The 124,807-nt window shown below is 38.6% G+C and overlaps 9 protein-coding genes across 15 annotated transcripts; 5 read left to right on the forward strand and 4 right to left on the reverse strand.

Annotated features, from left to right (window-relative positions):
• Positions 1-296: 296 nt before the first annotated feature.
• Positions 297-20,358, reverse strand: LOC149009816 (uncharacterized). 2 transcript variants are annotated; one of them, XM_089161678.1, is made up of 6 exons: positions 20,135-20,358; positions 19,840-19,869; positions 14,727-14,950; positions 11,922-12,017; positions 11,165-11,839; positions 297-2,111 (listed from the first exon to the last, which is right to left on the reverse strand). In XM_089161678.1, exons 3-6 carry the CDS (start codon positions 14,913-14,915, stop codon positions 585-587), a joined length of 2,487 nt encoding a protein of 828 aa, XP_089017804.1. In that variant the 5' UTR covers positions 14,916-14,950; positions 19,840-19,869; positions 20,135-20,358; the 3' UTR covers positions 297-584. The 2 variants fall into 2 exon arrangements, with proteins under 2 accessions (XP_089017804.1, XP_089017803.1); XM_089161677.1 differs by lacking the exon at positions 19,840-19,869 and having other exon boundaries at positions 14,727-14,958; positions 20,135-20,357.
• Positions 20,359-23,262: 2,904 nt separating this feature from the next.
• LOC149009817 (sm-like protein LSM5) lies at positions 23,263-34,792 on the forward strand. The gene is made up of 4 exons (XM_089164197.1): positions 23,263-23,511; positions 23,648-23,771; positions 33,806-33,878; positions 34,158-34,792. The coding sequence occupies exons 1-4, from the start codon at positions 23,478-23,480 to the stop codon at positions 34,188-34,190; spliced, it is 264 nt and encodes an 87-aa protein (XP_089020323.1). The 5' UTR covers positions 23,263-23,477; the 3' UTR covers positions 34,191-34,792.
• Positions 34,793-38,946: 4,154 nt separating this feature from the next.
• Positions 38,947-48,667, forward strand: LOC149009818 (mRNA splicing factor, thioredoxin-like U5 snRNP). Of its 2 annotated transcripts, XR_016174570.1 has the most exons (6): positions 38,947-39,162; positions 40,234-40,391; positions 41,149-41,215; positions 45,763-45,886; positions 47,146-47,451; positions 47,546-48,667. XR_016174570.1 is itself a non-coding variant. In XM_089162850.1 (5 exons), the coding sequence occupies exons 1-4, from the start codon at positions 39,031-39,033 to the stop codon at positions 45,859-45,861; spliced, it is 456 nt and encodes a 151-aa protein (XP_089018976.1). In that variant the 5' UTR covers positions 38,947-39,030; the 3' UTR covers positions 45,862-45,886; positions 47,146-48,666. The 2 variants fall into 2 exon arrangements, 1 of the variants encoding a protein (XP_089018976.1); XM_089162850.1 differs by having other exon boundaries at positions 47,146-48,666.
• Positions 48,668-49,413: 746 nt separating this feature from the next.
• Positions 49,414-67,679, forward strand: LOC149009819 (uncharacterized). Of its 4 annotated transcripts, none has more exons than XM_089163978.1 (10): positions 49,415-49,943; positions 50,647-51,944; positions 59,195-59,891; positions 59,989-60,075; positions 61,315-61,515; positions 62,139-62,213; positions 63,470-63,561; positions 66,543-66,642; positions 66,841-66,939; positions 67,029-67,500. In XM_089163978.1, exons 1-10 carry the CDS (start codon positions 49,857-49,859, stop codon positions 67,089-67,091), a joined length of 2,799 nt encoding a protein of 932 aa, XP_089020104.1. In that variant the 5' UTR covers positions 49,415-49,856; the 3' UTR covers positions 67,092-67,500. The 4 variants fall into 4 exon arrangements, with proteins under 4 accessions (XP_089020109.1, XP_089020104.1, XP_089020107.1 ...); XM_089163982.1 differs by having other exon boundaries at positions 49,856-49,943; positions 50,635-51,944; positions 67,029-67,679; XM_089163983.1 differs by lacking the exon at positions 66,841-66,939 and having other exon boundaries at positions 49,414-49,943; positions 67,029-67,678.
• Positions 67,680-68,401: 722 nt separating this feature from the next.
• LOC149009820 (3-ketoacyl-CoA thiolase 2, peroxisomal) lies at positions 68,402-74,703 on the reverse strand. Its single transcript, XM_089163984.1, has 14 exons — positions 74,224-74,703; positions 73,616-73,692; positions 73,403-73,487; positions 73,165-73,291; positions 72,975-73,073; positions 72,822-72,889; positions 72,580-72,687; positions 72,414-72,491; positions 72,180-72,312; positions 72,002-72,098; positions 71,556-71,679; positions 71,353-71,461; positions 68,833-68,916; positions 68,402-68,712 (listed from the first exon to the last, which is right to left on the reverse strand). Exons 1-14 carry the CDS (start codon positions 74,302-74,304, stop codon positions 68,603-68,605), a joined length of 1,380 nt encoding a protein of 459 aa, XP_089020110.1. The 5' UTR covers positions 74,305-74,703; the 3' UTR covers positions 68,402-68,602.
• Positions 74,704-85,356: 10,653 nt separating this feature from the next.
• On the forward strand, positions 85,357-87,192 carry LOC149009821 (9-cis-epoxycarotenoid dioxygenase NCED5, chloroplastic-like). The gene is made up of 2 exons (XM_089163084.1): positions 85,357-86,978; positions 87,011-87,192. The coding sequence occupies exons 1-2, from the start codon at positions 85,439-85,441 to the stop codon at positions 87,190-87,192; spliced, it is 1,722 nt and encodes a 573-aa protein (XP_089019210.1). The 5' UTR covers positions 85,357-85,438.
• A 6,928-nt stretch (positions 87,193-94,120) lies between these two features.
• LOC149009822 (9-cis-epoxycarotenoid dioxygenase NCED6, chloroplastic-like) lies at positions 94,121-96,640 on the forward strand. Its single transcript, XM_089162216.1, has one exon. The coding sequence runs from the start codon at positions 94,684-94,686 to the stop codon at positions 96,493-96,495; it is 1,812 nt and encodes a 603-aa protein (XP_089018342.1). The 5' UTR covers positions 94,121-94,683; the 3' UTR covers positions 96,496-96,640.
• Positions 96,641-101,938: 5,298 nt separating this feature from the next.
• LOC149009823 (kinase superfamily with octicosapeptide/Phox/Bem1p domain-containing protein) lies at positions 101,939-113,384 on the reverse strand. 2 transcript variants are annotated; one of them, XM_089162322.1, is made up of 9 exons: positions 112,973-113,384; positions 109,164-112,676; positions 108,987-109,073; positions 104,046-104,198; positions 103,787-103,950; positions 103,556-103,703; positions 103,062-103,184; positions 102,875-102,962; positions 101,939-102,296 (listed from the first exon to the last, which is right to left on the reverse strand). In XM_089162322.1, the coding sequence occupies exons 2-9, from the start codon at positions 112,122-112,124 to the stop codon at positions 102,121-102,123; spliced, it is 3,900 nt and encodes a 1,299-aa protein (XP_089018448.1). In that variant the 5' UTR covers positions 112,125-112,676; positions 112,973-113,384; the 3' UTR covers positions 101,939-102,120. The 2 variants fall into 2 exon arrangements, with proteins under 2 accessions (XP_089018448.1, XP_089018447.1); XM_089162321.1 differs by having other exon boundaries at positions 101,939-102,299; positions 112,973-113,383.
• Positions 113,385-115,287: 1,903 nt separating this feature from the next.
• On the reverse strand, positions 115,288-122,109 carry LOC149009824 (putative voltage-gated potassium channel subunit beta). Its single transcript, XM_089162319.1, has 4 exons — positions 121,375-122,109; positions 118,896-119,039; positions 116,642-116,806; positions 115,288-115,743 (listed from the first exon to the last, which is right to left on the reverse strand). The coding sequence occupies exons 1-4, from the start codon at positions 121,936-121,938 to the stop codon at positions 115,630-115,632; spliced, it is 987 nt and encodes a 328-aa protein (XP_089018445.1). The 5' UTR covers positions 121,939-122,109; the 3' UTR covers positions 115,288-115,629.
• Positions 122,110-124,807: the final 2,698 nt, after the last annotated feature.

Here is a 124,807-nt window from a genome sequence, read left to right on the forward strand (position 1 = left end):
CCATCATTTCAAGTGAAGACTGAACTCAAGGTTCTTACACTGTTTGAAGAGGGCTTATCTATGCGAATTGAACTACATAATTCAGGACTTCATAACATCAGAAAAAAATTATTAAAAAATAAATGCACTCATCCAGGAAACTTATTTATGTTCTGTATGAATGGAGCTTCAACTTTCTAGTTCAATTTGAATGTACCAGAGTGCCTATCCAGAGCTCCTGATAGGCACGAGGTTTGAATTTAATAGAAAATCTGATAGTATCTATATTAGTTGACTCATTTAGATCTTTACAAAGATCTAATGGCTGTCCTGCGGCAGAATTCTGGTTACAGAATCCGGTCTAGAATCTTAAAGTCGAACTCCTAACCAAAATACCTTTTAAACCCTAGTAAAAGATTAGGAAAGAAATAAAAGTCAGGGGGTCAAACTGAAAAACAGCGTCGGAAAATATGTGGGGGAACTCCCCCAATATAGGCAATAGCAAGTACTAATGTACATGATGTCCTACAAGAAGTTTAAACAGGTTTACCTACAAAATCCAGCATCCTTAGGACACTGCAACAATTCCTGAGTTCCAATAGCAGCTAAGACCTGCCACTATGATCATCTGATATGGTCTCTTCAGAAGAAGCATCACTCTCAATGATGATCAAGTCTTTACCTTTACTGGTAGAAAATGAGCATGATGGGTTCAAATTGATTCCGCCCTTCAAGTTTTGATTCACTGCCTCGGGCAATCCAGAGCTAGACCCTGTCATTGAAAGATGACCAAACCTATTTCCTGTGCACGGAAGGTTGGGTAATAGTATATCATTCTTCCTCAGTCCTTGATGAGGACTTGTATGGGGCAATGGCAGCTGACCTGGACTGTAAAAATGTGGTGTTAACCTCTGGTGTTCATTATAGAGCAGCCTTGATTGGGAAACACTGTTAGTCGTGGCTGACTCTGTTGGCCTTGGAAGAGGGAGACTAATAACTTCTCTTAGCCAATGTGGCAGATTACTTTTAACAGAGGATTCAGGCTGAGGATGATTCGGCAACAAGGAATTATGTGCAGTTGCTCCAACTTCACCACATCTGGACAGTTCTCTTTTCTGTAATCCATCATAACTTACTGATTTGTGACATTTATCAACATCATTCTGCTCAACTACAGAAATATCTGTAAGATACCTTGGGCGTTTTCTTTTTGGATATGTGCGACTCTTTTGATCCCTCATACTTTTGTGCAGTTGTTTGTTACTTATCCTCTGAAGAACCGCGTTTCTTCGGTCACTATTGAGAACAGATGACATTTTGTCCGGACTGTGCTCTGCCATTGTATTGTGCATGGCATTTTGGCTTGGAAGACTGTATGGGTAACTCCCCTCTCTCTCACCATATACATTCCCCAGAGAAAGTTGAGTTTCATCAATCAATGCTTGAGATCTAGGTGGCATACTATTTCCCATGTGATAACCGGCAATTCTGTTACCAGCCACTCTAGTTTCAGCCCACAAATCATTGTTGATGCGTTGTGGATGACATTGTGAGTTTCCAAGCCTCTCAGGCTGAATGAGCATTCCACTCAAAAGTTGGGATTGTTCAATATCCCACTGCTCAGCTAGGTCCTTTGCTACCCTCCACACTGAGAAGTGCAATCTTGGGTCCCTTAACATGGCATCCCAGTGGCCCCTTCCAAGTCTCCTGACACCTACCCAAAGAGAATCCAACTCTTCTTCCGACCATGCAGTCGCCGATCCCTTGGACTTATCCAGCCAACAGCCTTGGTTTCCCTTTAATGCTTTTTCTCTCATTACAATACTGTCAAGCATCAGCTTGTGTCTGTTGCTAGGACTCGGGTCTACTGCAGAATGAGGCAGCAAATTTTGGATGTCTTTACTTTTACTAAAGCTTGGAAAAGATGACATGGAGAAGCAATCTTTATAGGCCTCAGCTGCAGTATTAGGCTCCAATGGGAGGGACAAACCAAGAAAAAAAGGGGAGGAGAGGAAAGATTGGGTTGACATTTGACTACAATGGTCATCGTTGCATCCAGATTTAGAAACCAAACAAGTAGTTGTTTCTGACGGCATGCATGCTGTTTCATTCATTAAACCTTCAGATACATTCTGCACATCAAAACAGAAAATGAAATCAGAGAAGAAATGCTACAAAGATTTCCACAATGCAATAGGACACTAGGAAAGAATGTGACATATAAGTATTGTAGGGTGGGAAAAGAATACACAAAACAGCCAGAAGATTACATGACTAATGTTGAGGTTGAGACTGGGCAGCTGTTCAGAGAACCCACAGAGTTCCCTTTGTGTTTAAAAGACCACATTAAGAAGGACACAGACCCTTTGTTTATTATAGAATGTAATAGGAATTTTCCCCATGTGGGAGACAATAAAGGTGAGAATGCACTCCTTGGAAGGCGTCTACCTCTCTCTGTCTTGTGGAGTTTCTAGAAGTGCCTGTTCTGGCTTTTCCTATTATAATACAAAGCTCACTTACCAAGGAAAAAAATAATACACAAACAAAAATGGCACTTCATGAGATAATGCACACCTGCTGAGGCAGATTCCGTGAAGAAATATCAGTTGGCAGCAGAGAAAAAGCCTGCTCACAATCTTTACTGGTATTTCCATGTTCCCTAGTGTTGATGCATGAATTCCTATCTGTATGTGTATCAGAAGATGGCTTTTCTGTTACTGTCTCACCATTGGCTTTCAACAGCAATAGACCCTTGCCTTCTTTAGCATTTTTGTCATGCAAAGCAGTAGTAGGACTTGGACTGGCTGAATTTTGGATGTTCAAGAAAGTTTCTGGTGTAGTATTTATTATCAGTTCACTGCAAGTGCCCTTCATGGTACCACATGAACCTATCACATCAGATGAAAAATAACTAATTTATCGGATGTTCTATTAACAAAGACCATAACATTATTATTCGACTTTCCTACAACTCATCATACCAGGGGGTGCCACAGAGAGGTCCAGATGCACCATGGAGGCTGTAACACTTAAACCAGCTCCAAGCTTGACAGCTCCCCCTGAACCACCATTTTCTACACTTCGAAACTCCATAGAAATCCCAACTTCAGTCAACTTGCATGGTTTATCTTCATTTCCCTCCAGGTCCACTACTGTTGATGATACTGCAGCACAATTTATTGGTAGATTCTTCCAGGCAATCAGCAGAAGTGCAGGTTGCACTTGCTGCTACTTCTTCATTGAGTATCTGTGCTCAAAATTGTTCAAGAAATTGATGATATGATTCCATGAGTCTCCCATTTTTCTATATTTAGTAGATGGCAGCTTATAGGGAAACAGAAGACAGTTCAAAAGCAAAACATGTATGAGTTGACACAGTGTCAGCCTTTTCCAAGATTCTAGTTGCAGTATTCATTAGTTATATACCACATTAATACTACAATAATATGGAAAATCTAAATTAAAATTAACAGGAAAAAAGAACCAAAGTATCATCCCAATTCATTTTGATACTCAGACACATCTAATGCCGATTCAGTCACCATACAGGATCCTGAGTGTGCCATGGCATTTTATTAACTTCTGAATCATAAATAACAGATTTATATTTAGCATCAGCTCTTAATTGGCCAATGGTGGGTCCCACATGTAACCCCATGCATCCAATTTACACAGCAGAATCAGAAGTCAGCATAGGGTTTAAAACCAGTCTTCCTTTCAATGTACAGGTGGGATCCAGCTCTAATCCTAGAATCAAGCCAAAAATGGGGATTGAAGAAACAGAAAAATGGCCAATATTGCAAAAGATGGGCATGGAGATTGCTAGACATTGAATCATTATGGGCATTTGTGATATTTATAGCAAGTTAAGGAGTTATTCTGGCTCTCTGAGTAAGGATTTCTTGGTCTTTGCAGACCTGGAAACTTATCTCCAGGTCACAATTCATTTGTTGCCACATGGTAGGTCTTTTCACATTTAAAATTTCAGCCCTAGTGTAGTTACAAGTTGCAAAGTTGACAAATTCGAGACAAGATGAGGGTGCATTGACATAGATGGTGAGGTATACATGATGCAGAATCAAAGCCTGGGCAAAAGAAGAAGCAAGGTCCATCGAAGCAGTTCCAGATGGACTCATGGACCAGAACTAGACCAGGTCAAGCCAACCCATCTAAAGGGGCCAAAAAGAGGCCAAAAAACTGTTTTTTGATCAGTTATATGAACAGTGTCGCAGCCCCCTTTTAGGCCTTAGTGTGAATATCATGAGATCCAGTGGGGAACAGTTATCATTTCAAACTGGCTGAATTTTGGATTCCTAGTGGGGACCACCTGAAGATTAGAAGCTGCAAGACTGAAGATATTTTATTTAGTCCTAGTTGCTATTAAGTTATTTCTATTTTTAGAGCTAAGAATCAGTCTTATTTCTCTGCAAAGTTAGTTTATATTCTCAGAATTACCAGTGTCGATTTTCATTATTAAATTGATTTTTTTTTGGAGAGCATCAAGAATCTCATCTAATGTGAGTCATGCGAAGGGGCCAGTTTCTGAGAGGGTTAACCTCCTAAGTTAAGGGACCTTGCTGTCAACCACTAAACCCTAGGACTGAAGGAACGTGCTGTTGATGGCTAAATCCATCTATCCCAACTTCTATTTTCTTCCTTCCCCTGCTCTTCTCCCGTTCAAATTTACCAAAGACCAGCTTCTGCTGTTATACTGTAAAGTGAACAGGAAGTCTGTCGTGAATATGCAACCACTGAATCCTTGAGTGTCTGCTGATGGTGATCCTCCCAATTGATCATATCTGACTGCTGTTCTGAGGTATAGTTGCTTGCTAAAATCTACCAATCCCATATGGCCATACCCTCTATTATATTCTTTAAACTCTGCTGGGTTTGTAAAACCTCCATTCATCTCGCATTCCCCTTTACTCAATCCCGTACTTCATGCCGCCCATCAATCATCAAAACTTTCAATACTCTGTCCACCCTCACCACTGGAGATCCGACCATGAAAATAAACTCAAACTTGCAGGAAGACATCACCCCATCAGTCTTCTACTCAATCTAAGTTTGGAGCCAATCAGTAGCCGGTTTCTCTGAAGCACCAAAATTCTATTTCTAAACTAACTTGGATTTTATGACCAAGGCTAAATCACTCAATCTAACTGTTGGAATTGGTGTAGAACTTGCAGTATGGTTTCAACACCTTACAAGCTTCGTTTGGACAGAAGCTGATTGTAGTTTTGGTGGCTGGTTTATTTCAGACCTTGGATGACTAATTCTTCCCCTGTTTATCATTTTCTGATTTTATAGGTCAATTGGGGCCAAGTCATCCTTGATCTTAGCATTACATCAATATGATTGAATTTAGGCCTGAAATTGGACACATGGTCAATCCCAGTCATTTCCTAAAAGATCAGAAATCAGATAAATTGCCCTTCCTTCCACATGGCACAAATAGGTGTATGGACCAGGTAGTTGTGGCTGTGAAAATTAAAAAACCTTTCACCCTCCTCTATTACATTCTTAAGGTGTGCTGGTCAGTTGGAAGTTTTTTGAGCCCAATGCCACAATGGAGCTAAACCAATCCTACATCACTCAGAGTTCAGCTTGACCCAAAAAAAATTTGTTACCATGTTCTTGCATTATTGTTTGGTATTCATATCCATAAACTAATAATAATTTATAAAAGTTCCTCAATCTCTGCTTTAGCGAACTCAGTAGAGGGAGATCAAGCGTAGAGAAAGACATGGACCCATTCAATCTCAAAATTAGACAGGATTTTTTTTAGGCAGGCTGACATGTAAAAATATTCATCGAACTGGATCCTGAGTAGATGCACCACAAGCATAAAAAGGATAGCAGCAGAAATTAGTGCTCAATAATAAGGTAAGGGAAAGTAGAACCAATCAATCAGAATTGTGCAACAAGTAACTCATGGATCTATTGAAAATAACAAAAAAAAAAACTGCTTATTGCCAAGAAGGAATGACATGATGCATGTGCAGATCTCTAAATAACAGACCGAATCGAAGTTATGCGAAAAAGAATAAGGCTTATGACTAAATGTAACATATGGTTTAGTTACAATAGCACGTGAACTTGACCTCAAACAACAGAGAATGAATATTACAGGTTTTGATGAAGATAATTTTCAATGGTTTAACTTCATCCACACACAAAGAGAGTCTAAACTTCAGAATGTTTTATTTATTTATTGCAATTGGATATTTTTCTTATAATTTAATGGACAAAAACAAATCGGCTAAGATTTAGGAGTTATAATGGCGGCTGATGAAGTAGGATGGTTGCCAAAGGATTGATAATTTGTTGTAACGTTTGCAACAAAGCCTAGGATCTCAGAAGAAGCTCAGGACTGGATTGTTATGCATATACAGTTAGTTGCAAAAATAATTAAAAAAAAAATAGCAAGAGAAAAAAGAGAAAAGGGATAAGTCTTGTTACTCTGTTAACATCAATTTAATAGGTGTCTAGACTGCAGAATCACATCTAAAAAGGCCTTTCAACAGGAAGCAAATTAAAACTATAATTTATTAACCCTAACCTTGAGTTTAAAATTCATTTAGCAAAGTAAAGCTAGGATAACTAATACTGTAATTAGAAATGCTGATAATATACAATAGATCCAGAAAAGTGTTGTTATGAAAGCTGGTAGAACTTAAAGAATCCAGACCTGTTAGGTAAATGGAGGTTCCATAATGACAAAGTAATGCAGTATTAAACCAATCCAGTAACATGGCAAGATCACAATCAAGTGAGTACTGATTTGGAGTTGAAGATGATGGGAGGTTCACAACTGGCTATTGTACCTTTGATTGTGGAAATTTGTTACTTGAAGGAATAAAAGGGACCGCATAGTGAGGTCTAGTGTTGGGTATAGTTACGGCTATGGTTCAAACTGCATTTTAGTCACTGTGGTTATAGTCTCTTCTGAAGGAGATTTCAGGAGGTTAGATTTCCTATTGTAAAAGCAATCAATATGTTTTGTGATAACTGGGCAGCCATTTATACTTCCAACAACCCTGTGTTTCATGAGTTCATTATCTACATTGAAGTTGATTGTCATTCTACACAAGATGTTTAATGAAGAAAATTAATTGTCACACCATTTGTTGGTTCTGGGATTCAGCTTGGTGATATGCTTACCAAAGTAATTCTTTGTCCAGCTTTCCTTGAGGCATGTTCCAAGTTAAGCTTTGAGATGTTTATGCTCTAAGTTGGGGTGAACTGTTGAAGATTCTAGTCATATGATGGTTAGGAACTCAGTAACTTTGGAAGATAGTGATACTTCACAATAATTGATCTTGTAAGTCCATGACTCTATTGAGTCACTTAAAATATAGATAATAAACTGCCTGCCCCGCACATGACACAGAATGGAGAATTGCGAGCTGGATTTTCTCTTTGTTGTTCTCTCCTCCTCTTCTCTTTACTTCTTCATTCTATACTTGAGTACTGAATCTTACATTTGTTGGTACTAGTACACTCGCATGTGCATATGCACCTGGCTTTTTCAGTTTTGTTGTGATTAGAGTGAATAATGCAAAATGTAGATCTCTATTGGTAATTTATCATTTTGTCCAAATAATCATTAATTTTAATAGATTATTAAATAAGAAGAATTTTTTTTAAGCTTCCAATAGAAAGTGAAGGATGAGAGTTGACGACAGAAAGACAAAGAGAGGTGATCCAACTTCCAAGTTGTCTTTGCTTTGATTTGCAATGAGATAGGGAGAGATGTTAAAGTGATACATTAGAAGGTTGTGGTCTTACAAGTTTCCTAGGTAAATAAATAAATAAATAAAAAGAACCTTTTGGAATACACAAAACATATTTACTCCATCCGTGTCAAAACGGATCCAAGTTGCATATAAAATTTTCATTTCTTTGCATTTAGAAGACTACCGATTTAATTAAAAATAAAAATAAAAAAGAATTTTTATATGAAAGTATGTCTTTCTATTCACAGAAAAATGAGAGAGTTTTGCTGTTTTAATATGTGTGTTTTAATCATAGTTAATAGTTTTTTTTAGGTACACAGAAGAAACTTGAACCATGCATCACTACGGTTGGGGGCATACACTACTACCCGGTTTGGTGGTCTTTCTGTTAGGATTTTTTGAGTTTTTAAATGTTGTTAGGGCTTTCTCACCCTTTGGGGGATGGAGGCCTAGGAGGAGTGGCTCAGTGGTTGCTCTCTCTCTCTCTCTTTGAAATTTTATTATTAAATGTCAAAACAACATTTGCACCTCTTGGGAGTTAATGTCCGTGGCATGGGTTTATGGATTTCTAATGTGTGTGGGTTTGGGAAAGTGACGTTTAGGAATGGTGGGGTCCTTTCATTTGGGTGGGTAGGCTATGCGGGGTTTTGAAGGTGTGCATCTCCTAGTTTGTGGGGTTTCACTGGAGCTTCTTGTGAATGGTTGTACCTCTTGGAAAATGGTGTTTTGGTAGTCGGTACTTGGTTTGTGGGTTTTCACTTATGCTACTTGTTAGTGGTTGTACCACTTGGAAAATGGCGTTTTTGGTGGTCCGTAGTGTGTGTGTGTGGATGTTTGGAGGAAGAGGTGTGCCCTCTCAAGTTTCAGAGGGTATTTACACTTGGGGAAGGGTAGTTTGGTCCAGTTAGAGAACATACCAAAACTAAATTGAGTTTGTACTTAATATAGTAGTATATGATTATTAAAATAGCATTAGCCGAAACCCCTTCTACTATAGCTAGACTCCCCTCACTTACTAAGATATTTATGCCAGTTCCTAGAGCAATCAACTCTGCTCTTGTAGAGTTTCTTTTTTTGTCCTCCATTTTATCCCCATATCAGATTGAGGGTATCCAAAATGAAAATGTAAAATTAAAGAGTCACCCAGAGAGAATTTGGAAATAAATAATTAAAGAACAAAAGGTGGCATGTTAAGAGGGTCTGTAATTATTACCAGTGTATATGCCAGTAAAGAATGAAAAGATTACAGTGGGTCATAAGAAAATGATAGACAAGCCACATATGAGTTAGATGGAAAGGGTGAACAAAGATACTGGGTACCTGTTACTTATTAGTTCACACCAAATATAGCTTTGAAATTTGAATAGAGAAGAATGGTGAGAACGATTTAATATAGCTTTTCCCAAATATGTTGGAAAAGGTATCCTATCCTCCAACAGATGACAAGGTTTGTTAAGTTGAGTGTCAACCCTCCAATTTTGTTGTTTTTTTATGAACAACCAGTTTTATTAGGAGAACAACCAAACTAGAGCTTTATAGAGTCCAGCAACACAAAGGCCAAGAAGCCACGACAACCTACATATTGGCACCTTCTGGAAAGGAAGGTGACCATATAAAACTCCGTCTGTGGGTCTGTGGGCCCATGGCTAGCTGATCAGCAGCATCAGCCACAAAATTAATAGCTGACCAGCCTGATCTGAAACCTTAAGAGAAGGAGAACTTCCTATTTCAGTACAACTACAAATCACAATGCTGCAATACATATAACTTAGTATGATGCAGAGTGCTAAGAAGTATCATAGAGATAAACTACTGTAGCAAAAATGAGGAAGCTAAGATGAATAAGTAGCAAGTAGGAACAATAAGGTAAGGAATGATCATATTAAATCTAGTCTAGGAGTATCTCCAATCAATAATACTCTACAAGAAGTTGAATGACGAATAAGTAGCAAGTAGGAATGATAAGGTAAGGAATGATCATATTAAATCTAGTCTAGGAGTATCTCTGATCAATGATAATCTACAAGAAGTTGAATGAGGTGGCACGACCATGTTCAATGGAGGCCTTTTAAGTGCCTCTTTATAGAGAAGTGCTTTAATATAGATTGAAGGAATTTGAAGAACTAGGGACAGACCTAAGATAATCTCAGGAGAAGTGGTGAGAAAGGATATGCATAACTTAGGCCTTCATCTAGTATGGCCTCAAATAGAGCTTATTGGAATGCAAGAATTCATGTCGACAACTTGGGACAAAGCTGCTTGTTGTAATACCAAGGAAGATCCATATGACACCCTACTAATCCATGTGAAGCAAGAAAGACTACTTGAGAGGGCATAGAAAGACCTAATCATGCACCACAAATAGGTTTGAAGGACTTTGTGACACTCATTTATATATCAGTTGTTGTATTGGGCTTTATTTATAAGCCTGCAAATATGGTTTGAGGTCAGTACATGAGATTAGTATCGTAAGTTGTGTTCGAGTTAAATTAGGAGACTCATTAGTAAGTATAGATTTAGTTTTGAGTTTATCAAGTCAAGCCAGTGTGTCAGAGTGATCCAGTGTCCTTTCATGCGTAAAATAAAAATGGTGTACCCAGTGCATCAAGCTTCCCATAATGTATGCAACCTTACACCTGCTTCACTAAGGGGCTGATCAAAAAATTTAAAAGGTTATAAATATGCATAAATCCCCAACCAATTAAGCAAGATATGATAGAATTGAAGTTTTTCAAGGATTTTGGGATTTCATGGGTGAAGCTCTTCTTAGTTCTTATAGCCTCTTGATATCTTCTCTTCTTCTTCTACTTTAGAATTCCACTGCAAGTCAATTGCTATCTCTTCACTTGTTCCGTTCTTCTCCATCTAATTATTATTTATTCTTATTTTTGATACTTCATGTTCTACAACTAAATTCAGATTAAATCTCTCTAGCGACTAGTCTGTTTTTTTTTCAAATTTCACATCTAGTGTCTAGCTTCAGTGTCGCCAATATTCAAGAGAGTTTCAACCAATGTTGTTGTTTTAGTTCTACAATGAGTTTCCTAGTAGCACTAGGACTTCTCATAACTCACCGATTTGTTATCAGAATTCCACCAATTTATGTAGGTCTATCTTTAACTAGAATACACCATTTGACCAAGTTTCTGGAGCACTCCGAGTATTCTGTTTATAAAATATGCAGTTTCTCCTATTCTTCTCCTAGTATCTATTTCTATTGATCCTGGACTCTAGTGTGGTAAGCAGCTCCATAATATTATCTACAAAAGACCACTTGACCAAGTTTCTAGACTGTTATGGACATTCTCTTATGAGATATGCACTCTCTACTTCTGTATTTCTGCTAGCATTCATTTCTATTGATCCTGGACTGTAGTGTGGTTTCTTCAAGAATATTACTGCATTACCATGCCAAAGAGACTGCTGAGGGGCCAAAAACAGCATACCTCATTTTGCAAATGGCTCCTGTCAGGATCCTGCCTCAACGATATTGCATCTGTCAACAGACCTACAGAGATACATTCTGAGGGTGCTTCATGTTTAGATATGATTTCGGATGCAGAGCTGCAGTAGTTGACAGTTGTATATCTTTTCTCCTCAACCACTGAATTATTTTCCTCATCTATCCTATTCACATCTTTCCTTTTCTTGGCTCTTCGACAAAAAGTGATCAGTGGGCTACTACGTTTCTTTTTAATCACCGCATCACTGCATGTTAAACATGACTTGTCATTGGAAAGAGAATCTGGGTTCTCCATATCAAATGTCTTTGACATGCAGGCACAGGGACATCCAGAGCTGCAATTTCTTTCAAGAGATGAATCTGTACATGAGGATTTTGCTTTAATCTCAACCTGCACATCTTCAAGAGAAACTGGTTTTGTTTCAGGGAATGCACTCTTGCAAGTGGATCCAGAGTTTGAGCATGCATCTGCTAGTAATGAACTTTCAGTTTCCTTGTCAGAGCTATGTTCTCCATGATTTGCTGCCAGAAGTACTTTATCAGTTAACCCACTCCTTGCCATTTTCCTCAAAGACTCTGGGACTTGCTGCTCCACAGACGTTCTCGAAGCTTTTTGTTGAATACAAGTGGTGCATAGCCATTGCTCATGAGTAACAAGCTTCAGAGGAGAGAAAAGGTATATTATCAACTTCATGTGCACAAAAGCAAAATATTCAGTTCGAACATTTGCAATAATGTACCTTAGTAGGGTTATCAATGCAATGAAGATGGCAAATTTGGGAGCAGCCACCACATTGCAGCAGATTTCCACCCAGATCAGAACATTTAATGCACAGCTGGAAAAAACAAGATGGGAAGATAGAACTCAACATTTAGCTTCCAGTGACAGCATACATGAATTACAAAAGAACAAAACTAAAGCACATCCTCTGAGGTTGGGTGGGGAAGGGAGGCAGCGCACATATACAGAAATTTACCCAGTTGACAAATAATTCAGGTAATGAGCAATAAAAATTTTACGTGGCTTCCAGTGGATCTGTTTAATACATGCAAAAGAGAAGGACAGTGCTGGCTCTGTGACCCTGGGCTATTCTCTAGAAGGAAGAGTCCTTGTACCAACCTGATCTCTGTTATGTATGCCTGTATAAGGCATTTTATGCTTCAAACCAAATCTGTATTTTATATGTATCATAAGCATATCTATGTTTCCATTTCCATGTGTACTTCTAGCATATCTTGCATCTCCCAGGTATGATAAATTTCTTGAATTCACTCTCTGATAGGATATTTGATATTGATTATATCTTTCGCTCTAGATATCGCCTAATAATATGTTATGAAGCCAAAATGAAGTAGTACACCATGGAAAGTTTCTGAGGCCTTCAGTTGCTCTCAGTTTCTCACTCATAGTTTCTGTTTTGTGGGTTTAAGGAGGACATATCAAGGCATCATACCCTATCAGCCCATAACAGACCTTATAAGTCCATACAAACTTTTTGTATGGCTAAATATCATATCAACACCTACCAATACTTAAAGCCCTGTCTATGGTAACAATTCTATTTATTGCCAAATAAAAAATAAATAAACGAAACTCCATTTTTAATTAAACAAAGAAAAAAACATGGGATAGATATGGCTGGGTAACTGCCAGCAGAAATAACAGCCGAAGTACAGCTGGGAGTCCATGCATTTACTCACTTAGCCATCACTCAGACTATTCATGCTCCAAACAGGACCATCTCATCACCTAGGTATCACCTTAGCAACACTGACAGAAAGCTGAATCTTGATGACAACCACAAGAACATGAAAAAAAATAATAAGATTCAGTCATAAAAGTAATATCCTATGAGCCAGAGGCAGACCTAAAATGGTCCTAAGAGAAGCAGTGAGGAAAGAAAAGCACAGCTTAGGCCTTTTGTCAAGTATGACATTGAATATGGCTGATTGAAGGGCAAAGAACCAGGTAGTCATTGGAGTAGAGCTGATTTCTTGTTCTACATTACTAAAGCAATAGCGTGAAGCAAATACATAAAGTACAGTAGATAATCTCATGGTGGGAGATCTCGCTCTCGAGCGAGATCTCGCTACCATGAAAAACCGAGATCTCGACCATCTCGGCGAGATCTCGGTCGAGATATGCCATTTTTTGGGCGTCAACTCGGTAGCCCATCTCGGTGGGTTTTAGGGTCCCAGTTAGGCTAAAACTTGGTATTTAGCCTATTTGATGCCTTTTGAACACACTAGTGGCCTTGGATTTGTGAGAAAACAGCCCTAAGTATGATTTCTAAGTCTACCCATATTGTGAAACCGAAATGCTGTAGGATTAGAGAATGCAAGGTTATATAACATATAATATAAAACCATTAATGCTGTAGGATTAGAGAATGCAAGGTTATATAACATGTAATATAAAACCTTAAGGCATATAAATGAAAATCATGTGTATCAAATACATCAAATAACTTAAATGTCATCAAGATAACATTCATATGAGTATTACAATCTTAACTTTCAAGAATAGAATGATAAAAGTATACAACCGTTAGAAGTTTTATATAAGTCATTAACGCATAAGTTCATAAGACAAGTAAAGGATGATTGAGCTTTATTTGATGTTGTAGATGTGCTAAGAGTAGTTGCAAGTGAAACTTTGGCTGAAATCTACAAAAAATTTGGTAAAAATTAAGAGTTTCAGCAAGATATGGCGAGATTTGGGGCGAGATATGGCGAGATATGGCGAGATACGGCGAGATATGGCGAGATATGGCGAGATCTCGAGCGAGATATCCCATCTCGCAGATCTCGCCCTTGATCTTGTCTCGGTTTATGAAAAAACCGAGATATCTCGCGAGATCTCGCGAGATCTCCCACCATGGATAATCTTATCGTCTTAAATCTTATAAGAGCAGTAAAGACATCATACCCAAACTTGCACAAAGTACAGCAGATAATGTTATCGTCTTAAATCTTATAAGAACAGTAAAGTCATTGTACCCAGCCTTGTCCAACACAGAAAAAAAAATGGATCCATTCCCTAAAGCATCCAGTGTGTGCACTGGAAGCTCTAAAAGAGCGTAAAATAATCTGAGTGTGATCAGAGAACCTATATGCGACATTGAGAAATCAGTTCTAAAGTAACATAAGCATGCAACATTATGTGTGCCTGGGATGGAAGAAATCAGTTTAAGAGGTAAACATTGAAAATCATGTTGAACTTAAACCACACCCAAGTTCAGGAATTAGATTAACCAACCTTGAATTGCTTACTGAGAATAAAACAATTAGCAGATTCTTTATCTTAGACCATCCAACTTTATATTGGTTACTGCAGAATTAAAAAAGTCAGTAGATTCTTTCTTTGCTTAGAGATACTTTAGTGAAACAACTTGCAGTACCAATTGTTACATATAAACCGCAAGTTAAAATGCATGTGTTATATATGAAAAGATCTTGATAAACACTATCAGCCAGTATCACAAAGAGAAAAGAGTCATCATGTGGTAAATATACATCATCTGGTTCTAAGTATAAAGTCTCACCCTAGCATCTCCTTTCTGATTTTCTGGTAAATAATCTTTAGGTGATTCACCAGGTTGTTCTGGTCTTGTAACAAGATTACCACTCGGAGATTCAGAAGCCAAATTAGTGCACAACGTTCCATATGCAGGGTCTGATCTTGTTGGCGCTCGCTTTCGCCTATATGTTATAACCATCTTACTGCTTATCATCTCAGCCTTCAAGCATTCCTACTGCTACTAGAATCCTGTAAAACTACAAAAGCAGATGCAATCAGCATTTAGGCACTCGCTAAATTATACACTTCTGTGTGCACATGCATACTAAAAGGTCATATTGACAGTGTGAAGCAAAATGATATCCACTGATATGGTAAACTCATGCTTCTAAAATGCTAAAATGTGGTGTCTAGAAGCAACCTATGGATAGGCCTAGGTGGATACAGATGAGATAATACATGCATCTGTGGTAGTCAGAATTACAGAAATCATATGGTTTTGGAAGTAAATAATCAAGTCATTCTATCCAACCACAAAAGTATCACTGCCTTCAATGTACATGATTACATCATATTATTGAAATTCGTATTGCAAACTTTACAGCTCTATTTCAATTTTTAGAGAACTTGACCACGCATAATCACCACCATGGTTTGAGAACTTGCTCTCGCCAGCCATCTCGCTGGGCAAGATCTCAGTGAGTTGGGGGGGGGGGGGGAATTTTCTCCCAACTCGATGGCCCAATTCATTGACTCATAAGGGATTTTTGGGGCTGGAACTTGGTTTCCAGCCTATTTACACATTCTACACTTAATGAATCCATTAATGTTCAAAACTGAAAACTTGATGGCCCAACTTGTTGACCTCATAAGAGTCTTTAGGGGCTGGGACTTGCTGTCCAGCCTATTGTACACATCATATACTTAATGAATGCATTAATGTTCAAAACTCAAGAAACTATAATATATTATACATTGCACATGTTCCATCTCGATTTTCTGAGATATACTCATATCTCACCAAGATATTAGAGAGATTTCATCAAGATCTGACCGAGATATATACAAAAGGTGACCAAGGTAGCCAAGATATTGTCGAGATATTCGCAATATGGTCAAGATATGCACAATGTGACATACATACAAGATATAAACGAGGTGTCACTGAGATTTGCAAATTTTCACAAAGCTAGATATCTCGTGGAATCATGCCACCTACTTACCTCCTATATCAACCATGAACAAATGAATGCCCACATCAATTAGATCCCTAGTACAAAACAAAGTGATTTTACTGTATAACTTGTATGCCATGGAAGTCCTTAATTGGAGCTTCTTTTCCAATCATATATGATGGATTTATATGGGTGACAAACTGGTGGAGTGCTGGCAGGTAGTGGGAAGAAAGCTGAGAGGGGTCTAATATTGCAGGGGATAGAGGAAATTGCATAAGAAAAAGATATAGGGGGGGGGGGGGACGTGGGAAGAAATTTATGCACGCTTATCACCATGCAGGCTCTGAAACATAATTAACTCTAATCATCTTTTCAATCTATTCATTGATGAGCAATTACACCATATATAACAAGTAATATAAGACTCCTAAAAAAAATGGACCAACCTCTTCAACTCAGAAACTTACTCAAATAAAGAAGCGAACAACAATTGGATGAACAAATATTTATTGGGTGAATACATAAATAACATATTTCCCGAATAACATAAATTCCTATACTTACTAGCTCTGAAAAATCCAGATTGGACCTAGTTCATTTCCATCTAGACACTCAAGTGGCTTTGGATCAGTGCATGGTAGCACACCTACATCAGTTCCCTTAGTATTAACAAAAACTTATCCATGTGTTTCATAAGAGACTCAGCACCATTCAATTTGACATCTTTCAGTACCATATTTGTCGGGGCAATGATCCAATGCATCTCATGATCAACAATCACAATCTTTGGATGGACGTTAGTAAGACATTTCTTTGATGAAAATCTGGACCATGGGATTTCACAACTGAAATCAGACTGTTAAATCAATTGCAACCTTGCTCAGACAGTGTGCTTTAGTTGAATTGTCGCTTTCATCCTCCATGTTTTTCTTCCACACCAGATCTACCTTCTGAAAGATTATATCATGCTTAACACCTTTTCATAGAAGCTGTTGTTAACATTGGCAAGCTCACAAAAAACTTTATTCAAATTTAAGGCTCCAATTGCAATTTAAGGAACCCATCTCTAATGGAAAGCAGTAAATTATATCGACAAACATCTGTGATGCAATTTCAGGATCCTGCTATAAATAAATAAAATCTTAAAGGCTATTGGAAAGAAGGAAAAAATATGGTTAAAATATTAAAGAAGAAGGTGGAACTAGGAATTGAAAGTGAAACTAAGGACAGTGTGAACAAAGGGGCAGTTTTGAAAAACCAAAATTGAAGGGAAATAATCCCCTCAAGTACACCAACATGGGTGGCAACAGAGTTATGTGGGAGGCCGGGACAAATTTAGAACTAACTAAATTAAAAGGAAAAATAAAGAATAAGAGGGATAGGAAGTGATGAAGTTGGTAAAATGAAAATAAAACTTAAAAGACCAGTGGACAATATAGAGAATATGGTCTAAAAGGAGACAAGTAATCATTTGGCAGAAGACATAATTTTCCTATCTTCTACCAGCAGAGACTGTGGAAGAAACTTCACCAGTGGAGATCAGGACTTCACGTTCAATAAGGAGTCAAGTTTGACTTCACAGCGATGGATTAGTGATAAGTTTGAAACCAGGTATGATCTCCTTCCTCTTTTCTTTGTGTTTGATGACTCTCTTTGTAGCCCAAGAAGGCGTACGGTTGAGGTCAAGAGGAAATAGACGGTGGTGCGGGTTTTGGTCCTTGGGATTGAAGGTGTGAACAATGACTTGGTGGTAACAAGTCAAAGGGAGGTTTGGATTTTGACGTCTGTTAGTGTGTGACTAAAAGCCTTGTACTTGGTTTGAAGATTGATCCATTACAACATACTTCAGATATGTGATGGAGGCAAAGGGCTTCAGTATAATACAACCCAACCCAATGAATCAAGCAGTTTACCCGGTTGAAGTACCATTTATATGCCTCACGTTCTCTCGTAAAGTAAGAGTGACATAGGTAGTTTTCAACTGAGGATTTGTGACACCATCTTGGATGTTTTTGGAGACCTCAATTCTAATCTTCCTTCATTACATAGTGAAAGTTCTTCGGCTTCTCCCATGGATACAGCACAACGCATTGGTCTGTGAACCACACATCGAATCTCGATGTTGCCATAATTTGCTTCTGTTTCTATTACATTATTTCTTCAAGTTTCATTTAACAATGTTAATTAGGGGTGTAACAAGAGAATGAGAGATTCTAGCAATGGTTATGTTTTTTTCTTTCCGTTTGGAGCAGGAGGTGTTGGAGGCAATAGGAAGCTTTGGTCTTGCAACAGTTAAGAGGTTTGGGGTCATAGTGGAGTTAAGGTTTACCGTGAATTGTGAAAGAATAGTAGCATAGTAAGGAAATGAGGGAGCTTATTAGAGAAAGATATTAATAGGATAGAAATAGATTGGGAGGGAAGTGGATCCTTCAGCTCTGATACCAAATTCATGGAGGGCTGGTAAGTGGTGGGAAGAAATGTGAGAGGGGTCTATTGTTGCAAGGGAGGAGAAGAAATCGCATAGAAAAGGGGGTGGCAGAAGAAGAAACAAATTTTCACAGCCATGCAGCTAAACCATAATTAACTCAATCATCCTATTTCTTTCAGCCTATTCAATGAAGGGGGATTACATCATACATAAAGAGAAGTAAGAGACTCCTAAAAATAAAGGCTAACTCTTAGGCTAGGAAAACTAAGAGCAATTGGGAAATCAAATATCCTATACAGCCAACTTCTAAAATAATCCAGAAGACATTATTCCCCGCCCCCCAAAATAATAATAATAATAATAATAATAATAATAATAATAATAACTAAATTCCTAAAGTCGGATTCAATAAATCAAACTTGAACTGACTCTAATCCATCTGGATACCCAGTTGGGCTTGGGTCAGTCCAAGGTAAAGCACCTGCATGGTAGAAGCTCAAAAAGAATGCTAAACTCAGATACTTGTCAAAAAACTATGGAATTTTGCCCATATTTATTGACACGTTTGGCCATACTTTGGAATGAAATCCAACAACTATGAGAGAGCTAATACCAACCACAATCAGCCTGGTCATTATACATATATATGGAGGCCCACTGAGTTGTACAGAAGATGGATACATTGTAGATATCTTTCTTCATTCATAACAATTAATTACACTTTTCAGCCGAGGTAATAAGTTATATCACAAGATCATAATTCTTGTATTCTTTACAACAATGTCTTCAGGATATATCTCCTTAGAGAAAAAATGGCAGTGACTTTCAACTCTTTAACTAACAAAGGACCAAGATGCATTATTCATGATGTATGGTGCATGTGGCACTGACAATTAACGGAGTGTACGCAAACAGTATCTATCATCTGTCTCTTATGCACTACATAGTTGAACCACCAAAATACTGCTAAGCAATAACAGCATTCTGATATAAAACCTGAAAACATTCCAGTCAAGAATGTTAGACTTGTAACAGCAATTGTCTACAATAAGTTCAATGCTCCATCCTTACTACTGTGTAAATTAATCTGGGCTTAATAGATTATTCCAAATGAACCCACCACCAAAGAGGAAGACGACAAGCTCAGGCAAGCATTAGGGACTAAGTTTCCCTTCCAGTTGTGGGGACAAAATCAAGCAGAAGTATGACCAGACTGAGACTTAGCAATTCATCCTCGATAAATGGAATTAAGAAGGAAAAACCCACCTGCAAGACCATCTATCTCCACATTCCTAGTCTGCCAACCCAATGGAAAACATAAGCTTCACAGTTTACACAAACCCATAGAACCTATAATCATGCTTCACGGTAAGACCAAAAGGGACATATATAGTGCAATTAAAAAGGTAATAGGTCTTCCTGTATGACCAGGATGATCCTGTTTAAAGATATCTGTATTGCCAATATAATTACCAAAAACAAGAACGAAATGGAATGAAAAACACAATATAAAAACAAAAAAAAGAGAACGCCACCACTTTTCCTTTCCCTTTCCCCCACCGCTTCTGCAATGCGAAGAAACACAAATAACAGATTAAATTGAAAATGCAAGTGTTGGAATGGAAATTTACCATCTCGAAGCAACCACAAAAAATTATTTTGATTTCGTATTTCAAACACAAGACAAGGCGAGACTCAAATGACGATATTACTGTTCTCTTCTCATCACAACAAATTCAAAGTCGAGCCAAATAGATAATAGACAAAAAAAATTAAAAACAAAAGCCATAAAGCGACAAAAAAAAAAATAATACAGTCTTTTTTGCAAACCTTTGAGCTTAACGACCGAGAGAGAGACGACGATGACGCAGCAAATATGTGAAGTGCAGGAGAAAAGCGAGAGAGAGGGAGAAGCAAGAGAAAATGAGAGAAACTCTTGGGCTTTGGTCGACGGGTGTTTTAAGTAAGCATGTCAGTGAGATAGTGAACAACTGTAAACGTTTGTTCCACAGGGATGTGATGGAATAGATGCATGTGTACGAAAAGCTTCATAGACGTTACCCTCGAATCGGAATTTTTGGGTTGGAGCCTTGGAGCTCCAGGAGACGAAAAGCCACCAGTTAGAGCATTAAAGGGGTAAGATTGTACTTCTACTTTCCACCGGAAAAAAAAAAAAAAAAAAATTGTACTTTTCCTGATACACGATTCTCGTCCGTAGTTTTGTACTCTCGATTTTAACGCTCGTATACAAGCTTTTAGTCCACGATATCTTAAATATCGTATCGGTCAATTTCAATCACGATATATATCGGTCAATTCTAAAATAAAAGATATACATACATTAATTAAACCAAAAAAAAGAAGTGTAATATGGAAAGTTAGCAAATCTTTGAAATATGGTAATTCATGATTACAAAACCTAATCTATTTTTTCAGTTTGGAAATCTCTTTCCCATTGATGGCCTATTCAATTTTCCCTTACCATGAGAGAGAGTTGAGATTCTTTACCATTGACTATAGTTTCCTCACATCCCTTTTAAAGCTATAATAAATGAGTGTTGCTAGAGCACAATTATTTATCCCATTGATAAATGATTCATGCTCCATTAGAAGGGATATATCATGTTAAAGTTGAGTTTCATCAAAATCTTAAAATCGATACGTGATTTTATCTCATGTAATCCTAAGTTAGTCCCACGATGATCTATTAGTCCAAGAACACCAAAAACAAAAATGAACAAGTCATACATTGTTGAACACGCAAAATTAAAGTACTTTATTAAATGAGTCAATGAGATGACTATTTTTGACAGCTGTGTGTCTCTCGAATACATCCTGGATTTGGAGGAAGATCTTGTTCCTTCTACTTATAGCTCTCTTTGCAGTTTGGGTCCAAATTTCTTAAGGATCCTCCACTATTTTTTGGCTAGATCCCTGACATCCTTTGGGTATACTCTACACCCTTCTTATCTCTCATACGGTGTATGATTCCCGTATCCCCAAGTCCACCACCCTTTATACCTTCATCATTAATGGGTCCTAGTCCCCCCTCATCCACCCCAGTTTTACACAAGTTTATAATGTTCTCCCCCCTATCCTTAACTTACCCTGATATACCACATTTGGATCCCTTCTCCATCTAAATCCTTTACCACTTCCTCCACTTGGAACCTTATCCACTCCCCCAAACCCCCCGCCCCCTAGTCCCCCTTGGTCTAGTTCAAAGGCAACATGCCCCGTCATACCATCACCCTTTAGAGAGCCGTTAACCATGCCCTTCCAACCCAGTACTTTCTCATTAGCCGCCACATCTTTGCTAACTCTAACTGTACCCTTTGTTGAAATGGTTTAGAGAACATTGACCTTTTTTCTTTTGTTGCCCCCTTCCCCGACCCCTTTATTGAAGAGCTCTTGTTTTCATTTAGCATTGCTCGAGGCGATCTTTTGGGTTTGTTCTTGATTGGTCTTGGTTCTTGAGGAACTTTGCTAGACACTCCATTTGCGACCATATAGGCAAACTAGTATTTAGTGCCACCATCCACCACATTTGGTGGGAGCGTAACCTTATGAGATGGACTTCCAAATCTTGATCTATATATTTGATTTGAAAAGCCATCTATTTTGATGTGTCTTTTAGACTGCTTTCCTTTCACTATCCCCCTGTTGATGATAACCCCATGAATAGGTTAATTATTAGCACCTCGGGGCTCAATTGCTCTTTTATTTCCCCCTTTTGAGTGTTGCTCGCTCTTTCGGGTTCTCCCTCCCCCCGTTTCTTCATTTTGCTTTATTTTCATTTTTTCTATAATACAATTATTTATTCATTCAAAACATATATAAATTCCAAGCAATAATGGTGGATGCATTACATAGATGAGTATCCTCAACTTAATGTTTTGAGGTTCTAAAATTCCGCTTGCAGTCGTCTAACATTTTATATCTATAAGTTCAGGTAGGCCTGATGCGTCCAAAAATTGTCCAACCGTTAGAGGCCTGCAAAACAATAGTCAGATGCGGGCCGACTCTTCCGTCGGGAATCCGCCTCCGATGGCTAAGTCAATAATTGCACCATAAAAGAGCTCTGAATTGTTGCAAAGCTTGATTGAGAGATATAATAGAAAAAGAACAATTCAATCACCTCCCCTTTGTACTGATTGCTACATTATATAAGGTTTGCCTTTCATTATCGATCTTCGGATTAACCCTTGAGTCTTGTATGTGACCGTATGATCTCAGGGTTTAACTTCCCTAATCCATGTTATTCCACATTCCTTCATTGACCTGATCACTTATCCTGATTTTTGTGGGATCATATATCTTACCATAGCGGTTGGGTCTTCCATAATTGTTAAGTTTCTTCATGTTCAAGTAATCTTTGGGTTAGCTATTCACTACGGTTGTGACCAAGACAAACCAATTGATCATGGTTCGACTCGGTTGGTTTATTATTATTATTTTTATTCATTAAGGCCAAACATACGCATTCGTCAACTACATCCCTACCGTAGTTTTTTTATATCCATAAGATGAAAATTAATGACTAACCATAAAGTATAATCTAAACGAAGATACTAGTCATCTAACCAAAACGTCCATTCCAAATAAGCACAAAAATATAAAATTGTCTTCACTGTAGACCAAATCAAATCGTAACAGGATTTGCAAAAAATATATATATATATATATAATCCAAAAACCAAAAAAAAAAAAAAAATATATATAACATAACATAAAACCTAAATATTTTTTAAAATTTTTTTTCCCAAAAAAAAAAAAACCAAAAAAAAAAAAAAAAAAAAAAAAAAAAAAAAAAAATCATTAACTTAGGTTTTTATAAGAATTTGAATAGTAAGAATACAATACAGACATCAGCCAATACGATATATATACATAAATACCGATAAAATCGATCCAGATACATATTTTACGGATAAGAAACCCGATCCAAATGCATATTTTAGCCGGAAAAGAAGAAAAAGAAAAAACGATCCAAATACATCAAAGCAGAGGTGGAAGACGAGATATACCATTTGAAGGGGTTTTGGCGGTTCTGGTTCATGGACACCCTTTTTTGAATATCCTTACCATTATTACACCACCTTTGTTTTCGGTTAGCACCTTTGTTATTTGCGTGCAAAACCAGCTTTGGAGTTACGGGGAAAAAAGACAAGCAATGTCGAACAATCCATCTCAACTCCTCCCATCAGGTGCGTACCTGTCAATCTCGTCGATTTCGTTTCACTCTTTTTTCTACTCTTGATTGCCGAGTCAATTAGGTTTTACATACTAGCGTTGTTTATTTTGTTTTATAAAGGGAATTTAATATATGGACTGGGGTTTCAGAGTTAATTGATCGATGCATTGGGTCCAAAATATGGGTGATTATGAAGGGTGATAAGGAGCTAGTTGGAACCCTAAAGGGTTTTGATGTTTATGTTAACATGGTTCTTGAAGACGTTACTGAATAGTAAGTACCTAATCTTCTCCTTTATTTTCCTTCTCCGTATAATGGAACCAAGGTGAATGCAGAATTGTTTGTTATAATTTCGGTTTGGATGTGCTCTACGTTTCATTTGTTAAAGATTCCGTATATTTGGAGCTCTTCTCAGTATTATCGTGTTAAAGCATGTATTGGACTGCGTTGTGATTTTATGGGAGGATATCTGCTTGAGCTTTTTCCGTGGTTTCACATTTTCTCTCTTCTTAAATCCAGTTAAGAATTTTTGGTTGAAGGGGAATGGGAAAGGGAAGGGAAGGGAAAGGAAGTTAAGTGAAGTGAAATGAAGGGGATTCTATTTTCCCCCCCCTTTTATGTGACATTTTTCTTTTCTTTTCTTCCTTTTTTCCCCGGCCAAAATGTGGCTTGGTTTATAAATGGAGTAAAGTGAATTTAATTGTACCAAGTTGTTTGGCTGGCTGTAAGACTGATGTAATTTTTAAAAAAAATTATAAGTCAACCTATTATATAGTAAGTCACCATGATTATGGTATTCCATGACACAAGACTCCTATGACAGCATATTGCATTGTAAACATCATATGCTTTGTCAATAGACCCACACTCTATGTACATATCAAAGACTGTATTGCAAACCTGCATGTTCATCTACCCATCCCACATGAATGTATGGATGGTCTCGTCCCTTAACATCTTTAATTTCGGCCTTGCAAGGTGCTAGGCGGAGGCACCAATAGGCTTGCTTTTCGCTGCCAGCCCTCTCACTGAGGATGGAGAGTCGAGAGTTGTGATTTCCTAGGTTTTTAATTTACTTGTGTTGTTGATAAGTAACTAAAAGTTACATTCTCATTTGAGATGTGAATATTATATACTTGGGGAAAATAATACCCAGCAACAAAACACCTATATTGTTTCTCTTGGGGAAACAAATTTCACTTTACAACAAAATATTCACATTCCTTTGCAACCAAATGAACTTTTAGTTTTTTTTTTAACCTCCTTTATCATTGGAAATTTTGTTTTTGAACTTAGGTAGCACTGTGTGATTCGTATTGTAAGGGAGGAATTTCATTGAGTGGTGTTTTGAATCATAGGCAACCAACTGTAGGCATTCCAATATTAACATTACCACTGGGTTTGACCTTGGAATGATTGAAGATTTTAGATCGATGTAGATTTGCCACAGTAGTCTTGGCGGTGCTGTTTTGTTTACATAGTCCTTCTAGTCAAGCATTGTTTCTTAGTCTCTCCATCCAAGTTTTCCTTATGAGAATTTCTGTTTGAAACGTATGTGTTTTATACTTCTCCTGTCCAGGCAATGCAACATGTCTCTTGCAGCTACATTGTCTTCCATGGTCTATATTTGGTATGTAGTTATGTCCTACACCAGCTAGCTCATTCAGACATCATAACCCTTGCAACTGATGATTTTGTTCACTATAGTGAGATTTATAGTAGAAAAGCAGAATATAACATCTGGATTTTCTATAGTTAAGAAATTGCTTCCATCAAATGTTAAATTGAAACTCTTTTGAGGGCTCAACTCTTCTACTTAATGGAAAGCAATTTGGTATGCATTTTTCTAGGATGGTATTCTTGATAACAAGTCATGTGATACAAAAGGATTTTAAACTCCAGAATGTTTGCTGCATGTGTTATAAAGGTTCAGAAACCGTCTCATACTCTCTTCAGCCCCTGTGGTTTCAAGTTTTGGATTGTGTGGTTTGACTGGTTTCATGCTTTTGGTTTTTCATGTTATGGCTAATTAGCTCAAGGAACATTAAAAAGGTGGTAATTGCAGGGCTTGTGGTGAATAGAGAGCACTTTGACTCTTCCTCTGGTGGCAGCATTATGGATATGATCTGCTCCAAATGGTAGGAAGTTTGATAGATCCATCCATCCAGCGTATCAGGTAGTGCACACACATATTTATGCACCTGGGAATTGAGCCCCTTTTTTCCTATGGTGCTGGGTTATCCATATGAAAATCGTTTAGTAATTCATTTAGTAATCTTAGAAAATGGCATCTCTCCTCGGTGCCTTATATAGGGCAGGAAGGCTTTAGCATATTATCGCTGTTGGTGATATGCTCCCTAGGCTTACATGTATGCACATTCAAGGAGTAATACAAACAAGAGGCTATTACATTCAAATGTTCTCTTTGTGTTTTTCTCACCATATCCTGGTGTTGTTTGAATTATAAAAATTGTGAAACTAGGAATCTGAACAAATGCATGATGCATTACTTCAAAGGGCTTTATTGATGATTGTGTCTATGACAATTTTTAGAACATGTTCATGTAAGCAACAAGTTGTTTGCCTAGAGATACACTAAGAGGAGTAAAGAAGAATAGTGTTGGTTCACTTTTGAACCAACCCCTTGAGCAGCTGAGCTAGAGGGCCAAGCAGTTACCTGGATTTTAGAAGGTCCAAAACACGGTCTACATGAACAGTATCATGGGTAGTTTTTGTCTTGTTACGGGAGTGCTTCTTGACGATTTATGGGGTCCACTGACATCTGCCTTGGGGGATTGAAGACTTATTAGATTTTATTTAGAATCTGTTAGAGCTGAGAATCAAGCTATTTAGCATATCTAATCTATAGATGTTTCTCCTTCTCTGGCCCTCTCACCTTCCTGTATCATGGTTTCATTATGTTCGTCGAGGGTACTAGCCTTTGATGGTCTCTCTAGCTTTGGGGGAAGCCATGAGGGCCATCATTGTTGAACTCTCCGAACTTTTCCAACCCTGATATATTCTCTTCTTATCGTCTCTCGTGTTGATTCCAGCCCTTTTCTCTCTTTGCTTCTCCTTCTCTTCCCTTCCTGTTTCTGGGATTAGCTCCAATTTGTTGAGGGTTTAGCCATTGATGGATTCTCTGGCTTTGTATCGATTTTGATCTCTCCAATTATTTTGGAGTCTATTTTGTTCTTCATTCTTTATCTCTTTCTTGTGTTGCTACCTTCCCTTGCAAATGTGATGCTGCTGCGTTGGTCCATGTGCTATGTTTCTAGGATGGCTTCTCTTACTTTCGATCGAGAGGGAGTCAGCGCTGGATTAGCTGGGGGCCCTTCGGTCCACTTCCTTGGACCTCTTGTGCTGTGTAACCAGTTTGCTATTATTGTTGCCCTTAAATAGTTGCTTGGCTCGATGTCAACTTAGTTTTCTTCTTAGTGTGGCTTTGGGCCACTTTGCTTGCATATCTAGTGTGCTATAATTGTTGCTCTAAGGTATTTGCTAGGCACATTGCCTCTTAGGTTGCTTGTTAGTTGAGGGCTTGAGGCCTCTTTTTCTTGCTTATCTGGGTTCTGTCCCTTGTGCTCTTGTAATTTTTATTCTCTTTGGTAATGAATTATTTAATCATCCAAATTTTTTTTTTATATATTTAGATATTAGTACTTTCTATTCTTGTATAACTCGTTGATCAAGCAAGAGAGCTCATAAATACGTAAGGCTGTTCTGAGCCCTCCTAGAAATTTAATGTATTTAGGGTTGAGAGAGCTGAACCACCTTTATCCTCCCTTCACTTTCTATTTTCTTGTTTCTACTATTCTTTTCTTGTTTGAATCTAATCTGAGCTGAAGACCAGCATCTGCTGCTGCTAAGTGAAGCTGCAATCGTTCAACTGCTGAGTGTGTTTTTAGCAACCTTCTCAATCAACCAGGTCTGCTGTTCTGAGGGTTCTACCTACTAGAGCCTGCCTTTTGAACTGGTCACCTTCATAACTGACGTTCCAGCCATCAGCACACTTTCATAAGTGTGAATGATCTTAAGCTACTAATTGCCATCCTTGTTTCTAATTCTCTGATTTGTGAGTTTAATGGGGCTAAGTCATCTTTGATCTTAGCTTTACGTGTGAGATCAATATCTGAGTACAGAAGAATGAATAGGGAAAGAGAAGAAAGGAGACAATGTAGTTCATGGAGTCACGGTTATTATGTGAAGTATCCTGTAACCAGGGTAATAGAACAACAACTCAGCCCTATCCCAACTTAACTACCATCTAGTATGTTGCAGGTGATTGCTTAACATGGCACAGGGTTTAATCAGATTATAACTAGGAATCTGCATCCACTTTTGATTATCGAAGGACGCTAAGTTATGTTCCTTTATGCATTCCTATGATCAGAAGGTCACTATGCCTCTATTTAATAATACTCCATAGTGGAAGTGTAAAATTAGAATTTGATAATTGAATTTTGTTTTACAAGTTGCTGGTTTCTGCCATTATCACAAGTGTCAAAAACCTGGTTTTCTAACTATGAGTTCCATATTTTTTCCCCTTTTTTTGGGGCAGGGGCGGGGAAGGGTGGTTGTTTGGGGAGTGTTAAATAGGCTTTAATTAGATACTCACAAAGTCCTAAATTAATAAGGAAAACTAAAATGACACTATCTTGTGCTGGATTTGGGGTTCCTAATTTCTGGCTGACTAAATACAAAAAGCTATTAAAGACTAAAATAATTTATATGCCCTAACTTAAAAATAACCCAACATAGTATGTTAGTTAATGATCAAAACCATGGTTCGGCTGGAAGAGATGGAAAAAAAATAAAGGCAAAACAAAACAGAAGACTAAAAATAAACTAAGATAAAGCTATTCTCGTGCTTGAGCTTAGTACTGACAAAATAGCCTATTACTACCTAAACCTTAGGAACGAAGGCCCAGTACTCACAAAATAGGCTTATTACTACCTAAACCTTAGGAACAAAGGCCCAATACCTATATCTCAACCATAGGTTTATTCGGTGGCAAAATAGCCTAATTTGGTGCTCGATATGCATCACCTTTCGGAACAAAGTTGGGCTCAACTGTGATGTCTACTGATACTCTACTTAGTTACATGGCTTAATATCATGATAGTTAATAAGCCACACCAAGTCAAGAGTCACCATAGTTATTAGACAGCTCCATAACTAGAATCTCAGCAGTGTCTAATTGTGGATTATCTGTCTGCAGAGTAGACATGTAGGCTGAAGTCACTGAACCTCAATATTCTACAACTGCATGGTCTCTGAATAGGCGTTGATATATTTGGCTAATTGTTAATGGTTCCTATGCCATGTTTTGATATCTATACTACCAGTTTGTAAGGAGTTCTGTTGGTTGGTTTGATTCTATTAGTGGGTTTTGGTTTATTTAAATTGTTATTTCTTGCTGCCCAAATAAGGTTGTTTATGTAATATTGTGCTTGCCACTTCATTATAAATGAAGGGGCTTGGGATCACTTTGATCAATTAAGCCATTCTACTTTCTTAAGAGTTCCATGAGGGGGTGACCTAGCCTATGATGCCACTGACAAAGGTCTAACTAACCAAATGGACTTGATGAGAAGATGCAGCCAAATTAGAAGTAGATCTTCCAATCGGCTCTAGCAAATACAGTCCATTGTCTAGTTTACCACGTCCAATCTTCTTCTCCGTTACCAGATCCTAGAAGACAAAGTAGGATGGGAAAAAAGTAACTTTACAATTCAAGTCAAAGCAAGTTAGTAGAGAACGAAGGAACATGCAAACCTTTAGAAAAAGTGGAAAATGCTTAATGGTCTCTTTTCCAGCAATGTAAGAATGAGAGCCATCAACAATTCAAACTTTATCTTTTCCTAAAGTTGGAGAATAATGTAAGGAAAAAGAGGATGAGCATGTCATATGATTTGTGGCTCTTGTATCAATAATATGAGGAGCAGAAACCAAAGAAACATGGAAGCTTGTAAAAGTTTTACTTGATGTAATAAGATAAGAGTTGATATGGGTAGTGGAAGGACCAGTAGTAGGAGTTGCAGAAACTGTAGAAGACTACAGAATATCGTCACCACCACCTGAACCTGTCCAGAATGGGGTTCCTAAAAGAAAGAACAGACATCTATTAAAGATAGCCTATTCTATTATAATTGTTATGAATCTATTGACCAATATCATTGCTATGAAGGAGGTTCAAACATATCAGAGGAAGAACTACAATCGTCTCAAGCAGGTAGAGAAAGTTAGCATAATGTCACTCTAGTCTTTTACTCCAGAATCAGATTCTATTGTTCTTCTTGATTTATCTGTTTTTTATTTTCCTATTGCTATTAGAAAGGAGTTAAATATTGTACTCAGCATCCTATAGCTAAGTATGTTTCTATGATGTTTTGTCTGACTCCTATCGTGCTTTCGTATTCTCTTTATCATCTGTTTCTATTCTAAGAGTTGGTAGGAAGCCTATGCTAATTAAAGGTGGGAGGTAGCTATGGTAGAGAAATGCAGGCAATGAAGAAAAATGATACTTGGGAGTTGGTTACGTTTCCTTCAAGAAAAAAAATCCATGGGCTGCAAGTGGGTGTTTGTGGTTAAATAGGATATGGATGGATCAGTCAATAGGTTGAAGGCTAGACTAGTTACAAAGGGGTTTACCCAGACCTATGAGATAGATTATCAGGAGGCTTTTGCTCCTGTGGCAAAACTGAATACTGTTAGAGTTCTATAGCTGTGAACAAAGATTAGAACTTGCACCAACTAGATGTGAAAAATGCCTTTTTATATGGGGAGTTGGAGGAAGAAGTTTATATGGAGGTCCCACATGGCTTCTCTGATAATAGAATTGGAGAGAAAGTTTGTCGGTTGAAGAGGTCAATTTATGGATTGAATTAATCTCTTAGATGTTGGTTTGGATGCCTCCAAAAGGTAGTGACTTCAATTGGGTACCAACAAAGTAATGCTAATCATACATTGTTTGTCAAGAAGTCAAGTGCCAACATCACCCTTCTCATTGTTTATGTGAATGATATTATCATCACAGGGAATGATGGTGAGGAAATACAGAGGTTGAAGGACTTTTTTGGCAAAGAGTTTGAAATTAAAGATCTAGGAAAGCTACAGTACTTCCTAGGTATTGAGGTGGCCTGGTCAAAGATGGTTATATACCTATCTCAGTAGAAGTATGTTCTAGATTTATTATCTGAAGTGGGAATCTTGGGGTATAAAGCAATTGACACCCCTATTGAGGCTGGAGCTAAACTCAAGGAGAAATAGGGAGAACTGGTAGACAAAGGAAGATTTTGGATTAGTGAACTTCCTCCTTTAGCATGGTGCTGGATTCTGGTTTATCAGTACCGGTGGCGTGTGAGTCACCGTGTTTATTTTAGTATTCTTGGCTTGGTAGGACTTCAAAGGTTGGTAGGAAAGCTTATCTACTTGTCCCACACCAGGCTTGACATTGCATATGCTGTGGGGCTGGTGAGGCAGTTCATGCATAATCCATATTCAACTCATATGAAGGCCGTTACCAGAATATTGTAGTGTTTAAAGGGAATTCTTGGAAAAGTGATACTTTTGTCACCCACAGATAATCTAAAGGTAGAAGCATATACTAAAGCAGATTGGGTTGGGTCTTCTAACAGGAAGTCTATTTTAGGTTATTGTACCTTTGTTGGAGGTAACCTAGTTACTTGGAGGAATAAGAAACATAATTTGGTAGCCTTATCCAATATAGAAGCTGAATATAGAGCTATGGCTCATGGAGTCTATGAGCTACTGTAGCTGAAAGTCTGCTAGACGACGTTGGAGTTCAAATCCCAAGCCCTGTGATGCTATATTGTGACAACAAGGCTGCAATTGATATTGTCAATAATCTTGTGCAACATGGTCGAACCAAGCACATTAAGATTGACAGATTTTTTTGTCAAAGCGAAGCTAGAACAAGGGCTAATTTGTATGCCTTTTGTGAGATCTAGAGAGCAAGTGGCTGATATTTTCACCAAGGGTTTCAAGGAAGGAGATTTCCTCCCTATTGTAGGCAAGTTGGGCATGACTAACATCTATGCCTCAACTTGAGGGAGAGATTGATTCGATTCTATTAGCGGGTTTTGGTTATTTAGATTGTTATTTCTTACTGTCCAAGTAAGGGTGTTTATGTAATATTGTGCTTTCCACTTCATTATAAATAAAGGGGCTTGGGATCACTTTGATCAATTAAACCATTCTACCACAATCGACTCTCTCAAGAAGTTCCAATTACAATTTCTGTTTTTACAACGCTTTTATGATTTTTGACGAGTCCTTCTGTATGTAACCCTTACCTAGGCCACAGGATTAATAGCTTAACATTTTTTGCTTTTCCAACTTGTCTCTTTAATTCCTGATGGCTGTACAAGGCTACCATAGGAGGAAAAAGAATAAGGCTAACTGATTTTTGACCTGAGTTCTGTAGGCCATAACAAGTACTAATTACATATCATGTGGAGGCAAGGATGCAGCTAGGAGTTATTTTCTGGAATATTTTGTGGAGGCTAGGTTAGCCAGTGTCTATCTTATGAGTTGTTTCTAATTACATTAGTACTTTCTATACATCCTATCTTCTTGTTACTTTGTTGTGAAGAATATTTCACTACATGGAGTTTCCTATTTTGAATATAGCAATTGCTTTTATAAATAGAGAGAGGCTAGCACCCTCCCACTATTTGTCTTTTGAGCTAGGTTAGGAAACTTGTTTTGCTTTGCTGTTTTGGTCAGACCAATATGAGTGACGTTCTAAAATTCTTATTTTTCCCATGAGTTTTGCTTGGTCATTTCACGACTGCAATAAGTCTAATAGCGAACAGGATGACCGTAATAACCAAATTTTTGATGAAACAGTACATTTTTCTAGAGTGCAATAAGTGAATGTCCAAAATGAAATGAGCAAAATTTCAAGGGGATCTGTTCAGATTTCATTTTGCCTCCTGTTTTATCTTGGAGATGTTGAAGTTACAGAAATAGACGACATCTTGAACAATGCTATGTAGTATCTGCTGTCTTATTTAATGGAGCAGCAGCTCTTATGGTGAAACAAGTGCAACCCAAAGTGGTGAAGCCTTGGTTGGTTGGGGGAATGGGTGGTGGGTGATGCCTTACCTTTGGTGGTGAAGTCAAGCCATATCCTTCTTCCTTATCTTTTCTCTTTTGCTTTCTTCTTCCATTCTGTTCTGTCAGGCTCCGGCAACCAGTTTTATTTCTAAATGTGGTCATTAGTTGGTAATTTCTATCCCTCTTTGTGTCTTCTTTTTATATCTGTGAAGTTCCTGTTTGTCAGTCAGGCAGCAGCTTTGACCTTCAAATTGTAGGAACAATTCTCAGCCTTAGAGATTTTTACTTCAAAGAACTGATGTGGTGGCACGAACTCTACTTCATGAATGAGTGAATAACATCATGACAGTGGGTTTTTGTAGAGTATCCTTGCACTTCTTCTCATCTTCCAACACGCATCAATGTTTTCCACTTTCATGTCTTTAATGCAGGCCTCTGTAGTTGAGTCTTCAAGCTCATCTACTGTTCTTGCTGTGATTGTGAACCACATATTAATAATATTATGTTCTTTCATGTGCATGCTTTGGAAAATCTTGGAGATGCTTCTAGTATATATTTTGATGAAACATGTAGCCAGCAGATGAGTTATTTGTTCCATGATGTTCAACTGTCATAATGAAGTAACGAGAAGTAAAAATGATGATTTTGTTAATTTGAACTGCACTTCTACCATATTACCACTTTGGAGTTTGAATCGGCATATTTTGTTAGTAGAAGAAGATTAGATATAGATCTTACTTATCAGCGAGTGCTTCTGCAGACTGTGATACAGGTTGAAGGATTCCTAACAAGGTGAATCAGTTGCCTTGGCAATCTTTAGATGAACCCAGTTTATAAGATTGGTGTATTCCTTTAGTTATTTTACCCATGTGAAATGACTCATTGTTCACCCCTTTTTTTTTTTCCTTTTCTTTTTGGGATTTTTGTTTTTTGGGGGTGGGGGGGGGGTGTTGGGGATTTGTCTTCCTCTTGTTTTGTCTGTCCCCTGCTCTGAAAAAATTCATTCACTTGCCCCTCAGGAGTTGTAATCAGAGAACTTGGTTAGTACGTGGGAATTTCTACTGTAGCTTTATCAAAACTTTTACCATTTCCTATCTTTTTTTTTTTTTTTTTTTTTTTTTTAAATTTTTTTATTATTGTTTAATCAAATCTGCTAATGTTGGAGGCTTCTCTTCGTTTTTCACAAGTTTTGCTTATCTTCATGTATTTAATCCTGTTCCAGTGAGATCACAGCTGAAGGGCGAAGGATAACAAAGCTTGATCAGATTTTGCTCAATGGAAACAACATTGCTATTGTAAGTTAAAAATGATGATCTTGTCTATGATTTGATTGTGTATCACTTTCTTCGGATCGTGCATGAATTGCATGCTTGAGACTTTTTGAGTTTCAAATGTAATCTGCCTGGGATTATTCCAATGTGCGACATCTCTGTGTGTGTTCTTCTATCTTTCTTTCTTGTTATAATTTGATGCTATTTACCAGAGTTCAATGCGTTAAAAACATGTCTTTTAAAGAATACCTTTTTTTTTTTTTTTTGGGTAGAAGAATACTAAAACTTTTTGGTCCTATGCAGCTGGTTCCTGGTGGTTCTCCTGATCCAGAATGAAGGATCGGGTCCTTCCTGGCATCTTTTGTCGATGTTCCGTGTGATGGATCGTATTCACAAGTTTTGCGAGAATTTGGAGGTCTTAGATTTCTGCAAACATCATACTCAGTCGTAGCTGTAGAATTTTAAGATTTGTTATGGTTTCATGGTGTTGTATTGTTGGAGTATTGATGATAAAGACATAAATATTGGAGTGACATTTGATAGGGGCAGCAACTCTACTTTCTTAACATCTTTTACACTTTTCTGGGAATATTTAGGTCTTTTACATTTGGGTGGTACAAATTTGGACTATCTTGGCTTCTGAGATGCAGGTTACTCAGTAAGGATTCTTAAAGCATTTTTTGCTCTCCTGTTGGATGCATGGCTACTAAACAGGTTTGAGATCGACCCCCCCTCCCTGTGTCAATCAATAAGAATGACAATTGGAGGGTTAATTCTTAATTGATTGACACAGGGGGGGGACTAGGATGTGTACTCTCATAAGAACATTCCTATCAGTAAGCTTTGTGATTCGTGACATCTTTGTATTCTTCAAAATCTCAAAATAATGTTGATGTTCGTTATTCATCTCAGTAAGATCGGACTTCTTAAAATACAAAACGACAAGAATATAAAGGTAAAATTTCTATTACATATGATTTTTATAGAAGGTTATATTATATTATCTTTTCACTTCTTAATCGTAAAATGAACATTATATGTCCAACCTATCCAATCCATCGTGACAGCTATGAGCTATGCTTATGTCTTGTATCAAATTTCCTGCCTCATGTATTCAAACTTTAGAAAAATTAGTTAGGGACTTTTATTGGTCTAGTGGAGACAATATCCATATTCATACACTCTCCCGGAAAATGATGATTCGGCCTGTTAGACAACGAGACTTTAATCTCAAAAAGTTTGAATTCTATAACCTTGCTCTTTTGTCTCAGAAGGCATGGGAACTTGTCTCTCCAGATGATACTTTATGGGGTCGCATTATAAAGAATAAATATTTTCGCTATAGCTCTTTTCTCTAGGCCACAACTTCCCCTACATCTTTGAATCGGAAAATGACAGGCAAGCCAGCCAATGAACACTCAATTGGGTCACCGACCAACCTTTGGATCTTGGATGTTACCCAGCTGGTCATTCCTCTATTCATGTAGCTGAATTAATAAACCATAATTCATACGAATGGGATTGTGAGGAAGTACTCAATTGGTGACCCTTGGATATCGCTCACTCATGTGAAGATAGACACATTTGGAAACTCACATCTACAAGGATTCTCACAGTTAGCTCGGCCTATAATCTCGCTGTCACTCCTATACATACCCATCTACCAATGAATGGCTTTAATTGGCTAAAGTTTTGGCATCTTCCTCTCTCTCTCTGTGCACACTTCATTTCCTTTGGAAAGCCCTCCATGATAAATTGCCCACTGCAGATTTTATTGCTTTGAGCGAGGGCCAGCCAAAAAGTAAGCGCACGACCCCCCGGGCCCCCCCCCCGGCCCCCCGCCGCCCGCGCCCCGGGGCCCCCCCCGAACCAAAAGGAAAACCCCCCACCCCCCCCCCCCCCCCCCCCCCCCCCCCCCCCCCCCCCCCCCCGTGGGGCGATACTCTCCGCAGGATCTCAGGTCGCGGCCAATCATAACAATAATATTATATAGCATAATCCAAGAGCAAGAATACAAAAGAAAGCGAATAAAAGGTAATCACTGCGGAAGTCTAAAAATCAAACGGCGTTCTAACAACGGAAAAGGAGAAAACAACCTAAACCCAACCCAAGTAAAAGAAACTCCAAGCCTCAGAATGGTTGGACTCCAAAAGCATAATCTGCACAAGTACACATCCCATCATGCATCTTCGTATTCTCGCTCGCCAGCAGACTCTCCAAGTAATATGAGTCGTCACAACCTGCAACAGAGTCTAAAGAAAAGACAATATTCATAGAGGATGAGTTCCACGAACTCCAGTGAGTCTAACATATCATACATCATGCATTCATCATGTACACACACACATATCAACATATACAGTCGATGAATAAAAGAATGAACATGAAGATATGATTATAACTCTTACCATGCAGTCTCTACAGTAGACACGCTTTAAGATAACACACCAGCCTCCTCTGGGTAGTCTCATCACTCACCCTCAACAAGAGATGTCTATTGGGTTCACCGCGGTAATTGGGTCCTGTCACATCAACCATGGCTGGGGATTAGGTCAACACTCTCTCCCATCACCATTGGCCTGAGAACTGGCGCGTGTCAAGGATTTACTCTAGCCCAATGCAAAGTCACTATGTCTCGTGCTACATGTGATCCGGATACCTTTCCTCATGCCTAAGCGCCCTTTTGGTCCAGTATCGTTCTCACCTATGAATGGAATCCTCAACGGGAGGCATCTATTGGATCCCATTCCTTAACCCTGTAGTAATCTACATATGCTAGGGTGGATGCCGTCATGTCCCCTCACGCCGCCTAACCGCCGTCTTTTGGGCGATCACGAGGTCCGTTCTAACACATGTCACTATACCACTACATGATACCGTGGGTCTGTTTGATGCACACAGAACCCCATCCACTGATATCACGGGTCACTCGGCTTCAATACCCCTGCCGAAAGGGTAGTAGCACTCACAGGATTCTTAACCACATGCATCTAGACAACCACACCGACTATGAAAAGTGCTCTGGACATCAGAGGACAGTGTCCCATACCACAGCCGCTGATAACCCAAGCTAGGAATACCAAGATAGGTAAACCCCATTTCACAGTCACATACATTTATATGCCTCAATCAAGTGAAGTAACCAATCACATAATCACATACAATTTACATTTAATCAATTAGTCATGAGTACAGTATGACATGCAGGATTATCGAGATTATAGAAGGTAATGACAATTATCATGCAACATTACATTTTTCACAGTCCAAACACACAATGAAATTACATAATATATGTGATGTTATCCTCACCTGTTAATCGAGAATTCACGTGCAAAGTCCCACAATTTCACAAAATTAACGAATGCCCAAGACCCAATTAACCTAGCAAATAAACAAGCTAAATTAGATTTAATTCGGGATTCAATTTGAACACAGATCAAATGTGGGTTAACCGGGTCTTAATTCCAGTCAAACAAGGCGGGTCAACTCAGTCCCAAATTGACCCGGTTAACTCGGCGGGCAACTCACCGAGTCAACTCGGTCGAAAATGCTCGGTTTCGCACGAGGCTCAAAGTAGACGTGCGCAACACCGTGGAATCTTTCTACGGAGTCGGAAATTATTTCCTCAACCTAAGCCCTCCAATATCACATTTAAATGAAATTACCCATCAAAAACCTCATGAAATTGGGCCAAAATTAGGTATGTTGAAGCAGACTTACCTCTCTACGCGATCATACCTCCAAATCGCGATTCCGCACCGTCGAACTACACAAACTCTTCCTCCCCAAGCTTCTTCTCCTCTTCTCTCTCCTCTCCCACGAGCTCTCTCCCTTTAGAAAACCAAAATCCCGAATTTGGTTCAATTGGGAAAGTTAAAAAGCTTTTAAGAGGTGAAATGACCATTTTGCCCTTCACTGAAAAAGGACCGGTCAGATAATTTATCTGACCGCCTCCATCCGACCGCCCCCATATCTTCTTCATCCGAAGGCCGATCGCGATGAGCTTCGGAGGGTAGGTACCTTACACAATTACCAACTCAATGGTATATTTTATTTGAGATGTGAAGTCCTCTTGCATAGGTTTCTGGGCACACCAAAATGTCACTTTAATGCCTTAAGGAGTAATTTTCTCTCTCCTGGTGAAGTCAAACAAAGTGCCTGGGTCTTCATCACTGTCATTCAAGTCCATAGGATCAATTTCTGAACTTTTGGGCTCAACTCGGATGGTCAAGAGTTGACCTCTTCCTGAACTTCGGGTACACGGACCTGAAATGCCGGGTTATTAGGTTAGGATTTTTAGGGATCTCACACCATGCACATATAGTTAAGACATATGTTGGTCAAAGTCTATTCACGTACACAACAAAATGATCACGATTGTCAAATTCTCATTTCTCTTTGGGCACTTTGGAACATCTATACTTCTTGCATTGGTAGTTCCCAACCATTCTCACTATAGGATGCTACTCAGTACATACGAAGAACATCGCTCAAGTTTATTCCTCCACCCCTAACATCAAGACCTCCAACAACACAACGCGTGATTTGCTGGGAACCTCCTCAAGCGGGATGGGTAAAGATCAATGTAGATGGCTCTTCTTATGTTGATTGACGCCTCCCCAACATAAGTGGTTTAGCTCAAAATTAGGACCATCAGGTACTTTTTTCTTTTGGGCAAGGTCAAGGTGCACAGGATTCTATGGTAGTTAAAGCAGTTGCAGTTCGCACAATTCTCCAGTGCATACAATAGCTTCAACTCTCACACATCATTCTAGAAATGAATAATCAAGCTCTGATGACATTTTTAACATCACGAACTCATCCATCTTGGAAGGTCACTGACCTTGTACAAGATATTTTTCATCTTGCCGAAACCTTTTTTGAATCTTAGTTTCATCATATCCTTGGTGAAGCTGACTTCGTTGGTGATGTCCTTGTCAAAACGGCTTCTGAAGGACATGTTGATTTTTATTAATTCCCCTCCCCCGTTCCTCTAATATGTCAGGGGCAAGACTGTCATTTCACTGAACCTGTTTTTTACTTTTAATACAACGAGGCGTATCAAGAAAAAGGTTCGCGGGCAGCGTAACTTCAGATGGATCATCGTGGTTAAGTTGGTTAACGGCACCTTTCAATACTGGAGCAAATCTGAGAAAGGAGCGACAGGGAGAAGATGAGCTTTCTTCTTACGACGCTCACGAAGAAGCAGGAAGTGGACTCTATCATCAGGGACACCATTGACAAAGTTCTTGTGCTTCGCTTCGGCAGAGCTTCTGACGCCGTCTGTCTCCTGCTTGACGATATTGTATGTTACTCCTTGTGTTACGTTTTCGGAAATACCATTGTCCTTCCCTATTGTTCTGCTTCTCGTTACTCGTCTTATAAAAAGTTTCTTAATTCTATAGCATCCGATTACTGAGGTAGTTCTTTTCACAATTCGTGGAGTTTAAGATTTTCCCACATTATTACAATTTTTGTTTGGAAGATAAAACTCCCATTTATCAACAATGATTTCTGTGTCTGTAACTTGACTGGTAACTGAACAAGCGTTAAGATTTATTTTGACTAGCGATATGATCTATAGAGTTGATAATTTGAAAAGTAAAATTGGAGGGTCAACTTGAGGTTTCTCAATTGCGTTCTGGTCGTACCGAATCTAGGGTTGCTAATTGGTCAGGTTCGCCGTTGTTATGTTTCGGGTTTGAATTGGACACGACTTGACTTCGAAGGAAAGCTAGTTCAAATTCGAAAGATTTATATTTTTTCTGATCAATTCGAATTTTATGTGTCTTTCTTGGTTGCTTCTTTATTTTTATAATTAGTTCTATGATCCTTTGCCCTCTCAACTAGAACTCTGACCCTGGAACTATTAAGGCTAGTTTACTCGATTTTGGGTTGTCTCTGGCCAAGTTGAATCGACTGATTGTGTCCTTTTGACACTTTTTTCAGATGCTTTGGTTGAGACTATGATGGATATTGTTACTTTGTCATGGAGCTTTAAATTTAGTGTACTCTTGAAGTTTGTATTGGACTTCCAAATTTGTTCTTCTATCTCAACCTTTTCCCTCTTTTTTCTTCTTTCTTTTTTTTGTTTGTTTGTTTGTTATTTGTTTGTTTGTTTGTTTTTTTAAAAAAAAATTATATATCTATATATATCTATATTTATTTATTTATTTTAAAACTTTAAAATTTTATTTAAGTTAAGCAGGGAAAACACCTTATGACTTTCCAGTTGGGTTCTCTCACTATTTCTTTAAGCAGTATATATATTAATCACCCTCTTTTGATGCTACAGTTTTCCTTTGATTGACAGTTGGGTACTTTTACCATTTCTTCCACCCTCTCTTTGTTGCTAAAGATTTCCTTCTATTGACAGCTTGCAAAATCATCTCGGGACGTTTCCAAGTTTGCAACTATAGCATTGGTAGATATTGACTCAGAAGAGATTCAGGTTTATGTCAAGTATTTTGACATTACTTTGATACCATCAATGGTATTTTTCTTCAATGCACAGCACATGAAGATGGATTCAGGGTACTAGTCTTCTTCAGCATTTTTAGTTGGTAGATATGTTGTGCTGCATTTTACATCATGAATTATCATAGTTAACTACTAGTCTTCTTTAGCATTTTTAGTTGGTAGATATTGTTGTGCTGCATTTTACGTCATGAATTATCATAGTTAACTATTAATGCCAATTGCCATGTTCCTCCCCCCCCCCCAAAAAAAAAAAGAAAAAGAAAAAGTAATAAAGCACTTGTGCTATTTTGTAACTTTTCCATTTGCACTAACTTGGTATTGATGCACCAAAATATGTCATGCATGGTATACCAACTCATATTAGAACAATATGTGGAAGGCTCTTCTTCTGCGTCCTTTCAAAATGTTCATAACTTAAAGAGTAGATCGATTTCAACCTCTTGTCAGCATCCAGAATCTTTTCCTTTTCTGGTTTGAGGTTTGGGGGTGGGCAGGAGGCATGTGTTTGAATAGGAGGGAAAGCTACATATTTGACCTAGAAATGTGTATGGCATACTTGACAGTAATCTTTTAATAGGATATATTTTTTAATAATTTGTGTCTCTGGCTTCGGGTTATTCCATTATATGTGATACTCTGGTCCTGTCACATTGAATGCTGTCCCGGCTGTTCAGTGCTAAAATTTGTTATTTATTCTACTGGAAGCACCCTCAAAAGTGCAATGAGGCTGAGCTCTTGCTTTGCCAAGATTTACTCTGTTTTATGGTATCCAGAACTGCCTAGTTGCCATTAATCGTATTTCCTTTTCCAGGACTGCAGATCATACTAAATGGATTGGTGCTTTTCACAGGAAACAGGACTTCGTAGATGTTGTGGAGGTACGTCAATACTTTTTCCCTGGAGAATAAGATTTATGTATATTGGAATATCCTTGGATAAGATGGCACTTCTAGTTTATTTCTTTTGTAGACCGTTTGATTTAGCAGGGCACTTGGAACTATAGGAGCAAGATAAAGACTAGTTAGGCCAAGTTGGTGGCTTTTCTGAGAGCCCTTCTTATTTTATTTTTTATTTCTATGTTATTTTCTATTGCCAATCTGAAAATCCAGGTTCTCAGATGCAGCGGGCCCAATAATTGGATTTCGTTGTCAACTTCAGATTTATAGGAGGGAAGGAAGGGGAGATGAAGTATAACCCTTATGATGTAGTAGTTGTATTGTGGCTGGATTGATGTGACAAATTTGCTGATCCAAGACAATCTAACTGGACCTAAACCAGGTTTTTGCTCCAAAGGGGGGGGGGGGGGGGGTGTTCTGGTATAGCCTCAATTGAATGAGGGCCAGTTCTTGCAAGATCTTTTTTGAAATTTGGTTATGGATATGGGATGGACTATGGGTTAAGGCCTCAAATGGGTTTGAACCTTTGATCTATAAACTGTGGGTTTGAATTTAGGGGTCGAAATTTAATATGTATGTATAGGATGGCTTAGGTTGAGTGCAGGGAATAGGGTTGGTTTTGAAGGGTATCAAGGATACTTGGTCCATGGGAGGTTTGGATAAATTCCTTGAGATAGGGAAGTGGGGTTTATAGGTGTTAGAATAGGATGAAACCTGGAGTGGATGTAAGTAATGATATGAGGATATGATTGTCCTAGTTTGGTTGGGGTTGGATGGATAAATTTAAAGATGTTGGGTTTCCTGTTTTTGGGGTTATAAGGAGTACGACTCAAGAAAATAATTACATCTTGAAATTCATTTGTCAGAATGGGGTGAAACTAAGATTTAAGGTCACTAGGGCTAGGGGATGATGTTCCTAAAATTTGGGACCAATCCTAGCAGTTAGATTGGTGTAGACTTGACCTTGAATTTTGAGTGTCTTGTGAAAATTCATGAGAAAGGATACATAAAAAAAAGGTGATAGGAAAGGGAATGGATTGTAAGCTGCCAGATACTTGGATGGGGGCCCTGTAGATGCTTGGATCAAATGGAGATTGCGTTGTAGAAGGCAGTCTTTTCGGGCACAGAAAGGAGCTACCAAGTTGCACAAAACATTGTGCGACAGCACACACTCAGAAAGAGAACACAAATCTGACTTACAAATATTACTGATAATCTGAACTGTAGTTTATTCATTCCCCCCCCCCCCCCCCCCCAGCTGACAGCACACACTCAGAAAGGGGAACACAAATCTGAGAAATATTACTGGTAATCTGAACTGCAGTTTATTCACCCCCCCTTTTTTTGTGGGGTGGGGGGCTGGGCAGTGTAGCCCTAAAGGATGAGGGCCAAATTCCAGGATCAATTAATGTGCAGCTAGACTTTTCTAGGGTTTTAGGTTTGCAAGGTGGGTAAATAGGACTCGCTCAGGGGTTCTATGCTTACTGAAACAAGATTCTGACCCTTGTTGTTTTCAAATTCAGATTCAGATTCAAGTTCCTTGAGTTAGGGTTTTGACAAAGCTAGTGTTTCTGAAATTAGGGTTTCTAGAGGGTAGTTGGGGCTATTAGGGTTTTAGGGAAGAAGAGTGTGTGCCGAAACTGGGAGAGGGGAAGAAGACTAGGGTGTGATGGGGTCAGGAAGGAGGGGAGGGGTGGGGGTGAGTACTTGCTGCTGTTGGAGGCTGGAGATAAAGAATTTACTTGAGGAAATCACCACCCCAAGCTGCCGCAGGCCCTTCCTGTGCTGGGAAACTCTAGGAACCTCAATCTGAACTTCTCTCTGCCATACCTCCTCTGTAATTATATTTGTTAAAACTGATTTGGTTACAAGCATAGGTTATGTATTTATAGCCTTTACTGCTTCTAGAATTCAACCTTGTAGCGGAAACAAAAAGAAACTTCTAATTTAATTAGGACTCTTAATTATCTCAACCTAGATTGATTCAGACGGTTAAATAAAAGTAGAACTAGACTCCTAATAAAATTCCAAATTTAACTAGACCTAACTGGGCTTGACTAGGACTGCCAAAAATTTCAAAATTGCCCTTGCTGGCTCGAGTAGGACTGCCCCAAAATTACCAGAGTACCCCTGGTGCATATGCTTTAGTTTTGCTGGGAGGTGCCATCGGTTGCTGGTCCTCTGCATCAGTGGGGTTGACTAAGCTAGCCTAATAGTGGGCTGCATTACACGAGTTAAAAGCTGGAAAATAAGACAGTCTTTAAGTTAAAGACAATGACCTAAGTAACCTTGCCTGAATTAAACTTTAGCAGAATTACTAAACTGCCACTGGAATTACTAGCACTGAATAAAAACTATGTATGTAAAAACACTAATGATTTGAAGTGCTGCTGGTAGCACACCTAGGAGTTTCTCCTGGGCTTCTGATGGCATGGCAGCAAGTCTGCAGGCCCTAGTGAGGGGTTGGATCTGCAACAGGTTGGTAGGTAGGTTTAACCGTTTCTTGAGGTTATTTTTGTATAGTTCATTTTATTTGAGTTTATGTTAGCGAAGATTGAGTTATTTTTGTGAGAATCTGTGGCTGGTTTGTGAATGTGAACACTGTTTTGCCTCTTCCTCACTTTTCTATTGTGTGATTTTCTCTTCCTCTTCTTGTTCTTCTAGTTCTCCTTCTGTAAAGCTCACTGCATTAATTTATAGCTTGGCTATGGCTATACAAGAAGTAGAAAATCTTATGAAAATTGAAAGTAGAACTTAAGAAGAACTAGCAATCTAATTAAAATAGGAACTTCTAAGAATTAGAAACCTAATGAAACTAGAAACTAAGCTTGATAGTGCAGCCAACACAAGAATTGGAAACTAATATTAAAGTAGAAATTAAACCAAGCTTCTAAATCTACCAAGAATAAAATCTCAATGTAATATGGTACTGGCCCCCACAAATGTTCTAGGAACATTCTCACTTAAGTAAAATATGGCTGCGATGTTGTTGATGTGAACATTGTTTTGCCTCTTTTGGCTCTTATAGAAGACCGACTGTGATGACTAGGCTGACTTGAGCTGGCCTGGTTCAGTGTTAGTCCATCTAAGGGTGTCAATTTGGTACTGAAGCCGCATATTGAAACCTAAACAACCTGCTTAAAGCCGTATCATGCTGAACTGTTTAAACTGTTTTTGGAAATGGTATTGGCTGCAGAACGGTACAGAAATGGTTTCTGAGAAACCGTCAGTGCATATCGAAACTGTTCTGTATATACAGGTTAGGGGTATGTATGTGCACACTTCTATAATTAGGTTTAAATAATAGAACAAAATAACTAAATAAATAGGTGATTCAATGCCTTATTTTGTATTATTTGCCCTAGTTAGTAGTAGAATTGTTTTCTTACTATCTTGTACTGTTTAGTATTGTATAATACTGTCTAAATTGTTTAGAGATGTCGATTCCTTACTATACTGAAAGTGTACTAGGGTTTCACAAAAGTAGATCTTATGTGGTATGGTATGGTTTTAGTTTTGGGTAGGTATTTTATACCCTACCAAAACTGTACCGCTACACACCCTTATGTCCCATCCAGTCTGGTTTCGGTGGTCTTGTTCTTAGCAGCCTTTTGCTTCTATGTGAACACCTAGACACAAAAAGCACTTTGGTTGCCTAGAAATTCTGCTTTTAAATGGGGTCAAGGGTAATTTTCAGGTGTCAAGCATGGTCACCATGCTTTGCGCATGACTGAGATATTTTCCCCTTCTTTTATATTTGGAAACAGGATTGTATTTTATGCACTTGTTTACAAATATCCTAGAATGATGTGAATTTAGAATTATGTTGATTATTAACAAGTTTGTAGTTTGATTTGCTCCTTTAGCATGGAGAATTTGAACATCTTGATACAGTATCTTTTAGCCAACTGAAGATCTATAGATTTGGTGGCGGTGATTAATTTGGTTGAGGTATTTAGAAAGTGTTTTAATGCTTATGGAATGGGAGATGTCACTTGGTATGAGTGGGGTTAGCTGAGTGGAAACTTTTTATTTATGCCGACTTGTTGAAGGGACAATTAGTCCATAAATTTCATGAAACAATTTGATGTTAGTTTGATGCAATGGTACACTTTGATATACATGGGACTGGACATTGTCCTGTCACCTATGTGGCAGGTTCATTCAATACTACAGTATCATCGGGACTGGGTAATATTTTATCAGACAGTACTATAGTATCATCAGGATTGGGTAATATTTTCTTTGTTCTGCCCTTATATAATGATGTGGTTTAAAATAGATAAGTCACTATTTTGTAAGATATGCTCTCTCTGAAGATGGAACACGAGAGATAGGAAATACACTCTCTCTTAGGATGGAACAAGAAGTAATGGAAATAGTTTCCTTTTCCTTTTTAATGGACAAGTTATTATTATTAATTTTTTTGGTTCAGACAAGTTGAAAATTAATTCTTATTCAATCTCACAGTACATTTGTGGATAATTTGTGTATCATCCATGCATTAAAGTAGTTTATATTTTTTGCAGGCAATATTTAGAGGGGCCATGAAAGGCAAGTTGATTGTGACTTGCCCCCTACCACCTGAGAGGATACCTAAATTCCAGCTTTTTTTCAAGGATGTATAACCACTGAAATCTTACCTTACCTTATGTAAGTAGTGGTGGAGCTCTTCAGATATGCCTCTTTGGCCTCTAATTGCTTAATAGTGAATGAAGTGATGTTTTCTGTGTAAAATTTATGGAGGGTGCAAAGTGTCTGATGGTTCTTGTAGAATGTTTTGCTTGTTATAACTTAAAATTGAGGATCAATGTACCCAAAAAAGAAAATTTGAGGATCATTTTGAAAATTGGCTATTTCACATTTTCACTGTGTCAGTGCCAACTGCATTTACTGCACCAGGAACCCTAAGACCATGGATTCTGTTTCGCACATTCTGCATCTCAACCTTGCATTAATTGTTAAGGTAAGAACAGAGTGGAGAACACGTCCTCCAGTGAAATACCTTTTAATTATTTAACTAGCTCAACCGTGTACCATCTATTATATGGCACCACCAAAATTATCATTGACTTAAGTTTTCCTGTAATGGAAAAAGAATCAACCTGAGTATTTTTTTTTATTCCAGTGAGATCTGATACAAATCATGATTTAAAAGTCTGCCCCTATTTTTATTTATCCCTATAGGTAATAGGGCAAAGGCTCTCTATGCTGCTTCTTTTTGCTAAGACTTCTCTTATTTATATATTATTATTATTATTTATTATTTTATTATTTTGAATACATTTCATGTTTCAAGGTAGATCAAAATCCATGTTCAGAATGGGACTCTGTCAACCTCAGCATGCATGCAGTTTGTGAGGATATGACGGGAATTTTTTAAAGTCCATCCAGTGAACTGGAAATTCACTCACGATGGTTATATTTGAATTTTCATCTAACCCTTTGGGTTGATGTGTCGATTACACAATCCATTGTTGTTTTCCTCTCATGTATTGTGTGAGTTGTGAGTGGAGGGACTTGGGATGTTCCAACACCATGCCAGTGGAATGTTCTGCATGGGTAGCGGATGTTGATTATTGTAGAGGACACTGGATGGTAAAAACTATTATCATGACTGTTAAATTAACTCCTAGCCTCTCGCTCTCTCAGAAAGAAAAAGAACTTTTCTTTTCCTTGTTTGTGTTTTATTTGTTTCAGAACCATTATGGTTTATCAGGTTTTCTAATTGTGGTCCCATGTGTGAGACTCACAAGACATTGAAGCGTTTGCATAACATACCCCTGGGCCATGTGCTCCATGTCAGTATGTTTTGGGAGAAAAGCAACGATGAACTATATTGTACATCTAAGTTATCCAACATTCTTTCCTGACAGATGTATCTGATCTGTTCTTGTTTTGTGTGCTTGCAGTTGCAGGCTTACTGGAGAGTAGGATGGATGAGAAATGGCAGTTTCTTTCCATAACCTTTGCAGAATGAACCCTTCCTTAAGAAAAGAAGCAAAAAACCATTTCAACCCCCCCCCCCAAAAAAAAAAAAAGGGGGGGGGGGGGGGTAAAAATTCAACCATTATATTAGAGCTTTAACATGGGTTTTGTTTTTCACCTCATGATGGAAAGTGTATTCTGTTGGGAAATAGAAATTTATTCGACTTGAAGAAGGCATAATGGATGGAAATCTTTTGGCAGGTCAATGATTTGGTACATATACTTTGTAGGTGAGTACGCACAGGAGATGTTAGGTGAAAATTATTTGAGAGTCAAAACTTAAGTTGTATGGCATTAAAAGCTTATTGTGATTTAATTTTACAGTTCTGCCTTGTGATGACAGAAGGTTACACCAGTGGAGCAGTGGGTCTAGTTCATCTGTGTATTGTTTTACCACCCTATCTTATATATAATATTCAGTGGCTGATGAGTGTTGCCTTTGGGTTAATTAAGGTTGTCCTCAGATATACCTTGCAGACCTTGCAGTCTGTACTAGTCTGCAATTGACTTCCCAATGCATGATGCACAACACATGGATCAAGTATCTCCTTTCGTTGTTGGGATGTATATGGTTTGCAAAGAATCAATGTAAAATGAAAGAAAATTCATATATGCTCTTTCTAGGAATTGGAAAGACTAAAGAGTGATAGTTACATAAATTAATCATTTTATTATCATGATTTTTGTTTTATCATGTTTTTTGCTTTCATTTCTTGACAACTAAACATTGCTTAAAAGGAAAGAAATACTTAACAGGCTAATGGTGGAAGTCAAGAGACAAAAATCATGGTGATGCAATGATTGATTTGTGTTGAATTATTTTTTTCTTCTTCTTTTCTTGGCACCCAAAGCCAAAGGTAGCCTTCCAGGGAAGGGGGAGCTTGCTTGGGTGGGTCGTTGGTGTTGATGCTGGGGAAGTATTGAGGAGGGAATTGCAGCTGAGGTTCAGGAAACAGACTTCTGTTTACAGTTTCCTTGATGCTTGTCTGTTCTCTAACCTCGAATTCTCAGCCCACACTTCTTCACAATATCACATGTTCACCTTTGACCAGTGATACCCAGTTTTATAATAGTCAGGTAATGGTGTCAAACGTTGTCTTCCTGGATTCTTTCGGGTAGCCCAAGCCAGTATATCATTCAGAGCTCCATAATGTGGCACCCCACTCGTACGATTCATCTCTGTGCATATCTCTTCTCACCTTCCTGGTTTCTGCCCCACCACCACCACGGCACCAGCTCTCATTTCTTCAGCCACACAGTGATTACGGAAAAGCTATAGCTAGTCAATGTGGGGGCATGAGAGAGTTCCCTCTGGGGCTGGCAACATGATGAAGTATGGCTGCATTTGAACAAAGCGTGTATCTGGACTTATCCTTCATGTAACATAAAGAGCCAACATGGTGGGGACTTTCAATCAGCGCACACACACTCACAAAAGACTGAAAAGAGAAAAGAGATGGTTGGGAGTTGATAAAAGGGCAAAGGAAGTATGTAAAACTTAGCCCTCTCAGCTTCTTTTGTTTCCTTACCCAAAATTTTAAAATATTTGTGCTTTTCTACTTCTCGTGATCTAGCATTGTTGGTTGTCACCCTTCACATGCAAGTCTATACTATAAGGTGAAACCATTAGCGATCAACCGTAGGTCCCACCCCACGCTTGAATTTGCGTAAGCAAGGGAAAACTACATTAAAATCCCTTCTCAGTGCCCTTTTGCACGGCTAAAGTAAGAGTTGAGAGCTCGACACGTGAAGATTTAACCTTTTTTTTTTTCCGGACTTCTCGTAAGTGTGAAAATACGATTTCGATAGTTCGCTTCTCGAAAGTGTGAAAACATACTTTTTGAAATAGACGGTCAAGATCGAAATCTTGATTGCTGTCGTTCTTAAGGATTAAACTCATGACTTTTCCTTCAAAATGAAACAATATCAATGAAGTCGGGATGAAACGAAGTTTTTTTTCTTCTTTCAAATCTTTGCAAGCAGAAAGCAAAATCGTATTTCGCCCACAAGGAACTGTTGTGGGGCTGCCCCTCCCTAGGGTTTTCTTTTATAGCAAAAAAAAAAAAAAAAGGGAAAGCAAAATCGTTATGATGAGACAAAAAGGAGAAAACAAAAAAATATGATCACCAGCTCTTTGCATCGCTAATTGCGCGGTTTAGATTGGTCAAATCATCCTGCCCTTGGGGAACTCGTAGGGTTGTGAGATCTTTGTACGAAACTAGGGTTAGAGCTAATTAGGATTTAATTTAATTTGAACAATTCCAATCTGGGTTGAAGCGGAATCGTCGCAACCTTTTTGTTTTGGGATCCAATCAACCAAGTAAACCGGGGGATTCTTAACGCCACCGTCAAAGATATTTCGAACCGATAAAGAATTTTCGAATTCCACGATTAGCGTTGGTCGTGTAGCACAAACGTGGACCCACTACCCCACACTCCGCGAAATTATTGCGGCATCAAATACGTCCGTCGATTCCGTTTATGGGTGACAGAGAGCAAATGGGGGTACAGGGTAATACAGTGAACCCAACCAATAAAGCTTATGCACCTGGCGTACTCTGAAACTTCGTTCTCCCTCTGCTGAAGACGCATAGGTGAGTTCAGAGAGGAAGGAGATCGTTTTCAGTATCGATGTATGGCTCGTTCTGCTTTGGATGCCTCTATTGTTAGTTCTACAGCAAAGCTTATGGCGTTATTGGACCTAAATGAAGAACCGAAAGAGGTAATCCTTTCTTTTCTTTTTTCTCTTCTTCTTCTTTGATCTTTACCCTCATCATTTGTTTTAGGATTTGCATATACTGATTTTACATGAAACAAAGCTTGAGGGATCTTCTTGTGTTGGTTCCTTTGGACTTCAGTTTTTCCCCTGTTGAATCCTTTAATATCTTTTTCTTTTTAAGTCTTTTAAAAACTGACTTATTATAGAATTATACTGTTGATACTCTTATTATTTTCTTTGAATTCATAATGTAAACCTGTAAAAGAATCGATCTTTTTTGAGAAGAGAAATTAAAAAAAGAAAAAAAAGAAGCTAATTGGAGCAAATCGTGAAGTTCTTGGTAATATTTATGCAGTCATTGGATCCTTATAATGAGTATCTGTATGAGAGAGGTCTTTGGGCTTTCTGTTACCAGTTTTCTTCCCGGCCCTCTTTCCTGTTAATTTTACCAAATCTTAGTTCTAATCTTTTTTTACTTCTTATTTCCATTTGTATTGCCTGAATTCATTTTGTTTGGTAACGTAGAGGTCGAAGTTTAGCTGGTTATTGATCAGTAGGATAATATTGCAATTTGAGAAACTGCTAGTTAGCTGTTGTTTCAAATTGTGGATATTGTTTGATGTAAATTTCAGTGTAAGGTTTGGTGTTAATTTTTTTTCTTCTTATTTATTATCTTATTTTATTTCCTTTCAAGTAACTGTTGCAGAATATGGATGATGTCGACATTGATCTGGCACTGGATGTTCCTGACACTCCGGATATATTTGTGAGGAATGACATGGTAGGTGATGAGAAGGATTTTAATTCACCAGTTGCTGGTAATTCTGAATATTCTGAGTTGCTTTATAGAGGGGTCTCCAGTAGGATGAAGCGCCATGGCATGGCAATCCCAGAAGGTAGTAACAACAAAACACTTCATCCTCAGTCACGGAAAGATCTAAGTGTTCACAATATAATTGAGCTTGGCAGTTCGCCCATTGTCAACTCATTAGGCAACACTTCTGCTTCCAAAAATGGTCATCCAGAAGGTAGTAACAACAAAGCACTTCATCCTCAGTCACGGAAAGATCTAAGCGTTCACAATATAATTGAGCTTGCCAGTTCGCCCATTGTCAACTCATTAGGCAACACTTCTGCTTCCAAAAATGCTCATCCCTTTCGGACGCTGGAACACCATAATCCACAGTGGGAGTCTGAACCTTTTGCACAGCCTAAATATGCAGAAAATGTGCCTTCTGGTTCTCATAGTCATGGAAATGATAGAGCTAATCTTAGTGCTGACTTTTCTGGCAATGCTGAAGAATCCGCATCTGATGTCAGAATTCTAGATCCAAGTAATAACAAAGTGATAGATTTGATGAGCCCAGAAATCTGTCCATACTCTATCAGGGATAGAAATGCAAAAAGGAAGATGGCCATATGGAACATTAATTTAGATAAAGGTAAGGGCTTATGTGCTGAGGTTCCTTCTAGAAATTCAGCTTGTGTGAACAAGAATGGTGTTCTAAATCTGATGGGTCGACGCCAGCATACTGGGAAACCTGAAAAGGCATGTATGGCTAAAGAGGCAGACATAGGCTGGAAAGCTGTCAATGGTTGTTCATCCTTATATGATATTGCAAATTCTCCAAGAGCACCCAGCAATGACTACAATGACACATCAAAAATAGACATGCAAATTATCAATTGTACCCATGATTCTAATCCAAATACCAGAGACTTGCCAGTATTACCTGTGCAGCCTGCTAGAGCAGGAAAAAATCTCTCTTCATCTAATATTGCAAGGGCTAAGCAAGCTTCTGAGAACCATGGTAATAGTTTGGTTAATGGTGAGCAGGCTGATGTTGGTGGAGTGATCTCCAATGGGGAGACGTTGTCGTGTCGAACAAGCATTGTTAGATCTGATTCACGTGGTAGATTGGGTAATCATAAAGGAAAAGGGGTGCTGAAAGATGTAAGTATGGCAGAAGAGCAAAGTGTGGAAGGGATGCAATTGCATAGCAGGTACCAATTTATTGGTATTTCAGATTGTCTTTGGTAGCTTTTTACTTTTTTCCTTACTAATGGATATTGAACTGCAAGCGCTGACTTTTCGTTTGACAGTACAATTTTTAGGACTGCTTTTGATTTTTGTTGAATAGGTTTCTAGATGTTGAGTGTTGAGGAACTTCTTCCTTGTACTCCTAAGAGCTGGATTCTGAAATTGCACCACAGCTAAGGCTAATCTTGGTTGGGGGTATTTTTCTATAAGTAGAGCAGTTCTATTAAATTTATTAGTGATCTGCTGGTCATATTTCCAACGTGGAATAATCCTATTGGGATGCATTCCACCAACCTGTTAAGACTTATTTGGGAACAGTCACTAGGTAGAACAAACCAGAGTAGCATGTTTATGAAATGAAGGTCCAAGATCCTGATCTAGACAGAAGATGGTTGAAGGTAGAGGACTGCCTGCTAATTAAACCCTTCAAACCCCAAAAGTCTAATTGTTGGATACTTGATAAGGAATCATGAAGGCTTACTGAACATAAAAACTTGGGAAATTCAGAAAATAGTAACTTTCAAGGACAGAGATTTGTCCGTCTAGTGATCTTTGATTTCCTGTTGAGTGTAGGCCAGACAAAGATTATCAGGTTATCTTAATTTCGATCCAACACAATCAATGTTATGCTGGAACTACTATTGAAATCTCGGACCAGAATAGGATTGCCCTTGTGCTTCACAGGGTCTGAAATTGAGAATAGATTCTGGATAGAATTGGTGACATGAACTAAACCCAGGACCACCCAATGAGGGCCCAAAGGGTTTACCAGCACCCTACAGCACTACCAGCAACCCCAGTACTTTTGTCCAAGTATAGGGGTATTTTGGTAATTTTCCCCTTTTTTGAGTTGAGTCCACTGAGGGTCTAGCTGGGTCCAGCACATTACTAGGAACTAGATCTACTTTTGATTTGCAATTGAGTGATTATTTGGTGTTTTGTTGAAGAGTCCTTGTCTAGGTGAGACTCCTAGTTGTGTTGGAATCTTGTAGTTTGAGTCTTCTTTTTACTGCATATCCACTCCTAGAATCCTAATTGGATATCTCTAGGGTAAGTTATGATGGAGTCCTTGTTTACGTGAGAAGTTGTTAGTCAAATCAGAGGCATCATTAAAATTAGAAAGTTTGAAGTCAATTAGGTTTCCCAGTTTGAGTCTTAGTTTATTTCTTCTTTTGAGGCTATAAATAAAGCCTCCATTCTTTGTGTTTGCAAGTTGAATTGAATAAAATTTCTGAGTTTGGAGAAAACAAAGTTGTGGGCTTCCTTGGGAGGTCTACGGTGGATTTGAGTGTGCATTTTCTTCAAGTTCCGCCATTGTTCTTCAATTCCAGCAGCTTATCTCCTTTCCCAAATATGTACAGCCCCTCCCCTCCCCATTCCAGCCCCCCTCTCCTTCTTCCCTTACCCAACCAAGGCCTCCCCCACCCTTCCCCTCTATCGTAGACGCCCCCAGCCCCACCCAAACCCTTGCGGCACCCTTAGAATCCCTCCCCTTCCAATTTTAGTTCATTCCCTAACCTCCAATAACCCTAAATCTTAGATATAGCCCTTCTCCTTCCACTTTCTTTCCCTTTCCTTCTTACCTAACCTGCAGCAGTTTAGTAAACCCAAGAATTTTACCTAACCTTCAAACACCTATATCTTCCCAACCCCAACTCCAATCGCCTCACCCTCTTAGGATCAGCTTTCCCATCTGCTTACCCACACTCGAGACCAGCCCCACCCCTTCCCAAGAAACCTAACCTCAGTAGGACTCTTTAAACTTAACGTTGGAAATCCAATTTTAGGGTTAGGGTTCCTAAGATGGTTTCCCTAAAATTAAGGATTTGCCCAGGATAATCTTCTTTTAAACCAGCAAAGTAATTATCAAATCTGAATGGGATGGATAATATTGTTGAATATAATTGGGATCTAATTGTGTAGGGTTTGGATAAAAATGGGTTTGCAAAACTAAATGAGGTGATGGGGAAACTTTAAGGTCTTAACAAAACCTAAGACTGGATGGTTTATTTGTAATAAAGATATTGGGGGGGGGGGGTCTAGGAAGCTTGCGGTTGGGTGTGTGGAGGGATGCTCTTGGAATGGTTTTGCGTTTTGGGTAACAGAAAGTGGAAGAATTGTTTTGGGAAATTTTATGGTTTAACAAATTCTAATGGGGGAAAACTTTGGAGGGAAAACAGTACAACTTGTGGGATTGGATGAAGATCTTGGGCAATCTCTCTTTCATGTTTTTTTTTCCCTCCTGCCGCAAGTCAGTATGGGAAGGAGAGGGCCAAAAGGGATAGAAAGGGGGAAGGTTCTAGGGTGTCATAGGGGCTGGGGAGGTTGCTGCCAGTGTTGCGGCAGCAAGGGGGAGGGGCTTGCAATGGGCTGGGGGGGGGGAAGGTGCTGGGGTTGCTGCGAGTGAAGGGGAGGGTGAGGGGAGATGCTGCAATGGTAGTTAAGATGGGAGTAGGGGGCTGGGGGTAGTTTACTTGTGAAGCTGCTGGAGTTTAAGACAGAGAACTGGAAGAAGAGTGCTAGACTGAATGTTGGTGCTGATCTTTGAAGAAGAATCTTAACTCTTGACTCAACTGTGGCCCCCTCAATAGGAACTGCAATCCACAACTCAATTAATCTTTGTTCAAATAATCAGTCTTCAGAAATTACAAAGAAAGAATAGGCTGATTTATAACCTACTAAAAGACTTTATCTTAATTGGGTTTCCTTTATAGATTAGGTTCCCCTCACAAAGAATCTCAACCGTCCAAATAAATGTTTAACGATCTAATGGAATCTCCTTGAAAATATATTCCCCTTTAAGTCTCAAATACTAAAGGAACTTTTCTTGTAAGTGAAGACTGATAAGGGTCTATCGTTTAAAGAAAGAATCCCAATGACTCAAGAACTTATCTGTGACTCAAACTAGACTCCTAACTTACCTAGACTCTGAAAATTAATTAGGTCTGGGATGGACCAAACTGCCCCTCTTGTATGGTTTGGCCAGCCCTAGGTGTGCCACTTTGGAGTTGCCTTGGGGCCCACTCCGTGACTCCAGGGGTTTGCAAGGGGTTGAATTCTGGATCACATCACTTAACCTAACTCAACTAGGACTGACCTAGACTCATCCATTAACCATAACAGTCCCTATCCTAAGCCAACAGAAACCTGAACTGTATTCCTAAGGCTTAAATCGTATAAACCCTAATCTGAAATTATTTTGCAGCAACCACTAAACCCTATTGACCCTCCTACTTAGCCCCAAAACCCTGAAAACCAATTCAAACCCTTAGTTTCAGATCTGAACCTTAATTACAGGATAGTGACAAGCCCTAAAACCCAATTCCCTTTGGTGCCTGGCTGAACACTTCCAGGGCAATTCCTTATCCCTTTAAACTCTAATAATTCCTCCAAGAAATCTCTTATTACTAGCATACACAGCCTTAGAAGACTGCCTTCAAGGTTTAAAGTATTGGTATCGAGTATCGTATCGGTCAGGTGATTTTAAGAGACGTATCGTCCTGTATCGAGTATTGTATTACTCTGGCTAATGTATTTTAGTGTAATTCATTGGAGAGACGTATTGAGATGTATCGTATCGGTTGGGTCAAATATGGATACGTATCGGCTAGTATCGTATGGTATTCTGGGATACGTTAAACCTTGATTGCCTGTCCCCAGAGAGGGGTTCTTGGAGTGAGCTTAAATCTTGGGCGACTTCCTTACAAGCTAAATCCTGGAATTTGGTTCACATCAATTGGTCTAATCCAAGATAATATTAATAGCAGCAAATTTAAAGAACCGCATCAAGTAAGTTTCAGACAAGAATATAGTGTTTCAGGATGTCCGGAAGAAGACACATTTAGGATCTGATATGTTTGCAGGAACTTGAAAGGATGAAGTATTGGGGTCATATCGTACTTCCGGTTTAAGGGTTAAACCGCTACTAAAAACACAATCAAAACAGAGACAAAAAAATTCCAGATTTGGGAGAAAATTTATAGAATTAAATCAGCAAGTCAGATCAGGTAGAAACTTAGCCGAATTCTCCTCATGACTTTGCTGAAAGTCTCTGTTTGATCCAATGGCTGTCTCTGAACTTATCATTGGGATTCCTGGTGCACTATGATTGGTGTAATATTGTCAATCTAGAATCCATGTTAAAGAATGGATTACAGAATTAAAGCAGAGAACCAACATGTAGTATTAATTTCAGTTCAATAGAATAGAAAATCTCACCAATCAACAACTTGGTTGGGGCATTCTGCCTTCATAAAAATTGCCGAGCCCATTTCCTTCATGTTTCAGTTTTTATTTTATTTTATTTCATTTTTTTTTGGGGGGAGGGGTGGTGGTGGGGTTGGTTTACCCTATCGTGTGCCTACCATTTCACCCAGTTTCAGAGCGTTGGAAATTTCGGTGATCATCTGCACAGCCTCAGAATAGGTGTTGTTGGCTGTGTTGCTGCATCAGTGGTGTAGACTACAGGCAGGACTGTCAGATTAAACTTTTTGTCTTCGAGAGCAATCCTGCTCAAGTTAGGGTTGGGTCAAATAGTTAAACAGACTAAGCAATTGAAAACTGAATATGGAAGAATGCATTCTGTTGAAAATTTCTGGAAATAGAAGTTAATTCAAAACACCCTCAATTTAACATTCAACAGTGATAATTGGATTGCTGTATTTCGGAAACTAAATCTGGAACGCAGGAAATAAATGGCAGAACAGTTCTTTAGTAAAGCAAAAAATAGTAAGAGAACACTTGGGCTTCCCACTTACAGGTGTTTGCTGGATTCATATCAATCACCCCTTGATTTTGCATGCAATAGCTTACCATGCAAAGGAGTCAAGAAACAACAGCTTTTAATCAAAACAGATAGTGGGTGAAAGCCCTCCTGCCCTGCCACTGGCCTGCACTGCTTTGTTTATAGAAATACAGAGAGTAGTTAAGCTGGGATACCCCCTAGCTGACTTCAAGAACTTTAGCCAAATCCCTGTTAATGTATACCTGGCCTTCAATAGGGGTTGGACCCAACTTAAAAGACTCAAGGACAATGATTATATTTCTGAATTCAATTGGAACAGAGGAACCAATGGTGCATCCAGGACTGACCAGAAGCATTTTTTAGACAAAAACTAATAGACTAAGCTTTAAAAAAAGGTCCAAGCCTTGAAATAGGCTGGGCAATGCTACGCCTGGATAGTCTTGGACCTACTGCCTGTTATGTCTTCGATATTGCATCAAATCACCACCAGGTTTGAGCTGCATCACCACAGTCCGAGGACAGTTTCACCACTGACCAGAAAAGGGGAAAACCCAATTTCTCAATAAATGAAATCATGAAACCCATGTGAACAGTGGCTTGCCTAGAATGAGCTTTTAAAAATAGAATCCAATACACAAAATAGAGATAAGAAACGTCCTGCTGCTCCTGCATAGGGAAGAATTGGAGCCTGTTAGTTTAGAGAAAAATAAAAGAAAATAAAATAAAATTAAGGAATGATGCCAGCTGGAGAATAAAACAGGTCAGGCCTGACAGAAGAGCTCGTCCTAGGTGTTTCCAGAATTTTCTGCTGGATTAGTTAGTTGGCTACTTCAACATAATTTAAGTTGTGAAGTTTTCCTAGTTAAATTATGTATCCTTTATTAATTATGCTTTGTGAATAGCAATAGGAATATTCCATATTTAGATCAAGAATAAACTTAATTCTCACAATTGAAGTTTTCTTTTCTGCAACTAGTTAAATGATTCAGCCATGGTGTGAATCCTTCATTATCTCTTCTTCTCTTATTATACTCTTTTTTCTAACAATCAAGATACTGGTTTGATGTCCCATCAACTGGAGCTACTGTCTTTTTGGATTTCAACCTCTGGTTTGCTTAGATATCATCTCTGGATCTTTTATTAATCACTGGTCTGTTGAAATAGGGATTCCAGAAATTGATTACGGTTAGAATTTGATTATCGACTAACCAGTAGTATAGATTTACCAATGTTAAACAGAAACTGAAATATAATTTAGTTAGTTAAAGCAGAGGGTTTTTTTTTTTAAGAAACCTCAGAATTTAGACACTTTTATCAGGATTTCAAGTTTCAATTGAAAATCTCAAAATTGATGCAAAACTGAAACCAGAACTACTGAAAACCCTTCAGGACGGACATTGTAGTAATATTGAACAATAACCTAGATATAATAATGATGTTTCAGCATAACAGAAGATAACTTCATTGCTTAAGAACTAGAACTACTGGTCCGAAACAAACTTTTAATTGATGGGTAAAAAGTATCGAAGAAAAGAAGACATAAATCAGGAACGACAGTTGATTTGCATTCTAAATTCGTATCAATACCCCAACCTGGAGCCTACCTGGGTTGCTCCTGAATCCAGGAGCTGAAACACTCTTGAATCCCACTGGAATAAACACACCTTATGTCCTGAATCCCATTGATGCAAGTCTGACTACACAGACCAAAACAAAGTGAAGTCTTCTCATTAATATGCCAAAATTTTTGTGGAGAGAATGGGCCTTATATATGTTAAAATGAGAGACTCTAAGGAAGACTACAACAAGGCTGGACTCAATCCAGCCTAACTAATACACTTTAACAACCCCCCCCCCCTCCCAAAAAAAAAACTACTTAATGCATAACCCAACCTAAGGCATACATCCACTTAAATAAGCCCACCTCTGTGTTTTATCTGCATCAAGAAGTTTGATTTACAGTGGTTGAGTTTACAAGTATGTCTTCGTAATTCTAGCATGTAAAAATTTTGTCGATCAACTATGCCATCCTACGGCAGTCCTATAGCACACAAATATTGGTTTGACTTTCATGTCATTGTGAAAATTTTTAACTTTAAGGGTGATTCATTTTCAAACCTTATTTATGTAAAACATTCTGTTTTTGTGGCTGAAAGTGCAGTATTGTGGTTTCTTAATTTATATTCTGAACTGTGGGATCCAATTGTTCTGATGGCTAGTCTCACATTTTACTTACGATTAACTGAACACTTCCTTGCTGCCATGGTGGCATGCTTACTGAAAGTATGACTTATTTTTGTAGAGGATTCCTGTTGTTTTCTTTTGTAGATAGCTTTCTTATTTTATATTCTGGACTGTGGCAGCCAATTGTTGTGATGGTTAGTTTCACATTTTTTTTACTATTAACTGAAACACTTCCTTGCTGCCATTGTGGCTTGCCTACTGAAAGTTTTAAACTTATTTCTGTAGAGGTCCTGTAAATAATATGGAGGAGGATAGTGGATTTGGAAATGGCTGTGGTAATGCTTTCAGATACTTTGATAGTATTGGTGGTTGGAGAAACTTCCGTAATCGTTCCAAAATGGCATCTCTTCCACCATTTGATGTGGTTGATTATCCTTCTAGGAGTGGTTGCAGATGTGTTAGCAGAATAGAAGGGGATCATGAGAGTGTGGTAGATAATGGCTCCTCGACCGACCTTGTTGAAGTTAGTGATGTGTCAGCTCTTCAGCATAATCCTACTGCAATAGCTCAATCATCTTCTAGTGATTTGTCTGAGTTAGCCAGAGAAAATGGACTACATGGACTACATGGCGCAAACAAGCTAACAAAATGGCAGAAGAAAGAGGGCTCAACGAGCAGTAATATTGGTGCATGCTCTACATCATCTGCTACTGATTCAGATATTTCTTGTCTCCCGTCAGCTGTAGATCCTCTTACTTCTAGATCAATTAGAAGAAAAAATCGTCATCACCGTGGCAACCCAGGACCACTTATAGTGATTGACGACTTTTCTCCTGAAACAAGAGGTGGCAACTCTTTAGATATAAGTCGGTTGGTTGATAATGACTCCGTTGCTAGAGCAAGACAAGTGGAAGCTGATGAAATATTGGCCCAACAGCTACAAGAACAACTCTATTCTGAGTCACCAGGAGCTCTTGGAGAGGTTTGTTATTTGTACTTAGTGGTCATGTTATATGATGTTCAGCCGTTCTTTAAATTCTGAGCCAGATGCATTCCATATTTTACTTGCCCATCTACAGTTGGATGCAAACATTGCCTGGGCACTACAGCAGGAGGAGGAAGCCCGGCCTGCTTCATATCGTGGGAATCCCCGTTCATCACATCCTGTAAGTAGGCTTTTCTGGGTGTGAAGTTTTCCAATAAAATGGTAGTGCTTAAAATATCTTCTTCTGTTGAGCTTCCCCTCCCCCCCCCCCCCATTTTTTTTAATAGCATATTGTCTTGAATGTATCATCATATCCTTATCTGTTGTTAGTCATTATTATGGGGAAAAAAAAGTCTTGCATGATCCTGTTTGGAGGGGCTTCTCTTAATTGTTCACCATTTTGGAGCCCCATTGATGGTTGATCTTGAAACCATTGGATGGATGAGGACCTCTGGGTAGTCTACATGTTAAATTTTGTTGCTTATTTCGAGCATGTGGACACCCTCTAAATGAGACTCTCTCATGCATTTTAAGCGATCAAATCATTGACAAAAGGAGTTGGGATTTGAGGTTGGCCATCTATAAGTTCCGATCACAAATCAATCAAAATCTCCACCATTTATGGGATCTTCTCCATAAACATCCAAGTATTGACTGAGTTTGACCTTTTGATCATGCCATGTGGTGTAATGCTTTTGAGTTGAACCTTACCCAAATCATGGCTGATTTGGACAATACAACCATAAAGACTGAGATCCAGCTACGTTGGGTTTTAAACTTTTAAAATAACATATAATATGAATATATAATCAATTATATATATTATATATAATATAAATATGCAAACGTTAGTGTCATTGTGTCAATTGTCATCTGTCATGTTTTAAAATATAAAAAAAATAATACCTAATAGTCAAATCATGTCTCCCATAGTCCCACTCGTCAAGTCAAGTAAGAGATGTCGGTATTTGTTTTATTTTTTTATTTTTTATAATTTTATGGTCTTACATGAACCACGTGTGTGGTTCACGTGGTTCAAAATGCATACACTGTTCATCTTCCTCCTCCATCTTTGCTTGAAAGTCATTGATGTTCCATGGACGATGGTGTTGCAACTTGCAAGTCGGCTTGTGTCGGTAGTATTATCGCCGGAAATCGCCGGTTCAGCGAGATATCACTGAGAAATCGGCGGTATCCCGCCGATATTGTTTTGCCCCCTGGTTTCGGTTTGCTAGGGGGCGAAATCACCGAATTTCGGAGAAAAAAAGTTCCGTGCTTCTAAGGCCATTTTGAAAAGATCCTTCTAGACAAACTATGTAAGAAACGGTGCCTTGTTTGGATTCTTATATTTTAATTAGCTTTTCAAGACTCTTGTATAACCTGTAGCTGAAGATATTAATTTGATTCTTGTTTCATGCAGAGGGACTCATCAATGTCTCACCTATATAGACAATATCCATCTCAATCTTTCCAGGATCTTCCAGTTGGATCAGCAAACCGTGCTCGACATCCTAGTTCTGCAAGAACAGGGTGGTTGAGGAATAGAATTCGCAATCAGTCTCCTACAGTTTCATCTTGGGAAAGGAATTTTCAGTTTCCCCCAAATATGGATTTTGAGATGGTATTAATTCCATAGCTGTCTATCATCCACTTAATATGTGTTGGTATTTGAAAATTTTAATGTTAGATGACATTTTAGTTTTGTATATGAAAAAGATAATATTAATTGTAAACAAAATCTGAGTTCCTTTGTCAATCTTTGTGTGGGGATGATGCAGTTAAGATATAATTGATCCTAGAAATACTTCATTTTGGCCCATAGATTAGTTTAGTGTGCTTTGGGCTTCATATCTTTGGGTTTATCTATGCAATGGGCATGTCTTGTGGGCCCATATTTGATGTGTTAATTCTGTTATTGGGATTTGGTGTATGGATAACATTATCTGTGGCCCATTAGTTATTGGTTACTAAATTATCTGAGGGGGTATTTCTTTCTAAAAGGCTCATCTTATTGTTTTTGGATTTCTACTGGTGTGAAATTTAGATTGACTAGACTTCAGGTTGTTTGTTCTTATTTGAACACTGTAATCTGTTCCCATCAAATGGTTTAAGAAGTCTGTTCTGAAATGTATTCCCCTCTTTTTGATTGTCTTTTCTTTCCTTTCTTTCCCTCCCCTCTTTTCCTCCCTTGTTTCCTGCTAGTGGTAGATTTTCTTTCTTCTCATCAACCTTTGTTTGATGTAGCCTCATAGGATTGAGGGCCAGTTCCGGACCTTAAATCAGAACCAGCTCGAATCAGAGACTTCTAGTATGCGTTTGGTAACGTTTCCGTTCTAAGAAACCAGTTCTTATGCAAAACCGTTTTTAATGTTTCTGTGCTAAAAGACCGTTCTTTAGTTGAAAATGGGCGTTTGATAAATCCATTCTGAAAATATTTTTAAAACACTAAATAGAATATGTTAGTGTTTTTTTTCTTTTCTTTTTGGGTTGAAAAATTAGTTGGTGTTTGATAAACTTGTTCTAAGGCTTCAATTTGAACCAATTTTATCACTTCTGTTTCTGTTCTTTGGTAAAAACATCTTTTTTATGTTCTGCAAAAAGCGTTCTTTAGAACACTTTTCTGACTGGTCCGTTCTTAAAGAACAAAAGAACGAACCGTTTTATCAAACGCCTCTAACCCGTTCTTCCGTTCCCAAAGAACAGAAGAACGCTAGAAACGTTTTTTAAGAACGTTATCAAACGCGCCCCTAGGGTCTTGGGGTTTCAAAAAAGAGAATTGGGTCTTTAGTGTTTCCAGTTTTCAGTTTGGGTTGAAAGTTGATTCAAGTGAGGTGTGGGCTGAGGGGTTGGTTGAGTCCAAAATTGGATCAATTCTGATGGCTGGATTTAGTTCCCAAATTTATAAGCAGTTGAAAATAATTAGGACTCCCTGGTCAATGGGGTTTTGATGGGAGTTGGGGGCTGGGCTTTGGGTCGAGTATAGGCCTATGCTTTAAAAATGAATGGTTTTAATCGTTGAAATAAAAGGAATTGGAGTAGCAGGTTCTAGGGTTTTAATGTGGAAGCTTGGGTTCTATTGTTCAGTCAAGGGTGCTATTAGTTCAAGTGGGTGTCCTTTAGGGGAAATCGTTTACTAGCATTAGGGATAAAACTTCTGGTTAAAGAAGAAGATGGAATTCAGGATGTGAGGGAAGTTGCTGGATCTTTAACCCCAAGTGGCCTCCTTTTCCTCTGATGTGATATTTAAATTTAAGATGGTCTTCATTTGTAAGGGCAGTTAAACTTGAAATGGACACTTGCAATTTAGGATGCTCCTCATTTGTTAGGGCAGTTAAACTTGAAATGGACACTTGCCCGCTTCTGATCACTCACTGTTTAGGATTGTTTAAGGACATCTGTGAGTGGAAAATGTTTTACTATATATATATATTTTTTTATTACTGTAAAGGAAAATCAAATGCATGGATATTGCAACCAACATGTAGACTTTGTATTTTAAATAGAAGGCGGAATTGATTTTATAAAGTTATTTATTTGATTGTAGGTTAAAAATTGGAATTTTCTTCATCTTGCAGAGAATTCATTTATTGGAACAATTGGAAGCCACTGTTGGCAATAGCCATGGCATGAGACTGGATGGTCACTTATTTCAACGTGATTTCAATGAGTAAGCATATTTTTAATTATGAATTAACCTATAATCTTATGGCTTCTTAAAAGTTTTTGCTGTCTTAACTAGTGAAGGAGAATTTTAGACCTTTTTGGCAACTGGATTCATGATATAATGTCTGCTTGAATTGTCTCTAAATTCATTTACTTGGATACATGTATTCCCTTCTCGTATGCTTTTGATTAATTTAAAGGAAGAAATCCTTTTTGTTTAAAGGTCTAAGAAAGGTTGAGCTTGAATCTGTTGAAACACTTCATTGTTCACACCCTTTGAGAAAAGGAAGGGAGAGCACATGGTCTAATTTAAACTTGTAAGATTTGTGATTTGAAATTGCAAACAATTGTTGTGTGGAAAGTAAGACTCTGTTTGATATCAATTCTGTGATACCGTTCATTCTTTTTCTTAGATGTGTAGTTCAGAACGAAGAGTAGTTGTTTGGCTGCATTTTGTAATCATGAAAGTGAAATAATTTTAGAGGAAAAAGAAAATAATAATGAGAATTTTTTTCTCTGTATATTCTTGTCTATCTAAATGAATGGTCATCTAATGGCAATGAACACATAGGAAAAGAGTAGCAGGATAGGGTGGGGAAAAAACTGAGCTTCTGAGAGATTGCATGGAGTGTCAGTGAGGTCACCAGCCATGATAGCAGAAAGAGTAAGGATTGTGGTTGCTATCAGGCTTTATTTGTTGCTGGCTGTGGAGAAAAGAGAGTAAAGGCTATGGAGCTATGTTGCTGCTGTATGCATGGCCAGGCAGGGCAGGGGTAATGGGTTGTTTTGCAGCAAGAGTTGACAAGGATCATGGAACAAGAGAGTTGTCTCGTCTCCCACTCACCCCAGCCGAGCAACTCAAAGGGAGTTAACCCATGGTTGCTGCAGCAAGAATGCTACTGTCCAGCTCTTCTGTTCTATATTTTACAGACTTCCTCAGAAATTTGAGAATGGACTTAAAAATCCATTCTGAGAATCAGGGTGGACAGACAGGTATCTTGAATGGGGATAGTTTTAGGGAAGATTTTCAGACAATGAATACCACCGACACCTTAAAAGTTCTAAGCTCTTCATCAGGGACAAAATAATCTCTTGGTTGATGGTTCATGAGTGTGCGAATTTGTGCTTGAAGCTTTTCTAATGTAGTTCTGCTTATGATGGCGGGCTTTTTAATTTAGTGTCCACTTGACAGATGTAATATGCAGGGCACATTAGGGCTGTGTTTGGTTGGCAAGAGATGGGTAGAAATGAAATGAAACATAAATTGTCATGAAATTTGGCTGTCAATGGAAAAGAAAAGGAATTAAAGTTTTTGTGTTTAATTTACCAACTAGTTTGGGGACACATGGCACCTCACTCAGTGACAAATCTCTCTGGATAAGTAAGATTCTTGCAAAAAATGGCAGGCCTTCTTTTTGGGGATAACCATGACATTTTCTCCAGTTATAAGACAAAATTCAAAAACTCGCATACCATGTTTCTTGCCAAAATGGCAGGAATTTTTTTTTGGGGGTCTATTCTGACATTTTCACCACTTCCAAATCAAAATAGAAAACTGCCAGAAGATTCTACCATCTCCATTGTCAAACCAGCAATTTGAATGTTTTAATCTGTGGGACATTTATAAAATAAAGTGGTTTTTCTTGTCGTTTCCATTCATCCCTTTTCAACGAATCGAGTGTAGCTTAAATGGAACTTCTTCCTCCCCATTCTTCGCCTTTTTTTTTTTTTTTTTTTTTGGGGGGGGGGTGGTTGGGTGAGGCTGGGAATGATGGGTATCCTATGATTCCTATCATTGTAAGAAAATGTAAAGGTAAAAATCCATCTGCTGAAAGGTGGACTGCAGAATTACAAATTGAGAAGTATGTCTAACGAGAATGTTGTCTATATTAATTATTTGTCTTGATGAAACTCTTGATTGATAGAAGAGAAACCTCCACTGCTCTACACATGGGTGAGAGTATGGTTCAGATACTGGTCTTCTTGTTACGAGTTGCTTTGCACATGAATGTAGTATTCCTCTGCAATATCTGTTGGTGAAGGAAAAATAGTTCCATTTAATTCATTTAATGAACTCAGTGAAAAACATGGATGATTTTCACTAAAGGATTGGATGTTGATATATAACCATAAGCTGAGATATTCTTCTATAAGTTTCAGCCTTTGACAATCCATGGATTATTTTAGGAGCTCAGAGTTTTCTTTTTTATGGATGGAAAGGTGGAACCACGCCATCTTGAACTTTTTTGTTCTTTTCACTCCAACACCTATATCCTTATTGATTCAATTTAATCTGGTATGAGTTCATAATTTGTGAAGAGTTTTGAAGGAAGTGGCTTTTAGTGATGTATTGTTCTGTGTGTTATATTTCGTGGAATATGCTATGAGTCAAAAGGAAGAAGCGCTTACAAAACACAAGAGTGATCAAAATTATGGTTTTTGTTTTTATTAAATGCTTGCTATAATTTTTATCTTCACCCAAGCTTTCCGTCACTGCAGTCAGTCAGTGGTTGAATATATGAAAGAGGTTGCTAGCTTCGCTACAAGTGTATCACTAATTTTGCAGTTTTGAGTTCCCTGTCCTTGGGTGATGCAATTTTTAAAATCTACTTTTAGCCCCCTTATTTTAGGACTAAGAGGCGATCCTAGTCCTCTGGTCCCCCTCTTTTTGAGTGTGAATCTGCTTGTAGATCATTTGTTGTCTGAATTGCATTGGCATAATTTTGCTTGTCTATGTATTTGGGTGTTTTCTCGTTTAGGTACTTCATTTTTCCTTCGCTCCTTTTCATTCTCTGGGTACTTTATTGGTTTGCCTCATATTGTTCAATTCAATGCATAAAGAATATATTAGAATGATTCTTCCTGGAAAATTTGCTTGCAAGACAACCGACTCTCTCTCTCTCTCTCTCTGCGTGCTGAAAATTTTTTAGTTATCTTAAAACATCTGAGCTAAAAGGTGGCTGAATGTCACTTCTTTTGGTGTAGAAATGATTATGAGATGCTTTTGGCCCTTGATGAGAACAATCACCAGCATGTTGGTGCATCTGCGATTCAGATTAATAGTTTGCCGCAGTCGACTATCCAGGTAACTTATTCTTTTATTATTGAGTTGTTTTTTATTTTGATTTTTTTCTTTCTCTGTTTGGTTTTGATTCTATTATTTTCTTTTTTTAGCATTTACGAGAGACTGAAACTTTTGAAATTTATGTAAAACATTTGAAAATTATGTCTCAATGATAAAGCCTGCAAATTTCTTGCTATCAACCATTATCCTTTGTTTCAGACCGAGAGCTTTGAAGAAGCTTGTGCGATCTGCCTTGATACTCCAAAAACTGGAGAGATAATTCGTCATCTTCCTTGCTTGCACAAATTTCACAGAGATGTAAAACACTCTTCTTTCCAAGTTGAGAAAAATACTTCCTGATAAGAAATATATATTTGAACATCTAATTTAGTTACTTCTAACTGCAGTGCATTGATCCGTGGCTAAGAAGGAAAAGATCTTGTCCAATTTGCAAGTCCAGCGTCACTTGAGGCTTTGGGGATTGAACCTGGTGACTCATGGGTTCTTTTTTATTGGCTATTGTCTGTGTGAAACACTGCAGCTGAACGTCAGCTTCCTCCGCCGGAGTCTCTATACATTCGCTTCTCCTCCCTCTCCAACCATTTGTTATGTTTTCCTCAGCAAATTTGAAAGCCTTTATGATCCCATCTCTCTTTTCTTCTGTAAACCAAATGACTTTTGAGATTGAACTAAGAAGAGAGAATAGAGGATAATCCAAGCCAGCTAGTGATTCGTTACTTAATTTGTGGTGAGCATTAACTGTATTATTAATGGAAAAGCTCGTGGTTAATCTTGAAAGTTCTCCGCATTACAGGAAAGCTCGTGACGGCATTACATTTCTAGTATTATAAAAGCACCAGTACCAACAAAACAAAAAAAAAAAACAAAAAAATCAAATCTCTACATATTCTATCCGCGTCAGCTACTTTTAGTGAATCATTAGATGAGTACTTCGATTAACAAGTATAATTAATTAGTAAAGTTTCCTGCCATTGCCATCGTTGCACTCCAATTAAGCTGAAGAAATTTCTTATCAACTTCACAGAGAAACGCTGCTGAAAATTCGTGTCTATAGAGACATGATGGAGGTGGTGAGATGTTTGGAGATGGCTCGTGCAACGCGATAGAGCCATGAAACGTTTCTCCCAAAATCACTCTGTTCTCTTTCGGAGAGTGTTGTCGTTCGTAGGATTCCATCAATTTTTACTCCCATCAAAGCATATAGTGGAGATTGATTTCTGTGTCTACGGTTTCAATGTTCAAGTGTCGTGGGCTATTGCTTTGATTACAATACCACACTGTTATCAGGCTCAGCCCTTTGACTTGGGACCTATTTGGAGCTGTGGCTACTAACAACCTAACCCAATTTATAACTACTGGATTGTTGAGATCACTCATCATCCTCTGGCAACTTTAATTGGTAGGTCATATAATGGAGGTGCTCTCTGCTGGCACAAGCTAAGACCTCAGTTCCTACTGCAAATCTGATAAGTTGAAAACCTTCTAGTTGGGAATTCTTCCACAAACAAAACCGGACTTCCCAAAAAGACCAAAAACACCAGTAATATTCCAGCTTTAAGGTACTCCCAATGAAAATCGCTGCTCTTGACTCAAGCTATGCAACAGTAATTATTTGGCAGATTTTCTTTCTCAGTATACTTGAGCCTCGCTCTTTAATTTGAGAATGGACCCTCCCCCCAGAGGATTGTTAGCTTCCTACATTTCATGCATGGGTTTAAGCCGTGGTATACATTAAACAACAAAGACAATAATGGATCACTAGATTCAAAATTACAGGGCTTTCACTTATCCTTGGAAGCGATTGAAACAAGCATAAACATTCGCGACAATTCCACGGATCCTAAAATGGGTCCTAATTAATACCAACTTATTTCACTATTTTATTAGTATCCATGGCACACAACCCCCATAGCTGTTCCAATAATTTCAGGTCTCATAATTCCCCAAAATGGTTCAAAATTTATCGAGCATCTTTAGACAGGAGATTGTGAGTCTCAACCTTCCGCACATTCGAGAGGCCATCGATACCATCCCCTCTTTCAAAGACTGCTGCAGCTCCCATTCCCGTGCCTGCAGTTAAAAGTGCAGTCGAATAAGTCAGGAGGAAGGAGGGGAGGTTAGCAAGAAAATACGAAATATGAAAGCCACACACACGTTCAGCATTAACGAATACAAGATGGGAAAACTCACCTATGCACATAGAAACTACTCCAAAGCGGCAGTCCCTGCCACGACGCTTCATCTCATGCAAGAGAGTAGCCACACAACGTGCCCCTGTGACAGATAGCATATAGTGATTTGGGATAGTCATTTCAACTGATCAGAGAAACGGATAACATGCTCAATGTTTTGATGACCAGGACTAGGACACTGTTAAATTTTTGAACCAACATCTGCCTAGACAAGATTAGTGAAAACAAATCAACCTTGAGAATGATATGAGAAAAACCAAATTTATTTTTTTATTCTTAATGTCTGATCCCCAGACACTGTTTTCTCGTTATGTTTGTCTTTGAGAGCTGCTGATTACATATCAGTGAATTGCTGACTAAGATAAATTTGGAAACGACCATGCAGAAAATCATGCAGTTGCAAGTATGACCTGGCAGCAAGTTAGGCCTCTAGGACTGATGCATATAGTGTATTCACAAAAGAAAGGCTAGAAGAATCACTCTTTGACCTACCTCATCCATATAATAACTACCCTATAAAGACTCCCATGCAACTTAAAACCACACTGAATTAATACCAAGGCAGAGCAAGGATTCAATTATGCTATATTTCTGCACAGTTGCCAAGGAACAGCATCAGGTATATTTAATTTGATACCCTACATGGAACTTTAGTTGATATTCAATTTCGTAAGCCATTCAATTCGGTAACCAAGTGGTTTATTTTGAAGTGATCATCTGATATTTGAAGGTTGTTACTTTTCTGTCATCAGCATCATAACATTTGCTTATCCGTCCATTGAAATTATCATCTAATATTACAATATTATTACCCATTCATGTCATCTACCCCTATCATCAGCAATATATTTTCTTATGACGATGGTTACTTGTGGTTTGCACCACCAGGATTGTCACTTGTGGGACTTGAGGTTCACATCCACCTTATGCTGCCATTTATGGTTCACAGCAAACCACACCTATCTTATGATGTTATCAGCAACAGATGCTTTTATTTTATCGGTGCTTCATAGCAACCAATGCAGCTCTTCGACATTCCTCGAGAAGGTCTAATAATATTGGTGCTGCTATGCTATTCTGGCTTGCAGTTGGTATTCTCTACTGCTTGTTTTGCTCTTGGTTGTCTGGTATGGTTTGAGACCATGGTTGTCAAAACGACAAGGCTAGGCGATAGAGGGCAATGAAAACCACGGCAACACCAACCAAGGTGACAAGGCGACACCAGATCCCCTTGATCCAAAAATGGGGCGCATAGGCAGATGCTTTGACAACCATGATTGAGACACAGACTTCAGACTTTTTCTCCACTCCTGTGCCTATGATTCGTGCCATGACTAGAAGGCAGTGTTGCTGACTATTGGCATCTCCATATGGTCATCTGTGGGTTATTCCATATTATTTTGTTCCAAGCAGATGCCTAGGATATCATTTGTGTAAGTAAATATTTGATGTTGAGAGTTATCGTCTTGCTTAAACTATTTCTTTTTGGGGGTGAGAAATTTTGCTTAAAGTCAATTATTGAATGAAGGTTACTCTTTAAGTTGTCTTATACCTACTTGTAATTAGATAGACTACTAAGTTTCCTACTCTTGGTAGGTTTCCTAAATGGTACCCTATAAATATTGGGAATGTGCATGATTGTCTAAGGTATCACAGCAACCTGCTTCTGGGACTCTATCCATACCAAATTCCACTTAGGGGAATATCCTCTTTCTTCAATTGCTACTCTAAAACTTGGTTTCTGAGTTCTAAAGAAAATGAACCCCAAAAGACCCTAACAATTAACACTTGCTTCTAAAGGTATGCTATCTGAAGTCAACATGGACATACTAATTTAATGCCCAAGTCAGTTGATAAGTAACAGTCGGATGAAGCAGTTGCCTGATTGTAAACCAACACAAAGTATAATGCTGAAGCATGAGAGGGATTCTGCCATTGAAGAGCTGTGGAGGTAACATGAAAGGAAGATAACCCAAGCACACAATATGCCACACGCTGGGAAAATTTTCAGGTATTTAGAAGTACAAAGAAAGATCAGTTACATGTAAAAAAAGCAATACACAAACTGCAGGCCTATGTATACCAAAAGTTGAGGGCCTGGGTATGCAATGCATGATAACCAAAGTTGAGATTTGGCCTTTTTAAGGAAGACAATTAACAAAATAACAACACTAATACTAATAATGATAACGAATAATTTGAGGCCGTTTTGCATTTCAGTTGACGAGATAATTTCAAGCTCAACAATATCAACAGCATTATCCAAAGCAACCAAAATATAATGAACCAAAAAACAAAAATTAAAGACATAACTATTCTGCTTGTCACTATACACTTCATTTTCATATTATAGCTAAACCATGCCCTAGAAAATTACCACAAAAACAACATACTGCTAGTCACACATTGATCTAATGATAACATTAATATACTTGAATTATGCATAAATCATAGTTCAGATTCGTGGTACATCCATACTCTATTCATTTTCCACCATACAATGCTCTATTTTGAATACCTGTTGCACCAAGGGGATGCCCAATAGCCATTGCGCCTCCATTCACATTGATCTTTTCTGGATCAAGTTCCAGTTTATTACGACAGTACACATATTGGGAGGCAAATGCCTGGAGAAAGCATTAGATTGCAACTATTAGTTATGTGCAAGAAAAATATTGGAAAGTGACAAGATTAAGAGTTGATCATGTTGTCATCCATCACCTCATTTATCTCAAAAAGATCAATATCATCAAGTTCCAGACCAGCATGTTTCACTGCAGCTGGAATTGCAACAGCTGGACCAATGCCCATGACAGATGGTTCCACTCCAACAGCAGTAAAGCTCCTGCACAAATAGGCGCATAAATATGTCCTAAGCAATGAAGTGACCTTTCATTTTTTCCCCCTAACCATACAGCCTGCCAACCCTTTTTATGTACAGCAAACTAATTGCAAAACAGTATCTAGATATTTATTTTAAATAATACTGTGACAATTTGTAGCAGTCAAATACAGCAATCATCAGCACATTGTGTTATACGGAAAAAAAGCTTTACAAACTAATAATTCTAACACTCCCCGTCCCCCCCCCCCCCCCCTTGAGGCTGGATTAAGTGCAGCAATTCAATAGGGAAAACAGTAACAAAGAAGATCATAAAAACAAGAACCTGAATACACCAAGAATGGGAAGCCCTTTCTGCATTGCTACACTTCTCTTCATAAGGAGGACTGCTCCAGCCCCATCAGTCACCTGACTCGAATTGCCTAATGATGCAGAAGGGGGGTTCAACAAGGTTAAACAAGAGGAAACAGGCAGTGGAGAAAGTATGAAGTATAATTATATACCGGCAGTGGTGGAACCATCCTTTTTGAAGACAGGCTTCAGTTTACCCAGATCTGCTACTGTTGCATTTGGTCGAATTCCATCATCAACAGAAATTGTAACAGGTTTCTCGTCTCCTGTTTTAGGGTCCACAATCTTCATGCATGAAACATCAATCAGTTCCAAGATAAGAACCACATATTTTCATAAGCAACAAATAAATAAAATGAGTAGAATTATAATGGAGTACATTTTACCTTGGTGTTTACTGGTATGATTTCATCTTTAAATTTACCAGCAGCAGTTGCAGCAGCAGCTTTCCTATGAGATTCAACCTAACCATGTGTGTCTCAAGGCATTAGATTATAATAAAAATTACCAACAGAGAAATGTCAAGCTTATTAGCAAATGTATAGAACTCACAGCTGCTTGGTCCTGCTCCTGCCGCGTTACACCAAAACGTTGTGCAACATTTTCAGATGTAACACCCATGGGAAGGAGACAGTCTCGTGCTTCTTTAAACTGCTCCACCTAGAGCACTCAAAGTGATACAAATTGTCAATGCATACGTACCATTTGGAGAAAGCATTGCTTAGAGCAAACATGTGTGCAGTCCCCCAAACAAAAAATTAAAATGAAAAAAGAAGTTCAGAGTGAGAACACACTTTCGAATTCACTGCACCTTCCCAAGACATTGAATTGGTTGTCATGGACTCTAGTCCAGCTCCAATTCCTGCAATTAGAAGAAACAAAATATAAATTACTAGTTATATAAGCAAGGATAAGCCAGTAACTTCACAGCTGATGCTGCTATTTACCAATATCATAGAAACCAGCTTTTATAGCAGCAGCAACATCAGCAACAGCCTGAAGCCCAGATGAGCACTGCCTGTTCACAGTCCTGACAGGAACATTATCTGCACACAAATCAATAACAAGAGGTAATTATGATGATTATGAAGGACGAGATTAAATCATGAGCCATCAAGAATATCGTGATATACATACCAGGAAATCCAGCGTAGTATGCTGCCATCCTGCATTCTATTGCTCTGAGGGAGCCTGGAGCCAAGACGGTACCAACAACAATGTCCCCAACTTCAGCTGGGTTCAAATTTGTCTTCTCTAACAGTGCCTTCAGCAAACAAAGAGAATGAGCTAAGGAACATAAAACAACATTGTTGCTCCAAAATCATCAGAACTAATTTCTAATTTTAAATCACCATAATCTGAAGCAATTATATACCTTCAGCACAGCCGCAAGTAAATCATCAGCAGGAGTATCCTTGAAACCACCACGCTTTGCCTTGCATAATGCAGTCCGGTATGCACTGTACAACATGGCAAAGCCAAAAAGAATACAAAATTATTTTAAAAAAACATTCGAGTACCACTATCACCAATTGACAGAAAAAATAACAAGTACCAATGGAATTCCAAAATTTTTAAGTTAACTTACGCCACAATCACAATATCATCCCCAAACAAGGCATTTCTTTGATACGCCGCGCTATCCCCAGCAAAGCACACCGAAGCCTATTAAAAATCATCAGACCAAATTCAGAAATTGAGAGAAAACAGTACAGGCTGCAACACCAGGATAGGAAAAATATATCCAGATCATTGACCGACCAACATATGGTGTCCGTATGAATAAGTGATGCGAGACTAACTAACTCTATGATCGAATTAACCCTTCAAGAAACCAGAAAAAAAAAGTGACGATCGAGATACGGGGTCTTCTTCTATTAATTTTCGCTTCCTCATTAAACACTTAACTTGGACTGAATAAAAAAATCCCAGTTCCCAAGTGATTTAGAAAATATAATTATGCTTTGCGGAACTCAAGATTAAAAATTAACATCGGCAATGAACGTCGATGAAGCACGGATCGAGAGCAACTGAAGGGAACCCATACGATTTTGATTTTTTTTTTTGTTCTATAAAAGGGGGAATCAACCCCAGCTAGGAACGATATCATCATCATACACTAAAACTGTAAATTCCAAAAGAAGAAACAAGCAAATTAAAGAAAAACGATAAGACCCATCTTCAGAAAACACATACAGAGACAGCAGATTCATTGGTCTGAGAAGAAGGGCGAAGATGGTTGAGCAGAACTTTCTGTCGGTCAATAGCTTTCTCCATCTGTCTGCTTATCGGTAGGTAGATCGGGTGATGAAAGAAATTTGTTAGGGGAAGCAATGGAGGAAATGATACAAGCTAGAGCTTAGAAACGAAAAGGGCAGAAAAGAAAGAAAAAAGCAAATCGAAATCGATCAGAGAGACAAGGGCATGGATGCAAGGCGGCGTTTGCTGTTTTTCGGTTTTAGATAGATAGATAGATAGATATAAATCGCAATCAAAGATGACGGGGATTTGGGAAGCGTGCCAGAGTCTTCCAGGGAGAGATAGATGAGACGATTACGCTTCACTACAAGTTTCTCTTCTGCATGAAATCTTCAAAATTCTGTTCATTTTTGTTCGGATCTTTATCCGTTAATTTCTGCCTGTTTAGGAAAGACGACGTGATGGAATTTTTTAAGGCGCATTTTTTACAAAGAAATGGATCATCAATTTCTCGAAATTGCTTGGGTGTTGTGCATTAACCTGTAGCGAATGGTTGAGATCGAAATTTAGACCGAGATTTCGATCTCGATCGTCTATTTTCAAAAAGTGTATTTTCACAATTTTATGAAACAAACAATCGAGATAAGAAATCGCATTTCTCATTTTTTTATTTCTCTCTAAATGAATGACACATGTCTATCAATTACATTTAAACCACCGATCTCAGCAAATGGCTACTCCAAACTAAATGTATGTAAAAACGGACAATGGGCTTACAACTGCAATGATAAATAGACTAGATGCATTGGTGATTCTTGTGTGACAATAAATGTGGCAAAATATGCTGCTAAGTTGGATCAATCCTCCAGTTCATCAACTACTCTTAGCATGAATTTGGAATTATCTCTGATGTAGAGTTAGAAAAGAGGTAAGAGGTCGGATGCAATATGTCTTCTTGGATGGAACCTTTCCTTTCTTCTTCTTCTTTTGATTTTTTTATTTTGTAACTTTGCATGAAAATACGGAAATAGAGGATTGGCTTTTGTTGCCATGGGATCACCAGAAGAAGCTCTCACTACTCGTGACAATTATTTGAGTGAATCATTAGGAAAAAATAAGAGTTGCTATGACAGTTCAACGGCAAATCAAGAATGAAAATACGATACTTAGGAGAGTAAGAGGGATTATCCTTAGTTGTGACAAGAATGGCTTCTAATAATTATTTTGGTAATTAAAATGATTTTTAATAATTATTTTTGTCATTAAACAATCTAAGGGATATTTTAATATTTTTAAATTTGAAATTTGAAAAAATGAATGGTAAGAGATGGTATTAGTTCCTATAGAACTTTGACATAATTTATTGTTATTAAAAAATTCAACATTAATTTATGCTATTATAAAAAAAACCACACATAAAAAACTCTTCATTTTCTACAGTTGACATTTGACCTCGAGATCGGCAGAGAGCAAGAAGAAATTTTCTTTTGATGCACGGGAAAATAGGGCAATAGGGGTGTTATAGACATTTCAACCTGATATCATTTATGAATTATGATTATTATGACAATACTTTTCAAAATTTTATACCGAAATTACGTATAACCGCCTAATTTTACAAATTATTACTTTGACACTCGTTACAGTTTATTCTATTACATTTACACTCCTACTCCACCTACACCGTTTTTTCAGAATTCCCATATTGCCCTTCTGAAAGGGGAGTTGGGACGGTTGATTTAAGTTTTCACAGATGGGTAAACACGTACTTACGAATAATTGCACAAGCACAACGAACCTTTTTAACCGTGAAGTTGTAAGTTTGTAACCTGAGCCCGTCGGAGCCGGCGGCGATCAAGACTCGAGACATCGATGGTTCTGAAAACATTGAAGCACTTAGAGAAGCTCCTGGTAGTTTGAAGGATCTTCACATCGTCGTCGACTCCTTCTTCAAGGTTGTCTTTGTACGGTGATCTCAGTGCCCGAAGATGAGATAGTGGATCACTTACTGTGTTAGGCTTTTACAGATAAATCCCATTTTCTCATTCATGATACTGGAGAACCTCGTCGTAGGTGTTTTGGAGGTACTGAAACCGTCTATTGGAAAAGGTTGTATGTGACATTCAATATCAGGGAGCAGGGAAGGTTTTATGGGAATAATACCTAATCGCTTTCTGGCTGTGAATTGTTGCTTGCTAGTATAAATTTCGTAGTCAGGTGGATACACTCTTGACTCGCTTTCGGATTCTACAAAGTTCTTCGTCAGAAGAAATGCCAAAGTCGAATAAGCCCTAAGGTAAGGTAGCGAGCGTACTCAGTTACTCCAGCTCTGTTCTCCATTTTATTTCCTTGCTACTGCTTTACTTTCTTATTTACTGCTATAACTACATTTTTAATGGAAGATCGAACTCAAGAAATTGCCTGTGTGGAAAAATCGAGGTCTTAGAACAAATTTAAGTTTTAAGGTTTCCAAGTAGTTAATTTTTGCTTCACCCTTGAATTGATCACTTGACATTCCTAAGCATAGTAAAATTTCTTCTGATATTTTAGCTACCGTCCTATGCTAAGTTTGTTTCATTTTTCAGTAGTTAGTATTATTTCTTCTTCACCACCCATCATGGGCTGAGTGGACGAGATAATTTATTGCATCTATTTGCATCTCAGAAACTATGATTGCAAAATAATATTTTTGGAATTTCTTTTTGTCTATTTAGTGAAAGTACAACCTAGTTTGTCAATGTTAGATCATGGGATATGCCATATGCTATGTGTTTAATGAAATAATAGGTTGATACCGTGGTAACAATTTACTAAACAGTGTTTTGATGGTATGCAAAATTTTCCTGGAATTCAGTTTCTGATCTTCCAATAATATTGCAGCGTATGTTAATTCACCTAAGAAGCTAGGTCATAGGTTTATACAGGCATGGTGTGTGTCTGTGTGAGCATACCAGCCTCTGATTCTGTGATGATATAATGTCCTAAGCCATATAACCATCTGAGTAGCTTCTCTGCTCTGGAGTTAATGTCAGTATTAGATAAGAAGGGGAAATGATCATAAATTGCTTTGGATGCTTGTGTTTGGTCGACTGTTAATTGTGTTACCAAGTGTTCAAACTTAATATGTTGCTATGCAGAAACAGGGATATGTGAAGCTAGTGTATGGGATGTGAGGGCTAGCAAACATGGGGTGCAACTGCACAACCTGTATGTGAGAGTGTGCATATTGTAGAATGTGGCCAGAAAGACAGCACAAAACAAAGTGCTGGATCAATTAGTTTTATTATTATAATGCCATTGCTGAGATCTGTAATCCATGCTGGCAGCCTGTGAATACAGTGGAGCTCAAATTTGTGGGAACTCCCTATGTGCTTGACAACACCATGAGACAAGTTGCTGCATCTGTAAAGAGAGGCTTGAGCTCAAGAAGGTTGTCTCTACTTGAAAACTTCATGGTAACACTCATTCCTGACTGTTATTATTATATTATTGGCTTTATTTATGGGTTTTTCCCCCTGTTGGACCGCCCGCGCGGGGGGGGGTGTGGGTGTAGAGGGGAAGGGTTGTGTGTTTAGAACAGTAATTCTTTTGGGGTTCCTTCTTGCATGAACAGAGTTTAACACACTTACGAAGTACGGTAGTGTGGAAAAACTAGAGTGGTGGTGTTATACCGAAATTGACCATCCCCAATTAGCTGCTGAACTGGCGGTCGAGCTGATGATCCAGGATCAGCCGGATGAATTGATGTTGAACCATAGAAGGATGGGTCAAATGAAACCGGTTGATAGATTTAGTGATCAAACGCCGTACAACACTAGTCAAAGATGATTGGCCTTGTTGCCGGACCTTATGGTCGGGAGTGAAGGACCAATCTCATCCCCACGCCTATTGTGACCAAATAGTGTGATGAAAATGATCCCTCATATCACATTAAATGCGCCATCTGGCAACCCAACTGTCAAACTCAAAAGCATGTAACTAGCAATCCTTGCCTAACAAATCTTCCTATAAGTGCAAAGACATGTAGCTAGCACCCCTTATGCATGCCGTTGTGTCCATCAAATCCAAACAAACGTGGTTGACACTTGAGTGCAAGGAAGCTGACTAGAATGCATTAATTGCACTCTACTCACAATAGGTTGGGTATAAATACCTTCCTTTAATGCTAAGCAACGGTACACACTTCATTCTCTATTTTCCCTTGTGTCTGGCCTTTTTGCCCAAGTGCCTAGACTTAAAGCCCCAACCAGGGGTGATGTTGCTCCCAATATGTCTGACCCAAAAGTCGAAGGTGGACAGCCAATCACCTATTTGGCCCACTCTAATTGTTTGTTCATCTTGACATGTTCACTCCAAGCCACACGGGGGTCGACTAATTGGACCAAAGCACTATATTTGGCAATGATGTTATCAAATCTAACCGTGCAGTTGAATTGTTGGTAAACTTGGTGCTAAGCCTTGCCTTTAGTCTTGATCAAGAAACAACAAAATCAGAGCAAACCGACCACTGGGATCGGTGGATAGCCTTCAAAGCTTAGTTAGATGGGGAACAACACCACCCCTAAAGTAGGGTTTTAGGTCTGGGTGCTAAGCAAGAGCTTGGACAAAGGGAAACAAGAGTGAGAAGTATGCACCATTGCATAGCATTGAATGGGGGTATTTATACCCAACCTACCAAACGGAAGTGCATTTAATGCGTCCTAGTCAGCTTTGGGTTCCTAAGGAATTAGCCACGTTGGATGGAGCTTGATAGGTGAGATGGCATATATGACAGATTTGCACCCAAGGCACCAGCATTCCAGGGTTTGACAGGGGGCCTATCAGACAGTGCCATTAATGCGGTGTAGGGGTGTCCCTTCTATTGTTGTCATGAGATCGGTTATAGGCTTATCAATGATTGGGGAAGATAATCGGGCAGGACATTTTATTTGCTGCAGCAGCTGTTGCCAATTGTGAACCGTTATGATTATGCCACGTGTATAGAAAAAATTCAATGGTTGTGAAAGAAAAAGTGGGGGCTTGAGTATAAAAATAAGTTTTTTTATTTCACCAAACCCCATCTAATTTTTTCAAATTTACCCAAAAAAAAAATCCCAGGGTTCATTCGATTTAGCTGAGCTCGATAGGGATTTCCATGTCAGTTTTCCCCCTTTCTTCTTCCAAAAAAAAACTAGTTACTGGCAATCAAAATAATGGAGAAAATGAGGATATTTTGCAGCAAAAAGGAAAAAAGAATAGAACCTGCTCTTCATCTTCTAGTTCTGAACAGCATCTGATCAATTGGGCACTTTTCTCTTGCTTTCTTCGAAAACACTTTTGGTTCTGTTGAATCCAAAGCTCTTGCAGTGAAGAATTTATTGAACAAAATACCTTCATTCCTTTTCTTCATCTTCTTCTTCCCATACATGCCGTTCTATTCTGCCCAGCTACTCTCATCATGAGGTATGCGAATTGCTCCTACCGTACAATCAGAACAAACCCACATACGTAAAACAGAGATCATTATCAAAACCAACACCAAGAACATGAATCTTCTTCTGAGCCGCAGGCTGACAACATCACCAGAAAACCCACATACAGATTAATCAAGAATCTAACCCATCTTGTGCACCCAAAGTGAAGTAATTGATATTTGTTTTGTTCCTCTGTTCTGAGTTATGACTTTTTCCAGCTGAAAAATCAATCAAATGAAAGATTTTCAGTATGCAACGAGAGATCTTCAGTATGGCCCAGCCCTTCTCTTCTCCGTTGCAGGTCACAATTGAGATGATTTTCTTACAATCTGAGAAGGGAGTGAGTGTGTGAGAGGAACGACAACTATGAAGGGGGTGGGGGAGACGGATTTTTATTTGCTGCAACGGCTGGACCGAGTAAAGAGAGGAAGAAGAAAGGGGGAAAGTTGACATGGAAACCCCCAAATCTAGTTCAGTTGAATCAAATGAACCTAAGAAATTCTTTTTGTAAATTTGAAAAGATTAAATGGGGTTTGATAAATAAAGAATATGTATTTATATTTAAGTTTCACTTTTTCTTTTACGACTATTGGATTTTTATTCTATACATGTGGCATAATCATAATCGTTTGCAGCTAGCTGGCTGCAGCCGCTGCAACAAATAGAAATCCCTTGTCTGACCACTTGTGGTTGGTCTTTGGTCATTGGCCAGGTCAACCCCCTAGGCCCATGGTTCAACTCCTTTTTTGGTGGTTGGACCGTCCGTCAGCACATTTTGGTCTAACAGGCAGCAACAAGTGGTGTGGTGAAAATTCTTTTAATTGATTGCAAGTATAAGTACCCAATGTAAGAAAAAAGTATGATGGTAAAACTGTCCTTGATTTTAGGAGAATTGTTCTATGGTAATTGCTAAGCTGCTATTGCAATAGAATTAGAATCAGAAAGATATGAAAAATGGATCAATTAGGGTTTTCAATAGAACATCCGTATCACTTGCGGCTGTATTTTTTGCTTTTCCCTATCCAAATGCAGTTAGTTCCTTGCTTTGTTTGCTAGTATAATTTCTGTCCCATAGGGCCTATTGAGTATAGATGCATGCATTTGTAAATTGAAGGAGAAAAGGCATCCTTTTGATGAGCAATGGAGATGATTTGCTCTTACATCTCCCTTGAATTTGATCAGAGGTATATGTTTGTAAGTTTAATCAGTTCTTAGATGGTTTGTGTAGTAGGAGAGATGTTTTATTGGATGCTATGAAACCATCAACGGTTGTATTAAACTGTAAAAGGAGTTTCTCAAACATTTCACCTGCTGAAACAGGGGAATCTTTCTCATATTGGAAATGAAGGATTATCGGTGTAATTTCAACCTCATGCCTGTATTTGTGATGTTTATAGTTGGTTTTCACATTTCATGGTATATAATGTTTAGAATGCACTTCAGATTGATTGGTAAAATTGATTCAATCTAAAAATCTTGAGTGAACTGTATTTATTTGGAGTTCCAAGTTCTAGAAATTGCTAGGCGCAACTTTAATTTTAAAGCTAGATTCTTACCTGACCCAAAACGTTATTACTAATTAACTCTGAGTAGTACTGAATGATCTCAGAATCAATATTAGAACTGAATGACTGAATAAAAATTGCATATCAACAGTAAAAAAACTCTGTACATGTATTAATCCAGGCACCAGGCAGAAGGCAACAAATACCCCATGTTGGACAACTAAAAGCTTAAGAAATCAGAAATTGAAAATGCTGATAGAATTCTAACAACTAACTAGCTGATGGGTCTCAAACTCCCATCGTGTCTGTGTCCTTAGTGGTATAGCCCTCCAAATATCAACTGATTCTGATGGCTTGATGTAAAGATATGCAAAGGTCTTGAATCTAGAAGGTGGAACTTTGCAATTAAGAAGTAATAGGTTTTATGAAACCCAGCTATCAGATCCCACCAAATTGATATTGTATACAAACATTAATATATATAACAGCAGCAAATACCAGCAGCAAAAGGGTTGTTAGATGCTCCAACTAGTTGAGTTGAAGTTGCAGCAGGAATTAAGAGAACATAAGACAGCTTCTGGTGGATGATTTCTGAGAACTTAATCAGCAGACCTCAGAAGTGAGCCACTAGCTCAGTTTAGTGGGGGTCCTTGGAGGGTAAATTAAACCTGAAGATATTAGCTGCTAAAGCTCCCTGGATGCACAGAAGTATAGAATTGAACAGCGGCAGAAAACAAGGAGATATCCCAACCACAAGGTCTATAATAACTCTTGCGGACCAGCAGCTATATCAGCAGCAGGGACGGAATTATTTATTTGACCTCAGGGACCGATCAGCAGTTCGAGGAGAAGGTCTCTGGTACTCTTAATTTTGAAATAGAGAGGTGATTGATTGGAGAAACGGGAAGGTTAAGCAGTGGCTATCTCAGCCCCACTGGAAAACCTCCTTACAAGGTCTTTCACCTCAAGCCTGTCACAGGAGAATATTGCATTGCACAAAGCAAGGTTTCTTCTTCGGTAAAATCATGGGGAAGGATCTAAGGTCCATTATAATATATGGGTCATATACTTTCCAAAAGAAAATAAACAAACAACAATGGTGGAAATTAATCTTTTGTTCCCGTACCTATTACATAACCCCTTTTAAATTTTTTCTTGAAAAATTATTGAGAAACTGACTCATAAGTGCCATTGGAACCCTGAAACATGATTGGCACCATGCCTGCTTTTCCCAATCAAGAGATTTCATTTTAGAGAGTCAAAAAGAAATCAGACACAAGTTAGGCACAACACGAACACGCCTAATCTTTATAAAATGATGTTTCCATCTTCATATCAACAATGGTATATCGTTAAAGAATGGACTTTGAAGGAAAATTGTTTACGGGTCTCACTCTTGACCTGCTCGCGTGTTTTTAGGTATTAGGAACAGTAACACAGATCCCCATGGATATCCATTGAAAGCAAAAGCACTGAAGTTAGTCTTTTATGTAAAAGAACATTTATTTAGGAGAGACAGTCCTTCAGGAGAAAATTTTATATTTTATATGTACAATTTCTGGACTCATATCAAAAAAAAATCATTTATTTAGGGAGACAGTTTTATTATTATTAAGATCTTTTTTAGCTACAATGGATTTTAAAAGAATATGAGAGGAAATTGGTTCATTTACTGCTAAGTTTACATCCTACGTGAAGGAGTTGAAATGTCTGATTTGACATTATTAGTTTTTTGGATAAATAGCACTTTTATTGCTAATGGATACCGCCACTATCTCTGTGGAGATGTAGATGGTCTAATCTTTAGTGTTTAAGCTACAATGGACATTTAAGTAATTCAAATGAATCCATTTAGACTGAAAATTGAATTTTATTTAAACCCACTGGTAAAATTTGAATTTTATTTAAACGTGCACTTTGTTGGATAACCAATAAGTTGAAATATCTGATTTGACATTATTATTGATGTTACAAAATCACAAAGTCATGGATGGACTTTGGCGATCTGTGATGCACTTAAGTTTTCATAGTTAAGGACTTAAGGCATGGGCTTGAGCCTAGGAAGTTGCAGGGGCTTCGATGGTGGTGATCGACAACATTACAGAGGCTACGATGGATGTAAAAGTTTGCAACCATCTCTGGAGTCCAGTAACTTGTGGTGGTTAAATTTTCCTGCACATTGGAACTTCCAAATCCAAAGGAGGTGGCAACTATAAGAATAGATAGGAGAAAGGATAAAGTTACCGGCGCTTAAGGTTTCTTTAAAGCGGTGGGCAACTAGTAAAAGTAAAAGAGGTGATGGGAGAAAAGAGAAAGAGGAAGAGGCACAGAGATGGGGGGGGGGGGGATGTGAGTTTCTCATCACCTTGGTAGTTTTTAGGTGTCTGAGATTTATTAGAGTCCACGTGACTTCCATCCAACGTTGAGTACTATCGACAAGATCCAAATCATATGCCCTCAACCTACTAGTTGTTATATTATTTTTAATATAATAAAATAATAAAATATTCATTTTATTGGATCTATAAGTGCATAAAACTTTCTTTTATTTATTTTAGGAAAATGTTTTTTATTTAGTCTCACATTGAAAATTGAGAAATCGGAATCCAAGTTAATTAATAGATGCTGATTATTAACTTTGATTTATAATAATAAAACACATCAATGTGTGTGTAGTATATGAGCGAAGACGGTGTACCGTATGAACACGCTTGTGCTCGCATTGCGGGAAGTGGGCTGTTTAGGTGCTTTTGGCACATGCACTTAGATCTAGGGTGATGGGAGTAGACCCATACATATCCATTCGATGGTTCAATTTTGACTTTTAGATTGTGCAAGCGAACGATCCGACGAACTCAGATATGAATGTAGACATTTGTTTCCCTATAGAGAGGTGCATCCATACGAGTAGAGTTATGAATTGTTCAGTAGAGGCACCTCAATGCCCATAAATACCCTCTAGCTTCTCAACAGTAAGAAGAATCCGAAATTTTCTCTGTTCTTAGGTTTTGTTTGTGTTCTGTAAAACTTAAGGAAAAACAACTTTGAATTTGATTTCTTTGTACCTTGGGAGACAGTTCGCTGGTATCTCATAGTACCTTAATTAAGGGGCAGTAACATACCTAGAAATTCCAGCTTTCACACTATGGATTTTGTGCTCATGATACTTGTAAAGTTTTACACCAGGGCCCCTATGGCCTCATGCTCCCACTTCACATGGAGTCCGCATCCTCACCCCGTCGGGGGAGCAATCTACCACACAAACACGTGGGGCCCATAGGTGAAAATTTAAAGTTTTTTTTATTTTTTTTCAAAAAATGTTTTTCACCTGTAGACCCCCACGTACTTGTGTGTTTGAAAAGCTGTCGGGGAGCAGTCTGTGCTCCCCAAACGGGGTGAGGATCCGGACTCCTTCACATGGGGTGGTGACATCCACAGTCACAAGTCTGTCCGTGCTAGGATAGACAGTGTAAGAGCACAAGGACACGGGCTGATTGGGGTTTGAGATTTGGTCACCTATCGTCCCCACCACGTAGGATTATCATCTAATATTGAATGGACACCGCTAGAATGACACTTGTGTGTTTTAGTGTGGGGGAGATGAAGACAACTGGCACTTGAAGGAGGCCCACAGGTGTTGAGATGGCTGAGGTATCACGTGTAGGAAAAACATGACGAGGAACAGGGAAACAGGGCGATGCTGGAAGACAAGCCTCTTGCCGGAGCAGACCAGACCTTTTTGTCCGACTGGCTGCGAGAGGGACTCACGTGGGATCCACTACGCATCACTCCAAGTGTAAGGCTGACTCGACTGGACTGCACTGGACTACTTTTGGTCTCTTGCCACGTCACTCTCAAAAGTACCCAATGACGGCGCAGGGCCCACTTGTACCTGCCGCCCTTGACCGTCATTCGGTTTCACACGCGCCGCGTTCTCCATCCGGTGCCTAAAAATTAGTAACTCGCCACCTGAATAATGAAGAGGAGAAAAAACCGATTCAATTTAGAAAGGCACCGATTCTTCTTAGGAGGACATGTGTCATATCCTTCTCGTACCACGTAAGTTACAAAAGATTGTAACTCCTCCTAAAACAAAAACACGTTTTCCATTCACTTCACTATAAAGCGATACCCCCCTTGGCCCTGATCCATCATCCATCCATCTCCCCCGCCAGGCCCAACTCCACTCAGAGGCCGGCGGCGAACTTTGTCTCATACCGGATCGGAGACTAGTTGACCACACCAGCTGCAGCCATGCATGCGTCTCTCAGCTTCTCCGGTAACAACACTCTAGCCCTCCTCAATCGTGAAGCTCAAACTAAAAGATCCATTACGGATTTCTTCGCGATTCTCGTCACTCCACCACCGAAGACAAAGACAACCTCTCTAGAAATCCCAATGCCACCCTCACCTCCACCACCCACTTTAAACCCATGTCAGAGACTTGCTGCTACCCTGTTCGACATCGTCGAGAAATCCCTAATCGCAGAATCCGAGAAGAAGAACCCTCTGTCTGATACTGTGAACCCTGCCGTCCAAATCTCAGGTAACTTCGCACCCGTCCCAGAAGCTCCGGTTCAGTATGGCTTGCCGGTAACCGGTCGAATTCCGGATGGGCTCAATGGGGTTTACCTCCGTAACGGAGCCAACCCCATGCTCGAACCAACCGGGGGCCACCACTTCTTCGACGGCGACGGCATGATTCATGCTGTTTCCTTGCACGGCGACACCAATAGAGCTAGCTATTGCTGCCGCTTCACCCGGACGAGACGACTCATCCAGGAATCGGCATTCGGAAAGCCACTCTTTCCCAAGCCGATAGGAGAATTGCATGGCCACACAGGCCTCGCAAGGCTCTTGCTCTTTCAAGCACGTGCTTTAATGGGTCTCGTCAATGCCGGCGAAGGTACCGGCGTCGCCAATGCTGGTCTTGTATACTTCAACGGTCGTCTCCTTGCCATGTCGGAGAACGACCTTCCGTACCATGTCAGGATTACCGCGGATGGAGACCTCGAAACCGTCGGTCGGTTTGACTTTGCCGGTCAACTCGAATCGTCCATGATCGCTCACCCGAAACTAGACCCGACAACGGGTGAACTCTTCTCTCTAAGCTACGACGTCATTAAGAAACCCCACCTTAGGTGCTTCCGGTTCGACCAAGAGGGTAAGAAGTCACATGAAGTCTCAATCTCACTCCAACAGCCAACGATGATCCACGACTTCGCCATGACAGAGAAGTTCATAGTGATTCCTGATCATCAGATGGTTTTCAAGATCGCAGAGATGATGAAAGGCAGGTCTCCGGTTGTCATCGACCAAACCAAGACCGCCCGGTTCGGTGTTCTGCCAAAGGACGACATGGACGAGTCGAGAATCCAGTGGATCGACGTGCCAGAATGTTTCTGTTTTCATCTATATAATGCCTGGGAGGAGACTGAGACTTCATCCAACGGGGATAACATTGTTACAGTTCTCGGATCATGCATGACTCCGGCAGACTCTATTTTCAATGAAAACAGCGAACCACTGCGTACAGTTTTGTCAGAAATCCGGTTGAACTTGACGACCGGCGAGTCAAGCCGTCGTGAGATTGTTCCTGGGTTAAACTTAGAAACTGGACAAGTGAACAAGAAGCTTTTGGGGAGGAAGACAAGGTACGTTTACATGGCCATTGCAGAGCCATGGCCCAAGTGCTCAGGAGTGGCGAAAGTGGATTTGGGCACGGGAGAAGTGACGAAGTTAGAGTTCGGCGAGGGGAGGTTTGGGGGCGAGCCATGCTTCGTTCCAAGACCGGGTCAGACTCGGTTGAGTCATGGGGGAGTGGAGAGGATGAAGGGTATGTGATGAGCTTCGTTAGGGACGAAAAGAAGGAAATGTCAGAGCTGGTGGTGGTGGATGCTTCCACCATGAAACAGGTGGCCTCCGTGAGATTGCCTACGAGGGTACCTTATGGGTTCCATGGTACATTTGTTAATGCGGAAGAATTGAATGGGCAGCGTCGTAATTAGGTCATTACAGTGGAGTGTAACTTACCCACGCATTAAAGAGAAATATTTATTCAATCTATTTATAGATGTATCATATTGGTACGACCAGAGGATGTATGGATGCACCAGTAAACATGGTTCTAACTTCTAAGTGTCTCTATTGTATTAAGGGATGTACATCGATTTTGCATCTTGTGGATATTAATTATTGATTTGATATCCTATCGAATTTTGTATTATTGTATTAAGGATAATCATTAAGAAATGTGCTCTAAAACCATGTAGGTAAGAGAAAAACAACCCATGAAGGGTGCAGATTTTGAATGCTCTGGTCAATCGGAGCATTCAAACTTATAAACTACTGATCAGGAAATTCATGTTATTATTGAAAGCTCTATCTTTGAAAAATAAATTACAAATTTTGCATTCTTCTTTACTAATATGAAAGTTCGATCCAAAAAGAGTTCATGTTGACAGGGAGATCACCATACTGACTAGAATATCTGTAACTTTGGTTTTCTCTGAAAGAGTAGAACCTTAGTGCTTCATTGGGTAGACAATGATAAATCCTATTTCATCAATCGTCATTGTTTTTTTCTCCTTCTGATGGAGCAATAAAACTTCCCCTTCATGTAGACTACATCTTCTATCGGTGAAAACCCACTAGAAAAACTGTTTGAAGACCAAACAGTGTGACATATATTGATATTAACTTTTGCTAGTATAACGGAAAACAAAGAACACGCAATCAAGTCAAGCCTCCGGTTGATAAAACTTTTGTTCAAAACGATCCAAGCCAAGCCTAGTCCATCTTGATTGTTCCTGACTGGATCAAGTCCGGATGAGATGGGATGGTTTGTTCTTAGTGCTATTCTTATCGTTGTACCTATCCCTAATTGGCCTTGATCTTGATAAATCTGATATTAAAAAGTTCAAAGAGTTAGATTTAAACTGAATTCTAGTTTCAACTCGGTTTCTAATCTCACTCTCCCCTGTTCCATTGGGTCTTATGGTATGTTATTTAGCTATGATGTAAATGACAATATTAGACCTCACCCCCATTCTAATGTAACCTCATGTTCGAGGGCAACAGAAAATTTACCTTTTTTCAGTTCCTCTCATTTCCTAGCTTTCTTTTTATTTATTGTCATGCTTGATCACATGTAAATTATGGTCAGATGGATAGTTTTGACTATGGTCTATTAGCGCCAAAGGAAAACAATCAGTACCAAATAAGATATTAAGCCCAACCCATCCAGCCCAGCTTGATCTGGATCAATCAGGGCAGGCGTGGGCTAGACTGAACAAGGTTGGGCCTTGGCTGAGATTTTAGAACCCTGAGTAATTGTTATGGTGAACTTAGGCTACGCTAGATAGTGCAACTATTAATCATGGATGGGCTGGGCTGGGCTGGGCTGGTTTAGGTCCATAGGGTTACACCTGGTTAAGATATCTCAACGTCAAAATGAAGGTTGGACACCTTTCTCTCTCTGTCCTTTATTAGTTTTGCACAAGCGTGAGGCATGGCTGCAAAGCAACGAGCTGGCCCAATCGGCTGAAACAAGGGCGTGTGTTCTTTTTGGCGTTTTGGACGTTTGGATTTTGGGCTGGCAGTGGGCCCCCACCTAACACCTTCCTGATGGTCTCATTTCGGAGTTAGTTTTCCTAATTCCTCATTGGGTATCTTTTAGTCCACGTCATCTCTATATATATTGGGGGAAATTATGTAGGTCCCATCCCAGCCCTCCTCTCCATATCTCGCCAAGTGGCATTGCCATCTCACCATTTTGTCTTTTTCTCTCATTAAAAGTTTCTGGAAAGAGTCACATAGGCAGGTGTCCTTGTATCCATCGGGGACAATTACAATATGAAAAAGGACGAAATTTGAATTTGAATTTTAATAACACCTAAAAAAACAGGTGTCAGGTTTTTTTATTGCAGGGAGACAGGTGTCACTAAATCCATCTAAGTAGAGTAGAGAGAAAGGTGTCCCTGAGTCGTCTACCTAGGTTGTGATTATCTTATCTTTAACATTGACTGGATCCGCAGATCAGGGGCGATAAATTAAGTACTTAAAAAAGTACTCGTGGTTATGAAGTCGCTTTATCTCTTTTTCTTTTCTTTTCTTTCTTTCTTTTTTCTTTTTTTTTTTTTTTTTTTTTTTTTTTTTTTTTTTGGTGTAACTGTGTAAGATAGGTTCGATTTAAAGCCAAGGCATTCAAATTGATAAGGTCCTAGAGCCAAGGAGTGGAAAGGGACCAAGCTATCTCGCTCAAGAGAGATAGAGCCCTCCTAGCTAGGTAATCAGCATATGAATTGCTTTCCCTATAAATATGAGGATTACACATTCAATGAACTTGGCTCTGAGGTACATGATATCATCCAGAATCGGTTTGACTTTCGGGGGACCAGGATGGAGACAGTCTTCCAAGTGGGCGGTACGGTAAGTTCTTGATTGTCAATTTCAAAATGCCCCTTGTTAACAATATGTTATCCTTCAAGGCCATAGCTTCTACAACCAACACTGATTGAGCAAAGGAAGGTTTTGAAACCGCCAATAAGCAATGACCCCTTTCATTTCAAATAATGAAACCCAAACCAATCTCCACACCTATCCACTTCATGGTTGCATCGGAATTTACTTTGACCCCTTTCATTTCGGTTATGAGTTTGACCCCTATCACCATTTTATTCAGTTATGTTGAAAACGATAATGGCATCAGAATTTAAAGGTGATAATTTTCAACCAAAGTCTTTCTTTGAACTTAAACATCAAATTCCTTCAGTCAAGGAGTGGATAGCAACCATATTGTCAACCTAGATACTGACTTGGCCATCCTTGCTAGGTGATTAGCCAACTGGTTAATCTGCCTACGAATAAAGCGCAGCTTACAAGACTAAAAATTGGAAATCAGTTGGTTAAAATTAGTAATAATTGGATCAATTTCCCTATTTCTACTCCACTGTGCGCTGTTTAGACCATTAATAATATTGTGGCAATCAGATTCTACTATGAGTTTGTTGATGCCTTCACCTAAAGTATGTAACACACTTGATTTGATTGCAAGTGCTTCCCCTATCTGTGCCGATTGAAATTTTGTAGGTCCAAATGTTGCAAAAATCACCTCTCCATTAGAGTCGCAAAGCACAAAGCCCAAAACCCCATGCTATCCCAATTTTCAGCAAATGACACATCACAGTTTAGTTTATACCACCTAGCAGGTGGTTTAATCCATTGTTGACTTTCAGTATGTCTGTGATGCGTTTGTTGTTGAGGTGTAGGTCTAATGGATTCCTAGAATTTTTTATGTGCCATTTCCGCGCAGGTTGCCACTTCTTCGTCTTCCAATAATCATTCCTTGCTAGCCATATTTTCGAGCACATGAAAAATGCTAGACTAGTGAATCACCTGGCCTACTCTGTTGGTGATTTCATAACCTCCCGTAAGCTCTTTACCTTGTTTCCAAAATTTACGTCTTGATCATTTGGAGAAATAAAGTTAACACTACTAGAGAACCACACTGCACAAGCAAATGAGCAGCCTAATTAGATGTGCATTATATCCTCCTGTTGTTGGTAGCATCTAATACAGGTTGACTCTGTCAAAATATTTATCATTTTGGAGCTACTCCATATGGTAGTCCATATGCACACACCCTCCATACAAAATGACGGACCTTTGGGAGAGTAATGCATTTCCCAATAAATTGTAATGTTGTCTTTTCCACCAACTTCCATTTTGGTATATGAGAAGTAGAGCTTTGTTGTTGCTATCTAATCTCGTTGCTGTTGCAGATGGCATGATAAGCACTTTTAACTGAAAATACACCATTTTTTGTTATTCCCTAGACTTGTTTGTCTTCTTGTGAAAATAAACTCAATGGAATTCTTTTAATTTGTGTTAGTATGTGGGTCTCAAACAAAGTATCTACAAGATCCTCTTTCTATCTTCCGTTTTGCTCATCAATTAATTTTGAAATCTATTGAACTTAATTTTCAAATAAAGTCAATGCAGAATTGATAAAGTGGTAAGATCAATATTTTTTAATGTGGAGGTTATGGGTTTGACCCTTGCGGACACAAGCTAAAGCTAGTCCTACAGATTCTAGCAAAATTTAAAAATTGAATCCTTCTTTGGTGGAGGAAGACATCATTGATCAAATATACTAGTCACTAGATATTGACCATTTGAATTTATTCTTCCATATTGAAAATGTACAAACCAAATATTACGAAGACTGGATTCTTGGATGATTTGATTTGTCAACTTTGTATGCAGTTGGGCATTTAGAGGGCCCAATTCCTCCTGGGCCCCACCTTTCTGATGTTGTAACTTGTAAAGCCGTGTCTCATTTCATCAAACCTTCATAGTTAGTTTTCGTAATTCCTCATTGGGCATCTTTTAGCCACGTCACCTACATATTATGGAAATTTATGTAGGTCCCACCCCTTTCTACATCACTTGTTCCTCGTAGCGAGTTTCCTAGTGCCACCAGATGAGTTTTCGGTTCTTCGCCTTGAGCTCGTCAAGTGGCTTTGCCATCTCACCCTTTTGTCTTTTACTTTCGCTTTTGAAAGAGTCACAGAGACAGGTGTCCTCGAATTCATCGATAATAGATAACAGACAGGTGTCATTTTCTTTAAACACGTGTCTCTAAATCTATCTAAGGCAGTAGAGAGACAAGTGTCACTGATTCCATAGGCTAGAGTTAAGGATTGAGAATAAATTAAAATATTAAAAAAAAAAAAAAACCTCAAGAAGATATAGAACATGTACATGGAATGAGAATAATATAATTTCAACTTTATGGTTTTATGGGAACTTTTGAATACTTGTCATGCTTCACTTTTGACTTCGAGTTTTGGAGAAAGATTTAAAAATCACGTGTCAAAAATATAATTTCATGCTAACATGGTAAAATTCATGGTCGTAAAACTTTCCACCTGTCCAAACAAAGGGTGTGAACCATTGAGAGCTCATGCAATTTTAATTTTTTAATAATTTGTTTCCCAATAGGGTGACTGTTTTTTTCTTATACAGTTGCAACTTCACCTGAGCAACAACCTTTCTGATTTGTCGGGTTGCACACCTTAGCAAATAGTTTTGTCAGGTTGCACACCTTAAGCAAATAGTTTAAAGATACCTTTTTGTCACTCTCTCCAACACAAAACTCTGCTCTTGTTTTTCTTTTGTCACCATCTTGTTCAGCTTGCTTGAAAACAAGAAGGAAATTAGCAAGAAGGTGAGAAGAAAGGAATGACAAAATTTTAAGTTGACTTAGCACTATTAAGAGTCAAAAGAAAGAAAAATTTCAATTGCCCTTTGGAGGAAGTAGATATCATTGATGAAATATACTAGAAGTAAGACAATGACCTTTTGAATTTATTCACCAAATAATTTAAAGAGTGGACTCTTGGATGATTTGCTTCATCGATTTAAACAATTCTATTTTGTCTATTTCTTTATATTTAAGGGTTACGATCATAATGTTATTTCAAGTAAAGACATCTCACAAGTGTATCAGAAAATATGTTATATGATTTGGTTGTGTAAAACCCATGAAAAGTGTAACAACTCATGAAAGACAAATGGAGGTCAACAAAAGCAAATCCGACTGCGAGTTGAGACGCCTTCAAATTGTTTATGGATTGAACCTAGAAATAGGTCAGGTCAACAAGAGATTTCTAGGGCAAAAAACTAGGTATATATGCTTACATGGTTAGTGCAGAGCCCTAGTCCAAGTGCTCAAGAATGGTGAAGGTAGAGTTGAGCACTAGAGGGGTAATGAAGTTAGAGTTCGACAATGAAAGGTTTTTGGAGCGAGCAATGTATCATGTTAGGACCAGATTAGAAACGTATGGGCTACATAATAAAGAAGATAAAGGGTACACAATAAGTTACGTACATGAAGAATGAGAAGAGGGTTGAAAAGAGAGGCCTCTGTTAATTTACCTTTAGGCATTCCATATGGGTTCCACTGTACTTTTGTCGATTCAAAGGACCTAAAAGTATAACAATCCGGATCATCACCCCGTTAGGGGAGCCGACGACTTTACCACCACAAATTCTGTGGGACCCACAAGTAAAAAATAATAATAAATAAAAACTCCCATCACCCAACCCCTGGATCCCCCTGTATTTATGGTGGTAAAGCCGTCAGGGAGCACAGAGTGCTCCTCCGATGGGTTAGCTGATCCGGACTCAAAAGTATAATGCTAGAATCTTGATTCATTAAGGCTAATTAGACACCTTTTCCCGTATTTCTGTTTTCATCCTCTAATCCAAATTCCAAAGAGTAAAAGGACAAAGGAAACTTAATGATAAGATTGTATATTTTGTAGGGAAGTATTATTTAACATATGCTTACATGTATACTATCATATATTTTCTTGACCCACATATATTTTTTTAATTTCTTGTTTTATTGTTATTTTTTTTATATAGTTTTCATATATAACATAAGCATATTCACCTATAAGACAATGAACCTATGAAATGCATGTTCAAGCAAAGCCTTCCCACTTTGAGTGCTACAATTCTAAAGATGAAAAGTTTAATACAACATGGGCCATGCATTTTGTCCTATAATTTGTGCTTTGCATAAAAAATTTAGTGTGACGGAAAGAAGAAATTTAAATCATTGGATCTTGGGGAAAATTTAAAACCACGTACCACACTATAACTTTGATTTTTGGATTTTCTGAAGGTAAACAATACCACGTGTCAAATTTAAAACCATAATCTCATACACTTTGGCATGGACCATCTGGATATCTCATGCCTCATTCAATTCCTGTGGCATTGGAATTTTAATGCCTTGTTTCCCACTAGGTGGCAGCTTTGTTTATTCAGAAACTTCACCTGAAGAACTAGACAAATCACCTAAAGATGCCCTTCTAAATCCAATCAACTTAGAAAGCATTCTTCCAGTCTTGTTTCTTTATTCAATCACCAAGTTTGCCTGCAAGCAAATGACACTTTTGGTTGTCTCAAACAAAGAAACATTGATCAACCCAGAAATTAAAAATGAGAACATAGACTTAAGCACCTATGCTCTTATTTCCAACACTGCTTAATTGCTTAAGCAACTCTCTCTGGAGATCTCCAGAAATCGCTTTCACTGCTACGTCCATCTTAATTCTGAGGAGTCAATACCCCATGAGTCATACACTTGTGCAAAATCTTGTTTGCTTTACAAGTGTCAAACCTTTTCTCCACCAAGCTGGAAAGGAGAGCTTGACCTGATGCTCTCCAGTCGACCTCCACCCCCCCAAAAGAACGAAATCAAGCCCAGAAAGTGCTTCAACTTTGAAATTGGGACACATGTCACACTATAAGCATACCATGCATAATCCTCAATACCATGGAAGAACACAAACACGTTTTATTTTCTCTGCCTATATATAGATCCATTGCTCTGCTGATCTTCACTCAACACTCATACAAGCAAACCTTCCTTCTTCCACACTTACGGAGTAGTCCAAGAGACCAATTCTCCAAAACCAGCAGTCATGGATGCTGCTATGAGCTTCTCTACTAACCCCCTTATCCACAACTGTGACGTTCAAACTAAACGAGTTAGGAATGTCTCTGCAGTCCTTGTGACACCATCAACAAGGAAAACAACACCCTCTGTGGAAGTCACAAGAACATTGACTTCAGCGCCAAAGCGAGAACGAAAACCTTCAGTCCCATCATCATCACCACCACCACCACCACTTTCTGTCCAAACCAAGCCCAACAACTTACCCGACCTCAACCCATTTCAAAGGCTTGCGGCTTCCTTGTTAGACATCGTGGAAACCTCGCTCATTGCTGAATCTGAGAAGAAGAGTCCTCTCTCCAAGACAGTAGACCCCGAGATCCAAATATCTGGCAATTTTGCCCCCGTCTCAGAGACTCCGGTGCACCACAATTTGGAGGTAACCGGTCGTATCCCTGTCGGACTCGATGGAGTATATTTGCGTAATGGAGCCAACCCCATGCTCGAACCATCTGGAGCTCACCACCTTTTTGACGGCGATGGTATGATTCACGCTGTTTCCTTAAACAGTAAGACGAACAAAGCCAGCTACAGCTCACGCTTCACTCGGACTAGACGACTCATGCAGGAATCAGCATTTGGAAGGCAACTCTTTCCGAAGCCGATTGGGGAGTTGCATGGCCACACAGGCATCGCGAGGCTATTGCTCTTCCAAGCACGAGCTATGGCTGGCCTTGTCGATGCCAACCAAGGCATGGGCGTTGCAAATGCAGGTCTAGTTTACTTCAATGGTCGTCTCCTTGCCATGTCTGAGGATGACCTCCCGTACCATGTTAGAATCCGACCAGATGGTGACCTAGAGACAGTTGGTCGATTTGATTTCTCTGGTCAGCTCGAGTCTTCCATGATTGCTCACCCAAAAGTTGACCCCACAACAGGCGAGCTCTTCTCTCTAAGCTATGATGTCATTAGGAAACCTTATCTCAAGAGCTTCAGATTTGATAAACATGGAAGGAAGTCCCACGAAGTTGCAATCTCACTCCAACAACCCACAATGATCCACGACTTCGCCATCACGGAGAACTCCATAGTGATCCCTGATCACCAGGTGGTTTTTGAGGCCAGCCAAATGATAAAGGGAGGATCCCCAGTTGTCTTCGACAAAACCAAGACCCCCCGGTTTGGGGTTCTACCTAAGTATGACACCAATGAATCAAGAATCCGTTGGATCGAGGTTCCTGATTGCTTCTGCTTCCATTTGTACAATGCCTGGGAGGAGACTTCAATCGAAGGTGACAAGATTATTAGTATTATTGGATCATGCATGACTCCTGCAGATTCCATTTTTAGCGAACATGAAGAATCTCTACGTAGTGTTCTATCGGAAATCCGATTGAACCTAAGGACAGGTGAGTCGAGCCGTCGTGAAATTGTTCCTGGGTTGAACCTAGAAACTGGCCAAGTCAACAAGAGGCTTCTAGGGCGAAAGACAAGGTACGCTTACATGGCCATTGCAGAGCCCTGGCCCAAGTGTTCAGGAGTGGCAAAGGTAGACTTGAGCAGTGGAAAGGTGATGAAGTTTGAGTTCGGTGAAGGAAGGTTTGGGGGGGAGCCGTGTTTCGTGCCAACATCAGGTCGGAACCAGTTGGGCTACAAGAGTAAAGAAGATGAAGGATATGTGATGAGTTATGTGAGGGATGAGAAGAAGGGAAGATCAGAACTGGTTGTGGTGAATGCTTCCACCATGAAAAAAGAGGCTTCTGTGAGATTGCCTTCAAGGGTTCCATATGGGTTTCATGGTACTTTTGTTGATTCAAAAGACCTAAAAGTACAGAAGTAGAATCGTAGTTCATAGATATTAGTTAGACACCTTTTTCCATATTTCTGTTTCTTTCCTCCAGTCCAAATTCCAAAGGGTAATTTGAGTGGGGAATCCAAGCCAAATGTTAAGATTGTATATTCTGTAGCGAATTATTTTTAACATATGCTTACAGTCATATTCACATATTTGCTTGGCTCGGAAATTTTTTTTTCTTCTTCTTCTTGTGTTTTTTCCTTTTTTGTTTTGTTGATGAAGTGGGAAAGCATATCAATTGAAGTAAGGGCGTGTGCTCTTCTTGTCCTGTCATGCCTCTGGAGGGCCCAATTCATGGCCCCACCACGTCTTCCCGGAAGGCGCAAGCCATGTCTAACGACATCAGAGCTTTTAAAAGCATTCCTAGTTTCTCATTGGATATTCTAGTCCACGTCATCAATTATAGGATAATTATGTGGGTCCCACTCTACTATAACCATTGTTACGTCACCTAACGTCCCCGGTGGCGTTGTGTTTTCAGCTTTGAAAAAAGTGTTCAACTGACACAGCTGTCACCGAAAAGATTAGACAGGTGTCGCCGGTTTATGTGGTTTCTATCACCACTGGTCCCACTAAGACAATTACAAAATTATAAAAAAAAAAAAAAAGGTGAAGCTTTTGTTTTGACTGTGAAATCCTTACCGTTGATTGGATCTAGGTACGAAAAGCGGATTGTGACAGTTGCCATCCAAAATTAGGGTATAGATTGTTTATTTGCACTAAAATAACTCAAACTTCCAAGGGAGAACTTGGATTCGCGCCCATCCATTGATAAAAACTAAAAATTGTTGGTAGTATTAATGTTTGAGTGAACGAAACCAAACAGCCATTGGATCGAAGTTCTTGATTGGTTGTGTTTCCATTTTTATAACATCTGGGAGGGGACCTCAATAGTAACAAAAAATGTATGCTATTTTGTTCTAATATTAGTACTTTACATCAAAATATTATTAAGTGCGACAGGAAAGAAGAAATCTAAATCTTTGGATCTTTGGAAAATTTTCAAACCATACGAGCACATTGTAAGCAAGGTTGATTCGTTGGATTTCTTGAAAATAAGTCAATCCACGTTTCATATTTGGAACCCAGAATCTCATTCCTAGATATATATATATTTGGCATGCTTCCTCTGGATATCCCATGCATGCCACATTGCCACGTACCTTCCTGTGGCGTTGGAATTGTCTTGTTTCCCACTAGGTGGCAGTTTTGTTTATATTGAAACTTCACCTGAAAAGAACTTAGACAAATCATCTGAAGAAAACCTTTAAATCCAATCACCTGATCAGAAAAGCATTTTTCCAGGCCTTTCTTTAATCACTCACCAAGCTTTTAAATTTGATTTCCATGTCCGTTTTGATATGCCTACAGCCAAATGACACTTACGCTTGTCTCAAAAATAAGAAACATGGATTTACCCAGAAAAATAAAAATTGAGAAACATAGTTTTTAAGCACCAATCTTCTCTCTGTGTGGTTCCTGGTTTTGATAGCTACTCAGGATGCATGAATGGGTTGTTGGTTGTTGTGGTTGGCGTCACCTCCAATGACGACATGAAACAGTATGAGACCCCTCTCTCTCCAAGAAATCGCTTTCACAGCTGCGTCCCTTCTTATTCTGAAGAGTCAAATACCCCATGAATCATACACACTTGTGTAAAATCTTGTTTGCTTTACAAGTGTCGATCGCTTCCAACACCAAGCTGGAAAGGAGAGCTTGAACTGATGCTCTCCAGTCGATCTCCACCCCCAAAAAGAACGAAAAGAAACTCAAAAAGGGAAGCAACTTTGAATTTGGGTTACGTACACGTCTCACTATGAGCATACCAGCATCCTTGACACCATGAGAAAAACACAAAACACAAAACACGTTTAATTTATTTCATACAGATCTATCACTCTGCCCATCTTCACTCAACACTCGATTTATAATATTTGATTCACATTGTTTTGCTTAAATAGTAAGACAAACAAAGCCAGCTACGGCTCACGCTTCACTCAGACTAGACCACTCATGCAAGAATCAGCCTTTGGAAGGCAACTCTTTCCTAGCTAAGCCAATTGGAGAGTTCCATGGCCACACTGGTGCCATGGTGGGCCTCGTCGATGCCAACCAAGGCATGGGTATTGAACCCAAAAAAATTCCCCTTTGCATATGGCTCCTCAGTGGTTTGTAGAAATATCTAATTAAGGACAAATCATAAGTTTGATGATCAAAATACCCTTATGGTACAATGGTCAAGATTGTACCATGTATGCCATTTCGAGCTAACGATTTATGTTAAAAAGACAAATTATAATTGTAATTTTAATCTTTTTATTTTATATTCAAGCGTCGTAAGATTTCAAATTTACAAAATTACCCCTTGGATTAATAATCTTCATCCACCGCCAAAACATAATCCCAAAACCTCTTCTTGATCAAGCAGCAAACCTTAATCAAAGTATCTAAATCCGATGTAGACATCCACCGGAGAAAAGAAGGAACCCTAAAATCTTCCACTTACCAGCTACCGATCGAAACTCTAATTCCCTTACTAGCAAACGACATTGGCACAGAAATCAAGTGTAATACAAATCCCAATCCGAAAAGGGATTATCTTGGTCAAAATCTCAAAACATGTTAAACAAAAGAAAATGATTGAAATTTTTATGTCAGAAACAAATAAAAATGTCAAGAATTCCACAACCAAATTTAGAAGAAATCAGAAGCTTTTAAGGAGGGATCTGAAGAAGAAATTAAAAGAAGAAAAATCGAAATTATTGGACAAGTTGATTTGAAGGTTATAGAGAATAATGACAGTGGCATTATACGAACAAGAAAGTTGACAAGAAGAAAATAAATAAGAAAAACAACAAAAGAAAGCAAAGAAAGAACGATAGGAGGACAAGTTGGAGGAAAGTGTTGAAATCCGGTGCTAAACTTTAACTTCCATACACACTTTGGCTCTTGAACTTCCATATAAGTGGGTTTCTTCATGTGGCATGAGTTATTGGTTAATATACACTCAAATGAAATCAAAAACTACTCTTTTGTCTTCATAGCATCTAAAACTTTGTGAAATCAAATACAGCCTCTGTGAGAGGGATAAGCAAGCGGAGGGTTAGAAGTTTAAACCCCTACGGTTTTGAACCGGTGGAGGTGGGGCGGTGGTTGCCGGTGGGGGAATGGGTGGTGGTCGCCGAGGGTGCATGATAGGATTTCCGGCAAATTTTAGGAAGAGGATGCCCTAAGGGTTAAGTACATAGTGGATTGAGTTTCAATATCAAGGGCATAATTTTGTAAATGTGAAATCTTAAGACCCTTGAATATAAAATAAAAAGATTAAAATTACAATTATAATTTATCTTTTAACATAAACCAAAACCATTAGATCGAAATGGCATACATGATACAATCTTGACCATTGCACTATAAGGGTATTTTGGTCATCAAAATTATGATTTATCCTTAATTAGTTATTTCTAGAAACAATAGAAGAGTCATATACAAAGAAAAACTTTTTTGAACTAAACGTGACCTAGACCAAACCGTTGTATTTTTCAACCTAAAACAAGAGTTTCCTCGTACATACTAAAATGTCTTGTCCTCTACTTATACTTGTTCTGATCATAAACATCCAAGATTGTGTAATTAAAAAATGAGAGCAATTTAGAACCATGTGTCGTGTTTCAATTTTGGATCTCAGATTTTTGCAAAAATTTAAAACCACGTGTCGAAATTTTATGCTCATTCAATCATATTCCATTGCTAACATTGGCATGCAATTTCCCTTTAGTCTGCTTAGAATCTCAGTGTGTTTGCCACTTGGCAAACTTACTTTTAAGTTCCTATATATTTTATAGAGAATACAGTTTTTTTTTGGGAGCATGCATGGCTCCTCTCCACAAACGTGGAGGCTAATGAGAATGCCATAAGCAAACAGACAACCAAGGTGGGATGATGTTTCCATGTCTATAAATTGCCTATTGAAGGGAAGAAGCTTGTTGCTGGTTGATTGGCACTATGGTTCAGGCCAATGAGAGTGAGCATAGAGATATTTAATGAGAGAGGGGTGATGTATGGGCATTAAAATGAGAGAAATTAAATGAAAACTAATGAAAAGTAGTTTTGTTTTTTTTTTTTTTTTTTTTTTTTTTTTTTTTTTTGTCTATAGAGGTTCCACGCTAAATAAAATTCATTAAGATGGAAAGCATGAAAAACATAATGATGCGTCACAGTTATATTGCTGCTGTTCCCGACTAAACCTCCTCTCGTTCTGAAGACGATGAGTTCTGCAAGAAAAGTTAGACGCGAGCCGGCTATAATACCGGGCAACCGCCTCCAATGGCTTATTCAGACAGTGAACATGTTAAGGTCCCGTGCAAGAATTACACAAGACTATGTTCATAATATATTGGATGTTTACCGGAGGGGTAATGTCCTTATTTTTATACTGGAAGTATTACATTTTATGTATTTTGTAAGTTTACCCGACAAGGGCCGTTGTTTCTCTTGGGATTAGAGTTGACCTTCCCAATTGAGAGCGATTGTCATACAAGTTTAGCGTACATTACGCCTTGATCAAGCTAGTCGGTTCAGTCCCGACTACATGGCATGTGGAGTCCCAACCGGGTCTGACCCGGTTGGATAGGAAACTTCCGTATCACATAATATTTGGATTTAACTATCTAAAACTATGAAATTGAATATGATGTTGTGTCAGTAACAAGCTCAACTACTCCCCTAAAGAAAAAGACCATAGATAGAATTCCTTTTTGGTAGAAAAAAATTACCATAGAAGAATTTACAATGAAAGTAGCAACATGAGCACAAAAAAGTTGACAAGAACACATCAACCGAACACCCCATGTATTGTCCCATAATATTAGTCGACAGTTTCACAAACTTTCAAGACTCAAAACTCGACAACAATGTTTCTCACACCAAAACCAGTGAAGATCACATGATATCCATTCATGTCTTTCTTACAACAAACCGCACATACTTATGATGTCGGGTAATCCTTCACAGTTTTTCAGCTTCCATGGACCGCTCGGTAGTAGCTTTTGGGAGACCAAAAAGGCCCATCTGTGGACCCAACAATCAAAGGCCCACATAATTAAACAATCAATGAAAACATACGGAAGGAAAAGCTTTCCTGCTGGCCACGTGGCATTAGCTCCAAACCAATGAGAGAGAGCATAGAGGTATTTAACAACACAGTTACATAGGGGTGCTGTATGGGCATTAAAAGAAGAGAAGAAAACCAAAATATCAGCTTCATTAGCAAAATCCATGTTCTCTTCCTCTTTCTCTCAGGGTTCAATTTTCCTTTTCTCTTTTGAAGGGAAAGGGAGCAGAGAATGTAAGAAGAATGAGAAAGAGAAGGAAACTTGAAAATATGCTTCTTTTGAGACACATATAATTTGATATGAATTGTTTCCCAGCTCTGAAAATAATTAACTGATTTATTATAAAAAAGTGAAAGAATAATATTACAGATGTCATTGGTTCTCTCTCTATCTCCAAAATTTAAATCTACAGGAGGGAGGCTACGTTAGCCATCCAAGAGTGAATCAGTATATATATAAATATATTTTTCTCTTACTTGCAAGGATCTAGGCTCTCTCATCTCTGTGCCTGCTTTGTCTGAAGTGCCATTGACATTTCACGCAGCCTGTCAGTTATCTCTGTGAATGATGGCCGTTCTGCTGGTTCAGGGGACCAGCACTCTTGCATTAGTTTTCTCCATTCAGGATCACAACGTTCTGGAATTGCTGGCCGTAGCGTGTTGTTGACGATGCCTCCTTCATCCATAGTAAACTTGCAGGTTACATATAATGGGTAATAAGCAAAACAACACCAGGAAAAGAAATTGCACCAGTACACCGAAAACAGAGCAAAGGAAATCAAAGATGTTATACCCAATGACATCAGGGTGAAGATGAGACCCCCAAAATCAATCAGACAAATATAATCACATTATGGTTAGCAGCAGCAAAGTTCTTTGCCGTTATACCCAGGAAGTAGAAACATTTCCAAGACCTATTAATTACTCTTAGCGATCCAGAGCAAGGGCGGGAGGGGGTTGAAACACATGTGTCCAACTTCAACATGAAAATTTACCCACGCATGGCACCAATTCACCTGTTTTTTAAGGCTACTGTAAATGCAAATGGTGCATACCTTTATCTTGCACCTGCTCATGGCCCATGTTTATATCACAGACATAACCCACTATTCCTCTACAGCAATGTAGGATTATCCGTGCAATTAACATGCATGTAACCCAGTATTGACCATGATACATGATACCATTGAATCAGAGACAAGCATAAAACTCAGAGTCAGTAACAAGAATCATTAGATAAAGACATCCCACCTATTATTGCCCCACAATGCATATTGGCATATGGCTCCTCTCCAGTCAGGATTTCCCACATTGCAATGCCAAATGAGAAAACATCAACCTGTCAAAGCTAAATTGCATTGTTAATTCCTAAGCATCATTGCACTTTACTCTCCGCCTACTGCAAAATCTTGAAGTAACTTTTGATTTCCCCACAAACCTTCTCAGAAACTCTACTGCTACTACCATTCAATAGTTCAGGAGCCATCCACGGAAGTGTTCCTCTAACACCACCAGATACCAGTGTATTACGTTTAATTCTTGACAATCCAAAGTCTCCAACCTGGAAACCAAATTTCCGTATAACCATAAGAAAAATAATACCAGCAGAAAACTCAATTTTGAACTGTTGCCCTACAAAACCAAGGATTCTAGCAATGAGGTTCTACCAAAATATGCAGTTGGACAGTTCAATTTATCATATATCCACAAAATTATCCACCAAAGTTTATTGAACATATTCTGCTCTTTTGAATTTAAAACTGACTTAGAAACACAATGTTCCATAAAGTTACTGCAAAAAACTACGATAAATTAGCACACTAGGAAGGGAAGAAGGATAGCCAACATCATGTGAAAAGTAAGCATGTAAACCTTAAAGCCAACAAGCACTAAAACTCTTTCTTGAAAAGCTAGTATTTATCATTATCTTACCTTGCATATGGGTCGCTGAGAATCCTTCATATTGACCAGCAAATTGTCGCATTTTAAATCAAAGTGAACAATACTCTTTGAATGCAAGTATTCCATGCCGAAAGCAGCATCCATTGCAATTATAAGTCTCTTACGCCGATCAAGTGCCCTACAGAACACATTTAAGCCTCATTAATTCGCAGGGAATTAAAGGGGAGAAAAATGTAAGTAAAGAAATTAATACTAACACACCTATCCTTCCGAAGTAAGACATGCCTAAGTGATCCATTCACCATGAACTCAGTTACAGTTGCCAATGTTCCCCCGGTCCCATCAGGGACCACCCCATAAAATGCTACAACATTTGGATGGTGAAGTTTTGATAGGATCTGTGCTTCTCTCCAAAAGTCTTTAGTCTGTAGTGATAAGAAAGTAACACAATATCCAGGGGAAAATATTATAACACGATGAGAAAGTAGACTCAGTAACAGAACTCATGATGGAGACCCACCAACCGCTCTTGCTCAGATGACCTCCCTGCAAAACAGCTTTTCTTGATCCTCTTAATAGCAACATCTGATCCCCGCCACTTCCCATGAAAAACTGTTCCAAATGTACCAGAACCTAACTCACGTAATTCCTCAAGATCAGCATCTCTTATGATCTGTCCATAATATGAAACAATCAGCTGAATAAATGACCTGGGCATTCAGCCATTCACCAAAAAAGTTGACCAGGAAAGGGGGAAAAAAAGAAGAACAAAGATAGAAGTGATTATCTCTCATAAATCATTAGTAAAGTAAGAGTTGTACAATAAATTTATGTTTGGATCATTACAACTCTCCACTATCGTATTCAATGGAAGCCACAACAACGACTGGAATAACCGTGTTCTGTCAATGGAGCACTCCAGCATGTGAAATATCCTTTGAATATTAAATATTTCTAAACTAGCAAATATTTCAAGAGAAAAGTGACTACAAGAAAATGGTTCAAAATGGAGGCCTCTCCTAGTATGCAGAAGGGACCAAGCAATTGAAAGTGGATTAAAAGTTAGAACAAGAACTAACTAGTATAAAATGGTGGAAATTTTTGAATTAGAATTATTTCAAAAATCATCAAATAAAGAAGTAAGAATGGATGAGAATGAGAGTAATAAAATCTACATTTCTCTATATCAAATTTCACATGTTCTTCTTCCCAAGAAACTTCTTGTAATTGGGGTGGAAATATCCATGTTCCTGAACTCGAACTGAAAGCCCAACCCTCTACCGCAGAATTTTCATTTTTAAGAAAATCACCAGTTGGCAAAAAAGCCGAAGAATGATAGAGAATCAACCCTAACACAAAGGTGATTCTAGTCAATATACCCCCAGAGGATAAAATCCCATCAGAATCATTCCACAGGAATGAAATCAAATGCATTTTAGCTTTCAGTAATTTAATAGAATCAATTTTCTTCTGGCTAGAACAGCGATTTGAATCACCCTGACACTTTATCCTTGAGAGGATGGTCAAATGCCAAACAAGCCCTTGAATAGAACACAAAATGAAGAAAAGATAATAGAATGTGAGAAAAGTGCATATATTTACCGTTATCTTTCAGCTCTCTCTGCCCACATGAACAACAACTCAGCCTTATTGCAACTAAAATGGGGTCAGCTACATGGAGACACACATATGCCTATCACAGACACACAAAGCAGTTTTTTTTTTTTTTTTTTTTTTTTTTTTTTTTGGGGGGGGGGGGGGGGGGGGGGGGATGGAATCAATCCCAACTATAAATCAATGTGAAGCAAACTAATTGGGTCAGTTAAATGAATCTACCCCTCCAATTTAGCTCTATGCAATACCATCATAGAAACAAGACCCAAATTACGCATGTCTATTCTCGCCACTTATCGCACAGTCATTTTAGGCCTGCCACTAGCTATTTTAGTATTTTCACTCTGAATCAAGTTATTCCTCTGAAATAGATCATCTGATTGCCTCCACTGAAGATGGCACCACTCCAAGCTACTTTCTTGTGACTATTCTTGGATTGGCTACTCCCAACCCCACACTTTTTTTCTTTTTTTTTTTAGCTATCTGATTTTGCTACTCATCCATCTTGACATCCCCATCTTTGCTTCACTTAGCTTATCAATATGATGCTTTAACTGCTAACACTCCACCCCATACATAATAGCCTGTATTATGGTTGTCCTAGAATTTTTTTCCTTAAAGCTTTAAAGGAATACAAAGATCACGTAACACTCTAGAAGCACCTCTCCACTTCAGCTACCCTACTGTAATCCTTTGACTTTGAGAGACATCATCTTCTATATTACTTTCCTTACTGATGGATAATCGTAGATAGCTGGAAATGCGACATTTCTTACTGATGATTATTTCTCTCCCTAGGGACCAGTGAGGTAAAGAAAATCCAAATCACCAGTTGTAAGCACAGAAAAGTAGAGATATTAAAATTTTCAGTCAAGTAATAATAACTATAAACCCAAGCGACAGTCTGGTTAGAATGCTCATCAATATCTAATGGGACCATTGTTTTGGACGAGCTATTATTATTCTAGTTGGCGGTCAACATTTACGAATTATGACCCAACACTGAAGTCCATAAGCACCATTTAATTTTGGTTCATGGTCAATCCCATAGCATCCTACACTTTTGAAGAGTCTGGTTAAAAAGTTATGATAGAAAACTACGTGTAGATTCATTCTAGTAAGAAAGCCAAGGAATATTAGCTAAGAAGAAGAGTAGAATGGAAGAAGGAAGACAGAAGAGGAAGAGAGGTGGGGGAAAACCTTGGAAGAGTAAAACTCTACTCTCACCAATCTATTTCATTAAATGTACTCCTGGAATTACATATGATCCCTAGGGATGTGAAAGGTAAAAATTAACCAAAACATAAAATTAAAACTCCATGTGATATATAATAAATCAGTGACAAAATTACCCATGTCACATAAACTCTAACAACTATTCCCTTGGGTGAGGCTCCTCTCCAGTGACTAGAGAGGACTTTATCCTGTTCCATTTATATGACAACCCACGTCAGTGCAAAGAAGGGGCTGAAAGAAGAAGTCAAGATGGTTCACTAATGTTCTCCAAACCAGGAAGGGTAGGACTAGAGCCAGTAGCCACAAGTATGTAACATAATATGCTTAGCCCTAACCCACTGGTTTTTTGTTAAATTCTGTATTTGGATTGATACTGTAAGCCTTATTAATAGTTCAACGGCTCAGTAAGTGGGAGATTAGCTTGTAACAGGATTGCAGGGAACAAGAACAAGACAGAATTGAAAGAATTCAAATATCTGATATTAGAGTGTCAGACCTGTTCAATATTTCAATATACTGGGTGAACTAAACCAGAGAATTCAAATATCTGATATTAGAGTATCAGACCTGTTCAATATTTCAGTATACTGGGTGAACTAAACCAGTATGGAGAAAACCATCATAATAAACGGCAATCCAAAGGCCAGACTCAAAGAAGTGGAAGAATCCTTCTCAAGCACTTAACTGAGATTTTGACAGGAAAACAGAATTCAACTGCAAGAAATTAGGGAGTTCATAGCAGAGTCAGTTAAGGGACTCTGTTGATAAAGCAATAAACAGAATCTTTAACTGGGAAAAAAAATTCAAAGATAGTTTCATAAAATAGGAATTTTGAGTTATTTTACTATTTACTAGAACTTAATACAAAGGATATGACAGGAATCACCACCTACTCCACAGAGTTAGAATTATCACCAGTACACCAAACATGGAATCAGAATCACCACAGAACCAAAGTCAACAAGTCAAATTTCATTACTTAGATTAGTGCCCAAGGTTGTAGCCCTTCAAGTCATATAGAAGACTCAAAATATATATATATATAGAGAGAGAGAGAGAGAGACCTATCCAGGCAAACTAAAGCACTTAAAAGAAAAATAAAACAAAGAAATTGGACTCTAACTAGACTAACTAATAAAATTAATTCCTCCTACCCATATTTTAGGTTCATTAAAGTAGCGATTAACCCATTAGACAAAAGGTTTAACATGTATAGAACCCACTTTTGTGTTTATTCAGCATCCCTAAATCATTCAGAACTCGTGTGCTAGTTTACACACCAATGTGTGTAATTGAACAGATAAAGGTCCACCTAAAGATAAGTAACTGTTAAGCAGTTCAAAATATATCAATGGAGAAGGCAAGTATAAGGACAAATTGTCCAAACCATAGGATAAGGAATTATGTGTGGGAAATATCCTTACAATCACAATGTCAAGGCATTGTCTTGGTTGCCTAGGCTGGCTCCTTGGTGCCCTGTTGGGGTTGCTCTGCATCAAAGGCCCCACCAATGCCTTGGGTTCCCTAGAGGTAGTTACAGTTCACAACTAAGCTTCCAGTTGCATCCAACAACTCTGCTAAACTAAATTTCAATTTATTGTTCCCTATCTTTGCATTTATTGAATCCCCTACATGTCTTTTCCCTCAATATTTTACGTAATACCAAACGACCTTCACACTGCATTACAATTACCACTTCTCTCTACATCATGCTAGTAGTGGGGGTCTGGGATGTTACGAATGATATCAAAATGAACCGCAACAGCATGTAGGCAACAGCAAGGACACTGTGCCCATAAATTGGGTAGAATATGACACAAAAAGACAGCATACTGCCAGCCAGCCTGGCGGATCTCCCACCAAGAAGCAGCATAGTTCCAAAGTTAGGGAGATCATTGAGGGAGTGCACACTTTAGTCCCATATCACCCAGTGAGGAGGTTCCTGGCAATTGATAACCTCCGGCATTAGGGATAGCCAAGCAAAGTGTTGAAGTGAACACAGTTATCAAGGTTCTCTAAAATGAGAGTGAAGATAGTTTGTTAAGGTAAACTACCCTGGCCAATGCTATATTATTAATAGCATATGTTAAATCTTCTAAACTTCAAGTGGGTGATTGAAAGAGGGGTTGGAGTGGATAAATCTGTGGAAAACGCTCCTGCTAAAGTGCTGCTAAATTAGGGGTTGGTGCTTCCTGTAGCGGCGCTGCTACCAAACATGCATGTTAAATATATTTCTTAGTAGCTTTGAATCATTAGTCGAAGATCTCTTTCCTTTGTACATGTGTGTTTTCTTGGTGATTGACTCAACTCGTTTGGTTTATTTCTAAGTTAAAAAATAATAATAATAATAATAATAATAATAATAATAATAATAATAATAATAAATAAAAAAATAAATAATAATAATAATAATAAATAACAAGACATCGATTCAACCCCCTCCTCACTGTCATGATGAGTAGTTCAACATAACATGCTTAAAGACCAAAAAAAGATAGACAGGTCAAGTTAGTTGAGATTGAAGTCAAATCATAATCACTGGGGTACGAATCATATTGAAAGTGAGAAAATATGGAAATCTGGTGGCAATCACATAAGATATGTATAAAACCTGTAGACCATAGATGCCAGCTTCTATTTCAGCTATTGTAGCATCACTGATTGATTCATCCATATATCTGTCATCAGTTATAGTATCCTGGATCATGGAGGGACAAAACTCAACTCCAGCGGCAGAGACATAATTTATCAAAGTAAGCACTGTAAATCAATAGCTAAAGAGGCATACCTCACATTCTGGACTCATGCTTTCAGCTTCAGTTATCCTAGGTGATGAGACATCCCCACTAGTATCCAGTACATGAGGGAGAACTTCCAAGGACTCCAGGTGAGGAGGCATCTCATCAGTCACATCTTCAACAACAACAGCTTCCAGCTGAATTTGCTGATCAAGATTATTTGAGCATTCTGAGTGGATAATTATAGCATCTTCAGTTCTTGATGATCCATATGAGTTCAGCCCCTGGTCTACCCTTTCAATCTTCCCATCAAGAAAATTCACAGGTTCTTCATTAAGGAGAGTAACATCTCTCTTCAAAGCAACATCTGTAGCAGCAGTCTGATATGAAGACCAAGTGGGGCTGGTATCATCTGCCTGGAGTCTTGTGTTTGAACCAGCACATTCTCCAATGGAAAATGGAACTACATTTACAGAAGTTGTCACTATAGGTTCCTTCTGAGAATCAAAATGTAGTAAGGTTGAATCACAAACCAGATCAGTTAAAGAATTTTCGTTAGACTGTTGCTTTGTACTTTTATGGTGAAAATTTTCTAAGCCTTCAACGTCAATATTCCTGGACCATGTGACAGTAGATGTTGGTAAGATATTCACCTCATTTCCATGTTCACCATTTATTGGCACGCTAGGGGTACAGATCTGATCCTTAGGAATTCTTAGGCTATTCACAAGAAGCTCACATGCATTTTCATGCAACTGATAGCATTGAGGTTGGTCTCCCATAATATCCTTAGAAGGTTCCAAAGCAGTACCAGATGATGAAGCCTTGCTGCTTCCAATGACTTGGAATTCTTGTGGGGAACTATGAACTCCAAAAACAGAACTTGGATGGTGTTCAGCAAAGGGAGTTTTTATTTTATTGGCAACAGTAAAATCTGGTGTATTACTGGTATTGCTTTGACTGTAGTTTCCATAATGCAGAGAAGTGTCTTTCTCAGTCATCAAGTTCAAAAGATCATTATTCAATCCAGGATTTTCCTTGTCAAATTCTTTGGACATAAAACTGGGGACATCTGCAGCCATTGGGCTATTGTCATGTGCGTGATGGGCACCCCAGTGATGTCTTTGATTCCCGTCGGAGGATTCTGGACAATGAGAATGACTTGGAGACTCCACTCTCCTTTGGGATCCAGTAGACTCTGTAACCTGTAAAATTGGTTGAAACTCAGGTATAGCAAATTCCCTGTTCCTTTGGATGGTAGTTGACTTCAACCAAGAAGGAGATTGTGTGGTTCCAATGTCAAGTGGCTGTGACAGGGTTATTCCTTCCTGCAAACAGTTAGTAGACCTCCCTCCTTGCTCCTGCAATTGTGAATCAGATCGAGCATGTGGCATCCCACGATTAGAACTAACTGAATCATTAGATCCTGAACAGATTCCCTTTGGATCTTCTGAGTGCGAGAAAAAATTATCAGAGTGGAATGCCCTTTCCCTGAGCACGGGCTTCTCACAATAGTACTCAGCCAAGTCACTGGCATTTCGGACAAATACTGGCCGAACAAATTCTCTGCTGGGTTTGCGGTTGTGAAGATGCACTCCACAGGGTTTGTTTGTCTGTTCCCTGTCTACCATGCAATTGTTAGGGAGATGGTATTTCATTAATGGTCCAGGCCCAGTAGGTAGAAGAAAGTACCCAGCAGCGTCAATGCAGTAATTGTCAGGTTGTTGGTCAGTAACAAAGGGACTGGTGCTATCGTTACTACTGTGACCCAACTGATCCTCATATAACTGCATCTGAACTCCCTTGGAATCTCTTTGCTGAACTGGCAAGGGTGACAAAGGAGGTGACTGATTAGGGGACATTGATGGGTTCTGGGGGACAACAAAAAACTGAGCAGCTGCATTTGAAAACATTCCACCCGTATTTGGGGTAGCATTTCCATCCTTGGTCTCCAATGGATGCAGCGAAGTAGGGGAATCTCTGAAGAAGCTTGAAGAACCATTCAAATTATGTCCCACTTGGCCTATCAAGCTCTGGCCACTAGGCATTTTCCGAGGACTCGGGTCTAATATGCCATTCACAGCAACAACATATTGGTACTCAGAATTGCTGTGCTGGGAAGCCCTCGCTTCAAAAGAACATGGGCTATCAGATTCACTTGAAGGAATAAGAAATATGCGCAGCCGTTGAGAACCCTCAATTCTTTCAAGCTCATTGTACTCCTCTATCATGTTCAGAAAATCCTCATCCGATGACACAGATATAAGGGCATCAAGGTCCTCACCTGGGAGCTGGTACCTGATTGTATGAGGTTGGTTGCATATTGCTGATGTTTTCTTCACAAGCTCCTCCCAAGAAAGACGCTTCCTGATGGTAATGATCCGAGTTTCTCCACCCACATATCGAAGCTTCCCATCACTTGGTCGAGGCAAGATTTTTCCACCAAAGCTGCAAAGGAACTTCATCTTGCCAGATTGAAAACAACCCGAAGTCCTTGGTGCATTAGAGAGATGAGCATGTGGAGACTCTGAAATAGGAAGTGGTGGAGCAAATGGCCCTTGAAAAACTTGGCCAAAGCCCATTTCCCCATTAGAATATCCTGGTCTTTCCCCACTTGCACTGGCCTCCCTGTGATATCTACTTTGTTTATCAAGATAGACCTTATTTTCAACCCCTGCAGCACACCCTCTTCCCAAACCATAATCTGAAGCATCAGATCCACATCCTGAGTCAATTCTGTTTAGCCCAAGAATACCAGATAGATCTTCATACCTCAGCTGATAATTTTGATTAAAATTAAATTCCTCTCTATTACCTTGATCCATATTATGCGTGATAGGTACTCTTCTTGGAGCAACAAGGTCTTGAAAAAACTCCAAAGAAAATTCTTCACCAGTCTGTACAGAAATATTATGAGCACTTTTTCCTGTAGGGAATTCGTCGCCTTTAGCAACAGAAGATGATTCTTGCAGGATCCTCCCGCCTGAAGGGATAGGTACCTCGCCACTCATGGTTTTACAATCCAGAATCTTATCGGCAATGTATGGACATTCTAGGCTTCTAGCTTCCTTGTTTATCCTCTGACCCCTTCTCTCGAGAAAATATGCTGGTGCTTCTCCTTGATGATAATAGTGCTCTCATGGTTTCCTCCTCCTCTTTGTGTATATTAAAACTCAATCATTTCAGTTCAATTTCTCATAGTTTAGGATTCGTATCCCCCTATTCAGGCCAACCAAATGACATCTGAAATTGCAAAAAAAGGGACTTTTCTTGCTATTCTGTATCTAAAAGAACTGAAGAGCCAAAGGATCCTCAGTGATTATGCATATAAGCTTGTGAGTTATATACAAAAGGAGGCCAATCTATTACCCTTTGATCTCCAGATAATTACACTAATTTGGAAATGGCAGGATTACCCGCAGAAGAATGTAGCTCTGAAGGTCCAGGCAGATGGAAGTAGGGAAAAATGTGGATCAACCCATCACCTACCTTGCTTCGTTTTCTTAACAGAGAAAATACGTCCCAGATAACTAGGAAAATAATAGAAGCTCAAAACAGAACAGCTGCATAGAATAAATGAATCAATTAAAGCGCCGTAAACAAAATACACATCCAACATTGCCTAACAAAAAATCAGCAGTTAACAATACAAAATGTGGAGAGAGAGAGCAAAATATTGAATTGAGGGATTAAAGACAAACTCGAAGGCATTGATCTATCAGACAAATAGAAATGAAGACAATTTCGGTCCAAATTAAATCAAAACCAGCAGGAAGTAAAATGGGCCAAATTGCATTTGCAGCAAAAGCAGGGTAGCAGTATTGGATGCAGAAAACAACAGAAGATCGTTCAAGAGCACCTGTATGTTAACCCATCCCGTGGAACTTGTTTGTTGAAGTTCCTTCATCTCTCCTCCTCTTTTCCTTGGCTCTCTTTGCCCCTCCAAGAATTCGATTATGGCGAATCGAATCAGAGGGACCCAAAACCAAAAGGGTAAGTGGACAATGGTTCTGGGCTTTGTTGGAAATGTTTGGAAGGTATGGGTGATGACTGGATTGCCTTAGACTGAATTGGGTAGGAAAGAAGGAAAAAAAAAAAGAGAGAGAAGGAAGAAGAAGAAGAGCCCGCTGCCTACGCCTTGAATTTCAATCTCAGGCGTCCGAGAGCGACATCAATGAGGATATGGCGGCATCAAGAAAGGAGGGGCCTAACTGAAAACAAATTTATGAAATTTTTCTCTACGTGGAGAGTGGGCTGGTTTGAAAGCTCTTGCTTACAAGATTTTAGTATTAAATTATGAATTAAATTAATAAAAAGAGAAAAAAAGTATTGAAGTCCTGTGAAGCTATTTATGTCAACTAGTGTCAAGTGTTCTTGCCTTCTATTTATTACAAATAAAAGGTATTTCTTTCCCCTTCATTTACGGATCCACAGAGTAGAGGACCCACGCTTCTAAATCAAAAAATTCTTGATAACGTTGTTGGGGTCACGAGTCACGACCCTTATCAACTCCATGGCTGCTTTGCTGCTGCAGTGAATGTTACTGCAATTATGAGGCATGAGTTGGATCGCCTGTGGAATGTGAATTTTCAATATCCATAGGCCCCATTCAGCTACTGATGCCCATCATAATGCCCTGAGTCTCAAGCCATTGCCAACTAAAAGTGTCAATTCAGTATAGAATCGATATTTAATAGAAACCCAGTCATGAAAAGATTCAAACTTGTAACTTCTCACTTATGAGGTGATGGTGTTTAACGACTGAACCATCTTTTGGGTTCTACTTCTATCATATCATATTTATTTCATAGAAAACAACTCTACTATGTTAATTAAGCAAGTGGCAGATGGAACACATTGTCAGAACAAGTGGCATAGGGAACACATTAATATCTGAATGGTGAATGGTAATGCCACCATGAGAGGACAACTACAAGTGCATGTGGCTTGAGTTTAACCCACAAACTCGAAGTTTCCGTGTTCAAGAATCAAAACCTCCTGGTTTTTTTTTCACATATTCACACTCTCCTTCTTCTGATACTATTTCCTTTCATACAATCAACACTCATTTGTAAATTCAGAGTTTTTTAAGAACGTTTTGGGCTAGAGAAGTGGCCCATCTGCTTTTTTATTTGTTGGTAAGGGCCCATCTGCATTTATGACTGTTGACCGTCAGTCAACATTCTAAGATGAACCAACCTCGAGCTGGCCCATCTGAATTTATTTTTACATTAAGTAGAGATGTCCCAATTAATTTATGAATCCAAAGATCCTCTGTCATCTCGGGGTTGGCTCCACCAATTCGTAGTCATGGAAGTATTCTTTGGTAGATTTATTTGTTAAGAGATTGAATAATAATATACCTCAGATCCAAAAAACAAAACAGAGATGGATGGAATAATACTTATCATACAGTAACGATTTGTTGACTATAAAATAGAAAAACATTTGGTAAACATGCTTAGAATTTTAAACAAGAATAATCAGGATTTAGATGGTTCACCTTGCCATCTTGAATCTTTCAGAGGAGCTGAGGTGGGTATTCTCGCTAACCCATGTTTCGCAATGAATTTTCTTTATATGGTAAACTTTAGGCATTGATTAGCACTAACAAAAAATAAGAATTTCTCACAACAAAATGTTCAAATCTGCTAGTTGTTAGAGTAGGTCTGTACTCTGTTCACACTTTTCTATTACACAATAGAGATAGGACCCACATGATATCCACTGAGGGTCCCATGGCCAAATCATTTTGTTAATACGTCAAAATAAACCTCACCTTTGTCATGTGACAAAAAATATGAAGAGAGCAAAAACCCAATTCAAACTCCACAACATGGCACTACTCCTTCAGCAAATCTGAAGCTTTTTTAGGTGTTAAAAAGGGAACTACTTAGGGCTGGTGTGCTTCAAGGAGAAAAGCCCATGGCAGCAGTCTATGCTTTCATGGTTTTATATCAGTAAGCGCAGGAGCTGCCTTGAGCCTTCCACACTTCATTGGAAGCGTAGACTAATTTAAGCAACCATATCAGTAGGATCCAGCCAGGAAAGGAGTCTTCAGCATAATCTCAAATTAAAAAAAAAAAAACACTCGGAAAGCTCACACCGGCCAATTGCCAACCATGAAATCTCAAGCAAGTAGCAACACATACTGTAATTTTTCCTATTTGGTTGACACCATTCTGCAACTCTGAGAAGTATAAGAAAAAGGTGGTGATTTATACATGCCCTAAATTGGGCTGGCTCAATATGAGATATTTTAAATGGCAAATTTATAATTCATTTGGTATAAGATCATCTGAACTTCCCATCGCTTGCACATGGTCTGAACAGATCCAAGTGTTTCTCAACTTATATTCAAGAAAACAAAGGGGAACCCATTATTGTAACTGGAAAATATGGTTCATCGGACGTAAAACACTCAGAAGAACAATTGCATAAACTAGTCGTTTGCATGCCCCTTATTAAAAATCAGCGATAGAGTGCTTCTTCCTTCTCCTGTCTTAAGCGCTGTCTTCACCTGAACGAGTCGGGGCGCTTTGGCTTGCTTTGGACAACTTGATCAATCTTCTCCATCACTTCTGGAGTCAGCTTTGGGATGACCTCAATGGCTTTCATGTTCTCCTTAATCTGCATTTTGAGAAGGCATTAGCATATCTCTAAGCAAAACTTACACCAATTCAATTGCATTAACACTGATAAAGAAGCAGGACACAGGAACTTATGCTACACGTATGAAACACAGAAATGAAAAAGGACAAGTTGGAAAGATACTCCACAAAAATCAAACATAACTCATGGGGTGTAAGCAGTCACATCACATTCTAGATATCTTGTCCCTCTCTGCTCTATAAAGTTGCACCCAACATGTTAACTTCATCAAACATGGAAATCACTTCTTCCAATAACTAAGCAGCACAGTGTAGGGTTCTTCATTTTGGCTAATGTCACCTTAGCAATCATAATGACGTACTACTTAGCCACAACCAACATCTAACTTCAGCTTCTTGGCCATGAAGAGCACCAAATTTCAACAACTTCAACTTTTTCGATGCATTTACAATGGAAAAGCCACAAATGCTTCCAAACTGCTTACTCCGGAAAAAACATCCAAATCATAATTTTCTTAAAAATGCTGAACACAAACCGAAAAAAGGGCATATCCAAGCTCCCACCACAGTGGGGTCTAGGAAGGGTCATAACATATGCAATCTTATGCCTGATTTTGCCTGATTTCACAAAGAGACTGTTTCCAGACTGCAAAAGGTGACCATTTGGTACCGATGGAGCAACCTATACCATTGCACCAACCCCACACCACCACCCCCCCTCCCCCCGGAAAAATAAAAACCAAACAAAGAAGAAATACAATACCAATCATGACATTAACATAAGATGCTAATTGAATCAAACTCTAGAATTAAATATTTTCGTTCAATGCAGAAGCCAGAAGAAACATGAAGAACAAACCAAGACACATACTGGTTGACCACAGTACTAAGAAACTAAGTCAACAAATAAAACTTACTTGGGCCTCCTTCGTAGCACCAGTGATAACAGTTGTGACATTAGGATTTGCTGCACACCAAGCAATTGCAAGTTGAGATAAAGGTACACCCAGCTCATCCGCAATTGGATTCAATCCATTAACCTTATTCAGCACATCGTCAACCAGTGACCTGCTGGCAAGATTCTACAAAGAAAAAAATTGCAGTTAACTAGTTGAAAGACTTATTTGACTGAAACTTAAAAGGCACATTCATCCTCCCTGCCTATGTGTTGTTATGCCACAAAAAGGGTGGCACTCTATGCAAAATTCACAAAAAGAAATATTATTGAAATCAAGCAGTTTGCAATAGTATTGTTGTTATCCAAGTGAAACTTCTTTCAAAAGTATCAAGTATTAATCAGCACATATGTTGTCTTGGGAACCACCAAAACACCATTCATGATTAAATGCTATCAACAGGAAAAAGAAGATCAGATCCAAAGTTCCATGCAGCTCAACATTGGACTAAGTTTTTAGCGAGATTTTGGTTCTAGATTGAGCCCAATCCTTTGGCGCAAATTGTAGCCCCCGAGGTCAAGGCATCGAAACACCCTTCCAGCAAAAATTGTTGGGGTAAGACTGTAGGAAAACTTGCCCCCTTCCCCCCCCCCTGCCCCAGGGCTTTGTTTGTGCAGAAGCCTTTGGCACTGGGTTCGCCCTTTATTGAGTCCGGTCCTTTATCCTCATTATGTGGTCTACTTTTTCAGTTGTATATTTTTTTCTAGTGTTATTGTTTCTAGATGGTTGAAATACTAGCTATAATTCCAGATCCACAGTAGTTTACTCTCAAAGACTCACTTCTTAACCCATGAATGGGAGGTTCCTATTATGTTTACTTTTCCGAAGTTAATAATGGAGCAAGGGCCTAGATCTCCCAACAATTTTGATGATACTTCAACCATATGCTTAGTTATTCTACGAGATGCAGTTGCAGCATGGCAGGATGTCAATTGCACTGGCAAGATGCTAGTCAAGTTCTTGGTGAGAAGCTTAGTTCAAATCCTTCCTTCCTATCCACTTCTGCTTCAATCAATCAAGATCGGATATCTGGTGTCATTGCTTTTCTGTGCATATCAGTTCTCAGTTTCTGTTTTGTTCTAATAACTTGTCAATATGTTGACTAATATTTTACTTTCTTCTCAGTTTCACATGCTGCAGATACAGTGCAATGCTTCTACCCAATAACATCTAGTTCTGCCGAGAGTTACTCTGTCAATCACTGAGACCTATCACAACACCAGGATCTCCATCTGATAGGTATTTCAGCAAGTTTTTAATCCTGAACTAACTTATCATGTCTGTGATTCCGGTCCTTTAGTTGATGTTTTCTGTTAGTGACTAAATGTGGTTAATACTTGATGACTTGCTAATTTTTCAACTCCCTGATAATTCAATATGTGACCATAAGATTTGAATCAAATTTTGCCAAGTTGTTATCCGTCCATACTAACACAATTTTAATCAGGGAATGGACCAGATGCAATCACTTTTGGACCTGGCTATTGATTTTCCCCTGTTGTCTAGTTGAAATCACTACCAGTATTGACACCTCAGGCTCTGGGGAAGTGAGAGGAAACAGCAGAATCAAGAGCAAGGGTGGCTATAGAACAGCTTGACCTCCAGAAGGCAGTGGTCTACAAGTAGCTATTGAACAAATCCAAACGAATATCTTTTGACCACTGGCTAATCACATTCTCTTCCCATTCTTTTGGTCCTGCCTACCGTTGAATAGTGTTCTGATCTAGTAACAATTTCAATTTGTTTCATTCATGTTATATATGTATGATTATTCCAATAAAACCTAAATGGATTTCTTCTAGTATAATCTAAGGTACAGGTACATTTTCAGGGTTCACATTTAAAAGAATTTCGTTGAAATCCACTGGCTGCCAACCTGATGCCACTGTGAAAACTTACCAAGGTTACGGACCAGTAAAATAACACAATGAAGCAAAGCAATGAATTACAAGTAAAAGTTTACTATGGATAGAAGAAAAAAATATTAATAGGAAGATAATAAACCAGTGAAACACATAGAATAAGCACTGAAAGTATAAACCATCAATATTGTAGTTATTTTTGCAATGCATGGAATTAATTTCTTTTTGAGCCACAATTTATGCATAATGGCATTGAAAAGAATAGTAACTAGTATAGGACTTAATGTCAAAAAATAGCTGATTTCAGAAGCATGGAAAAAATTAGCACCAAAATCCAAGAGAAATGTAGATACCTTGTAATTTTCTAGAGCAAACCGACTATCAGGTGGTATCACTCCTTTATTATATTTTCCAGTGAGCACTCCCGATGCTAGTGGGCTCCATGTGGTGAGACCCACACCGTATCTGCTGTACAGAGGTAGGTACTCGGATTCAACCTGAATCAATTAAAAAACTTGAGGTTACATCTAATATAAATAAGTTTACCAAGTAAAATCTAAACTGATATGAGTCATAGTGAAATGATATTAGTGCAAAGAACAATAAAAAAAATAATAATTAAGGAAAATATTCCGGGACACCCTCACTCTGAATTAGATCAGCATGAACTGTGTGTTTTGCCACGTTGAAAGATGATCGGAAATTCTAATTGGTGAAAATGTAAAAATTCAGATTGATGGTGAATGTATCTACTCCATAAAGGCATACTGATGCAGTTCAAGCAAGATTATTGTTTATGTTGACTTCATGTGGGCCCCATGAAGTCAGAGGCAGAGAGTTGAAGCTTCAGAATATTTTAACTGTCACTATTTTGTTCTAGTTTTTATTCTCATAATAGACTCTTAGTCACTAAGTAGTAGCAATTAAAAGTCTCATTTTATTCTAGAAAGCTTCTAAATTTAAGAACAGCAAGGGACCTTCTGGAGGTTCCTAAATATCTTGGCAGATGAGTAACCCCACACAAATAGAACAGGTACTAACTTTTAATGTGACCATTGGTTATCATATGTAGACAAAAGCACAACTAAGCATAGATTTGATGTCTAAGTATGCTGTATGTGAGTGTTTGCACTGCAGTGAACCAATGACAGCCCTTGTGGTGAAGCAAAGAGCAAGGCGCCTTCTAGTGATACCTATTGATCATATCCCCCCCCCCCCCGGTCTTTTATCACATGTTTTCTTACCGCAACAGACGGTTCTAGAAAGCAGACAATCAAACTCTTACTAATCTTCTTTGTTCTTATTCAACTCCTAACACTGCTATGTGTTCCTCCAAATTCTCTTAGCTTTTTCCCAGCACCGTTATGACATTTATCATATCCTATTGGACAGAAACCTAGTTTGAACATCAACCAATGGATTCTGGGAACATGTCCATCAATTTGAATTGACATTAAACTGAATGTATGATTAGGCCAATTGTGCTTTCCAGGCCGCCACTAGAGTAGCCAATCCAAAGGACCCTTCCAACAGTTCTGGCTGTTACCTTCATCGGATGGCAAGTTTGTGAGTTATCTCAGTTTTCTCTGCTTGCCATTTTACAACTCCTATGACTTATAATCTCTGCCATGCAAGTTTCTCATCGTCGAATCTGTAACTTCCTTTGATATTTTCACCAAGTGGATTTTTAAGCCTATCACACCTCGCCACATACCCTTCCATAAATGTCCACACATCTCTCTGTAGTCCCAGATCTCACATAAACTATGTGTCTCTCAAGCAACAATGTATTTAGAACATCAAATAAGCAACTCTAGCAGTATCAAAAACTGACACTAGAACACAAATAGGTCTAATGAAATGGATAATCACTGCAAACATGCTATCACAGCAAAAAACATATAGGCCACTCCACCAACAAGAAAACACTACCAAACTAAAAGCAAAGTCAGAATATAAAAATGAAAAGCTTGGCAGTGTATTGGTTCAGCTGTGACTGATACCGATATGTAATCAGTAGTATCCATAAAAAGACGGCACTTATCCTGCTTGGGGATCAATACATTTCCATACGCATCATACATTTCAGCTTTGGGATCGATACATCTCTATACATATCAATATCCTGCTTCCAGCAGGCCACCTAATCCTGCCCATATGAATACCAACCCAGAGGAAACTAACTTGCACCAATAACAGATGCAAATGAACAAAACACCAAATAGGAAGAAAAAACTACAGCAAGCAGTGGCAGAAAGATAATCAGTGAGCTAAATAGCTTATAAATTTGAAAAAAACAATCCAAATCTGATTGTAGCATCAAACAGAAGGATAGACCCTTGACATCCGACACGCCTCAGTCACCTTCTCTTTGGTGATACTAGTACCTCGGTTACCCTGTATGTGGTAGGATAACCCACAACATATAAGGGCTTATTTTCCCTAGATCATAATGGAATATGGTACCCAGATATTCTCACTGCTCCCATAGAGTCAAGGAATATTAAATCTGGGACTTCTTAGAGTAGAACTCCATGAGCTTTTCATTAACAAATATCCTAATAAGAAAAATAAAGCAATGAAATGAATCTCATCTAAACACGTCGAAACCAAATGTCTAATTTCGTTGGCCATTGATACTCCTTTGACAACTAAAGGCCGGGATGAGAAAGGCAAAGTTCCCCAATTGAAGCCTCTACTAGGTCAACGAGTTTCAATCAGAATGCCTAAGACAGATAATCACAACAAAAATAAAAAATCGAAATTGTCGGACAAATAGGTTAGGAGAAATGCAAGCAATAAAATGGGCATATTTCCGATTGAATTAGTCACCTTATGGCGAGAGAGGAGATTATACTCCGGTTGCTCAACAATAGGGCCAACAAGATCCAACCTTTCAGCAACAGACCAGGCCTCAGTGATCTGCTGAGCCGACCACTCACTGGTTCCCCAGTAGAAAGCCCAACCATTATCGATCACATAATTCATGGCCCTAACGGTCTCTTCAATGGGAGTCATGATGTCAGGCCGATGACAGTAAATGAGATCAACATAATCCATGTCAAGTCGCTTCAACGAAGCCTTTGTGCCCTCAATGATGTGCTTCCGAGACAAACCCTTGTCGTTAGGTCCGGAACCTCCCCAGAAGATCTTGGTAGATACAACAAGATCGGATCTTTTCCATCCAAGCTCTCGCATGGCCTGTCCCATAATCTCCTCAGCACGGCCATTTGCGTAAACCTCGGCGTTGTCAAAGAAATTAACGCCACAGTCACGGCAGCACTGGAGTAACGCCTTCACATCCTTCACATCTAGTTGATTGCCGAAACTCACCCATGCTCCGTAAGAGAGCTGGCTCACTCTCAAACCAGATCGACCGAGGTTGTTGTACTGCATCTTCGTCTCTTTCAAGTCTGTTCAGTTCCAGAGAGTGAGAACTGAGATACGAGAACGTTACAGACACTATAAATAGGCTAAGAATATACACAGAGAGTCGTGAATCCGAGTAAGAGAGAAAAAATGAGACGACGCATGATTCATTCAGTTTTCCATAGCCGCATGGGTAACAACGGCCAATATCCATATTATTATGTAATAATAAATACCACAAAAAACTTATGCCTGGGATATGAGACACGTCAGCATCCGAAGCTCCACGGAGAATCATAGATACCCAATAGAAAAAGGGCATCTGGCATGATAATATATGTCTATTAACTAACGGGAATATTTGTGATATTCATGCCGGAATTATTTTTATATTTGTGATATTCATGCCGCTATCATTCTATTTCATCTTTATTAATTTTATACATTTTATCCCTAAATGAAAAAAAAATCCATAATTAATCTATTTATATCATATATCTTTGTATTGCCCAATTTATTTTTGTCAGTATAATTTATTGGCCAACTTCACGAGCTAGAATAAGGAGCAAGGTTCAACATTTGGGGTGTCAGTGGCTGTCAACACCTTGAAATCTCTACATTGCCAACATTTGAGGTTGTGTCGGCCGAAATTTAGCACCCCAAAGAAACAAACCAGTCAGCGACAATCTAAATTTTCCTTCTTCTGTAAGGAGTCATTGATGGAAGAAATGGTGGATCCAATTTTTTTGCTTTGGCATAAGGACATTTGGAATGTATAGTCGTATTGATGTCGAGAATTTATAAGGTAGCATGCATAATTCTGTGAATATTTCTATGCATGGAGTCATGCATGATTCTAATCAATCTTACATTCAAGGAAACTGCCAAAATTTTAATGTGCAACTATTACAAGGAAACTCTCATGTAGATTAGAGGAGGCTTAGAATGGGAAGAGGCGCTAATAGTGTGTATTTATAGACAAAAATGAAAAATGAGATCCATAGTAACCGCAAGTCAATGCTAATGGTCCCTAATAATATTCTATTTGTACAAATAGATGTTGAAGAATGGAAAAAACAATGCAAGAAATTATTGTGTATATATGGTGATTTTTTGCTGAAATCACTATTAAATCTCCAATTTATATTATCGATATTTTGCATTTCCCATGTCACACATTGGTTTCCTATCAGGGGTGGAACCAAGATTCAATATTGGGGGGGGGGCGAAAAGTGGAAGTATAGATTGGGGAAGCACCAATACTTTTTCGCCTCACATATTGTGTGGGCCCTTATAAAACCCATTGGATTATTTTACTATATTAAGGAATATGCCACGTATATTTTGTGGGGCCCACACATATTTGACAAACATAAATAAATTATTAATAATGATATTTATATTCAACAAGATATAGATAAATTAAAGCATCAACTAGTGCAAAAAAAAATAATAAAGAATAAATACACATGACTTCAACCCTAAAAAGTCTGATGCAAACTATTTTTTTAAGGTAAGAGATGCAAGCCAATGGTAATTAGTTATGTTACTAACTATTGAAATTTTATTTACAACATAAAATGAGATAATAAAAATTGTAGAATAAATAAATAATAAGAAAAAAATGAGAAAAAAAAGAATAAATAAATTGAGAAAGAGATATAGTGTCTAATTGTGGAGAAGATTTTTTACCAAATTTTCTTTAACCCACGCTTATAGAAAGGGAAGAATAAATAAAAAGAAACTCAAGAAAGGAATAAAAAATAATAAATGGGAAGAAAATAGGAGAGACGAGAGAGAGAGAGGAGATAAGAGATAATAAATAGGAATTGGGGAGTTAGTTTCTAATTAAAAATGACATTTTGAATATGTAATAATATATATTTTTTTAAAATTTCATTTAACCGACGTTTATAAAATAAAAGAGAATAAATATGAAGAAAAGATGCGAGAGACAAGAGACATGAAAATAAATAGGGATTGAGGAGTTAGTTTTTAACTAGGGATGATATTTATACCTATTATTTTACCTTTACAATTTATTCTCAATATTGGAGGGCCAAATAGTGAAATTTCACATGCAAAAAGAAATAAAAAACTGGAAAAAGTAAGCAAATTAATATAAAAAATGAAAAAATTAAATGAATAAAAAAGATTAAAATCCGGGGGGAGGGCCATCAGCCATGGCCCCCCGGCCCCTTAGTGGGTCAACCGCTGTTTCCTATCAGTCCTTTCAACAAGGTGATATATCGCCCACTTCTTGTACAATGATAAGGAGACTCAAACCATTGACATTAATCGTAGGATAAACAATTGCAGTGGTTAGAACATTTCTTTCATATGGCAGGAGCCCTGATTCAAATCCAATAATAATAAGTATAAGAGTTTTTTTCAAAGTGCATACTTAAGTAGACGTATAATTCTCGCCTGCTACTTAAGTGGGTAAACTTTTATGGTGCCCACTATTAGCTTTTGTATAATTCCAAGTTACTCACTGTTAATTTTATTAATCAAGTGACTAGAATACCCATCATGTACTGGTCAAATGATTAAAATGTCATTTCACTCAATTAAATGACCTAACCTCCTACGTAAGTGAATTCGCCAAAAACCCCACCACTGCCAGTGACCACCACTTTTTTATTTGCCAGTGACCACTTGGATTTGCTTCTCCCAAAAAACCATTAGACGACATGGGTGCAAGGACAATCCAGCATGAGATGGTCAAAAGTCTCAACTTCTCTTCCACAAATAAATATAGGTTAGGTCAACCTAAAACTGCTTCCTTCGCATACCAAATTAATTGGCTGAGTGGCAGGTACATAAATATAACTTTTAATTATTTAAACGGAGCAAGTAGTTACAAAATTATATTGATAGTCTCCACTAGTATCCC

The sequence above is a fragment of the Hakea prostrata genome, chromosome 7 (genome assembly GCF_041222555.1).
Source record: "Hakea prostrata isolate BN-2017 chromosome 7, UWA_Hpros_2, whole genome shotgun sequence".
Classification (NCBI taxonomy): Eukaryota; Viridiplantae; Streptophyta; class Magnoliopsida; order Proteales; family Proteaceae; genus Hakea; species Hakea prostrata.

What these genes read in the sequence shown, in the direction of transcription:
- LOC149009816 (XM_089161678.1), bottom strand. Translation starts at nt 14,915, where the DNA reads ATGATAAGCAGTAAGATGGTTATAACATATAGGCGAAAGCGAGCGCCA. An exon ending in ATCAGAAAGGAGATGCTAGG is followed by an intron (nt 12,018 to 14,726) that starts GTGAGACTTTAT and finishes TGTTTTTTCCAG; the next exon opens with CTGTGCATTAAATGTTCTGA. An exon ending in GGAGCCATTTGCAAAATGAG is followed by an intron (nt 2,112 to 11,164) that starts GTATGCTGTTTT and finishes TTTGATGTGCAG; the next exon opens with AATGTATCTGAAGGTTTAAT.
- LOC149009817 (XM_089164197.1), top strand. Translation starts at nt 23,478, where the DNA reads ATGTCGAACAATCCATCTCAACTCCTCCCATCAG. An exon ending in ATCTCAACTCCTCCCATCAG is followed by an intron (nt 23,512 to 23,647) that starts GTGCGTACCTGT and finishes CTGGGGTTTCAG; the next exon opens with AGTTAATTGATCGATGCATT. An exon ending in CTTGAAGACGTTACTGAATA is followed by an intron (nt 23,772 to 33,805) that starts GTAAGTACCTAA and finishes ATCCTGTTCCAG; the next exon opens with TGAGATCACAGCTGAAGGGC.
- LOC149009818 (XM_089162850.1), top strand. Translation starts at nt 39,031, where the DNA reads ATGAGCTTTCTTCTTACGACGCTCACGAAGAAGCAGGAAGTGGACTCT. An exon ending in GTCTCCTGCTTGACGATATT is followed by an intron (nt 39,163 to 40,233) that starts GTATGTTACTCC and finishes TTCTATTGACAG; the next exon opens with CTTGCAAAATCATCTCGGGA. An exon ending in CACATGAAGATGGATTCAGG is followed by an intron (nt 40,392 to 41,148) that starts GTACTAGTCTTC and finishes TTCCTTTTCCAG; the next exon opens with GACTGCAGATCATACTAAAT.
- LOC149009819 (XM_089163978.1), top strand. Translation starts at nt 49,857, where the DNA reads ATGGCTCGTTCTGCTTTGGATGCCTCTATTGTTAGTTCTACAGCAAAG. An exon ending in CAAATATGGATTTTGAGATG is followed by an intron (nt 61,516 to 62,138) that starts GTATTAATTCCA and finishes TGTTTGATGTAG; the next exon opens with CCTCATAGGATTGAGGGCCA. An exon ending in AGACTTCTAGTATGCGTTTG is followed by an intron (nt 62,214 to 63,469) that starts GTAACGTTTCCG and finishes TTCATCTTGCAG; the next exon opens with AGAATTCATTTATTGGAACA.
- LOC149009820 (XM_089163984.1), bottom strand. Translation starts at nt 74,304, where the DNA reads ATGGAGAAAGCTATTGACCGACAGAAAGTTCTGCTCAACCATCTTCGC. An exon ending in AGGAGCAGGACCAAGCAGCT is followed by an intron (nt 72,492 to 72,579) that starts GTGAGTTCTATA and finishes ACACATGGTTAG; the next exon opens with GTTGAATCTCATAGGAAAGC. An exon ending in CCCATTCTTGGTGTATTCAG is followed by an intron (nt 71,680 to 72,001) that starts GTTCTTGTTTTT and finishes CTATTTGTGCAG; the next exon opens with GAGCTTTACTGCTGTTGGAG.
- LOC149009821 (XM_089163084.1), top strand. Translation starts at nt 85,439, where the DNA reads ATGCATGCGTCTCTCAGCTTCTCCGGTAACAACACTCTAGCCCTCCTC. An exon ending in ATGCTTCGTTCCAAGACCGG is followed by an intron (nt 86,979 to 87,010) that starts GTCAGACTCGGT and finishes GGGGGAGTGGAG; the next exon opens with AGGATGAAGGGTATGTGATG.
- LOC149009822 (XM_089162216.1), top strand. Translation starts at nt 94,684, where the DNA reads ATGGATGCTGCTATGAGCTTCTCTACTAACCCCCTTATCCACAACTGT.
- LOC149009823 (XM_089162321.1), bottom strand. Translation starts at nt 112,124, where the DNA reads ATGAGTGGCGAGGTACCTATCCCTTCAGGCGGGAGGATCCTGCAAGAA. An exon ending in CTGGCATCTATGGTCTACAG is followed by an intron (nt 104,199 to 108,986) that starts GTTTTATACATA and finishes TATTATGGACAG; the next exon opens with ATCATAAGAGATGCTGATCT. An exon ending in GTCTTACTTCGGAAGGATAG is followed by an intron (nt 103,704 to 103,786) that starts GTGTGTTAGTAT and finishes TGTGTTCTGTAG; the next exon opens with GGCACTTGATCGGCGTAAGA.
- LOC149009824 (XM_089162319.1), bottom strand. Translation starts at nt 121,938, where the DNA reads ATGCAGTACAACAACCTCGGTCGATCTGGTTTGAGAGTGAGCCAGCTC. An exon ending in ATCTCCTCTCTCGCCATAAG is followed by an intron (nt 119,040 to 121,374) that starts GTGACTAATTCA and finishes TAATTGATTCAG; the next exon opens with GTTGAATCCGAGTACCTACC. An exon ending in GTGCTACGAAGGAGGCCCAA is followed by an intron (nt 115,744 to 116,641) that starts GTAAGTTTTATT and finishes CTCAAAATGCAG; the next exon opens with ATTAAGGAGAACATGAAAGC.